Below are 138,092 nucleotides of genomic sequence, written 5' to 3' on the forward strand. Positions count from 1 at the left end.
AGCCAAGAAACAAAATATAGCAAAGGCTGAAGATCCTATTGATATATGTGTATGCAATTTATTTCAGCTAGAAACTAGTATCAAAACTAACAAAGTTACAAGCAAAAACTCAGGGAACAAACACCAGTGATATAGCTCAAATCTACCAGCCAATATTACAGAAACTATGTAAACTTTCATGAAATCAAATAGAGCATATAAAGCATTTGCAAGATTCATTTTCTATGGTTGATTTTTCAATCCACATGTTTCACTTTCTATCAGTATGTTCAACTTAAATCACTTGAAAAAAGATGTCAACTGGTAGGAAACAGATCCACTGAAGGCTTGATGCTGTAACTTCAGAGTGGCATGGTATATCAATATCAGTTAGAGACAGGCCAACAAAGTGGGCTGTAACTTCAGCTAGAAGCCTAGAAACATGTTATAGTACTCCTCACAGAACCAGAGACAGGCTTTTTCCTACCCAAGTCATATTCCATAAGAACAAAATAACCTTTTTTTTGTCTAAGAGATGGAATAAGATCATGGAATTCTTGTAAAGGGTCAAAGAAGAGTTTAACCCACCTTGGTTCTGGTATTGTGGTCGAAATGAAGCAGCAAGGCTCTCCCAGTTTTGAACATTATCTGTGTGTCCTTTATTACCATTGTCAAGCTCTTGTTTTCTTGCACCAGCAGGGTGGAAAGGCCCATAAACAAAACCACCCTTGCTACCCTGCCCGAGCTGTTTCTGCACTGACAATTTGCAGTTCTTCAAAATTTCACCACCACTCAGTGTCAGCTTTGCTTTCTTTGGGATTGTTGAGTCCAGTCTGCTTCTGTTTATGTCAATGTTAGTGAGTTCAGTCCCAAATGCTCTCTTGTTCGATATGGTCTTCCCTGGTGGAGGTACTGCGATTGTGACACCATTTTCAGCTTTTGGTTTCCCCGCTGAGCCCAACCACCGGAATGCAGGTTTCCTTGAGTCTGCCTGTTGTATCTGGAAGCCATAATTCAATAGCAAGTGTTAAGAAACAGGTTCTAACTCATCATTTAACTACATCCTATAAGTAAATGTATGAACCCCACCTTATCAATGAAATTCAGTGATGACAGCACGTTAGCAATGTCATACAGTCTCCGGACTTTAGCTGCATCACAAATACAAGAAAGAAAAGTATTAGCTTTTTTCCCCCTTTCACTAGGATTACTACAAAAGGTTGCATAATTCAGTATAGGAAATGGCAGTACTGACTTCTCATACTGTTCTCTGCGTGACCTTCTCCAAGTAGCAGCTTTGCAGCTTCATCAAGTGAGATTGTGTCAACCTGCTCCGAGATCCCATTTCATAACAATTACTCCAAGAGCATTACATATTTTGATATTTACAACAGAATCAAAGACGCCAGCAATTGCTTACCTCCATGGTCAGGAAGAGTTTCACGAAATTCTGCGTGAGCAACCCAAGCGACTTCTCCTTCCTATGGTCTGCAAATGTAAACCAAAATACTGAGTTTGACACAACAAAATGTAGCTGTAGCACAGGCAGTAAACTAGCACTAAAAAAATTAAGCCGTACCAGATCTAAGCCGGCAGCGAGGTGCGCCTGGCTTGTTGTCAGAAGGGTTGTCAACTGGTTGACTCAGCTTCTCGCTCTCGGTATCACCATCAGCGTCACCCATCTTATCTTCATCTTCGTCATCCGACATCTTCACATCACCGAATAGAAGAAATGAAAATTTTGGTTGAAAAAATAAATTCTGGCAGATAGCTCGATTCAAATGTTCTTGAGAAAGATAAAGATAAGATAGCATACAATGGCTGCAGACGGCTCCTCCACGGGCAGAGGAGCCAATCCAGACTTCTCTCTCAATGCCCTCTCCTGATAAAGCCAAGAGGAAGAAAAGAAGACGCTTTAGGGGTAAACTGTTTGTATGTCACTTAAATGGTTATAAAAAAATTTGAAAAAAATTGGAAAAGTGTATTAACATGTGATATAACACTCCACAAACATACAAGTTCAAATTCAACTTCTACATCTCGTAACGAAAAAAAACAAATTGAACCGCAGCTAGTTAACGTATATCCAGAGTCAAATTTGTTTTTTTTTCGTTGCGAGATGTAGAAGTTGAATTTTTACTTGCATGTTTGTGGAGTGATATATCATATATTAATACATCTTCTTAATTTTTTTCAAATTTTTTTATAACCATTTGAGTGACATGCAAACAACGAGAGGATATCCCCTCGAGGGATCAAAATCCTCTTCCACGCTTTAGATGCATTAGACCAACAGTTTCTTGCAGAATTATCACATGGAATGGCAACACAAACCTTGAGTTCTCGCAATGCCATTGGGACGCCGCCGAAGCCTATCCAAGAATAACGATTCTTGGCCTTCCTCACGAGGATCTTCTCACAGATGAATCGAAAACAAATGTCAGAATCAAATCGAGCAAGAAAGAACAAGAACCCTGTCCAGGAAAGGCGGAGGAAGAAGGAACTCACCCCTACGCTCTCGAGCACGTTGACGATGTCGTAGATCCGGCGCCTCTCCACGCCGAGCCTCCTAGCCGCGTCGTCCAGCCCGATAGACTCCACGTCGTCGCGGTTGTACAGAGCGACGAAACTAGAAAACGCACAAAAAAATTCGGTAAGAACAGGGAACCAAAACGCCAAAATCCACGAATCCCCCAGATGCACGAGAGATCCCCACTTGGAGCAGAGGAGGCCGAGCGACTTCTGCTTGCGGCTGTAGGCGTGGTCACGCAGCTTCCCGCCTCTGCCCTCGACGAACACCGGCTGCTGGCGTTGCGGGAGAGAAGGCACCGCCTCCGTCATAACCACAGCCTCCGCCGCGTCGGCCGGCGAAGACGAGGGTACAGCAGCCATCACCGCCGCCGTCGCCATCGATTCTGCTCGCGAGGATTGGATCTTGGTGCGTCCGCGGGTGGGAGAGGAGAGGGAATTCTCGCGGAAGTATTATAGATGGATGGATCTGGACGGGTTGCGGGAGGCGCCGGCCGTTGAAACGAATCTGAAGAGGAGAGGGGGCTTTGATTTGGCGCGGCGGTGGCGGTATCGCCTCGTTTCAAAAATTCTCTCGCCGCGCAAGGGCTGGGTCGAGTGCACGCCGCGCCTACCACCAGCAACCCGGGTGGCTGACAGGTGGGGTACTCGGTTTCTCTCGCGCTAACTCCGCTTTCCATGGCCCCATGCGTCAGCGGCAGATGGGAGATTTGAATGAGCGCGCGTGGTCCCAGGTGGGAGGCCCACTTGCGGTCGGACCCATGTGTCGGTTAGTGAAGAGGGGGTGGAGGAGCTGACGCGGAGGCACACGCGCCCTGTTTGAAATTTAAGCGGCGGCCGCGCGCGGCGTGCGCGTGCGTGCCCGAGCAAACACCGAGAGGCGGTTTTGTGAGGCGCGGGGCGGAGGAAATGGGGGCAAACAGGCGTGTGATTTGGGGGGGTTTTGCGCGGTGGCGGTGGACGCGCGCGGCGCGGGCACGGACGGGGGCGCGGGCGATTTGGCTATTTTTCCCCACGGTTGGTGGGTCGGGGCGGGTGTTTCGAGGGGATTTGTTTAGGGAGCGGCACGTGGGTGGTGTGAGATGGCGCGGGGGAGCAGAGGCGCGGCATGGCCTTCTTCGCTGGAATCGGATCAGGAATACGGTGATGGTTTTGGGTCCACGACTCCACGTTTAGGGTGGAGCCGAAGCCGATGCAATCCGGCAACAGCGGCACAGCGGTGTGCAAAGGGACAAGCACAAGCTGCACAAAACTGCGGACACAGCGCAAACGTCAAGCACAGCTTCGCCACCTCCGCTGTGCCTTTTGCTGCGTTGTGGAAAGTGCCAAGTTGACCCCGCTAGCATAGTTGTCGAGTCTTGAGTGTACTGTACTACTGCATTGTCTGTTCTCGGTTCTCTTCACTGCTGATCTGCTCGTATGGTCTGGGTAAAATCCTGGGATTTTGTATGTGAAACTAATATCTGAACAATTCCAACAGGCCTTAATCGGAAAAGAAAAACTCAGGCAGGTACTTTCATCGTAGGTCCAGGGACTCCAGGCTGATCCGTGCGAATTATGGGCCGGTCTCTTGACAGATTATTGTGTTGTAATAATGGGCCAGACCTTCCATGGGCCTAGGACTTCTCTTAGGGCAAGAGCAAATGCGTCACGGTATTTGTTCAGCCTGGGGCTGGCACATTGGATGGAACTTGTACCAAGCAACTTAACCCCACAGTGCAAGCTAATTGAACTGGGCCCCACCAACATCATTTTTTCATCTTTCCCCCCCCCCCCCCCTCTCTCTCTCTCTCTCTTCTTTACCTTTCCCAAAAATTCCAATCCATCCCCTCCCAACCGATTCCTCTCCAGTCTCCGGGCGATCCCGTCGGCGGACTTGGCCACGTCTCCTCTCGCGTGCCCCCGCCGCCTCGTCCGCGTCTTCCTCGCCGCCGACCGGAACTGCACGGGTCGGGGCGCGGCGCGGCACTGGCAAGGCTCGCCAGATCCGACAGCCGTGGCTCGTCGAGGAGCGGCGTGGCGGCGGCGAGTCTCGACGACAGCGTGGCAGCTCGCCAGATCCAAGTGGCAACGACTCGTCGGGGCGCGGGGCGAGAATGGCCGTGGTCGTGGCTTCGTCGCCGTCGCACTGCCCTCCTCGCCTGCACCGGCGAGCCCCTCCCTCTCTCTCTCTCTCTCTCTCTCCATGGGTGTGGATGCGATTCTTTGATTTCTCTGTGAAAACGCTGACGAGGTACTCGGAACCAAACAAGGTCACACGAACCTGGTTGAGACATGGGTCCCACCCCCTTTTCTTCTCCACGTATGCAATCTGCCTAGGTGGAGAGTGGAGGCCAAGTGCCACGTAGATGCACAGTGAATGGCCTTGAGCAGTAGAGGTACTAGCTATGCCCTGTTTTCAAACGGTACAAATTCTCCCCCAAATGAATCTGCAGTTATAGTCTATAGAATCTTTAAAAAATAAATTAGAAATATGTAGTCATAGAATTAAAAAATAAACTATAAATAAGAAACTAAGAAATACGTATTCTCACCTCACCAAATGGTTACTCGTGCCTTCCGAACAAGACTTTAAATGCCACCCACCAACCATTTTAAACAATAACGCCGAGTCGAGACTCGAGAGTGAAAAGGCACAGAAGCACTGCTCATAACTGAAATCACTCGGGCAGTAATGCCGTTATGTCAAGTTGTCAACACCTTCAGAGTTCAGAAAGAAGGCAAAGAAAACTCACGAGCACAGAAGCTGTTTTATCCAAACTATTTACAGGATACATTCATAGCTTCGTACAGAAACACGTTGTGCCTACATTCTTATAAACGGAAAAAAAATAAAACAGTTCTGAAGTACCACGGCTGCGCGGGACAAAAGATAATGGCCAATTGTCAAGCCCAACTCCACCAGCAGGGTTTCATGAACACGGTTACTGTATCCTCATTCTCCATTTCTCGGTGAGGCTGTATAATCCGAATCCCTGATAATTAGTGAGGATCCAGCTCAAGAAACGAGTTCTACCTCAGGATCTATGCTTTGCAATACTGCAGTGACTATGCTTTGCAATAGTGCAGTGACTCCCGTAGAACACCATGATCCATGCACACCACGCGCTTTCAGTTCCGGCTCCAACAAAGGAAAAAAAACCCTCAGGAAGTCTCAGAGAAAGAGAGAAAATGTTGCTACCTTCATGCTTATGTATGTTCTAACTTGAGCAGCTCACACATCAAAGAAAATGTCTTTGTCGTGCCTAGCCCATCCTGAAGAAATTAGGATAGGAAAAACAATAATTAGTTGCCAAGTAGCTGAGCAGAAAGTAATGGTATTAGAAAAACATATTGGGAATTTGAAGTGTAGGTTGGTGGGAAATGTGAAGGAATACCAGTCTGAAGAAAAGGAATTTTCAGCTAGGATACAATGGACCTATATAATGTTGACATGCCACTAGCATTTAAATCATTATAATGCTATGTATTACATACAAAAGGTATTACTTTTCTGCTGCTATGTTAGTATCCACTACCAGCTAGGTCTCCATAAAAATCTGATTGGACAACTAATGTTTATATCTATGGACACTAATTAAGTTGTAGAGAAATGTTGTTATGCCATAATTAGCCAATAATTACCTTGACTTTGGTAAAGTCAAATCCTTTCTTCTGCCTTCCTGAGCAGTCGCTGTTCTCGCAGCAGACGAAATGTTCGGCTCAGCTAACGGGTTGGTGACAAAACCACCCTGAACTCCAAACTTTTGCCTTCCCCACTTGTAAGAAGTTCTGCTCCCCTCCGAACTGTTTCGACCATCAGAGACAGAAAAACTAGAAGAGTATCTACTAGCATCATGACGCCTCCAGAATTTTGGGTTCAGAATGCAGCATGAGTTGACATGAGCTTCGCTGTTTGATGTCCTTCCTGACGAGGCAGCTAAATCTCGGGAGATTTCATCCAATGCCATCTCAAGTCCATGTACCCTTGTCTCCAAAGAATTCATGCCATTCTCAGATTTCCCCATAAATTTCTGATAAACAAGAGGAACACAAATGTCAGATGACCTTCCAATAAACATGGATGGTATGAGAACCTTGTAGCATGAACTACTGTGTATAATTCCCAGAGTGAATACTGACTATATGGGTTGCAATTTAACATATCAATTGATGCATGGCAATTTAACAGATGCGAGTACAGCCAGCAGAAAGATAAAGTGGTTCTTCTGGACTGTGAGATTTAAAATAGTGATAAACTGATAATTTGCATATTAAAACATAGTGATATAGCACATGTCATGTTGCTGTTCCAGGTTCCCCCCCCCCCCCCCCCACACACACACACAACAAAAAAAAATACCATGACATTGCTAAATGTTCAAAATACATTGATTTGACTAGTGGGATGAAGACATTCAAGTGGCAATTATACATGATGCACACAGTAGCAATACCTGTCTGGCATATGCAACAAGACTCCTGACCACCGACAATTTAGAGCATGACTTAACATGCCCATTCAATAGTCAATGCAATGAGAAGTGGGCTTTACCCTTCTACTTATTAGTCTGCACAGAAGTTTCATGGCTACAAGCCCTAGCAAGGAATGTCTAGTGTACTTACAGCATGTTTTTGAAAGGCCAAAAATCGAACTGTACTGAAAAAAAACATGCCTCTGTATTTATAGCAAATGCACCTTTCTTGTTAATGAACATGTACTGAACAGACCATAAAAGATTAGTAGAGCTACTGTGAACATGTACTGAACAGACAGCCAACACTGGCTAGCGTTGTCATTTAAATATGAATGATCAAGAGCCTAGCTGAATTAAATTGTACAATGTAAGGTCAAGCCAAGCAAAGGAAATCACCTGGATAAGATCTAGTAAACTGCTCTGCTGATTTTCAATCTGAAGCAGTTGTGACCGAATCTCTGACAATCCCTCGTCTTTGTAACCTGTCTGAAACCTCTCTGATCCGCCACCAATCTCAGAAATTTCTTCCATGTTACCACCCTCCTCATATGGAACGACTCGTGATCCTGCTTTCAGTCCAGCCACCTTGGTCGCCCTGTCATCGCCATCCTGGAAAAGCATCCTCCTTGCTTCCAATCTTGATCTCACATTGCCTCCTTTCAGAAGCTTCTCCTCTGTCACCACTTTGATTGGGGTGGCATCTGGTGTAACAGCAATGTCAACCTTGTAATCACGGTTCTTCGCTTGGCCCGCCTTGCGATATGAAGGAGGTGATTGCTTCTTGTTTCTAGCTGATGAAGAGCTATGCCTTTTGTTGACACTGGGTGAGGCATCAGGAGGAGGCGACCTGCTTGCAGGTAGACTATTCCTCCTGGTCGACGATGCAACCGGATATCGCCCATCACTTGCACTCCCTATAGAATCCAGCACATGGCCAACTGTTCAGAGTTCAGTTTATACAAATCTAATAGCAGTAAAATAAAATCATCCTCTTTATTTTGATCTTTATCAAAAGCACTTGATTCCTTTTGTTCCTTTTACTCGCAACATACAGGATTACAAGAGTCCAAGCTAAATTACCAGATCTGAGTAACAAAAGTAGCAACAAAAGCAGCAATTAGAACTACAGAATAACAACACAGCTCCAAAATAGTAAATAACCTGCAAGAGAAGATCGTCGTTGAGAGTGCGATGCCGGTGGCGCACCGGAGGAGCATTCGTCCTCTTCAACATCCGGGATCTCCTTCCATGCCTCGATCATCCTGTTCATCGAATCTCGCACAATCTTGACCTGCATTGCCAAACAAGAACACGAAAAGACTCAAACCCTACGCTCAGATCCAGAAAAAAGATGAAACCGCCAAGATCCATACCGAGATAAAGAAAGGGAACCAACCTTGTCAAACCTCCTGGCCTCGAACATGGTGATGCAAGAAGATTTGTAGCTGACGAGAAGATCCTTATGTTCTAAGGCCAATGCAGCAAGAGCCTCGGCCGCGGCCTTTCTCGCCGCCCAGTCGTCGCTGGCGATTGTGTCGCGGAGGCACGGGACAGAGGCGGTGACTTCAGCGGCGCCGGCCGCGGATGCAGAGACGCCAATGAGAGAGATGAGCGCGGGCTTGGCTTTGAAGGCATTGCTGCGGAGGAGCTTGAGGAGGCGGGGTTGGAGCTTGTGGATGTAGGAAGCGAGGTCGGCGGTGGGGGCCGAGGCCTCGACGGCGGCGGCCGTGGCGAGCGCGGCCGCCGTCTGCGCGCACTGGTCCTGCTCGTGGAGGAGCGCGTCGGTGAGGGGTCGGAGCGCCGGGGAGGCGGAGGCGGACGCGGCCGCCGCCGCGCGCGCGGTGTCGACGAGCGCGGCGCGCACGGAGGAGTCCTGGTCCCGGACGCGGCGGAGTGCGGCGGCGAGGATGCGCGGGACGAGCGGCGCCACGGCGTCGCGCGGGTGCGCCGCGGCGACGAGCGCGAGCGCCCGCAGCGCGTGGCGGCGGAGCGGGGTCTTGTCGGTGGGGCGCGCGTCGGACACCGCCGAGACGAACGCCCCGAGCTCGTCCGCGGCCAGCGCCCGCGCGATGGCCTCCAGCTCCGCGGCCGCCATGGCCTCCGTGTCGCGGTCCGACAGCTTGAGGAGGCACCTGTTCACCCGCAGCTTCAGCGGCTCGCCGCCGCGCGCCCGCCCCGCCGTGCCCATGGCCCTCTCGCTGCGGTGCGCCTACTCTGGCTTGGCGAGACGAGACGCGACGCGACGCCAAGATATTGGCGGCGTGGGCTGGGAGGAGTTAGCGGGTCGCGGCGTGGAGTGGCATGGAAGCCAGCGGAGCCACTGGCCAGTGATGTCCGATAGGTGGCGGGTGGGGCGTAGGGGCGTAGCGGACGGAGCGGCGCGTTTATTTATGCCGCTGCTTTGTTTTACTCTTTTTTTTCCTCGTTAACTTTTTCTCTTTGTTATGGGAGAATAGCTATTTAGTGCCTAAAGTTTCTCTGTAGGATCAGTTTAGTCCCTAACCTTTTAAATGGTTAAAAAAAATCCTTAAACTTTGTTATAAGGTCTAAAATAGTCCTTGGGTCCACCAAAATCATTATATAAATATGCCATGTCATCATTGATGCAAAATCTATGACGAATTGTCCAATTTACCCTTACGTATATCATAGAAAAATAAATATAAGGGTGAATTAGACATAACCATGGGAAAAAATACTTATCTTTTTTTCACCCTTTTGAGGTATATTTTTGCTCTTACATTTTACCTTTTGTTTTTTATTTTCCTATGATATATGTAAGGGTAAATTGGACAAATCATATAGATTTTGCATAGGAATGTGACATGGTATGTCTATGTGGCGATTTTGGTGGGATCAAGGACTATATCAACCCACGTGACAAAATTAAAGGACTTGTTTGGACAATATGAAAGATTAAGGACTAAAATGACCCAGGAGCAAAATTTTAGGGACCATATTAACTATTCTCCCCTTCGTTTTTCTTCTTTCACTTTGCACAAGAGCAGCCTTTTTTCCGGTTCACTAATTTTAGCTGGGAATACCCATATCTCTGCAACCTGAATATTGGATGGACATCGCCGTACCATACAGTAACACACTAACACGGGTGTCCCTTGTAGATGTGTGTCGGATCAGCCAATGGAAGCAAGGCAGGATGAACAGTACTGCCACCTGTATTTGGCTTGATCGGCACATACAAAAACAACTTATAGTTGCGCTTTTTGTGATTATTACTAGTAACAACTTGATACGTACCACACTCTTTGCTGTTTGTGGCCAATCCAGTTATTTCTGAAATAAAAAGGGCACACTTTTTTTAGATTTTTTTTAAAATACAGTACAAATGCGTAGGTGCTTATAATACGGGCACACATTCACGTTCTATTATGAGCAGCTCTGAAAGAGGCATACACTATAAAAAAAGGATTTTGCAAGTTTATACTACTGGTGATTGGAGAGACTTATAATCAAACGAGCTTAGTCCAAATCATTTGAGTTATAACCAGACTATCTATTTAGGGGGGGGGGGGGGGGAAACAAGAACAAAACAGACAATGCCAAGAAGCTACACGTCATTCCTACCGCTTGATGACTGATCTTGACATCCCAACATAAGCAATCTAGAGACATTTCCGCCATGTTTATTTGATGGGAAAAGAGCTTATTCGTGCGAATTTCTTACGGAACTCGTATGCTAAAAACAAACTATATGCCTGTATACTCTCCCTTGAAAAATATAAGTACTACTGGCTATTTCTTACATAGAAAAAAATCTTACATTTCCAAACATATGGAGTATTTATTTCTTCACTTAAGGGCATGTTCTTTTTAGCTAACATGGCACACTTCTTAACTCTGCTACGATTTTTGTATAATATCTCTTCATCAACAGTATTTAGAAATCATTTTTAAATCAACTTTTCAACTTTCTAAAATTTAATTTATTCGTTTGTGCCATTGAATAATTATCATAAACTCAATTTTATCCACAATCCTTCATCCATCGGTACCTTTTAACCTACTTCCTACATTTCATATTATAAGTTGTTTTGACTTTGGTTAAAGTCAAACTACTTCAAATTTGATTAAGTTTATAGACAAATATAATAATATTTACATTACTAAATTAGTTTCACCAAATCAATAATTAAATATATTTTTATAATAAATTTGTCTTGAGTTGAAAATGTTACTATTTTTTTCTACAAACTTGAAGCATTTTGATTTTGACCAAAGTCAAAATGACTTATAACCAGAACCAGAACAGGAGGGAGTAGGTAATAAAGAGCACTAGCAATTAGCAATAGTTGAATTTAAAAAATAATCATAGCTTTAAATTACATGTCAATAGTATCATAAAATTTTGCTTAAAATAGAAGTTTAGACTTAAAGTTTTGCTTAAAATAAGTAGAAGTTTAGACTTCATATTTGATTACTTGTACATTTGATAGCAAAATTACTCCCTTCATTCTACAATATAAGACTTTCTAATATTGCCCACATATATATATAGATGTTAATGAATCTAAACACATACATATTTCTAGATTCATTAACATCTAAATGAATATGAGCAATACTAAAAAGTCTTACATTGTGAAATGGAGGAAGTACAAAACAATATAAACGAATAACATAAAAAGAAGGCATACAAGGTTAAATTCTCCATACATGAACATCAATCAAACAAAATAATGGTCCAAGAAAGCACTAGCAGACTACAATAGTGATCGCTATGTAATAGCAACAGCTAAGGGATCATTTGGTACAACTCCTATTTTGAGGGTAGAGCAAAGTTAAGGATCGGTGGAAATGCTACTCCACCCTCGTAATAAAATTTTCAGAAGCACAATGGCAGCTCGCTCTATATTATTCAGGGCCTCAAAAGTTTTTGATACTGCTCTAACCCATGGATAGAAATCCTGGAGTATGAGGTGTACCAAACTAGCTCTATATTACAATACTTTGTCTCCGATCCACTATGGTTATAGCAGCCACTATTAGAGTTAGTACAAACGCTATTTATTATCTGGTTTATAACACACCCTAACATCACCACTAGAATTGGATATTTAACCAAAGGTTCAAGGGGCGTCGAGGAGCAATTATTTGTAAAATTCATGCGTAGTTCACGTGAAGTTTGTAGTACAAAGCTAAAGAGGGTTTCACGGCCAGAATCCGAACGCGTAACAGAAAAACAGAATGGAATGATGGGATCAGAACCCTTCAGCGCAGGCCACCGGTACAAGGTATTCATGCCAGGATGAGGATGCCACACCGGTAGTACATGGTATTCATGCCAGTATGCCACCCACAACACGCTGCAATGCTTTACCAACCAATCTTACCCCGGACTCACGCGCGCCCACGCCCACTGCCAGTCTGCCACGCATAAATGATTTCCTGTTCTTCTACCGCCCTACACGGAGTAAACCACACTGTAATTCTACTACTCGTACGCCTACGCTGTTTTCACTCCGCGCATAGCCTGCCTACTCGCCCCGTCGATCCGGAAGAGGAGGAAACGCGCGACGCGATGCGATCTTACACGCAAAACGCAACCAACCGAACCGGTCCGATAGCCGTGAGGGCCGCGACGAAACGCCCATCCATCTTCGAGAATTTTTAGAATTCGCCACCTAATACGCACTACTTTCAGGACGTACCATCTCGTGCTGTTTTTAGAAAACACCACCAAAGTGCGAATTTTCTTTATTCCGTGCCACTCCGTCCCTCGGCGTCAGCTGCGTCGTCGTCGTCTGTTTGCCGCTGCCAGCCCCGCGTTATCCCCCTCCGTTGTCCACTCATCCTCCTCCACAACAGCTCGTCTGACTTCCGTGTTGTCGTCCATCTGCCGCCGCTGCCGTCCTCAGCCGTGCCATCGTCCGTCCGACCGCCGCCGCTGCCGCCGTCGTCGTCCTCCGCCACCGCCCGCCCCCACGTCTATCACGTCGTTGTCGTTGTCATCATCATCGTCCGTCCGCCACCACCATCGTCGTCATCGTCGTCGTCATCATCATCGTCCGTCCGCCACCACCGTCGTCATCATCGTCGTCCTGTGGAGCTCACGACCCACCTGCAGAGCTCCGCCTCGAGTGCGCCCGCAGCGGTGGCCGCGTGTGCCCACAGCTGTGGCAGAGGACGACGATGATGATGGCAGCGGCGGCAGATGACGCGAGGCAGGTTGTGGTGGAGGCGGCAGGCGGACGATGGTGCGGCAGACGCGGGGCAGGCTGTGACGAAGGACGACGATGACAACGGCGGACGGTCGACAGCGCGGCAGACGCAGGGCGGGCGGTGGCGGAGGATGATGATGACGATGACGGCAGTGGCGGACGGACGACGATGATGATGATGACGACGACGACGACAACGACGACGACGCGGCAGACGTGGGGGCGGGCGGTGGCGGAGGACAATGGCAGCAGCCGGACGGACGACGGCGCGGCTGAGGATGACGGTGGCGGCTGACAGACGACGTCGCGGAAGTCAGACGAGCAGTTGTGGAGGAGGACGATGGCGGGGGATAACGCGGGACGGGCAACGGCGGACGGACGACGACGGAGCAGCTGACACCGAGGGACGGAGTGGCATGGAACGAAGAAAATTCGTACTTTGGGGCGTTTTTTGAAAACAGCATGAATTGGATGGCATATCCTGAAAATAGTGTGTATTGGGTGGCGAATTCTGAAAATTCTTATCTATTTGGACCAAGATTTCCGTTTGGGCATGACTGGGTGATCGGCACGCGACGCTGCGGCCTGCGCACCTTTGGCTTTGCGCTGCTGCATGCGCATCCAAACCGGGCGTCAAAGCAAAAAAAGCACGGTTTTGTGTACATATGTAGCAAACGAAAGCAAGGCTTTCAACGCTCCGTCCGCTTTAAAGTTATAAACGGCATCGAGTGAGCATCTTTTACTACATGTATATATATACATCCGAAAAGCACCGAAGGCAACACAATAGCAGGTCATTAGTCATTACTCTATCCGTTTCACAATGTAAGTCATTCTAGCATTTTCCACATTAATATTGATGTTAATGAATCTAGACATATATATCTATATAGATTCATTAACTTCAATATGAATGTGGGAAATGTTAGAATGACTTACATTGTGAAACGGAGTAAGTACATAGTAATACGCCACCCACATGCAGAGATGATTGCGTTTGGATAATCGCCATGCAATGTGCTTGGACCAGGACTACTAAGCCTCGGCAATATTATTAGTCCACATGACGATTTGACGGTAGTTACACCACAACGAGGTACAGTACTGCCTGTGGAACATGTATGCACCAGAGTTCAGATTCTTGCCAGGATCTCGTCAAACAGTAGGAACGTACATACACCTCTGACCCCCGGCCGTTAATTCTGTTATTAATTGACAGACAACAAGATCAAAGTTACGGCACTATCGATGAGATACAGAGATCTGAAACGTTTATAACCAATCGAGGTTTCAAGGTTCTCTCATACAAACAGCTGTGACCCATTATTTGCAACAAGAACTCATCCAGAAATTCCAAACAACATGTTGGGGGTGCAGAATAACCATCATCTCCGGTGCATCAATGTCCACCACAATTCGATCCCATCAATATGGAATGGGTCCTGTTTGATTTCATGGGCTAATTATTAGCCCTCACCTTTTATTCCTGAATTAGCCCTCAAGGATCCAAATATGTGGGCTAATTTGAGTCTAAAGTGAATTAGCCCCCCTCAAAATATTAGCCCCTCCATGAGGTGCTAATGGGGCTAATTTTGTGTGGGAACCATCAAAAATCAGCTCTCTCTCTCTCCCCCCTCTCTCTCCTCTTTTTCTACTCTCTCTTCACCTTTTAGCCTTGAATTAGCCCATGGATCCAAATATACCACCCTAGACTAATGTTTAGCCTACCAATTCTTGACTAAACATTAGCTCTTAAAATTAGCCATGAGCTAATCTTCCAAACAGGGCCCTGAATGTCACTCCCATCATGCACCTGGATGTCACTCCAGTTATTCCATGGGGTGTCGCTCTATTGCTCTAGTGATCTCGCATGTGGCGCCGTGCGCCGCTGGTCGCTGCCTTCCGCGTGGGGCGTGTGTGTGTGACGAGAGCGCCGCGCCGCACGCAGGCGCATGCATGCATGTGGAAAAAAAAACCTTAACTCTCGCTTGGATTTTCCATCAATTTCACGATCCTTCACATGGATTGCCGCCTCCTGCTTGCTCTTCGTTACTCCATCAGCATTTCAGCAGCTAGCGTGCACAGCTAGGAAAACTGTTTTAAACACTCGGCGACGTCCACCTTTGTTCGAGTGGCGGAGCCACACTGGTGGAGAAACCCTTTGTAGTCCCGGTTCGTAACCCCCCTTTAGTCCCGGTTTCCAAACCGGGACTACCAATCCGGGACTAAAGATCGCTATCTTTAGTCCCGGGTGAAATAACTGGGACTAAAGATCGATCTTTAGTCCCGGTTGGTAACCCCAATATCTGTTTCTCATCGCGATCAGCCATCTGTTCATACAGGAAACATCTGCTAAGTCATGAGACATTTATGTTTTAACAATCTTATATTAAAACTCAAATAATCTTATATGCTAAGACTAAACGAACAGTCATGTATGCTAAGTGTAACTGTCGTATATTAGAACCCTACACAATCTTAGAAGCTAAGTCTAATTACAAATCTAATAATCTTATACTAAAACTCAAATAGTGATGATATATGCTAAGAGTAGGTGACGTATATTATAGGACCCTAGCTAGTCAATAAATATATACTAAGTCTAATTACAAATATAATAATCTTATATTAAAACTCAAATAATCTTATATGCTAAGACTAAAATAGTCATGTATGCTAAGTGTAACTGTCATATATTAGAACCCTACACAATCTTACATGCTAAGTCTAATTACAAATCTAATAATCTTATACTAAAACTCAAATAGTGATGATATATGTTAAGTCTAGGTGACGTATATTATAGGACCCTAGCTAGTCAATTATTATATACTAAGTCTAATTACAAATATAATAATCTTATATTAAAACTCAAATAATCTTATATGCTAAGACAAAAATAGCCATGTATGCTAAGTGTAACTGTCGTATATTATCGTATATTAGAACCCTACACAATCTTACATGCTAAGTCTAATTACAAATCTAAAAATCTTATACTAAAACTCAAATAGTGATATATGCTAAGTCTAGGTGTCGTATATTATAGGACCCTAGCTAGTCAAAAATTATATACTAAGTCTAATTACAAATATAATAATCTTATATTAAAACTCAAATAATCTTATATGCTAAGACAAAAATAGCCATGTATGCTAAGTGTAACTGTCGTATATTAGAACCCTACACAATCTTACATGCTAAGTCTAATTACAAATCTAATAATCTTATACTAAAACTCAAATAGTGATATATATGCTAAGTCTAGGTGACGTATATTATAGGACCCTAGCTAGTCAATAATTATATACTAAGTCTAATTACAAATATAATAATCTTATATTAAAACTCCAATAATCTTATACTAAAACTCAAATAGTCATGTATTCTAAGTGTAACTGTCGTATATTAGAACACTACACAATCTTATATGCTAATTAAGTCTAATTACAAATCTAATAATCTTAATTGCATTACAAATATAACAATCATATATATATAATTACGTCACTTGCCTGGGCGAATTCCTTCGAGGGCTAGCTCTACCACTCCGGCTTGAGGGACGACTCCGACAACGTCTTTTCTACAAGATACAAAAAGATGTATTAGGATAAACGCGAAGTAACATATATTACATTTGACGTTCACGTTTCGTTCACGATATCGTTCACGTTCGCGTTCTCGTTAAGGTCACGTTTCATTCACCTACGTTTGTTCGTTCACGTTCATTAACCTGCCTATAATTGCATTTCTCGTTCACGTTCGTTGGCTCGTTCACGTTCGTCCGACAGCGTTCTCGTTCACGTTCATTCACCTTGTTCTCGTTCACGTTTGTTCTGTCGTTCTCATTCACGTTCGTTGGCTCGTTCACATTCGTTCGCTCGTTTTCATTCACGTTCGTTAGCTCGTTCACGTTCGTTCGCTCGTTCTCGTTCACGTTCATTCACCTTGTTCTCGTTCACGTTCGTTCGCTCGTTCACGTTCTCGGTGTGGCGGCAGTGGGACGGCGGCGGGCGGCGCGGCGGCGGCGTGGCGCCGCGCGCGGCATAGGGCCGGCGCGTGGCGCGGCGGCGTGGCGCCGCCCGCGGCATCGGCGTGGCGCGGCGGCGGCGTGCGGCGTCGTGGCGTCTCGTGGCGCGGCGTCGTCGTGGCGCGGCGTCGTATCGTGACGAGGTCGGCGTCGGCGTCTGAAACTCGGCGGCCGGCGGCAATTGAGAGGGAGAGAGAGAGATCGAGAGGGAGGCGGCGCGCGGCGGCTCTCACCCAGAGATGCGGAGGAGGCGGAGGCGGCGGCGACGACGACGAGCGCGAGACGACGGCGAGATACGGCGGCAGCGTCGGCGTGGGGATGCCCTAGGCAGTGGCGGCGAAGGAGAAGCCGAGAGAGATCGATCGGGTAAAAACTTCTAACTGTTGGTGGAGAAGACGAGGGCGCGCATCGGGAATATATATAGCCCTAGATCTTTAGTCCCGGTTGATGAGAACAACCGGGAGTAAAGATTACTCCCGGTTGTTGAGAACAATCGGGACTAAAACAACCGGGAGTAAAGATATCTTTACTCCCGGTTATTCTCATCAACCGGGACTAAAGATATTTTCTCGCTATTTTCAAATTCTTTTTAAACCCGGTTAGGGTTATGAACCGGGACTACTGATAAGCGCACTGAATATTATTTTCCATTACATATGTGTTTCTAAAATAGAATATAATGCATTGCAATTATTTAAAGTACAAAGATTAATGACAATTACTTCGAAAAATTATTGTTGTCTGTAATAAATTAAGTGGATAAAACGTAATAAGCAAATATATGATTTAAAATTAATAAAAATTCTAATAATCATATATACTTAGCATATGAATGATATTATTAAATTGGTAAAAACTCTAATTAACATATGTATATACATACGGCGTGATTTAAAATTAATAAAAATTGTAATCATCATATATACTTAGCATAGAAATTATATTAAATTAAATTGTGAAAAACTCTAATTAAAATATGTAAATGCCACATGCATGATTTAAAAATTTTAAAAATTCGAATAGTCATATATAATTAGCATATGAATGATAGTAAATTAAATTGTGAAAAACTCTAATTAACATATGTAAATGCCACATGCATGATTTGAAACTTTTAAAAATTCTGAAGTCAATTATAATTAGCATATGAATGATAGTAAATTAAATGTTAAAAACTCTAATTAACATATGAAATTGCCACCTGCGTGATTTAAAACTTTTAAAAATTGTAAGTATCACATATAACTAGCATATACATGATTTAAACTTGTTAAAACATCTAATAATCGTGCGTAATTAACATATGCCCTACATCAATTGATTTATATGGATAATCAATACATCCAAAATAGTTTACATCGTGTACACAATAATTACGACAATACATCGGCGGTGACGGTTGACCGCACGTACTTTCTCCTCACTATTGTTCCCTCCTTGTGATCGCTACGTGAGTAAGGGGTGTCTTCATTTGATAGAAGGATGCTAGGGACAATCGTCACCGTGAAAGGGGGTTGCCCATCCAACTGATCGTAATCCTCGTCAGTCTTGTCCTCAACTCCGTCGATTTTTCTTTTGCCTAGGAGAACCACGTGACGCTTAGGCTCGTCAGGCCCTCTGCCCTTCTTTCCTTTGCTAGACATGTCCTTCATGAAAAAGACTTGTGTTACATCATTGGCAAGGACAAAAGGTTCATCCGAGTATCCAACCTTGTTAAGGTCAACCGTTGTCATCCCACTGTCATCAATCATTACGCCTCCACCAGTCAACCTAACCCATTGGCACCGGAACAGAGGGACCTTGAGAGGACTATAGTCAAGTTCCCATATGTCCTCGATGGCACCGTAATACGTACCAGTTGTTCCATCGTGTCCCATGGCATCGACACGAACAACGCTGTTTTGGTTCGTGCTCATCATGTCTTGGGCTCTCGTGTAGAATGTGTACCCATTGATCTCATATCCCTAGAATGTCGCGATCGACCCAGACGGTCCCCTCGCCAGGAAGGTAAGTTGTTGGTTGATCGACTCGTTACCCATGAGATGTTGTCGTATCCACGCGGGGAAAGTATCAATGTGATGCCGTGTAATCCATGCATCGGACTTACCGATGTTCCTAGCGCGAACTAGAGCCAAGTGCTCCTCGATGTAAGGAGCTACCAATGAAGATTGTTGCAGAACCGTGGAATGGGCTTTACGGAATAAATTGTTGTCTACCGTCATTATTGCTTTCCTTCCGAGAGTTCCCTTTCCCCGTAGTCTCCCTTCATGGCGTGATTCAGGTACCCCGATTGGGCGAAGATCTTTGATAAATTCTACACAAAATTCGATGACCTCCTCTGTTCCATAACCCTTGGCGATGCTTGCCTCTGGACGAGCACGGTTACGAACATACTTCTTGAGAACGCCTATGTACCTCTCGAAAAGAAACATGTTGTGTAGGTACACAGGCCCGAGAATACTGATCTCTTTCACAAGGTGACAAAGCAGATGTGTCATTATATTGAAAAATGAAGGTGGAAATATCAACTCAAAACTGACGAGACATTGCACCACATCATTCTGAAGGGCTTCTAATCTATCCCGATCGACGACCTTCTGCGAAATTGCGTTCATGAATGCACATAGCTTTGTTATTGTTGCCCGGACATTGTCTTGAAGGATACCCCTTATTACAACTGGTAGCAGTTGTGTCATCAACACGTGACAGTCATGAGACTTTAGGTTTGTGAACTTCTTCTCCTTCGTGCTTATTATTCGCTTGATATTCGTGGAGTATCCAGACGGTACCTTTATACTCTCCAAGTATTCAAACATACTTTCCTTTTCTGCCTTGCTAAGAGTGTAGCTGGCTGGACTCAAGTAATGGCTTCCTTTCTCCTTTGGTTCCGGGTGAAGGTCACCGCGTTGTTCCATATGCTTCAGATCATTACGTGCTTCCAGTTTATCTTTCGATTTTCTGTATACACCTAGGAAGCCAAGAAGGTTTACGCAAAGGTTCTTAGTGAGGTGCATCACGTCGATTGCGTGGCGTACGTCCAAGAATTCCCAATAGGGTAACTCCCAAAATATAGAGTTCTTTTTCCACATCGCCGCGTGACCATCTTCGCTCTCTATAGGCTGGCTTCCAGGCCCCTTTCCGAACACTACTTTAAGATCTTTAACCATAGCAAACACTGTTTTCCCGCTGCGATGTTTAGACTTCGTACGGTGGTCGGCCTTATGTTTGAAGTGCTTGCCTTTCTTCCGTACCGGGTGGTTTGCTGCAAGGAATCGACGATGACCCATGTATACAACCTTCCTACAGTGCTTAAGATACGTACTTTCTGTTTCATCTATACAGTGAGTGCAAGCCTTGTACCTCTTGTTGGACTGTCCGGATAGGTTGCTAAGTGCAGGCCAATCGTTGATGGTTACGAACAGCAGCGCTCATATGTTAAACTCCTCCTGTTTGTCCTCGTCCCACACGGGGACACCTTCCTTCTTCCACAACAGCTTAAGATCTTCGACCAGTGATCTTAGGTACACATCGATGTCGTTACCAGGTTGCTTGGGGCCTTGAATAATAATCGGCATCATTATGTACTTCCTCTTCATGCATAGCCAGGGGGGAGGTTGTAGATACACATCGTAACGGGCCAAGTGCTATGGCCACTGCTCATCTCTCCAAAAGGATTCATGCCATCCGTACTCAAACCAAACCGTATGTTTCGTGCGTCCTTTTCAAATTCTTTAAATTTTTTGTCTATGTTTCACCACTGCGAACCATCGGCGGGGTGTCTCAGCATCCCGTCCTGTTGATGCTCTTCAGCGTGCCATCGCATCATTCTAGCATTCCCCTTGTTCCTGAACAAACGCCTTATCCGTGGTATTATAGGAAAATACCACATCACCTTAGCAGGAATTCTCTTCTTTGTTAGCTGCCCGTCAACTTCTCCTGGATCGTCTCGTCTAATCTTGTATCGTAGTGCTTTGCAAACAGGGCATGCTTCTAGGTTCTCATACTCCTCACCGCGATATAGGATACAATCATTCGGACATGTGTGAATCTTCTGAACTTCCAGTCCTAGCGGGCAGACTATCTTCTTAGCCTCGTACGTTGTCTCGGGCAATTTGTTTCCCTCCGGAAGAATGTTCTTGACGAGTTTCAATAAATCGCCAAATGCCTTGTCACTAACCCCATTTTTTGCCTTCCATTGCAAGAACTCCAGAGTGGTATCCAACTTTTTGTGCCCTTGCTCGCAACCTGGGTACAACGAAGTTCTGTGGTCCTCTAACATCTTGTCCAATTTATGGGCTCCCTTTTCACTTTCGCAGTCCTCCTTGGCGTTCTGCAACATCTGACCAAGATCATCCGCAACGTCATTACCATCAGCATCCCTTTCCTCCTTGCCCGTTTGATTTCCTTCAAATCCAACGTACTGAGCAAAGTTCGGAATATTGTCGTCTTCCACTTCATCTTCTTCCATTTCAACACCTTGCTCTCCATGGGATGTCCAACAATTATAGCTTGGCATGAACCCCGACTCAAACAAGTGGAAATGAATAGTCCTGGATGCAGAATACTCCTTCTGATTCTTACGCTTATTGCATGGACAACAAATAAAACCCCTTTGCCTGTTAGCTTCGGCCACTCTCAAAAAATAGTGCACGCCGTCAATAAACTCTTTGGACCGCTGGTCAGCGTACATCCATTGCCGATCCATCTACATGAGTCGAAAAAAAATCGTACAAAAATAATTATTCTTACAATAATGACAATCATACAATAATAATAATTATAAGATAATTACAAACTGTTTCAACAGTCATACAATAATGACATATCTTTATTCATACAAAAATCATAAAATATTACACCAAATAATTCTTATTTACTATTTCTAAAGTTTTAAACTAATTTTAATGTGTTTTACTTCTTTTAATTTTCATTTTAGTTTGTTTTCTAGTATTCAAGATTAACTTTCACTATAGTTTTCCTTTTCAACTATTTTATAAAACCTTCTTTAGCAAATCAACTAAATTTCTATATATTCTTTCTTCCCCACACAAATTTTCTCCCTCATCAACTTACAACTAAATTTTGGAGACAAAAAAGTGTGCAAAACATAGCTGCAAATGTAATATGACAACAAAAACATTGGAAGATGAAGTTGCAAACCTTTTAGTCACCTCCGATTTATATGTAATCACCAAAATAAATTCACTAGAAATTTTGGCATGACCTCCCCTCTTTTTTGAAGAAATTTTAAAGCTTGCTCGGGCAGCTGGAGGAGGAAGAAGACATATATATATATAGGGGTAGGACTTACCAACCGGGACTAAAGATCCCGGGGGGGCCTGACAGGCCCTGACAGCATTTGAACCGGGACTAAAGATAACAACCGGGACTAAAGATCAAGTATGCCCGTTACCCTTTTTAACCGGGACTAAAGATCATCTTTAGCCCCGATTTTTATTGCATCCGGGACTATTGTGGAATTCGGCCGACCGACGAAAGATGGGTTTCTCCACCAGTGCCACCTCCCCGGGGATCGGGGTAGCTGTCCGTGCTCGATAGGGTACGTCGTACACCGTAGTTTGACGTCGCTGAAAATTGCATCGAATATGGTATACAGCGCATAGAAGCTACTTCATCGTTCGGGCTCTATATATGATGCTCCTGGCTCCACTACGTTGTGCAGTGCGATCAACTAACTCAGCAACACATACATGACTTATATTTTTTTTCCACGGAGTATATCCTTGTTTACAAATATATTTTTTTATTGTCTTAATTACACGAAAGACGCACACGTTTACGGTGCACACTGCCATCGACCTGCACCATACTCACATATATGGGCAGAGACAAGCCTATGGCAGTTTAGACTCATAAACCCTAGGCTTACCTCCAATCATGTTTTAATTATCCTAAATCACCATGTAAAATATGAAGACATTCAATAATTCATAAGTTGAGCCTGAGCTTTGATGATTTTTTTTTTTTGGCTTTGGCCGTGCTTACATATAATGCATCCAACACACGCTCAAAGAGATAGACCAACGACAATCGATAAATCTCTGATCAATAAAACAATTTTTAGTTATGAATTTAAACAAATACTTTTTTAGTTCATAGCCAATAAGTCGCTTTAACTCTTTTTTCAGTCAAGCTATTTTAATGTTTGACCAAGTTTATAGAAAAAAATTAGTAACATCTATAATACCAAATTAGTTTCGTTAATTGTAAAACAGAATATATTTTGGTATGCTTGTTTTGTATTGAAAAAAGTACTATATTTTTCTACAAGTTTGATTAAGAAAAAAAAATCAAAACGACTTATATATTATAAAAGTGGGGGTACATTTTAAACACATAGATGATAATATTTATGAGCATCGAGATTTAAATTCTGGTGGATGAAATCATATGCCCATAACTATACTGACGCACCATTGGCGCTTATATATGGTTTTTTTTAAAAAAAAGAACAGCTTATATATACATGGTTTTACTCGTAAATAATGTGATGGTCCGGAAAAAGGCCAATATGGTCCCTAAAGTTTCGCTTCTGGGTTATTTTAGTCCTTAATCTTTCTTATTATCCAAACAAGTCATTTAATTTTGTCACGTGGGCTGATATAGTCCTTGGTCTCACCAAAATCGCCACATGGATATGCCATGTCATATTCCTATGCAAAATCTATATAATTTGTCCAATTCACCCTTACATATATCATAGCAAAATAAAAAAACAAAAGGTAAAATGTAAGAGCAAAAGTATACCTCAAAACGGTGAAAAAAAGGATGAGTATTTTTTTTCCTATGGTTATGTCTAATTCACCCTTATATTTATTTTTCTATGATATACGTAAGGGTAAATTGGATAATTCATCATATATTTTGCATGAATGATGACATGGCATATCCATATGATGATTTTGGTGGACCCAATGACTATTCTAGGCCTTATGATAAAGTTTAAGGATTTCTTTGGACCATTTAAAAGGTTAGGCACTAAACTGATCCTACGAAGAAACTTTAGGGACTAAAGTAGCTATTCTCCCAAAGTTGATTGTGCTCAGAAGTACCGTGATATTCTCAAAAAAGGATCCGTTGATATTGAATTGCATGCATGGGATCCACCGGACGGTTTTAATGGATGAATGGATCTAGGCAGACGTTCAAGCGGGTGCCACTCGGCGATGTTGGCCTCCAAAGAGACATCAGTCAGTGCTACCAGGCGATCCATATAAATGAACTTTTGGCCCATGAACAATGTAGGAGTATGTAGTTCAACTCCCAGAACAGAATAAGAGGATCGATTTATACTTCTGCTCAGCTAACCTGAATTAATCATGCTGCACGCCGGCCTAGTGGGATATGATGTACATAAACCATCTTCTAGCTAAAGCTAGCTACAATACTACTGTTGTTAACTGTATTGAAATTTTTGTGGGGGTGAATCGTCCCCCCCGAGATGTTACTCCCTCCATTCCAAATTGATCTACATATTTCATAGGTACACCAAAACCAAGAAAAGCTAATAACTCTCTCATACTATATTTACTTTAGCAATAAACTCAATGCATGCACCAACCCTACTATTTTCTAGCCAATAGCAAATAAAAATATTGCATGTGGGTTATAAATACATGTGTGCATGGATACATGCATCAAAGTCCATTTACTCGAATGAAAAAATAACGAATAGACCTAATAAATGAACACAAATATGTAGATCATTTAGGAATAATCTTAAAAAAAATTATATGTAGATTAATTTGGAATGGAGGGATTACTACACATCGATCTGCATCTCATGATCAGAACTCGATCATAAAAATTCCGTGTTAATACAACATGTTGAAATTAAAGTGGCACATCACGTGAAGGGACTGAAAGGGAATAATGGTCCTTAATTTACGTGTGCCACACGAGGACTACCACGTCCCAAAGCGACATGCATGGCTTATCATCCCTAGCTTGGTTTAAATACTTGAACATCTGGAAGGGTTTCCATGCCGTTTGGAGCCTCAGCTCTCCCAGCTGTATCTAAATGTTGGCATACTTGGCTCGATCTAGGTGTGGGCATTCAGTCCCAACTGAAAAGATGGGTTCGTTAGTAATTTGGCTTTGGTTAGTTCAGTACGGTCTTCGGTCATGTTTAAAATACGTGACATATCACAAAATTAGATAGACAACAAGTTCACAACAAAATCTTAGCGACATTTATATTCTTTTAGGACATGTTTTAACAATTAAATAACACATGATAATAGCAAATAATATAGGTTGAGTTTGGGAGGTCCTCGCACGAAAAATGGTGTTGCCCATTAACGCGTGATTAATTGAGTATTAGCTTAGAAAACTTTTAAAATAATTGATTGACACGGTTTTTTAAAAGCAACTTTACTATAGTTTAGCAGTTTTAAAAGCATGCGCGTTAAAAAAATATGTGAGTTGAGAAAGAGGGGGAAGAATACACAACCATATAATTAATATGCCAATTCACCAAGATATAGCGCTTGTTTTCTAATTTTGGTTAATTATTCGATCATTTCGGTTAACCAGATGACCGAATTAATTTCGGTTAGTGGAAAAGCCTAAGCGAATCTATTATATTATTAAAAGAAATAGAAAAAGGAGCCTCCACGTTCGCTCTCATGACCTAGAAATTATCACATTAATCGGAGAAAAAGAAAAAGCTGAGTCCATATAGAAATACAATTTAGAAATAGCTGAAATTCGGAATTAAAAAATAAGGAATATTAGAAGAGGAGACTAGAGTCCATATAGAAATACAATTAGGAAATAACTGAAATTCGGAATTAAAAATGAGGAATATTAGAAGTAGATTATAGAGTCCATATAAAAATACAATTAGGAAATAACTGAAATTCGGAATTAAAAATAAGGAATATTAGAAGTAGAGTATAGAGTCCATATAAAAATACAATTAGGAAATAATAGAAATTCGGAATTAAAAATAAGGAATATTAGAAGTAGAGTATAGAGTCCATATAGGAATTTAAAACTAACTAAAATTTGGAATAAACATAATAAAATTAAAAGTAGAGTTTAGAGTCCGTATAAAAATACAATTTACAAATAACTAAAATTCGAAATTAAGAAAAACATAGAAAGAAGAGTTTAAAGTCAATATAGGAATACAATTTAGAAGTAACTGAAATTCGAAATCAAAAATTAAATAATATTGAAAGTTGAGTTTAGAGTCCACATATAAATACAATTAGAAATAAAAAAATTCAGAAATAAAAATAAATAATATTGGAAGAAGAGCATAGAGTCTATATAGAAATACAATTTACAGAAAATTCGGAATTAAAACAAAGAAATATTAAAAGACGAGTCTAGAGTCCATATAGGAATATATATAATTTACAAATAACTAAAATTTGATATTAAAAATAATTATTAACTAACACGTATATAAAATACAATATGAATATTACACATTAGTAGTTTTGTAAAGTTATTGCAAAATTTAAAATTATGTTGTCATTTCAATATATCTGAATAATATAATGAGAAAACATATATGCTATTATATGAGAGAAAATATAATGATGCTAGCCGCGCAATCTGCGAGGGCCACAATACTAGTTTCTAATTAATAAAATCAGTCTTGATTAGTTCGGTTTTTTCAGTCCAACCAAAACGACTGAGACATGGGTCTGATTCACAAGAACTGCTACTCCCTCCGGTTTCATTTTAATTGACGTTTTGGACAATAACACGGTCTACAAAATATATATTTGACCTTATTTTTCTATTATAATATATACAATAAATAAATACATGTTTACTTTTATTATATTATAGTGCTTCGAAAGACAAATCTATATATGTTGTTCTAGTTTCTTTAAACTAAATATTTTTAAAGTTATTGATGGTCAAAGTTATAAAAGTTTGACCTCAAACTTTCTAAAGCGTCAATTATTATAGAACCGGAGGGAGTACTCTACTAGTGGATTTTCTCACGTAATTTTATATGCTGCTAGACTTTTAGAAGTGATACATGAATTATACTTTTATTGTTCATAAATAGAATTGTATTTTGTATACACCCATATCAACGGACTTTTACTTTTGTTTTCATACCCACGACTTATTTTGCATATAAATATATCAATTAATATATATCATTATAAACTAGACTGTCAAATAATCAAAAGGTCAATATTTTATCTTTCCGTCCAATTAACATGGTAATTTCTAGCCATCCAGGACGAATCCTTATGATTTCACAGCCTTCCAGCCAGATATATATCCAAAACAAAAACCTGAACTTTTTGGTTTACTCTTTTGGCGCTTATACCTACTCCATTCGTCTAAAAAAGGTTCAATTATATAGATGAATCTGAATACACATGCTATTAGATAATTTGACTTCGGTTAGAACGGCCATGTTTAAAATACGTGACAGATCACAAAATTAGATACGTAGAAAACAAAGTTCACAACAAAATTTAGCGACACTTGTATTCGTTCAGAAGCAGGCGTTGGTGCAGGCAAATCAATTGCTTTCCAACCTTCGAACCGCACGCTAGGTCAGGTGAGGCAGAGGGGGACACATACGAGAGCGAGAGCCGAGACCGAAAGAGAGCTGCGATTCCTGTGCGAACCCAGTGATTGCGCCGGCCTCGCCAGCGCGGGCGCATGTCTGGTGGTCTCTCGCAGCAGCGAGCGCAGCGCCCGGTGGCATGTGGCCTTTGCCGGCTTCGTACGCAGCGGACTGCCATGCCGCAGGGGAACCGAGCCGCGACCGCGAAGGCCGCCGCCGCGGCAGCGTTCACAGCGTCTCATCTCAATCTCAGAGCAAGTTTAAGTTTAATAGTTCATCTATAGCCAATCTAATAGCTCATTTATACAATAGTTATACACTATTAATACTTAATCTCACCTGCCATACACACATTGTGTCTTGAAGTCCGTGCTACAGCTGGCTATAAATCTGTAGCCCGCTGCTTTTCTCTCTTCTTATTTATCTTCTTAAAATATGTTTGTAGCTGGCTTATATCCTGCTATTGTACCTGCTCTCATCTCATCTCTTACGCGCGAGTATACGACGCGCCTCGCAATGATGCACCGTTCGCCACATGCGCGGGGGGCGCGCGCGCGGCACAACCATTCGTGCTGGCTTCCTCCCTGTCACGCGCATGTGCTCACTTTCTTGGACCAGCCCAAACAACAAAAAAACTCCCTAGTGATCATCGCCCATGCCCCCAGCGTCGGTACGCCAAAAGTGTCATTAACCCGGGTAGCAGTAGTACATTGACGAACGCGGGTGTGTGTACTTCTTTACGTCCTCCGTGTTTCGGCGTTTTATTAAGGCGATGAGGTATAGAAGTGACCAAGAGAGACGTGTAGTGTCTCTCGAGTAGTAGCTGACACCACCAACAACATGCGCGGAGGCAGCGTGGCAACAAATGGGAACCAATGGGAAGTGCATGTTGTCATGAGCCAACCGGTAGATTGGTCCATAAACAAATGCAAGTTTCTTGTATATCCTGTCATGAACTTTGATGCTACATTATGCATGGAGGACCACCAGAGGTTTGGAAACATTCAGTGGAGGCGATCGATCAGACACTTGTCCTTGGATTTATTTTTTTTAGCTCGTAGTCGTAAATTGATGGATTGTTTTAGTGCTGTTGATTACTATAATTGTTGCACAGGAAGTACTGTTGAGTTTTATGTGCAGGGGTGATTATTGTGAATTATTGAGGAGAAGCTGTCAGTCCTAACTCCTAATAGTGCTTGCTGGTCGACAATCTTAGGAGCAAAGCAATGACTGTCGGTCAAGATATCGCAGCAGATATATAGTAAACTTTGCTGATGCTCAAGTCCTGTGCTATGATATCTCAATGCAAAACTGCACCAAAAGTACTCGCATTGTTAGTCGTCACCCCCATAAGGCCATGTTCTACTGACAAAAACTAGAGCCGTACTGTTGGTTTAGAAAAGAAACTGAACTAAAACGAGTGTGTTGAGATTAAGCATCTGATCCTCTCCTCTGTGACAAACAATAAAGTCCATTCCCCCCCTCCCCCCGCGTCGCCCACGCGCTGGCGACACGGGGGGCGAAACCCTAGCAGCGCCGCCGCCTTTCCTCTCCCCCCTCCCCCACCTCGCCGCCGCCGAAGCCGGCGAGCGAGCCATGATGGCAGCGGCGGGGTCTCCTTCATGGCGGCGACCCCTCTCAGCGTGGGAAAGGCGGCGGTTAGGGAGCGACGGCGACGGCAGATCCCGGCGAGGAGACGGCGGATCCGGCATCACCTTCGCCGGATCTGGCCATCCCCTGGCCGGATCCGGCCGGAGTGGGCGCTGGTGGCGGAGGAGGCCGCGGCACGGCGACGCGTCAAGGGCGGCGACGCGACGACGACGACTCGCACGGCAGCCGGCGGCGGCCGTTGCGACGGCGAGATGCGCGCGGGCGGCGGTGCTCGCGCCGCCGGGGGCGAGCGACGGCTGCAGCGCTGCCGACCCTGGTGTCAGCGGTCCGAGCGATGGCGGCTGCACGGCGGCGTCGGCGGAGCGAGGCTCGCGGACGGCGGCGACCGGCGGCGCGGCTGGTGATGGGCAACGGCGGCGGTGCCAGTGGCAGCCGCGGCTGTGGCCTAAGGCACCAGCGGCAACGCCCGTCAGTGTGGAGGCAGAGGCCTCGGAGCTCGTCGCAGCGGCGGCGTCAGTGGCTGCTGTGGCACGGTGTGAGGAGGCGCGGTGGTGCGTTCGGCAGCAGTGGCTGCGGTTGCGGTGACCACGGTCGCCGGAGGCATGGCGGCCTCGGACGGCTAGTTGAGGGCGTGGCAAACGGCTACATCGGGCCGGCGCGGCATCGTTTGGAGGAGGGGTCGGAGACCGGCTTGGCGCAGAGTGGCGCAGCCGATGACAGCGGAGGCCGGCTCGGCGCGAGAGGCGCGAGCGGCGGAGATGGAGGCCGGCTTGGCGCGAGAGGCGCGTCCGGTGGAGGGAGGCCGGATTGGCGCGAGAGGCGCGTCCGGTGGAGGGAGGCCGGATTGGCGCGAGAGGCGCATCCGGTGGAGGAGGCCGGCTTGACGCGAGAGGCGCGGCCGGCGGTGGAAGAGACGACCTCTGTGCGAGGAGGAGCTGCTGGTGGGTGTGGCGCGGTCTTCGACGCACGAAGACTGGCCGGCGGAGGACGCCAGTGCAGGGGTCCCGCATGTCGGCAGAGCTGGAGAGGTGGTGGAGCATCGGTGCGTCAGCCGAGGATTCACAGGTGGTGACCGGCGGGTGAAAACCTAGTCCGGCCTTGGCTAGGCCGACAACGATGCCTGAGGGCGTTGTCGTGCTGCCTCACCCCTCAAGGGCGGTTGCCGGGTGAAAGCCTAGTCTCGGCTTCTTTGAGCCCCGACGGACGGCGGCGACGGTTTTTTTCCGTCGCTTCTCTTCTTGAAGACGTCGTTTTTGGCATCCCTTAGAGGGCGATCTTGTCTGTGTTCCTTTGTTGGTCTAGCGGCGGTCGGTCACGCTTAGCGGCGGCCGGTCCGGTGCTAGCCTTCTCCCGGTTGTGTGTTGGCGCTGTCGATATGCGGGTGGTGGTATATTTTTTTCCTTTTCCTGGTTACGACCTTCCAGGGTCGTAATCTTATAATTTTTTCCTGCTCTATCAATAGAACTTCGCACCGTCTCGTGCGAGTCGTTCAAAAAAAAAACAATAAAGTCCGTTCAATCATCGGACACTAATACAGTTCTTAGAGCGCCCGCAATGGTAAAGTAAGGTGCTCTCTATAAAACATATACATCTCAGCAATAGACTCGATTAATAGTAAACCACCTTAATAGTATGTCTACATTGGTATCTATAGCTCTCTCATGCATTGCCTCGTTTTTCTCTATAGACTATCTCTAAGTTAGTAGATAGTTTTGCTCTCTCTTTTTATTTAATACCTTCCAAATAGAAAAATATGCTGACATGGATCTCTTGTAGAGAGCCTATAAATAATCATTGTGGGTGTCCTTACGATTAGTTGAGATTGATTCACTATATACCTCCCAGTAACACTGTCTCACTTTCCAGGTGTGCGCACGATGGAACGATTAATTAACTGAGAGTGCAGTCCTTCTGAATTATGTTAGTAGGGTTGGTGCGTGTTCCCCACCTAACATTATGTACGGGAGTTTAAGGGCTTTGACGGTAGAGTTAATCTGACCTTCTATTGCTAATGAGAAAAAAGACAAAACCCTTCCTACCAAAAAGGCTGAAAAGTCATTGTTTCTTCAGGCCTCAGGGAGCTTTACTTGATCTGTTTAAGGGGACGGGTTACCTGTGTGCCTTAATGCTGAGTAAACGTGCAAACTTTGCTTGTTATCCACTCAATATGGTACTACCTTTTTACTACCAGTACACCAGAAGGTTTTCCTGCAAGTAAAAAGACCGCTTAGCTAATTTCATTTTGATATCAAGTAACATCACTAACTTACAGCAGAGACTATTTTACCGGTAGTTTCATATTTTTCCTGTCTGCATTGTGTGACTAAACACTGGCATCCAGGTTTTCAAGATTCAGATTATTTTAGGAGCACGTCATTTACAAATTAAGCTCGTACTACTACTGCATGTTCGTCATCTGACAACAGCCAAACATTGCGTTCTGTCCGCTTACATTGTTAAATTCGTATTAAATGTGTTTCTGTAGTATCGCTTTGCTCTATTCCTGGCATAGTTCAATCGATGTGCTTCAAACTCACACCTTGACAAAAGAACATGATAAATTGAAGCCTCGGTGCAATGATTACGACTCGTGAGTCCTCGTGACCGTTCCAACGTCCTCGGCCGCATAGCCTGGGCACGCCTACCCGTAGATAGACAGCAGCGGAGAAGATCTGCAGGAGGAGGGAGAGGGACGAGACACGGGTACAGATTTGCCAAGCATCAGGATGGAATGGCCGGGCTGATGGATGGCACGCCACACTCCGCACTCCGCACGACGGCACCCAGTCCATCCCGTGGGCGCCACCGGCTCGAGGGATCGATTCGTGCGAGAGAAAGTGTGAGGTGTCGCGTCCACGGCGCTCCGCGCTCGATCTCTGGAGCCATCGCGTCGCGTCGACCGGGACGTGCCGGCTACTGGACGAAAACGCAGCCGCGCCCACACCCACGGCGGACGTACGCAGCCAAGCCACGCACTTCTTCTCCAATCTCCACGGCTCCGATCCCCGCGTCGCGCGCGCAGAGCTGGCTCGGGCCTCACGCGCGCACGGGTATTTTCCTCGCCAAGTTGCGCGGGTGGAGCATGGCCGGCGAGCCGAGACGTTTTCTCGTGATCTGCCCCGCTGTTCGCTGGACGGTTTGTTGCGCAGCATTGGGTTTCCTCGCCTTCTTTTGAGATGGTTTGTGGCTGTTTTGCTTGCAGCGTCTCGCGTGGGATGGCCGGCTAGGCGGCTAGCTCGTGCATGCTACAGCCTACAGTGTGCGGTCGCTTTCGCGGATTACTGCGCGTGATAGAGATGATTTGATTATGTTCCGTCCATCAGTTCAGGCAGCATATAATTGCGTTTCTGTAACTGCCATGTCCACTGCGGCGATTGTGATCGACCCCTGCTTTGTTTAGTGTCGGTCTGTTCGATGGTTGTTACACTCACAACGTATAATCGCAAAGGCAACATCCGCAAATTGGCGATCATAACTCATACTTTAGAGCATTGGCTCATCAACTATATTTGCCTGGAAAATTGTAGTCCTGCACAGTACATGAGTAGACAAAGGCGTTTCGAATGGAAACCAGTGGATGTCGGGACTCAGGAGCAGAATGCAGTCGTGGATGCACATGCAACAGAATCGAGCGATGGATCGTTCATTCATTCCAGTCGAATGTCGGTCACCTAATGGATGGTCAGTGAGTGATAGGTAGGCAATAGCTTTCTTTGTTGAAGCGGTGACCAGCGCGGGATGCTGCCGCTTGCTGTGTCTTCTCTCTTGGCGTCGGATCATCGAATGCACTGAACATATATGGTTTTGTCTCATACCCAGAATAAAAACAACCTCCAAATATACTCATGCCCAACAAGTATCTTTTGGGGTCCGGACCTTCTCCAATGGCAAATGCACGTGTAACGCTGGTCAGAACTCAGAAGTCTCCAGTAGTAATCGTTGTTCGTATGGTGGGTGGATGCGCTGCTGTGCGTAATCCCTTTTCTGGACCAACTCGCTCGTGGGAATCTCCTTCTCGGGCTTAATTGTTTGTGGTGAGAGGGCTTGATGGGCAATCCTGGCCCAATGTGCAGACGCGCCGCCGGTGGTTCGGGATTGCAGAACTCTCGACCTTGCGACTCATCGGCATGAGCAGGATGCATCACGTAATCACGTATGGCGTCGATGGTCGCCTGGTCGGGACCTGGCAGCCCAGTGGGCGAATGATGTGCAAGGCGATGCGCCCTGGTTCTCTACTTATGAAATTTGCCAGCATTAGCATTATTCGATTTCAAATTCCATTCTCTGTTATGACCATTGTATTTGGCAATACTGCATGCTTGCATATAGGTACACAAGTTCCAAGGCAATGTACATTTCTTTGTAAGAACATTGTGTTGTTTTATTGTCTCTTAATGCATTGACGTACACAACTTCTACGCTTTCTCAGGAAAATAGGAGTATTTCCTAGCAGATATCTCGACAGTTCCAGAGTTGTTGGTCCGGATCACCTATCCTCGAGGACCGCGACCCAAGGCGGCCAGCAAACATTGCAAAATGCATTACCCACTGTTACTTCATCTCTAGAATTATACGTTTTGTCGTGCTGTGATAGGACAATCAAAATTTGGGTAAACGCAATTTTCATGCGCCGGCATGCGTCACGAGAAGAGATGCCTAAAATCTATATACACATCATTTAACATATGGTGTGGAACTGTAAAGATAAGTACATTCCTCAAGCTAACTTCAAAGCAGGGAGTCTTGATTCCTTACTTGTTCTATTCGGCAAAGATCTTCTGCGTTGTTCAGAACATGCAACATACTCTTCGACTGGAGGAAGACTCGGCTCCCCCTTATCATTTTTTGGTACTTGTCCCCTTATCAACTGTAGAAGAAGATGAAAAATCGACTGAGCCACTGATCATGGGGAAGGGGGGTAATAAGCTTCGACCACTATAACATACCTTTGATGCCCAATGTCTTTCTGCTTGCTGGCAAATATCCCTGATATCTCTTCCTGACATCCTGCATCCAATATCCATAATTAGCAAGACAAATGAACTGCATGTGCCCAGGGCAGTCTATCTGTAGTTCAGATTTCAGAACAGAACACATTTCTAGCCACGCGGATCACCAATGATGTTCCCAGATATTACAGTAGTATAGTGATGGTCAGCACTGAGCACATGTAACCTAGCTGAGTCATGGTCACAAATGCCTATATATGTTTTCTGGTATGATCCATAGTATACACGCACATGAATCCATGACTAAAAAGGTACGAGCACTGAACACTCAGTGATTAATGGTGAAATAATAGAGAAGCAAGGAACATATGAACACATGCAGCCTACTCTACAAAATGAAGCACCTCATTTGAATTCAATAAATCAGTTCTGAATAAAAGGGCCAAATAGCTTACTGAAGACAGGCTTTGAAGACGTGTATCAGAGGCACAGATATAATTATAATTCTTTGAATTTCTTATAAGTACTGATCTTTCAACCATGTGTACCCAATATATCCAACGGTAGCGAGCTCCTTCAAGCAGCTTACTGAAGTCAAGCTTTGAAGAGGTGTTTACATTTGTATTAGAGACACAAATATCGTTATACTTCTTTGAACTTCTTGAAAGTACTGATCTTTCAATGGATTATGGAACGCATTTCACCATCTTAGTAATACAATCCAGAGGAAACTTGGATGTTTAATGAAAGATAATTGGTTTCTAAACAAATGTGCGTCAAGTTCAACTAACAGAGTAGGGTAATTCACCCTAGCCCAAAACTGCCAGGAACTACTAGCTGAATCCTGATAGTGGTCGTTTCCAGGACATATTTTTAAACCTGGACTGCATCACACAGCATGACTTTTATATATATTTAACAAAACATAAATATACTAAACCAAAATAACAAGCTTTACAAGACACTGGGTAGATAAGTATCTATAGGACTCCAATGCAACATCAAAATTTGAAGTGCCCAATCAGCTAGACATGAACAGGTAAAATAAATATGCAGACCATGAGCTAGAAGGTTCAGAAAGGACTTACTCTTCAGTGGCCAATGAAAATTGAAACAATTCAGATTTAGTCAAATGTTTTGCATACTGGGCAGATATTTCTGCGCGGGTTTGCTGATCCGGTAAGTCAAAACAAATGATTGAATCAAAACGGCTGCAAATTAACAACACAAAAAGGGGATAAATTAAAAAAAGATGATATTTACTTCAGAAACCCATACAAAGGATAATATCATATGCTTCTCTGGGAAATGAATTCTTGCAAGGGAACATGTACAAACTCTCCATGTGAAAATTTAACAAGGACTTGTAATAGGAACAAAAAGAGAATGACAATAGAAAACAAAAACATGCACACATCTGAAAAATTAACTGGGCTGCTAAGAGGAACAAAAGGTGAATGATTAAACTATACCTGATGAGGGCAGGATCAAGGTCTTCCTTTCTATTTGTTGCAGCAATAACCACAACACGTCTATCCTGCTCAAACCCATCAATCTTCATAGAGACAATTTATTTAGTGTCAGTAAAAAATATATTCTAGGACATCAATTGCCATAAGCATGATGGTGACACCTAAGAGACTGCATACAAAGATTTCTCGCAAAACTTAGTGGTTTCAAGATTCCGTGATAATGCTGACATGGTTTATATGCCTATATCATATTACAGTACTTCAAGAAAGCAATAGAACAGTAATGGACTTTCAGAATAAAGAAAGCAATAGTAAATAACCGCAGGAAAAAAACATGAAAAAATCCTGCACAATAGTTTAGCTACAATACATAATTTCTGCAGCCCAGTGAAATTTTATCCATCCCTTATTTAATTGGAGTTAAAACTCCTATGTTTTACACAGGTTTAAACAGTATTACCAAGTTTGCAATAAACACTGATGGACAGTGAAAAAAAATGACAGTTAGAAGTATAGACAAACTCAACAAACATATTTACATCAGAGATTACCAGTATCCAGTTTAAATGGAAACAAACACAAACCCTACCTGCCGCAAAATTACTGATAATATCCTTCGTGTAGCTTCATGCATTTCACTATCTCGAGCGCTAGCAAAAGAGTCTACCTGTAACATGGACGTTCAAATAGCAAGATGTTGCATTAATACCTTAGTATAACCAACAAACAAAATTCACTATGCCCCTATACTATAAACTGCCCAATAAAAATGAAGAAAAACATGCTATGCATGTGATACAGTTTTTGTACCCTACAAATCCACAATATATCTCCGTTAGAATTATGTTCTAAAAAGTGTTGCTCGGGAATATATTATGAATGACATTTAGTTTAGTTGTTTTTCAGGTGAAACTAGATCTTCAGTATCATATTGGAAGGTGGTACATATCAGTTAGAAACCAGCAGTGCAACAAAAATCAAACTAGTAACTCCTTTCAGCAGAAAAGAACAATGGTATATCCTGACAGTTCCAGTATGCTAGGCAGTATATTTCCTGTACATTTTTACAACAGTTGAAGTGCCCTTGATACCTGTATACTATAAAGATGAAACATACCTCATCTAGAAAAATTATACCTCCATCAGGAAGGTCATTGGCAAGTGAAAAAACAGATCCCAAAAGGCGCTCGCTTTCACCATAATATTTTGACATTATGATTTCCAGTGGCACATATAACAGCGGAACTCCCTGTCATAAGAAAAAGGCAATCAACCAGCTTAATACAACTACAATTCAGCTTAAAAGTTGCAAGAAAGGAATAGCATGTTTGTAAAATCAAGAAGTTTACAAAACGTGAGAGTACTTAGTATCACTTTTTTTATAACACAGAATTACTTTGGGGCAATCTCAATAAGATATCACTTACAGCTTGCTTGGCAATAACTCGAGCAGAAGAAGTCTTACCAGTGCCTGAAACAATGAGACCAAAGTAACTGTTAAGTATGCAAATACAGCTTGAAATGGAAGCAACCATACTAGCAGTGCATAAAAGGGTATCTCATATATTTACTTTCAATGGTGTCACCAAGCTATCTACTACTGTTACCAAGCTATGAACATCATGAAACAAGATAACGCAAAGGCAATGGCAGTGGTTTCTTGGTACAGAAACTCCAATCAACGCAAAGCACCATTCAGGTTACTCACCTGGTGGGCCTTCAAACAAAACAGCTCGAGGTCGGTTTGTCTCAAATTTGCATCGTGTAGCACGGGCAATTTCATCGTACACTTCAGGGCTCTGTAAAGCCAAGAGGATAGTGTCCTCTATCTCCCTATAAATGGAAAAAGAAACATGCACCAAGTTTAAAAACTATACTTTCAGAAGGAACACATAGAAGGAATTGCCCAATAGGAAGCTTTGACGAGCAGCAAACAGGACTCGTGATGTGTCAAATGTCAAGGAAATGCCAAATAACCATGAAGGAAAAAATATATGTGCAGGGAAATGTTTATCCCCTATGCTTAGACAATCACACACATAATTACGTAGATAATATATCCACGATACTAATTTTAATCTAATGCAAATTATTTGCTTCTTTGAGTGGTGAAAGTTACGGATATGAAAAATGTTTATTGTGCTTTGAACACACAAAGCATCTCAAAACTTACAAATGAGAAAAACAAAATAGAGTTGTAGTAAACAAACCTTTTCTGAGGTTCATATCCAGCAATGTTCTCCCACATAACAGTACCACTACCATCCATTGGAATACTTGAGGTCTCATCAAATCCATAGACCCGAACTCCCATACCCTCTAAATCAGATATAGTTTTTTCCATAGATGGTACATGCTTGGATCTCTGACCATTTCCTTTTCTTGTTGTGTATGACTTATTGCCCTTCCCTGATGATTGCTTAACATCTTTCTGGCCCACTAATTTCAAAACACTTGTCAAAGCTTCAAGCTCTCTCAAACTAAATCCACCACGCTTGATGAATTCAACTTCCTGAAAATACACATAATGTTAAGGAATTGCATTTAATCTTAACATGATGATAAATGGGCAGTACATATTGCTTTCAATATCTTAATAAAGGATACATAGGAACTGACAGAATATTGAGATCCCACAAGTGGTTCAAATATCAAGACACAAAGATCATCTTCATTGTCATCTCCATTGCTCGTTGTCTTCTTGTGAGGGTTCAACGTTATCTGACGTGCAGCTACACTGGAACAGACGCACTTGATTAAAACATAATAAATATTAGGAACTTGGCAGACATTGGATCTATGACGTGGATAAAGATCATTATGCTATTTGCAGGGAGATTGTATCAGAAACACTGATGATAGGAATAACTAGGAAAGTGGGAGCGGGGGCTGCAGGGTTAAGGCTTTGAAATTAGAGGAATCCATAAAGACATGGATAAAGAAACATTACTACTTATAGCTACAACTAAGTTACATCTAGACAGATAGAAATCATGGGCCAGAGATCTAATTTGTGCAGCCTAGAAGCAGAGAATGAACATACATACATAACAAAGATGGCCACAAGAAAACGTACACAATACAGATCAAAGCTGAAACAGTACTGTTTGTGGTTGCGATGAATAGGACAAGATCACCAGATAATGGTTATGGTGAAGTGAATAACAGCCAGTTTCTTTTGCTAACCTGTTCCAAGCACGCAGTAGCATCTCAGAGCCGCCACCACCTTGTTCTGCCTCAAGTCCGATATGTGTTACGAGATCAACAATAAGGTCTGATAAGCTACAAGTTGATGGTACATTAAATTTAACGACCACCTATCAGAAAAAGAAACAAGTTGAGTCAGAGAAAATTAACAATAATTATCAAATGAGCGACTGAAGATTACACATTGTTGTAGATGCTTTGCCAATGGCAGAGAGATAAGCTATGCAACTGCCAGAACTGTAATCAGAATAGGCATGTCAAATCCACAACCTTCATTGTTGTGATCTAGAAGCAACCACGCACAATTACAATTTTTTTTAAAAAAAAAATCATACATCACATTATCCTTGCACTGATACTCAGACTTAACTAACTCAAATTTTAGTGTGTCTACTTCAGTAGTCACGACAATACATCCCAAATCCATATATCATTAATCACTGAATCAATTGCTCCAATCACACAAAGTTCCAAACCAACTCTAAAGCCTAGTGGCCCAATTTGATATAAAGTGTAAAATTAACTCAGATTTATAAAACCGCTGAAAAAAAAAAGATATTTTCCAGCACTAACAAGCAACAGTGATATGGCCTAAATGTTTGGGAGAGGAGGACAACCTTTTGGCCCTTCACTGCCACATCAAATTGCGGGTATGACCCGTGTGGCATCCCTCGGCTCTGAATGAGCTCTATTATCCTCTTCCTCTCCTTATGGGCCAGATCCTCCCCCACCGCCACATCAGAGCTCACAGCCGCATCAGGGTTCACAGGTTTCACAGCCGCATCAGAGCTTACAGCCGAGTCTACAACGCCCTGTAACACAAAATCAAACTCAGCCCGTGCAAAATCTCACCTCCAAAATGCCGCCACTAAAATTTCAAACAGGAAAAATAAACACCACCTCATTGGCATCGGCGTAGGCCACCGGCAGAGACGCGAGAGCGGCGGCCGCGCCGGCGGCGAGGAAGCCGGCCGTAGTGAACGCCGAAGCCTCACGCGCCCCCGGGGCACCTGGTACCCCATTCAAAAACCCTAAACGTGATCCCAGCGCGTGGGAAGGCGACGCGGCGGCGGGACGGTTCTGGAGAGGCGGCGGTGAGGAGGTAGTGGAAGCCGCCGCCTCGGCCTGCAGCGGCCGGAGGAGGCGGGCCAGCGGGAGGCGGCGGCGGAGAAGCATGGCCATGCCGGCGGCGGAGGCGTGGCTGGGTTTGCGATTTCGAAGCTCGTGTCGGCTCGCTCGAGAGGCTACCGGAGAGTTCGCGCCGCGGCCCGCGGGGTTGTTTTGGCGTTGCGTTTTTGCCCCCCCGCCCACGAAAGAACAAAGCGTAACGCAGAAATACGCCTTCATGTGATTCTCCAATTTGCTCGCTCTCGCTCCGAGTTCCAAGCAGGCCCAAAATGGGCTTAAACTATATGGGCCGAATCAACAGGCCCAGAACTATAACGGGCCACAAGCCTGCAGTTCACGAGCCCTTACAAAGGCGCACACACATACACTATCTCAACGAGCACCTCAGCTAGCGTATCTTAAAATTGACGAGGTCACCAAAGATATTTTAGTGGTACGTCGACTACAACTAAAAGAATAATTAATCGTAAATGCGAGCACATATGTTAAGTATAAGACTTAAAATCTAGGTGAACAGTATTACAGTACACCACAAAAAACTCAACTAGTTGAGCTATACTCACTTCGCAACCTGATAGTTTATTCAAGAGTTTATTTGCAGGCCATTTGGCCTTAGTTTGCAACTTTTACATGCCTCTAAAATGATGTGATTCGTCTATTGTATCTCTATCACTCTCGTTCTAAAAAGAATCAAGAGTGCAAATATTTCTTTTCCTCTTATAGCTAACTTTAGCTGCCGGCATGCATCATCAATAGTACGAGTACGTGTATAGTATTGCTACGATATATATCAAGATGAATTAGCGTAATCTGCATCAAGAAGAAACAAGCTGCTTGAAGTTAATGGGCGAGGCGAAGCCCATCTGCGGCGGCGCGGAGTAGATGGCGGCGGCGCCCTTCCTGGAGGTGGCCTGCGTCCCGTGCACCCCGTCCCAGAACAGGTACCCGTTGCGGTTGCCGCAGTAGGTGGAGTTGGGCGCCCCGCACCCGACCTGCGCGTTGAGCCGGCCGCCGCCGCAGCACGCGCTGTTCACCACCTTGAACCCCGCGGCGGCCGGGTTCGCCGTGAGGTAGGACACCACGTTGTACGAGCTGCCGACGGAGTACCTCATCCCCGGGAGAGCACCGGAGCCGGCGAGCCTGGCCATCGCCGACCTGAGCCCGGAGTTGAACCCCCTGGCGAGGTCGTTGGCGGCGTCGACGCACCTGGTGGCGCCCGCCTGCGAGGTGACCCGCACCGACGGCACGCACCCGATGGGCGGCACGTCGATGATGCCGAACCGCCTGGCGCCCAGGCTGTACAGCGCCTGGACGTGCCGCGTGTAGTTGGACAGCAGGTCGGCGTAGAAGGACGGCACCTGGCTCGCCGTCCGGTTGCTCTGCCTCAGGAACGCGAACAGGTCGTTGCCGCCGTCGCTGATGAGGAAGAGAGACTTGGACAGCAGATCGTCGATCGCCGACGCCGACGCCGACGAGCTGTTGCCATCGCCGCCGCCGTTCGACATCATCTTTGACTTGGTGGCCGCGAAGTACACGATTTGCTTTGTCAGCGTGACGACGGTTGTCCCCTGATCGATCGACGAGTACACGAAGATAATCAGACACACATGTACCAAGATCGGTCGCATTCATTCAACTACTACACTCACTCAAATACTATATTAACCAATTATTGAGTACAAGAAAAGGCTACCAGTAGTAAATTCCTTGCACAGTTTCTACAAGAAGATGAAATTTTCTTGCTGTATCCAAGCATGTCCTTACAGTGGTATCGAGAATGCCGGATCCTCCAGAAGCGTAATTGGCGCCGCGGTAGCCTCGCATGAGCTGACGGCTCGTCTGCGGCGTCAGCGACAGGTAAGCCGGCGGGCTCCTCTTGAATCCCACCAGTTTCGCTGAACCAATTGTTCATCCATGCACACACATCGTGAGTTCCATTATTAGCAGAAATTTTACATTGCTCCAAACAATTTGAGGCGAAATATGCACGGACCGATGAAGTCGGCGACGTTGTAGCCATTGCTGAACCTTCCGGTGGGCCTCGAGTGCGGGAAGTCGATGCCGTAGGGGAGCTGCAGCGGCGAGTTCCCCGGCAGGTACTGGTTGTTCCCGACGTCCACCGTCGAGTCGCCGAACACGTACACCGCCGGCACCAGGTGCACCTCCTCCCTCTGGCCGGCGGCCGCCGCCGCCGCCGAGATATGCACGCCGGCGCTGAGAACAAATGCTACCACCAGTATCGTCACTTTCAGCCTCATCATAGCGCCTGCAGAGGTAGGCTGTAGCTATCCAAGCGAGAACAAGAATCTACTGTTTATGTGTGGATTCAGATAGGTGGGATTGGTTCCTTTGTTCTTCAGCGAGCTGCTACGTAGCAACTGGGTAATATTACTAAGAACTTTACTGCCAAAAGGATGAATTGCAACTCAAGGTAGCTAGCAGGGTGCAGGGAATATGTGCTTGGAATGGCTGTGGGGCAAACTGCAGGTGACCACAGTGAAGAAGAAGAGAGGCACGCTGCTATCAATTTATACACACACAAAGTGGTACACGTATCGTATCCGTTCATAACAACGGCAAGCGGCCGCTGCATGCGCTTCCGCTTCCCACGATTTATAAAACAACATCTACTTTGAAGAAACTATGGTAAAAATTACGTATTAAAATTGATGTACCATAAAAATATAGATTTAGTATCAAATTTGTTATGAAACTATAGATTCAACACAAATTAAAACAACATACTCCCTCCGTTTCACAATATAAGTCATTTTATCATTTCCTATATTCATATTAATGTTAATGAATCTTTATATATATATATATATATATATATATATATATATATATATATATATATATATATATATATATATATATATATATATATATAAAATACTAGAATGACTTACATTGTGAAACGGAGAGAGTATTTAGTAAAAACAAATTACGGAACTAAAGATCTAGTGTAAATTTAACCAGGAAATATAACATTCAATATAACAGTGGTGCTAATGATAAAATTTTAGTTATACGATATTTGGTCTTAAATATATAATTATATGATAACATTTTAGTTTTGTGATACATGGTTTTAAATTTTGTAGTTTTATAATAGTTTAAACAAAGTACCATGATTTTTTATACTAGGTGGCGAGAATATAAGATGAGGCCTTGGGACTGGAGATTTGGTTTCAAGCCCCATCGCATAGATTTTTCTTCCTCCCATTCGCATGCACACCATACCCATATCGATCAGTGAGACATGTATGCATAGCCCGGCCTGTGCGAGGCTAGCTTGACCATCAAGGGATCGTCACTTGTTAATTTTTTTTCGTGATTTATTGTCAATTAGCCACACTTCCCCCACCTGCTAGCTCGCTTTGCAATTGCAAGTGGTTAACTGGTGACAGCGACATATATCAAAACCATGACCATTTGTCTCTGATCGAAAGAGGAGTCCTTGATACTTCCTCCGTATTTTAATATATGACGCTGTTAATTTTTTTGACAAACGTTTAACTTTTCGTCTTATTCAAAAAATTTATGTAATTATAATTTATTTTATTGTGACTTGATTTATCATCAAATGTTCTTTAAGCATGACATAAGTATTTTTATATTTGCATAAAATTTTTGAATAAGACGAGTGGTCAAACGTTGGTTAAAAAGTCAACGATATCATATATTAAAATATGAAGGGAGTACTTAATAGGAATTTAATCGGTGATCAGTTACTAGCTACTACAGTACTACCACATGAGAGCAAGTTCAATAGTATAGTCAACTACTAGCTCCAATTCATTTATAGCCAATCTAATAGCTCATTCATACAATAGTTACATACTACTCCCTCCGTTTCATAATGTAAGTCATTCTAGCATTTCCCACATCTATATATCTAGATTCACTAATTTCCATATAAATGTGAGAAATGTTAGAATGACTTATATTATGAAACGAAGGAAGTACACTATTAATACCTGGTCCCACCTATCATACACACACTGTCTCTTAGAGTTCGTGCTACAGCTGGCTATAAATCTGTAGCCCGCTGCCTTTCTCTCTTCTAATTTATGTTCTTAAAATATGTTTACAACTGGCTTATAGTCTGTTATTGGACCTGCTCTGAAGAAGAACAAACAAGACAACCTCGAAAAAGCGGAACATGAGTACTACATTCGGAGTTGATCTTTGCATGGCATGCAAGCAACAGAGGAGCTAGTATTGGCTACGTACATACGTACAGTACTTACCTAACGGCGTATTGGGCTATTGCCTCCTGAATGCGTGCTAAGCACTCCAAATACCTGTACGTGTGTACATGTGTGAATATCATAAGATAGTCGTATATATCCTACAGTTCCATGCATATGGTCAATTTTTCGTGCAAGTCTGGCCGTCGGAGCAAACACAGTCAGAAATATATCGATCATTGAATTGTACTCTAAGGCGCATCTCTCAGAGCATACGTAATTTATTCTGTAGCAATGCGTCCACACGTGCTTGCATAACAGCATATGTGTATCGATGGTGACTAAACTATAAAGTGATAAGGCAGTCGAATTATATTTGACCACTACTCATAAGTCATAATCACAACTCATGGCTAATAACTATAACAAGTATTTTAGGAACTACTAAGATAGTACTGTTTGATGGAGTATCCGCTTGGAACAGATGATGATTTCACTAGCTACCGATGAAGAATCACGCAACGAGTGCCATGAGCGCCACCGGCCCATGCCATGCGCCCATGCCTCGATCGTTGCCGTTACTTTCTATAACCAACCGATATGCAAATGCAGTACAGCAATAATCGATCGATCGATCGGAAAAGGGAAAAAGGCTAGAGCCTTTGGGCAAGTGCCTAAATGGACTAGTGGTCATCCATCGCACGATAGATAACATAGACCAATCTGTTGCTTGCGTGCTTCCGTATTGTCGATAGAATAAGGATCAGATCAGGATATATCACGATTCACAATGTGGTAGACCGGTAGTTGGCGAGGTGATCGAGCGCCCCCACACGCAAGAAGGTTTTATGGTCGTCACCGGCGTGATGGTGCCATTTGGCGGTGAGCACTACCGGTCGCAACACACAATCACAAATTCGCAATGCCATGGCGTGTACGTGTCTCGTTCTCCCATACCGTTGTCCTTCCAGGCCCTTGCTGCACATGCACGCGCGCACTGCTGCTCTGCTCTCTGCCGGCCTCGCATAAACGGAGAGACACGCACCTATGACGTCACGATGCGCGGAACCCTTACGTGCGTGCGGCCTTACGCTGCCTTCATGGAGGATTGGGCGTTTGGGCATGGTGCGGTATGTAGCGTGCGGCGGCGGTGGCGGAGCTAGAAAGGCTAGAAGCATCAAGCTAGCATGGCAAGTTCGTTGGGGATTGGGGGCTTCGACCGCGCGCGCGCTCGTGCGAAAGGATGGCAACTTGGCATTTTGGCAAGCGCGGGGCTCGCGTGTGTCGGGTGCCGACTGCCGAGGAAGTTGTGCTCGCGCGGCGCGCGGGCGCGTTGGACGAGGATTCGAGGAACGGAGGCGTAGGGCGAGCCGGCGCCGATCCGTCCGACTGAGTCGTCGTCATCGTCAGCGTTTTCACAGGTGGGCCTAAATGATAAGGCCGACATGGCCATATGGCCGATAAGGCCGTCGTGCCTCGTGCGTGACAACCTTGTTGGGCCCGTTTCTCCTCAGTTTGGTCTTCGAAAGCCCGCATCACTTGGGCCAAGTTTGCACTCGGTCAGGCGCAGGAGACGCCCAACCCACTCGATCGTCCGGTGCCCCACCGCCGGCGGCAGCGACCTCCGTCCAAGTGCCACCGCCGGCGCCGGTGGCCTCGCAGATGCAAACGCACGGGAACGGGACAGATCGCCGTTGTACAAAGTACAAATGGCGCCGCCGCCATTGCGAGCGAAGGGAGGAAAAGGGCGGCCCGCGAGCTACGTGCTTACGTTGGCTCTGTCGATTATTCCAGACTCCAAACAATTGTGTTATCTGACTCCCCGACCACTGCTTCCTTCGTTTAGGGCACCCGCAATAGTTATCTACAGGTTCTTTACAAGAGATCCATATCAGCATATTTTTCTACTTGAAAAAATAGGAAAGAGATTAAATAAAGAGAGAGAGTAAAACTATCTACTAACATGGAGATAGTCTATAAAGAAAAACGAGTCAATAAATGAGAGAACTATAGATATACATGTAGACATACTATTGAGGTGGTTTACTATTAATATAGTATATTGCTGAGATGTACATGTTTTATAGAGAGCACCTTACTTTATCATTGCGGGTGCTCTTAGGCTAACATAAACCAATGTTTTCTTCTCGTTCCTACCTGCGTCGACGTGTGACACCCAAATCATCGGATTCAGTAACGGAAACCATAAACTTTACCCTAAAAAACCACGAGTTCACACATCCCAAGAGGTAGGCAAGGCAGCGGCCACACGAATCGCGCAAAAGATGGCCACGCTGGTATGCCTTGCATGCTCTCACGGTTACGTGCCGAGATTCTCTTCTGCCACGTTGCAAAAAGAGACGCGACCTGTCTTCCCTCTTCAGAGTTCAGTCCCCAACATTTTTTATGGGACAGATACCAGCAGGCAGCAGTTGCAGTTCCTCACCAAAACGCCATCCCCATCCTCCCTGCCATCCTCCCTGCCGTGAGTGCCTTCTTGCGTCGAGTTTGAGCAAAGTTGAATACAGTATCTGCTGTGTTTTTTAGGACAAGTTGATACTGTGGAGGAGATGAAGAGGTTACTTGTTCGTGGGCTGTTTTCTTCTCCATCCAGGGGTTTGTTGGGCAAATCTCCTGTCAGGCCTGCACTTTGCAACGATGCTCTTCTCTCCAGGGTGAGTTATCTTGTCCTCCCGCTTCCTGATTTACTTTTTGGATCTCATGCCTTCTCCATCATTGTATTACTGTCGCCAAATACTCCATAAAAAAATACTGTGATTTGTTCATAAGAGGGCATATTTCTAAGCTACTGCTCAAAGCCGAGAGGCCAAAATGTTCAGTTAACAACTCAGATTTACGGTTCCAGTCTAATTGATGAGTACTACAACTCGATTTGTAGTTGCAGTCACTACGCGGTTGAAAATTTGCAATCTAATTTATGACGATGTCAATTTTTGTAGTATCGACTAGTGTGTTTATAATGTTCCATTTTCTTGTAATATTGTCAGTTCCTCTCAACGGGGAAAGATGAGAACACAGTGACCGAAATCGGAGAGAAGGCAAGATCAACAGCGGAACAATTCCTCAAGGTGGCCAAGGAGAAGACTGACGAGGTAAGCGAGAAAACAAAGGAAACGATGCACGAAACAAAGGAAGCAGTGGTCGGGGAGTCAGATGACGAGAAGGAGAAGTTCAAGCAGAGGGTTGAGGAGGGGAGGTACCATCAGAATTAAGTGGCTAGTGCTCAATTATACTCCATCTTGTAGCTTCAGACTTCAGTGATGGCCTCTGTCAAAAGTCCTAGAACCTGCAGATTGTCCAGTACTACTAGGCTTGGCATGTACTAGGTAGTATATGTTGTTTGTTTCCTCCTGTTCAATGATCTGTTGTAGAATGAATAAGGTCAACTTTGAACTTCATAGTGAACTTTTGATGCCACTACTTGTCATTTTCGCAGAATAAATAAGATGAACCTTTGTGAAGCTAGTGAATGCTGAATTGGATGTGCAGTTTGCAAGAATTTAACTGGCCATCTAGTAACCAAAAGGGTATAGGCAAAAAGAGAAAAGGATCGGATGGGGATGACCTATGGCTGTGAGCATCAAATGGCGATGGCTCAAGAATTTGGTCTGAACTTTGTTGAAACAACGTTTCAGAGGAGAGCTGGCAACGTCTGGGACGCTGGATCTTAAAATATTTGTAATACTAATATAGATTTGCAAGTAGTGCAATAAAACAAGTTAGGAACTGCAATCAGCTCATCATGCAGGAAGTACATGGAAAAAGGAAACCACAATGCTTACGCTGGGAAATGAAGATGAGTGAACTCCACATCAGCTAGCACCTAGATAATAGCCATATCAGTGGGAACAGATGTTGTCCTGTTTGCTTGTCTTTTCTGCAATATGAATTTCACTATCAGTTTTTTCAGGGAAATTTAAGTAGTTAAACACATCACATAGACAGATCGATTAGTAGTACATGGTTTCTCTTTTCATAAGATCAGTACATGAGTTATGGTGGTGAAATTTTCAGCTGGTATCGACTGGTAAGGTAACCATTGACACTGAAGAATGTTCTTCTTTTTTTTGTTTTTCCAGCTCCCTTTAGGAGTTTTCGGTGAGAAATTAGTGTTGTTGAGGTTAAACTTATCCAGGGATCAACTTACCTACCTACCTACCATATGTCCTTTTCCTGTTAGTTTCTCCATCCCAATAGTGCTATTGCCCCATTATGAACTTTGAAAAGTAAGCATATATATGTTCGTCTAATTCGAAACATTTTAGTGCTGTTGTTGTACAGTACTGATTTGGTATTCAAATCCTAAGTATATACTATCCATCTAATTCAAAACTGTACTAAAGTGCTGAACTGCTGATGTTGTACAGTACTGATCTGGTATTCAAAGCAGTACTGGAATTCTGATGCGGTACCATTCATAGTTTTTCCTTGACAAAAATATGTCATGTCGATTTCACTCGTTATCTGCTTTCTGTGTTCCACCGGAAATCCACATCACCGGCGCCGACCCATCGACAGTCGACCACAGGTGAAGGCGACCGAAGGTCAGGTACTCAGCCACTCAGGTGGGAGCAGGTTAGGCCGGATGGTTTAGCCTCAGGCAAAGATTCAGTTTTGAAGTGTCCTCGCAAATCATCAAGCTACATCTTGCAGAACAGATGAAAGTGAAAATGATCACGACGCATCCTATCTTTTGGGTGATACTACGGTGTTGTAAGTTGTAACCGATCAACATCAAAATTTATCATATCAACCGAGAGCGATGCGCTAAAAAAACAACGAATCAATCGATATTGATTCACATGTCCATCTACATGAAGGTACTCCCTCCGTTGCACAATATAAGTTATTTAGCATTTCTCACATTTATATTGATGTAGGTAGACAGTCTAGATTTATTAACATCAATATAAATATGAGAAATGCTAGAATGACTTATATTGTGAAACGGAGAAAGTTACTGTACAAAATCCAGCAAATAAGCTGGCATGCCCCAACTATTATTATACACACATGCATAAGCACAACCCTACGAATAAAACTGCGTCTACCTAATCAACCAACCAAATCGTTGGTCTGACAGTAAAAACAGCCTAGTACCCAGCGATCCCCGATTCCTCGTCAGCCTGCTGCTTCTTGCCGCCGCCGGCGTTCTTCTTCTGGCATTTGTCCTTGATCCACTGGAACCCGTGCGCCGTGCCCTCCTTCACCTTCCTCAGCCCCGTCGCCGCCGCCGCCTTGGTCTTCTCCACGCCGCCCTGCTTCTTGCCGCCGCCGTGGCCGTCCCGCCGCGCCGCCGCCCGCGGGCTCGGGTCGCCGCCATAGTCCCACTGGTCGGCCCACGACGTGCCGAACGAGCTGCTCCGCTCCATCCAGAAACTAAACGAAGATCGATCGATCGATCTAACGCGGTATCGCCTCGAGTAATCGATCGATCAGGGAAAGAAAACTGTGTTGCTCTCCTCTCCTCGCGAAAAATTGTGAGGTCGCAGTTTTTATAGTATAGGTGTGCACCCGCGCGCGTCCCGTGTACAGGTCATCCGCGAAGAATTTTCGGTGCACGCGTTGCGTTTGTACGTGAGGTGGATGGAGAGCAGTTGCGATTCTGGATGTGTCCGGAGATTGGCGGTTGGGTTCTGTGGTTTCTCGCGCGGCTGCCGGCCGTATGACAGTTTTGACCGGAAAGCTTCCAGCAATGGAGAGACCGACTGGTGGGGCCAGCAGTATGCCTGGCCCACATTTCTGTGGCGTGCGGATATCTGGCGTTGCGTTGAAGAGTCTCTGGAGTCTAGAATGCGTTACTACTTTGAGGTGCGAGAATCGGTCGCACGACATTTTTTTAGGTGGTCGTCCGATTTGATCTGATCAATAGAAGGGCTGCCTGTTTGACAAATCTGGAACGAGGAAAAACTCAACAAGTGGAACGTTTTTTGAATGTCTGTGTTTGGAATTGCTTTTGTGATTTCTTTGTTTAATAAGGTGCATACCACTTGACCAATCTCTAAACCACTGGATAACGTCAACAAAAGCAACATGTGAAAGTTTCATGTGTCCAGTCATGACGGCTGAAAATTTTAACTGGCTCAGGGAAGATAAATTGTATATCTATAAATATACATATGTTTACATTGCATGTAATTATACCAAATGGGTACTTATAGAAAATTATTGTGTTATAAGAATAAATCTAAGCCATTCGGGTGAGACCGAATTATGACGGTTTAGATCAAACAATAGTGCATTGTAGATGCAACATGATAATTATTAATTCTTGAATTTTAAATTCATTAGACAAAGAATTTTTTTAAAGCGTAGAAAAAACTAAATAATCTTGAATAAAAATAACTCGATAATTAATTAAATCATAAAAAAGTGTAATTGACAATCTAGGCTAAGTATACAATTTATTAGTTCTAAATTTCAGAGCTATTAATTTAATAAAAACAATAAATTGTGACTCAAACGTGAATACGTTTTTAATTCTTAATTCATAATTTACTGTAGCGCCCGTTCCGTCGTGGCGCCTAGCGGGAAAATGTAATTTCTAAAAAAACCCTAATTGCGAAAATTGTTTCTTCGCTTGCAGTCAGTCTCCGTGCCATTCCGGATCTCAAATCCCCGATCTATCGTCAAGTTCAAATCCCGAGTTCAAATCCCTCCGCAAAAGTCTATTTTGCCTCCCTCAGGTTCGATGGGCCGAATTCCTCTCGGCCCATCTCTCCCTCCCTCTCTCTCTCTTTCTCTCTCTCTCTCCCTCTCCCCCGCTTTGCACGTGCGCCGCGCGCGCGTGCGCGTGAGCCGCGCCGAGCCGAGCGCCCTCCGCCCTCGCTGCCGCTTCCCGCCGACGCCGCCCAAATCGCCGCGCCGCCCGTTGCTTCCCGCGCATGCACGCCGTGGTGGCCGACCGCCTGGTCGCCGCCGCCGTCAGCCTCTGTCGCGCCTGTCCGCGCCTGCCGCCCGTGTTGCCGCTCCGCTCCACACCGCCCCCGCCGTCATCGCCGTCGTCACAACTCGGCCCCGCCACTCCCCGCGCGTGCTTCCAAGGAAAGGAGGCAGGGCTCCTCCTCATCGCCCTCTCTCCCTCCTTTTCCCAAAGAGGCAAGGGGTAAGCCCCCCTTTCTCCCTTCCTTTTTCCTTTTCTCTTCCCCGCCGGCGTCATCCGCCTCTGTCACCGTTTTGGCCGCGAGCGCCGAGCGCCAGCTCGCGCCTTGACCGCCCAAGGTCGGTTTCCAAACCGACATTGCCGCCCTATAAACCCAGGCGCCCTCCCTTCCTTTTTCCCCCTCCCAATCCTCCCCGTTTTTCGCCCACGCCATTGTCGTCCCTCTATCTCTCTCGCCGACCGCCGCCGTCGCGTGTGCCGGAGGAGCCGGTGCGCGCTAGGACGCGGAAGGGGACTCCGGGCGCTTGTCTTCTTCCTCTTCCCCGGCCCAAGGCCGGAGAGATCACTCCCATGCCGTCGGCCCCTCGTCACTGCGCCCCATCACCCCGCACGGTAGTGCCTCCCTCCGTTCTCCCTCCTCGTTCCATCTCCTCCCCTTAGACTCGGGTAGTAGCACGAGTAGCCTCCCCGTAGCTAGCTGGCGCCGCCCCGACCGTTGCCGCCGCTCGCTGTGTGCTCGCCGCCGTCGCCGCCCGTGCTCCGTAGCGCCCGCTCGTCGCCGGCCTCGCTCGGCGTAGCTCCGCCCAATCCGACGCTAGGAACGAATTCCCGGAGTCGCGTAGATGCTCTAGCTCGCCCGAATCGGTCTCCCGTCGCGCCGTCGCCGTTTCCCCCTTCTCTCGCCGCCGGTTGCCGCCGCCGCAATCTGCCGCCGTCGAGCATCCCCCGGCGAATCCGAGCCGTTGGCTCGTTTCCCCTCGTCCCGTGCAACCTCCCGGTGTGCTCGCTTTCGCCTGTATCGCCGTGGTTCGCTCCGCCGCTCGCCGCCGCCGTCCGCCGTCCGTTCCGGCCGACGTCGTCGTCTACCTCCCGCCGGCCCGCGTGGCAGCCATGTAGGCGCCACGTCGGCGCCACCTCGGCCGCGACCGGGTCAAGCTGACCCCGGTCCGCCGCTTCCCTCTGCCCTCCCCGTGCGCGTGGTCCACGGTGAGCCGTGAGGCTGCGCGTGGGCCCGCCGTACCCGCATCCTCCGCGAGCCACGCACATGCACCGCGCCCCGCTCCACACCCTAGCGCCGCGCCGCGTGCTCCCTCCGCACGGTGAGCCGAGCCGCTGACAAGCGGGTCCCACTCGGGACCACGCGAGATGGACCCGGTCCACCGGCTCCCTCTCTGCCCCCCCCCCCCGCGCCCTATTGGGCCGTGTCCTCTCGGGCCGGCCGGCCCATTTAGCTCGGCCGAGCCGCCCCTTTTCTCTCGGGCCGCGCCCTAGCCGCCCGAGGGAAGTTTAATTCCCCTCCCTCTTTCTTTTCTTTTTTCCAAAATGGTTTAATTAAATCTTTTTTCCTTTAGACCAAAAATCCAATAATCTTAGAAATTCAATATCTTCTCAACCGTACATCTGTTTGACTCCGTTCAACTTCCAAAATTTCTCAAATCTCGAGATCTACCAAATGGCACGCTTAGAGGTCAATAATAGGGCTTTATTTTCGCCGTTGTTGAGTCGTCTCATTCGTGTGTAGCTTCGGAGCCCGAAGACCCTGAGTGCGCAGATTTCGAGGATCAAGCTCAAGATCTCGAGCAAGGCAAGTCACCTTTGATCATCTTGCACCTATAGTTTAAATCTAAGTATTTCTTTTTTGCAAGTATTGCATGAATAGGTTTAACACAAGTATTTCGGCCGCGGCTTGTGAGATAGCATGTCGGTCCCAATCCTAATTGCTGCAATTACCCTCCTTGAATTATTGAACACTTAAACCCCCTTTGTCGACTGATGTGCTTCGATGCACGGGCCTTCGAGCACGGGCATCGGAACACCTCCCCTCGAATTTAAAATATCCAACGATGGGTAAAACTTGAGGTTTTACAAAAGACTTGGAAAACCCGACACATGGATCGGTGCTTGCGAACTAAATGAATTTCTAAAATCGCGGACCGGGGAACATACCGGGCGTACGGTTTCCCGCTCTTGCACCTAAGGACCGTTTCCTTGGAATTTCATCCGAACATAAGGCAAGTGCGACCACATGGGTGTAATGGGACGCCCCTGGCTGAGTAATTAGCTAATCAGGGGAGCCATGATGCCAAGAGACATGTGGATTCAACGGGGTGGTGTCGGGGAGAACCCCCGGGCTTCCTGGCACAGTATGGTCTGGGACCTAACCTGGTGTTGGTCTGGGACCCCTCTCATTGGCATATGGTAAACCTGTGTCGGCTTTCGAAATGCCTTGTCATGAAAGCCTCAAGGTCTCCAGACGTGGCCGTTCTGCACGGGCTGGGTGATCCGGGTTAGTAATGTCGTGTGGGTAAAGTGTACCCCCTCTGCAGAGGTTATTAAACTGTTCGAACAGTCGTGCCCACGGTAGTGGGCGGATGTGAGGTGATTCCTAGCGTAGTTTTGTTTGACTACTGCTTTGTGAAATTGATGTCGTGAAATGGGATCGAGGTTTGGAAAATCTGCGGCTGATGTGATCAGCCAGGCCCGGGTGGCCGTTTGAAAGCTGTTGGCCGGGTGCCAACCTTGATCAATTCAAAGACTGATACATTGCACATACTCCGACCGGGCGAGACGCACTGTCTCATCCGTGTCATTTGAGAAGCACTCACTTAGTTGTTTCAAAGAGGAGTTTAAATAAAATCAATTGCAAAAACAACAGCCTTCCCGTTGAAGCCTGCATTAAACACTTATTTCCCATGGCTTGCTGAGTACTCCTATACTCACCCTTGCTCTATATAAATAATTCCCCCCCCCAAGTTGCTGAAGAAGATGATGTGGATCCCGCTGACGAGGAGTTCTTCCAGGAGCAAGTCGGCTACGATGAGTTTTAGGGTTTCGGCTTAGTTCCCAAGTCGCGCCTGTGATGATTGGTCCATGTCTTGGCTTCCGCTTTCCCTTTTGTAATGCAGTTGTGAGCTCGAGATCTGTCCGCAGCCCAACATGACTGTAATCCTACTCTAAAATAAAGAGACCTCTGTTGCTGTGATATTTTGTCTTCCTATGATACCAGCACTGTTTCCTGGGACTGGTATCGATTAACAGGTTAATTTGGAGCGTCACGGGCTAGTTCCATTCGGGGCTAGTTCGGGGCGTGACATTTACCAAATTAAGAAAAGTACTGTTTTTTAGACTAAGGGACTTCCATTTTCTTAGCAAAACTAGCGGAAATAAATACTAAATTGAGACTCATCATAAGTACGACATGATACAATATGTAGTATAGATTAAGAAAACATAAACTAAAGAAAGTATTACGATAGATTATGTATACTTTTTATAACTACCAATAAGACGTAAATATTAGGAAATGTCCTAATATCAAATAATTAGAAATGGTGAGGCTAGCTAGGTCGTATAGTCCGCTTTTTATAACTATCGATTTTTAATTTCTTGAACTATTGATAAATGAAATTGTTTTTTCCATGCGTACTTTGTAGCAGCGTTTGCATATACAATTACCAGAACATGACTATCAAAGCAAGATTATTACTTAGGCCTAGTTATTTTCTTCTACTCCAAACTTCATCTTGCTCGTTTTCTGTTAGCACGTTTTTTAAATTGTTAAATAATACGTCTTTTTAAAATAATTTATATATAAAAGTTGTTTAAAAAATTCAAATAAATTCATTTTTTAAATTTATAATTAATAATGAGCTAATACGTTTTCTCGTTTTGCGTGCGCTAAAAATTCTCTCTTTTGGAGTTGATCGAACGCAGCCTTATAAACTTTCCGTGATTTATATGTCAACAAAAATGTAATCTCAAAGCCCTTTTCAAACCGTGATTTCTACGTCATCAAAATGGAATTTCCCAACCCTATTCAAATGAAAAAATAATTTCTGACCAGTTGAGGCATATTAATAAAGTTTAGTAAAATGTATATTACCCTAGAAAAACCCCCTGTATATTACTCCCTCCGTTTTTTTAATAATGATCTCATTAACTTTTGAACACATGTCTGATCATTTATTTTATTTAAAAATTTTGTGGACATACATAAGATGTAAATCATGCATAAAATATTTTTAGTGATTACAACATCTCACCACAAAATAAATAATAATCATGAAAAAAGTTAAATAAAACGAGTAGTTAAATATGTGTCTAAAAATAAATAATAATCATGAAAAAAAGTTAAATAAAACGAGTAGTTAAATATGTGTCTAAAAGTAACGGCATTATGTATCTCGCATCAAATAGAGCACTGTTAAAAAAATGAATTAGATTTTACATGCAGCAGGTAGATATGACTCGATACTGTAGAGCTCTGGGAGATTGGACATCGGCTCGGGTTGCAACAGGGATTGGACACGCGTCACTAGGGTACACGGTGTTGCCCGGGCTGTCTGGTGCGGCACCGCCGCATAGAATTTTCTTCCGGAATATACTACTAATGAATGCTAATTGCTAAGGACAGACGACTAACGTGTCAATGGAATCTTCCATGGTGCTTGAAAATTTAGAGTTTAATTACCTCACTAAACAGGACATACAGTACGTTTTGATGCTCATTTTCCAGAGCATGACGAACTAGCCGAGAAGTAACTTTAAATAAAAGAAAAGAGAAGTACTTCCCAATTTCTCTATCAAAAAAATATGTATGATATTGATATCTATAATTCTTCAGTAATGTTATGTACACAAGAATCTGTCCAAAAGTCAACAATAATCTATCGTACAAGAAATAGAACCAGAGATGGACGTGGCAACACCGAGGCACGAAAAATGGACTAGAAAGTCTACGGAGCTAAGAGCAGGACAACTGCCGGCACAACTAATCCAACGAACCCACTCCACGGCCGGATGCCGGCGGCGGCCGCGCTGCCGTCCATCTCCCGGCTGCTCGTCGACGGCGACGTCGGCGTGACGCCCTTGAAGTTTGGGTTGGTCCCGTACAGGCTCTGTATCCCCAGGACGTCGTCGGACTCCAGGTCCACCTTCCTCGTCCCCGTGCGGATCGTCGGGTACATGATGGAGTCCGGCACCGACGAGTGGCCGAGCCCCAGCAGGTGCCCGATCTCGTGCACCGCCACGGACTCCAGGTCCACCGCCGTGCCGAACGACGACGAGGTGGACACGTCGCCGCTGGCCACCCACGCCTCCGCGGCGTCCAGGTGGAACCGCCCGTCCGTCGGCGAGAACGCGTGCGCCAGCGTGCCCAGTGGCCCGTCGAACGCCTCGCCGTCCCCGTGGTCGCCGGAGTAGAACCCGATCGTGATGTCGGCGTTCGACGCCGAGGACACCTCCGTGAACTGCAGCCTCGTGGCGGCGGCCCACCGGGAGAAGGCCCGCGCGAACACGGCGCTCAGCGTCGCCCTGTCGATGGACGTCGCGGACGTCGCGGTGATCGCGTACCTGAGGTTGCGGCGGAACGGCGGCCACATCGGCCCGCCGGGGAAGTAGCTGTACAGGTGGCGGCCGCGGAGGGCGGCCGCCGACGAGTTCCTGTCCATGGTGGATGTCCCGTTGATGACGTCGGCGACGCCGCAGCGCGGGGCGACCATCTGGTCCACGGTGTCCGTGTCCAGCTCCCCCGTCGCGTTGAGGCCGAAGTTGCGCTGGTACGCGGCGATGGCGGCCTCCAGGGAGTCGTCGAACGCGTCGCTGTACGGCGACGACGACGGCGGCGGCGGGAGGTAGCCGAAGTGGCTGAGGTAATCCTTGAGCCTCCCTAGCCCCTCCCTCTCCTCGCCGGCGTGGCACCCAGAGAGGTTCTGGAAAGCGGACCACGGGTTCGGGAACGGGTTCGCCGTCGCCGGCAATCCCATCGGGAAAGCCATCGCCGGCGAGACGAAGACGAACGCCGCCGCCGCGACCACTACTAGCAAGGCGAGACGAGGCGAGGTGGAGGCGCCCATCGCTGAAACCTTGAGCCGCAAACAGACGGAGACGTGGTGCGATCGGTGCAAAATCCAGCTGCTGTCACGTAAGATTTAAGGATTTTCAATGGAGTCCACCACTACGACACGGATTGCCTGGTCAGCAGCCGGCCAGGAGGCGGGAACGCTCGCTCGTCGCCGCAGGTTACGTCGAACGAAATGTCTAAATAAAAATTAGCGCGTGTTTGGTAGGTTTGGATCGGTTTGGTCAAGAGATTATCAGCGGATGTGTATGTGTGTGTGTGGTCTTGCGTCTGTTTCATGTTGTTGTCAACTCGTGTCATATTATCTACGTGACATGATAGGACGTGTTTAGAATTCAAGCACCTTTTGTCAATTCAAAATAACAAAGAGTTCGTGATTGGATTCTTTATGCTTACAGTCTGACCTGGCAAGAAGCTTCTATCGGGTTGTTTTCCGGTGAGCTACACGCAACACGCAAGAGATAATCTGACGATTATAGAAGGGTCGTAGGCTGAAACCATGGCCAGCAATTATTGTCATCAGTGCCGTTTTCAGATATTAGACCAGAGACGCCATCTCTTCCAACTGCACCACCAAAGCATACACGAGATGCAAAAGAACACACGTCTCGACATCTCTGAATCACCAACCTAACCAATCAGAAAAGGAATAACCAACTTGCCAATCAGAATGTAGGGAAACATAATCTTCTGGCTAGCTTGACTTGGGACAGGAAGCATTTTAGCCCATGCCATTGTTTCTTTATATTTGCTCCATTTAAGAAAGGGAGGAAGAAATCGAGAAACCATGGCGTACAAAGTGGGAATGCAGGGGGTTCGGTTGTTCCAAAGCGAGATGCTCTTCTCAAGGCAGTTGGAATCTCGATTTTTCTCATTTAAACACGACGAGTGAAAAGTGGAAAAAGAATGTTCTGATATACCTTGTCCTCACGAATGGTCTACATTCTAAATCAATTTTCTCTTTCCATGACAAGTTGATAACTGCTATCTCGGCTTTGAACCATCCGCGAAATACAAAGTATAAACAAAGAAATAATTTAGTAGTGTACAAATGAACAAAGCAAGAACCAAAACACTGACCCGGCTCTGAGCAGTTGAACATGCAATACAGGTGTTCGACTATTCGACAGGTGATTGAAGTAGGTATTTAGGTGGCCTTGATTCAGTTGAGGAAGCCATATCTCTTAGCTGGGCTGCCTAAGATACGCCTTTTGCCCTATTTCACAAAGTTTCACCACCTCAGCGAAGACAAACAAATGGGAAAGCCGAAGATGCGGTCATCACAAAGGGAGGTGTTCTACTCTCTTTCTGACTGTTTCCAAGCAAAATTTCCAGCTTCAAATTTTATTGGGCTGAAATCAAACCCGTGCCGACCGGCCAGAGGTGATCAATTTCGGCCCATTGACCTTATGGGCCGGATTCACAGATTTCCCCTGAAGGCCCAGTTGTTAAGGTCCAAGGACCAGTAATAGACTTACAAGACAGGCATATCAGCAGTTAGAACTGGAACTGTCAGTGACGAGACAAAGATATTCTTCGATAGTTCAGGAGCAATTTGCTTATCAACTGGCGATTAGAATATTTCAGTATCTAACCTCCTACAAATGCTACGGACAAGTTCTTTACCAGAATAGTGGTCTGACTTATCAGCTACAGTACAGACAAAAGATCATCTCGAGACGACAAGAATGGCGGCCCGCTTGTAAAAAAATGATACCGCGAGTCTGCAACTTGCCTAGCAAAAAGATCGTATTATCAGGAAAGCGACACATACGGGCACAGAGAAGGATCGTCCTTAGCTTTCACGGAGAAGTGTACTGATCAGGAACAATCCTGTTTTTTGCCGGGCCGGCGAAGGAACTACCCAGAAACAATCAGAAAACTATCTGCAATTTGAGCTCTGATTCTCTGAACAATCACCATTCACCAGGGCACAGAACTAGTGCCTCACAATTCATAGGCACGCAGACGCAGTGTCCTGTTCGAAGATACTCCATATTGGTCCCAGTTGATCTACCAGGCTACCTTCCTTTGATTTGTCTATAAGCAGGGCAGACGTAATCGCAGTTACAACGACAATGCTGGCTTTGGCTTCTACTAGGGCTAAGCTTTCTGCTTGTCTCCTCATGTTCAGCATGGGATTTCCTCTGGCCCAGCAAGGGAACACCGAATGCGAGTCTACCGCTCGCGTTGCTATTGACACGACCGGCATATTCCTGCTCATTTACGCCCTCTGTTCCGAAGGAAGAATATCAACTGTCAGAATTATGACAGAGGAACAACCTTATCACTGATTTCAGCATGTGTGATTCAATTCCATTATCCAATTGATAATTGTTGTTATCGAGTGCGATCACAGCAACACAGTACAACATGTGCGCCATCGCTCGGTTTCACTCGGAGCATAGAACCACACAACCCAATAATGCTTGTTTGCACGTACAAGTTGATTCCGCAGCATCACATAGAGGTTCAGGATTTTGGGATGGAGTTTCTCCCAGACAATGTTGGATAAGTGTGTTGTCGCTTGCAGTACTGCAGCACAATTGCACGGTACCAATCGAGCGACTATGTCGGTGCTGAATTATTCTTCAGAAAACAGCTGGGGATTCGTCCCATCTTGGTGCTGAAACTGTTGTCATGATGAATTCAGATACTAATTTAGCATGCCTACTCAGAACCAAAAAAAAAAATCCTTATTGTATTTCTTTCTCTCTTTCTCTTTTTTTGTCCTTTTTTACCTACACACATTGATAAGGCTGACAGGGAAGCAAGCAACTATTATAGGTTTTGCTAAAAAAACGGCACCATATTATTTTACTTGATTTCAGTCACCTTTTTCTCTTTGTAATGATTTTTGCTATATGTAATCAATTTTTTTCGACTATGCACTCTCTTCGGTCTCAGTGGTTCTAGAGTCCATCCTCTTGAAGGGTCGTCTGTGGTCATTAGCTGGCTTTGCTTTTTTTTTGGGATTTCTTGGGAGTGTAGCGGGGTTCTGCCCTCGTCCCAGCTGATTGGAGTTGCGTTTAGCTATCGTAGTAGTCTCTTCCTTTTCTTTGGTTATGTTTTTCCCCCTTTTCTTGGCATAAGCCGGTTTGGCTGATTGCATCGTGTAACAAAATTTCTTTTCTTCTAATATATTGACGTGCAATTCTTTTGCGCGTTCGCGTTTTTTTAATCAATTATTTTTAACCATAATTCTCTTATATGGTGTGTATTAAAAATTTCAGTGTATTTATTGAAACTTAGGGTGTAAATGTTGGAATTCAGTTGGTTTTCCTTCTGATTATATTTGAATGAAAGTCACAAACGATATTTGATGGTTGTTCAGATTTTATCTCTATGGTTCTGTTCATTTTGTACCAGCGATTCTTCAGTTTGGTTCAGATAAATATATCTGAACTTTTGCCTTATCTTCAGATTTCGGTTTTCAGTTTTGATATTGTTGGTTTTTTGAGCTGTATGTGGAAGATAAGTCTTTATCGTTCCAGATTTTCAGGCCGACGGAAATCAATCTATTGTTTGTTTGTTATCCGGCTTAGGGATAAGATTTTCTTGTTGCTATACAAGGCTATATAAGTCACGTACTGCTGCTGTATTTGTTGCACGAAGTTTTTGCCCACATCCATCTGCTTGTTTTGCATAGAGAGAATTACATCCCACGAAAGTCCACTGGTTCGTTCTTGGCCGAGTGCACGGCTAAGGATACGAGATCATTGTATCTTGGAGGAGAGCCGCTGTCCGTCTCGTGCACCTCGGCGAGGGCGTGAATCTCCTTGAAGACAGCGCCGCCGGCGTGAAGCTGCTGTTCATCGTTCGGCAACGAGTGACATCTTCGGAACCTGCAAAGCTACTGCCTACGACGACCTCCAACAGTAAATATAGTTAATATACAATGTAAAAACGATTTGATTATCTTCGATGAAAAATGTAGCGCTATAGATATAACTATTGCTTAGAACGTTAAGGGGACACGGCAGCACATGCGCTGGATGGGAACGAAATAAAAGGCGGATTGGGTGAGATATCATTACAAGACTACCTTTGTGTAGAATTGTACTAGAATAGATTCAAAGAATGCATATGCAAGCACAGTGGATAAAGTGTCATAGAAAAGGAAGATTGATGAGCTCCAAAAATGGTAGGGCAGATGCTGGTGTTAGGTAACATCCATGGATACGGACGCTTAGCTGCACGCGAACGGTGGCAATTGTTACCCCACTAGCTAGAGCGATCTTTGCTTATTGGACAACACTGTGCGCGTATGACGTCTACCTGAACTCTCCACAGTAAAGGCTAGTGTGCGAGGATTGAATCCTCCAGGGTTATGAACTTCTGATCATTTTACTTTTGACTGCTGCTAGTTTTCTCTCTATCTGATTATCTGATACTGACACTCTACCAAGATTTCGATCTCGATCGTGATCTAGAGCGCTCTAGGTTGTCCCTTTTGCCTTTAAACATGAGTTTGAGCTTCTATCATGCATTTTTGATTATTTGGTTTTTGTGTTGGTCTATGGCCTATGGGGTCATTTTCCTGTTTAAAACCAGGCGCAAAAATAATAATAATAAAAAAACTATATGATCCATCCTAGCATGCTATCTGAGTAGCCGCTTCTTATTATATTGCATGAAACTCTAGCTTGTGTTTGGATCGTTTCCCTGGAGAAGATTTGATTTTCTGGTCTAGTAGGGTCTCCCGTTCCATGAAATCCTCTTCTGGTGAGCAGGAAGGAAGCCAAATCCAACATGAGGCTGCAGAAGGTAGCATGCTCTCGGGAGCCATGTCGCTCGCGTCGCAGCCGAGCCTCCGTTCCCTTCCTTCCCTTGACGTCCATGACCTGAACACAAGCCCTTCGCTCCACCAATTCATCGCCACGATCAAAGGCCACTCGTCGGCGTCGGCGTACGTCTCCGCTCTCGCCGTCGACGGTGACTCGCTGTACATCGCCTCGTCGGACGGGAGCATCAGGCTGTGGGCACTGGACGGCGCAAGGAGAAGTCAGGAGGAGCAGCAGCAGGATGACGGTTGCAGCAGCAGCAGCAGCAGCACGACGGTCGCCGACACCGACAGCTCCGTCAAGTCTCTCCTCGCCACGGGCAATGGCGGGCTCCTCCTGAGCTCCCACCAGGACGGCAAGATCAGGGCGTGGCGTGCCGGTAGCCGGCGGAGGGACGGCGAGACACGGCCGCAGCTCGTCCTGCGCGCGGTGCTCCCGACCGCCGTGGACCGCCTCCGGACGTGCCTGCTGCCGTGGAGCTACGTGGAGATCCGGCGGCACAGGAGGTGCACCTGGGTGCACCACGTGGACGCGGTCACCGCGCTCGCGGTGTCCCCGGACGGCGCGCTCCTCTACTCCGCGTCGTGGGACCGGAGCATCAAGGTGTGGAGCCTGCCCGGCTTCCGGTGCGTGGAGTCCATCGCGGCGGCGCACGACGACGCCATCAACGCGCTCGCGGTCTCCCCCGACGGGCGCGTGTACACGGGCTCGGCCGACAAGAAGATCAAGGCGTGGACCCGCGGCCCCGGGCAGAGGAAGCACGCGCTGGTCGGCACGATGGAGCGCCACAGGTCGGCGGTGAACGCGCTCGCTCTCGGAGCCAACGGCAAGGTGCTCTACTCCGGCGCGTGCGACCGCTCCGTTGTCGTCTGGGAGAGCGCCGGCGGCGGCGACGGCGGCATGGAGGCCACGGGCACGCTCAGAGGGCACGCGAGAGCGATACTTTGCCTGGCGGCGGCCGGCGAGCTGGTGTGCAGCGGCTCGGCGGACAGGACGGTCAGGGTGTGGAGGAGGGGAGGTGCGGAGAACAACGGCTACACTTGCCTCGCCGTCATGGAAAGCCATGGCGCGGCCGTGAAGAGCCTGGCATTGGTGCGCGGCGGACGCGACGACGATGGATCGTGCTCGTCGGAGGGATCTTCTGCCCTCGTTTGCAGCGGAGCCCTGGATGGAGATGTGAAGATCTGGAGCGTGTTTATTCCATGTTTGTAGCTAGTTCGTGTTCGTTGTCCTCTGTGGACGGTTATTGTAAATTCTGTCCACGTCTCTTAAGGATGATGCACCACCACCAATTCTCCTCACGATCTACCTACGACCATACATTTTTTAAGACCATTTTTTAGTCATATTTTTGGTTTTTTCAGTAACAAACATGAAACATCATGCCGTCACCTACGGGTAGCCTGTTTCTCACATCGTTCATCTCCACTAAATAAGCTCTCTCTCGGACAACAGCCGTCTGTCTCCCCCTTTCCCTGCCAAGTGCCAACCTCGTCTTTAATAAGCTTCTTCAGCAATCTCTCGATCGTCAAAACGGAACATGCATGCGACGCGCCTTCGCACAAACCTATGGCCCTTGGCTGGAGTCAGGCGTACGTGTTATCCGGCTTTACGACTTACGTGCGTTGGCGCTCATGCTGGGTCGTCGATCGTGCAAGTGTTGGCGTCCTTCGCTCCTCTCGTGTCTAACTCTATTATTACCCGTAGACGTAGCCGTAGGGCCACACTTACCGATCCAATTAAACGAGACTATGATGAGAATATAGTACATGTAGATGTAGCCATGTACAATGACACGGAGAAGACATGGGCCAGCCCGGGAGCAAGAAACGAACGCCGTCGTTCTCTCTCCGTGTCTTCACATCTCGCAACAGGAGTATTGCTTTCTCAAACCGACAGGCGACCGCCGAACAGACAAGTCGCCGTGGTTGCGAGCAACAAGCCGAGTCCAGCTTGCGAACGCTTCTTGGGCCAACTGTCATGGTATACACACGAACCTACCGGACGAGTTGGCCCAAAACGGCAATGTGAACGAAGATAGGAAAAAGGTATACTTTGACTCCCTCAACTATCTCCCGAATATGATTCATGACCACCAACCATAAAACCGGGTATATCGACTCTTCCAACCATCAAAATCGGTGCAAACAACAACCCTCGGTGGTTTTGGCTGACGTGGCGCCCACGTGGTGGTTTTGACCGGGTCTTTGCGCTTACGTGGCACTAGATTAAAAACAAAAATAAAAAATATGTGGGACCCACATGTCATCCTCCCTCCCCTTCTTCCTCCCCTTCTCTCTCTCTCCCTCCCTTATCTCTCTTTCTCAGGACTCAGGAGCGGCAGCGGTAGCGGTGGCCGATGGGGACGAGGCGGAGGGGAGCGGTGGCGGCGGGGAGCGACAGCGGCGGCGGTCGGGAGCGGCGAGGTGGCGGCCGTTGACGAACATCTGGGGGAGGGTCACGTGGCGGCGTTGGGGGAGGAGCGCGGCGAGCTCCAGGAGGAAGGCCGAGTCCATGGAGAGGTCCCGCTCGTCGATGGCGGCGCGGAGCCCCCACAGGATGGTGCGCACGGCGTGGTAGTCCTCGTAGGTCCCACGGAGCGACATGTAGTAGAGCAACACCCGCGGCCCCTCGCCATCACCAGGCTTGCTCCAGATGGCGGCCGCCGCTTGCGGCTGCTACCCTGCGGGTTGGAGGTTGTGGAGGACGCGCAGCGCGCACGCGGTGACGCGGATGCGGTGGAAGACGTGCGGCGGCGACAGGGAGAGGGAGGACAACGCGGCATGCGGTGGGTGGTGGGCGCCCTTTGGGACGAGGAGGGACTGGAGGTCCTTGACCCGTCCCCGCTCCTGACCGCCTCCACCGCCGCTCCTCACCGCCACCGCCACCGCCGCCGCCGCTCTCCCCCACGCTCTGGCCAAGAGAAAGGCCTAGAGGGGAGAGAGAGATAAGGGAGAGAGAGAGGGGGAGGAAGAAGGAAAGGAGAGGGAGAATGACATGTGGGTCCCACTATATTTTTTTTGTGTGAATGTGTTGACGAAAAAAATTGAACACACCGGCCTGGGAGATCTGCTTAACTCCTCTGCAGGTCCAAAGATTGATGAGATGCGGGCGTGCCAGTCAGTTTGATCTTGCAACTGACAAGATATGTAAACAGCAGACAAAATAGCCGATCGGCTGACAAGCCGATGTAGTGATTCCAGCCGATGCCGATACCAGCCAATAGCGATAGGGTTTAAGCAATCGGCTATATGTCCAATGTAGATGATGATATAAAGGCAATCGGCTGATGTAATAAAATAACAATATAATCGAGTAGAAACCAATCGGCTAGAAACAATATATAATAAGCACTGATCCAAAGGTTAAAGCATACATCGGCTGGAGGTCCGATGTCATAAAATCCACAAGATTATATTAAACAATTAAATCTTATTGCGATCGGCTAAATCCAATATGTATGCAATCCTTGTAAGCCGATGCAACGTCCAGATAACTCATCGGCTGAAACCCCGATGAAACCCTTATTGGCAATCAAGAAACAGGTTGGAGATAATGGTTCTAAGCACGACTTAGTAGATCAAACTTAACTGATGCAGCACTAAGTATGAAAAGAAACATAATATCTAGACAATTAAGCCGTTGACTGATTTTAAGGGTGGTAGATGCCTAGGCTAATCTAATCTAGCAAGACGATTTAGCCGATACCGGCAGAAACCCTAAAGCGAGAGACAGCCGATAGAGCTAAATTGAGATGCTAGGACTAGATTAACATAGACATATGATAAATAGCTAGGCAAATATATTATCCAAACCAGAGTAATCGAAGAGGTCGAATGTCCTGATGCAGTCTTGAACGATGCCGACGTAAACGATACAATTGTCTGGACCGGCGGAACATTGGACTTACCCCTTAGCTGGAGATCGAACACCGATGCAGCCCCACGTCAGGTGCCAAGTCCCGCCGAACGATAAAATAAAGTAGAAAAGGTAAAAGGTGGCGATGCGCCGAATTGTATTGATCGTAGCGATAGATTACATAGACCCCGGGTATACATATTTATACCTATGGGTTGATACAAGTCCTTGTCGGACAAGAAAGAAACTTTCCTAAAGATAAAAGGAAAAGATAAAGTCCTTATAGGACACTAAACACACTTTCCTAAAGATAAAAGAAACTAACAAACTATTCCTAATTAATAAATAACTTGCCATGCCGCATTCTCTTTGAACTCGGTCTCTTCTGGATAAACTTCCTTTAGTAGATCAATTTCCTTAACCGAATATAGCAAGAATCCGACAACTGACGACTTGAAAACTCTCATCGGCTAATCTCAGGACTTCGAAGCCGATGCTGACTCTAAGCCGATGACTACTCTGGGCTTACCAAATTTCACTGTTAATAGAATGACATATAGGTCCCACATATGTTTTTATTTTTTTATTCTAATACCACGTAAGCGCCACGTAGGACAAAAACTTGGTCAAGACCGGCCACGTAGGTGCCATGTCAGCCAAAACCACCCCAAAACCACCGAGGGATATTGTTTGCACCAATTTTAATAGTTGGAGAAGTCCATATACCCGGTTTTTTGGTTAGGGGACGTGAATCATACTCGGTCGATAGTTGAGGGAGTCCAAGTATACTTTTTCCACGAACATACATGCGGGGCAATTTAGGCCGAAACGGGATCGGCATGTGACGTCGGCCCACGGGCGATTTCTCGCTGGGCCCAATGCTCTCGGGCGCTGCTGCCTCTGCTGGTGTCCGTGGAAGGCGCCCGTTTGATGTGGTCTCGTGTTTTTGTCTGCCTGATGATCCGTGGACCACATCGATGCCAATCATTTCAAGATCTGATGCTTCATAGTATCATCATATGCAATTGGGGTTGTGTAACCGGACAATTTCACAGGCAGGCAGTGGGGCCTTTGATCAATCTGTACAGCCTGCAATGCGTGTCCTGATCTTGCTGTAGCTGAATAGTGTGCGTCTGGCTACTGTTTCTGAGCTTGTTTTAGGGCCTTGCTCATGTACTATTTTGTTTGCGGGAACATCTGATCTGATGCGAGGTAACAGCCTTTTGGAGGACATCTTGAGCTATCCATGATTGAATGCTTTGCTTGGGGAGTTGAACATGGTATCGATGAAAAAAAGAGAACTGCTTTACTACGTGTTAGTTAACCACTCGTCGGTGTTCAGGTGGATGTTTGCAAGTAAAGTGATCTTTTATAATGAAAGTATAAAAGGCCTTCGTCGTTAGGAATTACTCGATGTGATTGATACGAGGTACTTGGTGAAATCATCAATCATATATTGTTAAGAACTACTCCCTCCGTCTCAAAAAAAACCTAATTCTAGGTTTGAATCTGGACATACACTATATCCAGATTCAAACCCAGGATTGGGTTTTTTTTGGACGGATGGAGTAACTAATTAAACATAATTCAGTTAATGGTCCCGCCCCCGGCCCCCCGCGTCACTCATGCGCAAGCGACACGGGGGCAAAACCCTACCGCCACCGGCAAAGCTAGGATGGCGGTAACAGGGCCTCCACGATGCGGCGCGGGGGAAGCGACGTTCGCCGGCAGTGGTAGATCCGGCCCCGCAGCCATAAGATCTTCTCCGATGACGGCGGCGGTAGACGCGATGTAGAGGCGGCGTGTCCGGCGCGTAGCGGCATGGTCGATGCGGCTCGTGGTGGCCGGCAGTCTAGCGCTTGGGTGGCGGCTGATGGTGGGCAGCGGCTTCCGGCTTCGAGTCGGCAGCGCGTCGACCAGCTTGGGGGGGGCGTCGGTTCTTCCGCCACCCCTCCCCACCTCCCACCCCCTATGAAACCACCATTCTTCTCTTCCTTTCTCTCTGCCTTCCTTTCTCTCTTCCTTCCCCTCCCCCTAGTGCTCATCTCTCTGTGGTGGTGGTGAAGTCGCAGGTGGTCGCTGAAGTTGATTGGTTTGTCCCGCGAAGCCCGGAGTTCTTCGCCGGAAATATGGTTGACACCGATGTCTATGTGCCCTCTCTTCATATCTCAGTTCCTCTCCAGGCCGACCATGCCTCCTTGGTGCCCCCTCCATTGGCTATTTGCTTACAGATCTGGCAGTGCTCTTTCGGTGCTTGAGGAGTTTGTTCGTCCGCGGTGTTGGTCTTGTCTGTCTGTAGTTAGGGCTCTTAGGCCTCGTTGGTGCTGGCTGTGTGAACTTGTTGAAGCGCCAATTTTGAAGCGGTGTGCTTACCTCTATGGTGCGAGAGTTGTTTCCTCTTACTTCTTGGAGGTCCTGCACTTTTGAGTGAGTCCGGGGGCAAAAGCCCTGCTTAGTCGTCCGGGATCGGCAATATCGACGCCTGCCGGTGCTGTTTCCTCCTTGGAGGTGTTGCCTTGTGGACTCTCCCCTCCTTGTGTGAAAACTTAGTCCAGCTGATGGGCGGGTGTCGACAACGGCTTATGTCGTTGTTCACCTCCTTGGAGGCTTCGTCTTAGGGTTTTTGCTCTTCCCTCGGCCTTCTGCGGTCCGTAGTCGTTTTTGCCTTCAGGCTTTCTGTGTCTCTATGTGTAAGGTTTTTATCGGTTTTACTTTAGCAAACCGTATAGTTGTATAGTTTTTGGTCCGGTTTTTCTTATAAACAGGGTCAACTCTATTTTGTAATATTTGCCGCTTCCACTTAAAAAAAACTGACTAAAAGCTGTGAATTGTTTCAGTGGTCAAAAAGGTTATTACACGTTTGGTGTGATGGTGGAGAAATGGTCTACTGCGCGCATGATTTTTAGCTTCAACGGTGGTAATGCCAACGAAAATGTAACCGGTCAGATACTCCGAAGCTGCATCCTAAATGCAGGTCCTCTCACTCACTGGCCACTGGGCCTGAGCACTAAATCCACATTCTCTGGTCCCACACCTGTCACCGTCCCATCCCCACCTCGGCCACAGAGAGTACAGCGTAATCAACACTTCAATAACAACCCACATTTCCACAAATTGATAATCCTTACGCGGGAACGACGAAAAAACTCTTTCTTCAGCTACCATTTCGACCCTGCAGTCATCTCACTGACGGGTGTGCCCCACCAGATGTGGGCCACCCTATATTTATTCGAAATTTCGAAATCAAATCGGTGCGAGCGATGAGCCGATGAGTAGAGTAGTTAACGGTTAATCAGGAGCACACATAGGAGTATACTCGAGCGAAGCACCGCACCCGCCGCCACCTCACCGCCCGACGACGACGACGAGGCCACTGCGCGGTGGGGCCCACATGTCGGCACCAAAATAATTTCGTCTTGGTCTCTTCTCCCTCTCCTCCTCGCCTTCTCCTCCCCCCATTTCGTCGGCCTCTCTCGAGTCCTGGACTCCTCCCTCGCCACCTCCCCAAATTAGCAGAAGCCGCGCACCACGCGCACGCGCACGTCCGCGCCGAGGAGGAGCTGGCCTCGCGCGCTCTTCGAGGAGAGACCGCGGGGGAAACCCTAGAGGCTGCGCCGCCGCTCGCCGCCGGCCGGCCGCGGCGGGTGGTGGGGCAGGGCCTGACGACGACCGGTTCAACAAGCAGTAAGATCTGAGGTTTTGGGGGTGGGATTAGGGTTGTTGCCGGGGTTTGTTTGGTGTTGCGGCGGCGCCGCGGAGGGGGTTCATGGCGGGGTCGAAGTTTGGGTCGTTCAAGTCGGAGAAGGGGAGCTCGGCGGGGGCGGCGGCGGGGGCCGGAGCGGCGGCGCAGAGGAGGGACCCATACGAGGTGCTTGGGGTGGGGCGTAATGCCACCGAGCAGGAGATCAAGAGCGCCTTCCGCCGCATGGCCCTCAAGTAAGTAAAGCTTCTTGGATTTGGTCACTTTTGAGTGCTGTTGTTATGTTCGGGAGGGAAGGATTTTGTTCAAATTTCTGAAGAACGGAGTGCACTTTTTGGTCAAATTGGCTCACTTTGAATAAATTCATCTCCTGTAACACCAGCACAAGAGCTGTTCACTGAGCTTTTAGAACCGTGTATTAGATTCAAACACCAAACCAAGGCTTCTCCTGTCTCATTTCTGGTAATGGAAATGGGGGCCTCGAGCCCTTGCTCAAAAAGAAAAAAAAAAGCCTTCTCCTACCTTACGTTCAAAAAGTTGGTAGTATGCTGGTACTTTGCTTTGCTTGTGTGGTAATTGTTGCAGAACGACTGAGCGATAATGAAGTGAGTTTTTTTTTTCTGCTTTTTGGTACTGCAGGTACCATCCAGACAAGAATGCAGACGACCCTGTTGCCTCGGACAAGTTTCAAGAAGCCACATTCTCTTACAACATACTGTCAGATCCCGATAAGAGGCGGCAGTATGATTCCTCGGGATTCGAGGTAATTTATGGCATACAAAAGCATGATGTTTGATCTGCTTGATTTTGTCTGCCTGTAATGCTTTTGTTATCTTTCAGGCCATTGAAGCAGATAGTCAGGAACTGGAGTTGGACCTGTCAAGTCTGAACACTGTAAATACAGTGTTTGCTGCCCTGTTTAGGTAGGTTGTTAAGGATAGCCATTTACTTTGATCTTACTTAATCGATTATTTAATTATGCTTATGTTTGTGTAGCAAGCTAGGTGTACCAATCAAGACCACAGTTTCTGCAACAGTTTTAGAGGAAGCATTGAATGGGTCGGTGGGAATTTCCCAACTCGAGCTTGGCCAGTCCGTCTTTAGGAAGGTATTCAACTATCTCCCATAATTTACTTTCCATTTTTTTCCTGTCAGTGAATAATGTTTCAGATTTCACATATTGGCAGGTGGAAAAGCAATCAGCTCACTTTTATTCTGTGGACATAACAGATAAAGAAGCCAAAATGGGGTTAGTGTGTAGAGTTCAATCAACTGCTAAAAGTAAATTCAAGGTTAGTTGCTAACTTGTTGTTAGTGTTTGTCCGTTATGATCTTTCGACAGTAACTACTCCATTATACAACTTTGTCTGATGAGCATTGCCGCCTCCTAGTTGTATGTTGAAAAGCTTAGCTGACTTTAGCTGTTACTTTCTATTTTCTCTTCTCAACAACAAGAAATGTGGTTGTGATGTGAGCTGTTGTTCTTGAAAAACTTTTTACGGCCAAAGGTGGCAATGTTAATTGCTATAATAATGAACTTGGTTTAGCCGTCTGTCTGTTTCTTCTGAGATTGCCATGATATCTAATTATGATATTCGAAAGTAAAAACAATCAAGTACTTGATACATGTATAATTATACTGTAAGTTTAGAAAGTTTTGCCATGCACAGATTCTAAGGTAAGTTTCTCTTTCTTTCAGTTGCTATATTTCGAGCCTGAAGAAAATGGTGGGTTAAGCCTTGCTTTACAGGTATGTATAGTCTGTTCTTATATTTTGCTAGTCCTAGAAACAAACTAAAAATGGGTTACAAAAAATACTCCTATTTGGGACTAGCTTATTATCTGCGTAAGTTTCTAGCATGAAAATCCAAAACACACTGAGTTGGATATTGTTTTGTCACGGGGTCATCCTGTAAAGTGTTTATGCAATATAATCCACAGCACATTCTGGTTAATTGACAAGTTTGAACTATTTACTCTATTTTTTGCACAAGCCAGAGATATACCTCCCTTTTTTAGAACCATTCCTAACCCTATGTTACAATTGGCTGGCACTTCTTTTTCTGTGAATTTTCCTGTAATCTTGAGTGCACCACTACTCCACTAGTAACAGTTGACAAACTATTGTTCCATCACAACTGTGGAGCAAGACAAACTCAGAAAGCCTCTTGGTAGATGTATTTGGTGACTATTCTTTCTGTAAATAAAATACTTAAGTGAGCCTTCATTCTCATAATATAGATGGAAAACTTTCCATATTGGCATAACTAGTAAACTTCGAATATTATGATTTTGTGTAGTCAATGTTGCAAGGATGGCCTGTACGATACAAAATATTTACTGCCTAATGATGCCTTTAGGAATCCAGGGTCCTCGACATTAAAAAGCTTTTCTCTGTTTAGCTTAACCTGGAAAGATGCTTCTTGTTTATATGTGGTTTTATGCACCATAGAAGATTAGTTTAAATTAGCAGAGCACTTGAAAAGACACTAGCATGACAAATTCAGGTAATGAAACGGGATTAATCCTGGTTATGTCTGCGTGCTGTATTCAAACATCCGCAACTGACATCTTTTGCCGAAGGCCTTCCAAGTTATATTATTCCCTTTGAAATAAATTCTGGTCTGTGGGATTGACTATTAACATGTTGCTTTGCACCAATACTGCTTTTTCATCCAATTTTCATTCTATCCAGTACCCAATGACAAGGATTTGATATTTTTATTGTGCTAGTCTTTTGATGTTTTGGGCATGGTTTCAGCTAATGTATCATGTTAGTGCAGGAAGACAGTGTAAAGACAGGGAAAGTTACTTCTGCTGGAATGTTCTTTCTTGGCTTTCCAGTCTATCGCTTTGAACAAAATAATTCAGTGAGTATGCAAGCTATTGTCTGGCTACCTCTCTATGTTTTTGTTTTTGGTGCCTCTTTACCAGCTCTAGTTACTGCCAGGTTGCTGCTGCAAAGGATCCTGATAGTGCATTCTTTAAAAGATTGGATGGCTTTCAACCATGTGAAGTAAATGAACTAAAAGCAGGGACCCATTTTTTTGCTGTCTATGGTACGCCATTTATTTTGTTGCTTGTATTAGTTTGTTATCCCTGGCGGTGTACAATGGCTTTAAAAAGATCAGTCACCTCATTTAGGTGATAATTTCTTCAAGAGTGCAACCTATAATATAGAGGTTGTATGTGCTGAACCCTTTTCTACTGAAAAGGAGAAACTACGATGCGTGGAGGCAAAGATACTTGCAAAACGATCTGAGCTGTCTAAATTTGAGTCTGAGTATAGAGAGGTATAATCCAACCTTTTAAATTGTTTGTGTCCGCAAATCCAAGAGATAGTTTTGTTAATAGCTGAAATTTTCAGGTCTTAGCGAAGTTCACCGAGATGACCAGCAGATACGCTCAAGAAATGCAGACGGTACTGTTTGTATTTGTGAAATACTCCTAGTTCATTTCTGCTTCTGACCTTGTTCTGATATCATGTTTTCTTTATAGATCGACGAGCTTCTCAAGGAAAGGAATGCAATTCATGCATCCTACACCAACAACACAACTCTGCAACGGAGTTCCAGTAGCAACAAAGGGAAAACATCCTCTAAAGAGTCCAAAAGTGATGATGACCAAACTGTGAAAAAGGAAAAGAAATCGAAGAGCAAGTCCATGGAGGGATCCAGAAGTGATGATGATGGTCCTAGAAAGGAAAAGAAACCTAAGGAACGACTTCGAAGGAAGAAATGGTTCAACATCCATTTGAAAGTAGACAAGAGAAGACCCTGCTGAGGAAGGTAGTGTGTTATTTGATAATAACATATTTTGATTTGAGGTAGCTTCTGCAGTATTTAGTTATCTTCCTCTGTGATCTTTAGGTATTCCCTGCAAGTTACTACTCCCAGGAAATGGAACCCAAGGGAGTTGCTCCGAGAAGAAATATCTTTTTCTTTGTCGTCCACTCCATGGGATCAAATAGGCAGGAATCTCAGTTTGACATTCGGAAAGACACCCTCGCAAATTATTTTTTCTCCTGTGACGTAACATTTTGTTTCCTGAAAAGTCAGGAGCCTCGGCAGTTTCAGAAATGATGTAAAATATTACATGTAGTGTTCTTTTGGGGATCTTACTGGCGCTGTATCCGTTCACCCGGAACCAAGATGGTTAATGATGTGTGTATACAGCTTCAAGAAACTGTCTTATGTTGTACACTGCAGCCAGAATCCAATTCAGATTCGTTCAAATTTTTAGGTGATGGCTACGTTGATCTTTTACTACCTGGCACTTAGGGAAATGGGCAAGTTATGATCTTATATCTACGCAATCGATTAAACATCAATAATTGAGCCATTTTGCATGGGCATGTCATGAATTATGATATGCTTAGCATAACTTCTTCAGCAACTCTGTTTTCATTACTTCATTTAAAATTACTTACCATTCTAGATTTATCCTAAGTTAAATATGTCTTATCTTTATCTTTGATCATTAATTTTTAAAATCTGTATAGTTTAACAGTATTTCAATTATATATTATGTAAGTATTGCTTATGCTGAATCTAAAAATATAAACGATACGATGTTAAATTATATAAATTTATAGAAATTCATGATCAAAGATTAAAATATTTGATTTATAACAAACATAGAACATCAAGTAATTTGAAACGGAGGCAGTGAAAAGTTTCTAACAGAACTTCCTTTCCTATCTTGTGAAGTTACACATTTCTGATTTAGCTACATGTCATAGAGAGATTCAGTTTGGCTGGTTTCTCCATCAACATACTCAACAACTGCCGAGCTAATTAATAATCATTGCATTTACGAAAAAGTGAAAAACCCGGAGTTACAAATGAACGTCCATGGTTAACTCGAGGAACGTTAATGGAGCTGAAAACGGCAATGCAAGGGACAGGTTTTGAACCAGCACTGCACGTTTTTTGAAGCAACCCGTACATTAGTGCAACGTTTCTATTGATAGAGCAGGGAAAAAAAATTTAAAGTCTATAACCCTAAAATGCTATAGCCAGAAATAGAAAAAACAATCACACCACACGTTTACAACCAGAGGCTGCTACTGAAGGGCAAACGGACACTAACACCCCTACTTAAAGGGCAAACCAGCATTGCACGTTGATCCAGAAATAGTACGTACCTCTCCTCTTCTTCCTCCTCTCTACGACCTCTTCCCGCCGCTCCCTCCCCCTCCATTTCCTCTTCTCCACCGCCTCCAAGAACAGCAAACCCAACTCCTCCCCCCTCCTCTCCTCGCATTTCTTCGACCTGCCATTCCACACCCGCGCGCGCCTCAAACTCTATGTGAGGGAAGGGAAACAATCGACTTCCCAGCTGAGAAACCAAGAAGCAGCAGCAGCAGCCATGCGTCCGTCCTTCCTCCTCCTCCTCGTCGTGTTTGCCGGCGTCTTGGCCGGCGGGGCGCGCGCGGGGCCGCCGTTGGCGGGCGAGAATCTGCCGGGGCAGCTGTTGCCGGGCGAGAAGCCGCCGGGGCAGCCGTTGCCGGGGCAGCCGTTGCCGGGGCAACCGTTGCCAGGGCAATCGTTGCCGGGGCAGCCGTTGCCGGGGCAGCCGTTGCCAGGGCAATCGTTGCCGGGGCAGCCTTTGGTGGGCGAGAAGCCGCCGGGGCAACCGTTGCCGGGGCAGCCGTTGCCAGGGCAATCGTTGCCGGGGCAGCCGTTGCCGGGGCAGCCGTTGGTGGGCGAGAAGCCGCCGGGGCAGCCGTTGGTGCCGGGGCAGCCGTTGGTGGGCGAGAAGCCGCCGGGGCAGCCGTTGGGGGGCGACAAGCTGTCGCCGGATTACTACGCCCAGACGTGCCCGCGCGCGGAGCGGATCGTCGCGGAGGTGGTCCAGTCGAAGCAGATGGCGAACCCGACGACGGCGGCCGGGGTGCTCCGCCTCTTCTTCCACGACTGCTTCGTCAGCGGGTGCGACGCGTCGGTGCTGGTGGCGGCCACGGCGTTCGAGAAGTCGGAGCAGAGCGCGGAGATCAACCACTCGCTGCCGGGCGACGCGTTCGACGCCGTGGTGCGCGCCAAGCTCGCCCTGGAGCTCGAGTGCCCCGAGGTGGTGTCGTGCGCCGACATCCTGGCGCTGGCGGCGCGCGTGCTCATCACCATGACCGGCGGCCCACGCTACCCGATCTCCTTCGGCCGCAAGGACTCGCTGACGTCGTCGCCGACGGCGCCCGACAAGGAGATGCCGCAGTCCAACTTCACCATGGACCAGGTGATCAAGTTGTTCCAGGACAAGGGTTTCACGGTGCAGGAGATGGTGGCGCTGTCCGGCGGCCACACGCTGGGATTCTCGCACTGCAAGGAGTTCGCGCAGAGGATCTACGACTACCAGGGGAAGCCCGGGAACGTGGACCCGACGATGAACCCGGTGCTGAGCAAGGGCTTGCAGACGGCGTGCAAGGAGTACCTCAAGGACCCGACGATCGCGGCGTTCAACGACGTGATGACGCCCGGGAAGTTCGACAACATGTACTTCGTGAACCTGGAGCGAGGGCTCGGCCTCCTCGCCACGGACGAGGAGATGTGGTCGGACAAGCGCACCCAGCCGTTCGTGAAGCTCTACGCGTCCAACCCCACCGCCTTCTTCGACGACTTCTCCCGCGCCATCGACAAGCTCAGCCTCTTCGGCGTCAAGACCGGCGCCGCCGGCGAGATCAGGCGGCGCTGCGACACCTACAACCACGGGCCCATGCCCAAGTGATGATCTGATCTGATCTGATCCGATCCATCGATCGATCGATCGATCGCCCGCTCGCGCGCGCCCGGTTTACGAGGACGATATGATCGTCATATCATAATTAAGTGATTCGCTAAATCGATTGTTTTTCGTTCGTTTTTGTATTTGTATTTTTTTGTTTTGCGTGCGTGACTTATTTTTCATCGTTGGTTTGTTAACATTCGTGAATAAGCTAGATTTGTGTCGAGTACTCGAGTTTCCTGTTCGATTCAGTAATTTAATTTCTGCTCGTACGAGAACTGGAGGTCACTCTCTATGTGCGTGCGTGTTGTTTATTTGTACAAGCTGTTTCTTTTTCCCCTTTCTCTGGATTGATTTCTCCTGTATCACATTGCTTTTGAATCAAAGTTCCATTTGAGTTTGTAGCAATATAAACCATTGTTTAGAAGACAAAGTATTTTTCGATGACACACCAGGCAAAATGATATTAGTTCAAATGGACAAATCAAAGTTTTTCATGAGAGCAAGTTTAATAATATAGCTCACTACTAGCTTCAAAATTTAAAACATTATTTATAGTCAATCTAATATAGTTCACTCATACAATAGTTAGCTGCAGAAATATACTACATCATTAATGTATAATCCACACATCTCTCTCATATAATTTATTGGAGCTCGTGCTGCAGTTGGCTACAAATCTGTAGCCCGCTTATGTTCTCTCTCCTCTCATCTCTCCTCCACGCAAGCACAAATCTGATGTGGCAACTTATATACTTCCTCTGGTAGACCAGACCATTGTCGCCTGCAATACATCCACGTCAGAATGTGCACGTTCTTTTGATTGGTTGGTTTCTGTAGAAGTTGCGTCACTGTATTTCCTAAGGCGGCACAATGCTAACTGCACAAGGTTTATGTTGAAAGTGGATGAAATTGATTGGAGCGAGAGAGAATTGACGACACAATAGAGCGAATGAGCGAGCGATTCTTTATCGATCACAGTGGTTACAATATATAGGGGGGAGAGAGAGGCGATAACTGGAGACACGATGGTTTGAGAAACATTGCGCCCATTGCCAGGATCGCCACGAGAGTGAGAAGACGTGGGGCATGACACAACTGTCGTGTCCCTGAGTTGGTTGCCGATCTATCCATATATATGAATGAGATCATATATCTTGTTCCACAACAGTTTACACAACACATGTAATATACCATTGTATAAGAGACCTGAAAATTCTTAAAAGACGGTGTGTCCTATTCTAAATATAATAATCGTTAACCTTTCGATCATCCTAGCCTAGACAGTTCAAAAATATTAATGATCATAATTAAAATTATTCTGGTCAACACTAGAAAATATTTATGAACTGTGGAGTACTACTATTTATTAGGGGGAACTTTTTTTTTTCTCATTTGTTCGTCTTGTAAGTCAAAAAAACACCAATCAAATAGTTATAAAAGTCTGAAAAGATTAACAATATTGATACTCTCGAAAAGGCCAATTGAGATGTAATATATAGAATAAGAAACAAACAAACATATAAATTACACAATGAGTAATACAAGTACATTATTCATAGTTATATTCGCTTATTTTCAACTGGTTAGGTCGACTTTAAACTTTCACCTCAAGAGTTTAGAATACTTTCCTGAGCAATATATTATACAATTATCTATGTTATCAAATTTTAATTTTCATAAACATCTACATGACATGCAAAGAGTTCGCCGGTGTGTGAGCGCAATGTTGTCTGTATAATGGTGTGTGTATGCATCTACTGTGTAATAAGAAAAAACACATCCCCTTATGGAGCATAATGAATTTCGAAAATATATTAGTATAGTTTTTTAGCACGTATATATTTCATTAAATATTAACTTTCACTAAGATCAACTTTAAGAAAATGAATATGTACAGTATAATGTACTGTAGTTGTGTAGTTGTGAAAGATATTGTTTTTTTTTTGGTAGAGAGGAAGTACCCACTCGGCCACTCCGTCTCCGGCCACTCCGTCTCCAAAAGTACTTAATTAGCCCTGTTTGGAAAATTTGCCCATGGCTAATTTTGAGAGCTAATGTTTAGTCATGAATTGGTAGGTTAAACATTAGTCTAGGGTGGTATTTTTGGATCCATGGGCTAATTCAAAGCTAAAAGGTGGAGAGAGAGTAGAAAGAGAGGAGAGATAGCTGCTTTTTTATGGTCCTTACATAAAATTAACCCCATTAGCATCTCTTGGAGAGGCTAATGTTTTGAGGAGGACTAATTCACTTTAGCCTCAAATTAGCCCACCTGTTTGGATTCTTGAGCCCTAATTCAGGGCTAAAAGGTGGGGGCTAATAATTAGTCCATGGAACCAAACATGGCCATAATCTAGTACAATAAATCTGAACATGTTTATAGTAGATTATGTACCATCTTAATTTTAGATTGAGTTTTTTTTTTTTTTTTTTACGGAGGAGCGAGTATAGCGTTTCCCTACCTTTTTCTGTGGCAGACTATTACCCTCGCGGAAAAAGAGAGGGAGAGAGGGAGAGAGAGAGAGACCGGTGCCCTGTAGCAAAATCTCGGAAGCAACGAGCTGTCTGGTTCGGATCGAACGAACTCGCCCGGGCCCGATCCCCATCCAACACCATCCTCACGCCCCACGGCACCGCACCCCGCGCGAAAACCCCATGCGACCTCCTCCCCGGCCGCGCCGCCCAGTGCCGGCGCGGCTCGTCGCCGCTGCGGTCCTCCTCTCGGCTCTCGCCGGGGGAGCCGCGGCGGGCGCCGCCATCGCCGGCGATGGGTACGGGCGCGGCAGGAGGCTGTACATGAGGAACAAGGTCCTGGAGATGTGAGTGTGCTCGACATGCCATAAGCTACATGCTCAGATGCTCTCTTGACTTTTCTCTCTTTCGTTGCGCGGTCGATTGGTTAGATTTTTTTTTCTTTTTGGTTGTGGCTACATCGCGGAGAACGAAGACATCTCCGCACTTTTGTTAAGCCTCGTCTCCACTTGTTCGCGAGGTCTACGATAAATTCGTCGTAAATTTAGTTGAAAGGATGCAAAGCTTTGTTCAATGTGTTGAGACGAATGCCCCCACTTCGAACTTAAGCCTGTAATTGTAAAGAAGGCACGGGTTTGCTATAGAAGGATTGAGAATGGGGTTTTTGATTGGATAATGTGTGTGTGCCCAAGTTGTTAAGTATTAAAAAGTTTCATGTTATAAAACAATTATGAGAAAGTTGTCATCTCGAGTTACCAAGGATTGCTTTGGTTGGTGTATTGTTTATCTGATGTTATCTCGAGTTACCAAGGTATTTCCTGAACCTTTTATCAACAAATCACTGCATTAACTCTGTAAAATAGGGAAATGCTGAAAATCTAGTCTAACTTTGCATTTACAAGGCAGAGTATAGTTGCCCTGACTGTCCAACAGGGAAAACAAAATTGCTCCTAGGAGCATTGGCGTTATTTATGATGCTTAAGTTATTCTATTATATTTGGTGTCTCAAACTGAGACGGTTTGAACCATGCATGCGCCTCACCAAAGTGTTCAGCCTGAATGCTCTGCATATGAAGGTTAGCACAAAATAATGCCAGCATAAAATTTTCTATCCACATACAAAAGCATGCGAAGGTAGGATCTCAGCTCAGTATGATCATACATTAGTATTGTGGCGCTATACTTAGATCACCTAATCCACCATTTGCACATTACTGCGTCTTGCAATGTTTATTTTCTATTACTGATTCACTACCATTCTTTTCAGGTTTTACCATGCTTATGACAACTATATGACTTATGCATTTCCAGTATGTCCATCAGCTATCTTAAGAATTCTCACACAATGTTCAGTTCGATTAAACGCACATGAAATAGTACAAGCTAACATTATTCTCTTTATCTTTTCAGCATGATGAATTGAAGCCTCTAACCAAAAGTTTCACTGACTCCCTTAGTGAGCTTGGCAACCTAAATGTATTAAAGTATCAACAAGTTTGCAAATTTTAATTGAAATTTTAAAAGCTTTGAGATAGCAGGTCATGATGTCATCACTTTGTTCCAACTTGTAGCTTGAACATTTGCCAAATGATTACAATGGATCTGCACTTACACTAGTCGAATCGTTGTCAAGGTACAGTTTATGAAGTTGTAATGTTTTTCACTACTTTGAATTTGGTTCTGTACTTCTGTCTTTGCTGTTCAGAATGTGAATGATGATATAGTTTCTTCAGAAAACACTATTATTCGCAAGGTTGATAGGTAATGCCTCTCTGTTTGGCTCATGCAGTCTTGTTGTCTTAGGTAACCTCACGGAGTTTGAAAGAGGAGTTCTCTGGCTTTCAGAGAACCTAACATTTGATGTTGATGCTCGAATAAATCTTTTTGAGGTAATGCTAGCTGGTTACTACCACAGGTTTTCACCTAAAAATGACATGTTGGCCTCAGGACACTGAGTTACACATGCATTTTCTCTTAATCTTATGCAGTGCAACATAAGACTTCTTGGGGGGCTTATTTCTGGTCATATTCTTGCAAAGGAGCACAGCAGTCATCTTAAAGATGGACCATATCAGGACCAGTTACTACATCTTGCTGAAAATTTAGGAAGTCGTTTTCTACCAGCTTTTGAGACACCTACTGGATTGCCATACGCATGGATCAATCTTAAGGTTCATTTACAAATCCTCTGATCTTGCTATTTCAAAGGTGGTTAATCAGGGTAGGCAATATTAGAATTTTAATACTGGCAAATTTCAGTTTGTATTTTTACGCAAGGCTACTTGAAAACCATCGTAGAAGATATCAGATTGAGAAAGGAACCTTTGGGTTTTGGAGGCAATAGCTCACAGCTCAGCAAACGAAATGCGTTTAGTTTTTACTCCAATTTACAGAAGGAATATTTCTAGCTAAATCAGTGATGCTCATCATGTACAGTATTGATAATAACTACTTTAGAAGAACTAACCAATCAGGATGCTTCAGTTCATGCCAAAAAACAAATGACTGAATGAGTACGAGTCTTGCAAAGAACATCAGTGTCAAGCTACAACCACGAAATGTTTTCCACAAGTCGTGTATTATAATTTTACTATATTATATGTTATCGAGAGTTTCTTCTAATTCCATGACCATGTAACTATTTTTTCCAGTATGGAGTGATGGAAAATGAAACAACTGAGACAAGCACATCAGGGTGTGGTGGGTGATAGAATGTTCTACTGTATTCCAGGGGAAATGCATTACTCTTAGTTATATCTTACTATTTTGTAATATACATTTTTACAGGTTCTCTGATTCTTGAAATGGGTGCATTATCACGTTTGACGGGTGATTCTAGATATGAGGCTGCAGCTCTTCGTGCTCTTCGTAAGTTGTGGAGCATGAGAAGTTCACTAAATCTTGTAGGCACAACCCTTGATGTCTTGACTGGCAAGTGGATTGAATATTCGTCAGGCATTGGTGCTGGTACTACTCTTTACATTTTCCCATGTGATTTACTGATCATGTGTTTGTATCCTGCGGTAAGCATCTTGTCACTGCACAACATACTTTTGAGACATAATAATGATTCATTTGTATCATGTTTGCAGGAGTTGATTCATTTTATGAGTATTTGATTAAAGCGTATGTTCTTTTCGGAAGCGAAGAATACTGGGATATGTTTCATTCAGCTTACCTTGCAGTGCAGAAGTATTTCCGACATGGCCCATGGTGCACCCTTTTATTTTTCTTGGCATTTCATCTCAGCTAACTGGCCTGTCACTGTGTTGTGATTGTACCAAGCACTAATGATCATCTGGCATGATAGGTATCATGAGGCTGATATGAGGACCGGAGAAGCAACACACTGGCAACTAACTAGCCTTCAAGCCTTCTGGCCAGGTCTTCAGGTTTGCTGAATTCCATAAATTGATGGACAGTCACCTTATTGCAGGATTTTAATCATGCATTGTTTATCTACTCCTGTGATCATGACCAGACACTTCTAGGAGATGTTGCTGCTGCAAATATATCACATCGTGAATTTTACAATGTATGGCAAAGGTTTGGTGTTCTGCCGGAAAGGTACCATTTACTGTTTTTCCCACATATTAGTACCATCATCTTTAATGGGGGGAAAGACTTATTATTTAAGTGATAAGGCAAAAAGTTGCTTCAAGATTGATACTAAACTGTACTGACACAAGTTTCGGACTGTATTTTGCAGATATCTTTTGGACTTCGGAATGTTGCATCCTACAGAGAAGTATTATCCTTTACGTCCAGAGTTTGCTGAGTCTACATTTTATCTTTATCAAGCAACTAAAGGTTTGCTCAACAAGAAAAGCCAAAATTGCAGCCATTATATCTAGCTAGATTTCCTATACATAGAAGCCATTAGCTCTTCTCCTTTTCTGTTCCCTCATTCTCCTTCCCCAGGCTGACATATGCTCTTCCTGTAGATCCTTGGTATCTAGAAGTTGGTGAAGCTATCATTGGATCCCTTAATTACTATACTAAAGTGGATGGAGGTTTTGCTAGTGTCAGGGATGTTTCGACAATGAAACTTGAAGATCATCAACATAGCTTCTTTCTTTCAGAAACGTAAGCTGTTGCTCCCTTCCAATTATTTCTTAAAAGCTGGTACTAAGTATTTAGTCATCACTGGTACTGACGACTGAGTCACATGACAAATTATTTGCAGCTGCAAATATCTTTTTCTTCTCTACGATGATTCATTCTTGAGGAACCAAAATTACATATTTACCACGGAGGGTCACCCCCTTCCAATAAGGAGCACATGGCACGAGATAATCCCGACAACGCATGTTCCCAGCAACTGGACATTCGTTAAGGTAATATCCCAGTTTCTGTTCCCAGTTCCTCCTTACTTGCATGAACAATGATACCAAAAACTTATCTTCAGGATGACAGCCAACCCTTCCGTGTGAGCGCATTGTCGTCTCAAGTTTGTCCAGAAACGATTTTCCGGCAAAGCGTTGGCTCCCCGTGGGAGAGTGCATGCCATGTACCAGACGTGTTACCTACCCACAGATGCAGGACCGATGATGACTGTGGAGTGGAGGCCGTATCATGCAGGAGAAGAACTTGCAGTATGGCTGGCTACTGCGGCTTGTGGCTGGGGGTTTATTAGCTTTTTTTTTTCTGTGGAGATTATACTGTTTCCCATTCTTTAAAGCACAAAAAAGTGAACGTTACTGGACGGCCTCGGCCTGTTACTTCTGTACATTAGAATATATATAGCTAATCGAACAGAATGATAGTAGCAAAGTCGTTGTCCCAGTTGTTAGCGCAGAATGAAACATGTATGCAAATTCTCCTAATGTATTCTTTGCTGATGTAATCTTTTGATTTATTATCAATCTTCCACTCCATAAATATATTAGGCAAAATTCTTTTGCCATGCTTTTAAAAAAAACTTGGATTTTTTTTGAAAGAGAACTTCGATTTATTAATAATACACTGATGTGTCTGGCTCGTCTCATCCGATTTTACTTTTACAACCAAACTAGAGGCTGTAGATCGACGCGGCTTTTGTAGATCCTGGGTGCAAACTTATCTCAAATGTAGGGGATTATAGGCTATTTTTCATTGTTCAGATCTAATTATTGGCTTTAATCTATTCATCTTTTGACCCCGAGTCTACTAGCTCTGCTTAGCTATGAGCAATCGTGAAACTGTAGCCTTCATCTTATTATCGTCCGGTTCAAAATCATTTACTCCGACTAACATTCAGAAATGTTCAGTTTTCTACAGTCAAATTATAACCGACATTCGTTAGCAAACCTTGTACGCATTTACAACTCAGTATCAACTTACGCAGCGAATCAAAAAGAAAAATAAAAATCAGCTTACGCGCTACGAATGCTTATATCATCTTTGTCAACTAGAGTTCAATTTAAATATAGGTCATCTGGCAATCCGCACGGGCAATGAGAACATTTTAATAAGCGCTGCTTAGCCACATGAATTTGTCTAAGCAGAGTAACATGTACGCTCGCAATTCTGATAGTGCTACAAAATGAATATGATGCCGCCCTGATTCAGTATGTCCTTTGCAAAAAACTAGTCTCCGCGCTTGAGCAAAGACAAACCTAAATTCTCTACGACTGACCACGCCCACCACGACCCCGTGTTCCTCGGCCGCCATCTTTCTGCACATAGAAAACATTGTTCTCCATCAGAATTAACACTGGATATAACAAAAATAGAACACAACAGAAATAAACTCAGTAGTCTTGTAGTATAAAACCATACCCTGTATGTAAGAGACTGGTTGCCACGGCCCCTTGCATTCTGTTGAGTGGCTGAGCGAAGAATCCTGGCTTGCCGGTTTTGCCTCGCTCTCTCAGTTAGGTTGATTGTTCTGGTACTACGAGTTTCAACACCTTCTGCTGCAGTGGCGGGATTCTGCTGTTCAGAAGATGCACCAGCTTGGACTGGGTTAGGAGGGGTGGGATTCTGCTGTTCAGGAGGTGCACCAGCTTGGACTGGGTTAGGAGAAGGTTCACGTGCAGGGCTTGGTGACGCATCAGCCATTTGGCTCGGTGACGCATCTGCTCCACCAGATTGTGGTACAGGGCTTTGGTCTGATTCCATGGTACCATCACCTTCTCCAGTTTCTTCTGGCATGTCAACATCACTCTTTTCAGTTGGTCCTGCTGGAGATGCCGCCCTGAAAGAATCACCGGCTTGCTCACCAACATCCAGCACAGGGGGAGTGCTGTCTGGTTGTTCTGGTTCATCTGGCAACTCTCCCTCCTCCCTCTCATCTTCAACATCAGTGGTTGCAGTAAACTGACCCTCTTCCTTCCCATCCTCAGTTTTCAGGTCTTCCTCCAGTGATTCCATAACCGCTTCTGACTTGACTGGCACATCTTCCACAGTAGTTGCATCATTATCAATACCAGTTTCTGCATCTTGTCCTTGGATGTCCATTGAAGCGTCTATATGTGTTTCCATGTCATCCTTATCACCCAAGTCATCCTCCCTTGTTTCCTCAACCTCTTCAACTGGCAAGGAAGACTGATCGGTGTCCATCTCTTCTCCAGGCTGTTGCTCATCTAACTCTGTAGATGGTAGCACAGGAACAGGTGCCATGACATCTTCATGAGGTGACTGTTCAGTTTTTAGCTCACTAGTACATTGTGAAGATCCTTCTTTGGGTTTCTTCAGTGGTGGATTGGCATCCGTTGTCTCTCCTTGTGAAGCATCATCTCTCGTTTGTGGTGATGGAATTAGACGTTTACGACTTGATGGCTGTAACGCAGATACACCACCAGGAGTTTCACGCTCCATCAACAAGCCGCCTTTCTCTGTGGAACCTTCAACTACTGTTGTATCAATATCAGCTTGGGGTTCTTCAACTCGTTCAAGTGAAGGTCGAACAAGTGGTCTCCTTCCTCCTGGTCTACGTACTTCAGTGCTTGGTTTGGGCAAAGTAGAAACTGCTCTCTCCTCCACCACTTTAACTTGAGCAGGCCTTGGTGGAGTAGCTACCTGTCTCCCTGAGATTAGAAAAAAAAAAAAGCAGCAGCCTTATGAACTACCATATTGATCAAGTGACGGTAAAGCAAAGGAAAAACACATTATTCAGATCCACGCGATGGAACCAATGCAAGAAAATGATGCATTAGAAATCCAATATCATATCACATTCCGAAGTCCGAACAATATCTGACATGCCAAATCATTCAAAACCAAATTCACATCGAGTTCAAGAGTACATGTAATAGATCAGATCTAATATAATTTCTGAACTAGTAAGTATCACATGTCATTAACAGATACTATGATTAACTAATAGAGATCATTAAATATACACTAGCAGCGTGGAATGAAAAATTGAACAGAAAGGAACCTGCAGTAGCTGCAGATGCATCCACATCGGCACTTTCAACAGATGGTGTCTGGCTTGCTGCACCATCTTGGAAGGGACTCGGAGACTCCTCAACAGCTTTGATGGCAAGGAAATATGAACGCAGCTGCTCATCGATTGCAGATCCAGATGGGATTTGAGAGGATATTCCAGTATAATGCTGCAGAGAACGCACATCAGCTGTAGCAAAGCTCTAAATAAAATATACTAGGAACTTTCATTTGCAGCAGCAATAATGAAACATGAAATCTATGGGAGCAGATAAACTGTACCTCAATCACCTCTTTCACAGCCTGCCTATGCTTCTCAATTGATTCCTCTACTTGTTTCCTTTCCTGCAATTAATTTTCGAAAGCAACAAGTGGATTAGAGGGTGCGCATATACCACACACTAACCAGGCAGGACAGATTAATTATTGGAGAAACAAGCAACTATGAAGTTGTTATGTTGCATTTTTAATAGGTACACATCATGTATCATTAGGTAACAAATACGAGTAAATACTAAGGAAACAGGTTGGAGCAAGCTGCAATGCATGCTAACTGATCATTAAGGGCTATCACAGGAATGGGACATGGCCTGAAAAGCCAATAAGCAAACCCCAGACAATAATTTACTATAGTGTACTATAATTGCCTGTGATCATGCTAAACATTAACCATTAGCAAACTCAAATGATGCTACATTTGCAAGCTTTAAACAGTGAAATTTCATATTCTAAGAAATCATTCAATAGAAGAAAATGTAACGAAAAGTGTAGATCATAATGATAGGCTTAATACTCAGGGTTGGTTTGGCAATGGACATGAACACTTAGCATTTGGTTTATAGCCCAAACAAACTATACAAAAAAATTGGCAAGGGCAAGAAAATGTGTGTGTTTGGTTTGTTGCCATAGATTTTGTGTTGCCAATATTTTGGCAAAAACAATCAATACATCACAAGCAACATTGACAAAAACTTGGTTATAAACCAAACACTCAAACTTTACCAAAATTTGGCTTGCCAATTTTTTGGTAAGGTTTAAAATGGCACTTATTCTTTAGAACATTCATAATGATGCCAACTTTCCAACTCTAGAATACACTAAAACATCCTACTTAAAAGTTTCATCTTGTATATCCCAGAACACATTAAGTTTTTCATTTTTCTAAGTTCATCTGTGAACATGTCAACATATCAATCTTTCATTATCTTAATGTCTACTTCCTTGGCTTTTCTTATTAGAAAATCTACTGCATCGGTTAAAAAAAAGGAGAAAATTTCACAAACTACGGATTTAAGACAAATCACAAAACTATACATTTAGTGCCAAAACTAGGGAAACTATTTTGATCCCTCGAGGGATGTCCCCTTGTTTGCTTAAAAACCATCCAAATGGTTATGAAAAATTCTGGAAAAGATCGACAACACTCATACAACATAAGTATACAACTCCATAAAATCTTAGGTCCAAACGCAACGCACACGTCGAGAGATATAAATAGTAGGTCGAATTTTTTTCATAAATTTTTACAACTATTTGTATCGAATTTGAAAGAAAAAGGTACACGACGGGACATCCCCTCAAGGGATTAGAATCCACTCCCCCAAAGCTATCAGGTACAGATTTAGGGAGAAGTATCACAAAACTACAGATTTATTGCTCAAGTTATAAAAAAACTACAGATTTTAGATTTTCAATCCCTAGCACTACAGTTATGTTGAAGATATAGACGTTGTAGTTTTGGGATTAAATTGGCAATAAACCAGTAGCTTTGTGACAAATTTGCTACTTAATGTGTAGCTTTGTGACAATCTGTATTAAATCAGTAGTTCCATGATAAATTTGGTGCTCAATCTAAACCCAACTGACGATAAACAAAAAAATTTTTAAGACAAGACTGTACTCAGGCTAGTTGAGGAAGAAATACCTGATTCATATTTTGAATGGCGGTAGTAAATACTTTCTCATTCCTTCTGCGGAATGCTTTTTCTTTCTTATTATCATCTCTCTCTTTCTCCAAGACTTTTTCCAATGTCTGTTAATATATGTTTATGTAAGAAACCTGAAGGAGTTCATGTTCATAAAAATCACAACCTCCTGACCTGTATCCTGAAGTCCTTTTCTTTGATGGCCTGTTCATTTGAATTTTCTGTTGTAGTTTTCTGACCTGCTAAAGTATATCAAATTTAAAACATGAGTGATCATACAAAATATATAATTCAGGTGGTTGTGTGAAAGTAATAAGATTAATTAAGTACTTGATTTGAGATCTTCCAATTGCTTTGAAAGGCTTTGTTTTTCTTTCGTCAGTTCCTCCTTCTCTTTTGCTGATGCATCAAGCTTCCTCTACATTATTTAATAGGATGATATAAGCACATGAAAACAGCAATGAACTTTCGATCTTGCAATAGAAGAACAAGGGAAAGATCCTAACCTTTATGTTGATATTAATCTTCCTATGTCTGTCAATTTCAGATTTAAGGCTAGCCTGCAAAAGGAAAGGCATTACTAATACAACTAAAGTAAAAATGGCCAGGAGAATGTTACTGGAAATTATATCAGACCTCAACATCATTCAGCTTCTTTTCCCTAGCATCCAATTCAGACTGACATCCAGCAAGCTTTTCCTCCAAATTTCTTATTACAGAATCCTTCTCAGAAAGAAGTTTTTTTGTGCGCTCTAGCTCTGCCGAATTCTCTCTCAAGGTTGCCTGTTGTATTTAAGAAATACATGTGATAATCGTTTATCACAAAACTCAACCTTACAAACTCATTAAGTTCAGTCGTATTGACCAAATAATGAAATTTAAGCCAGCCATCCATGCTAATTAAGGGATGTACATCAGTATCAGTGTTATATATCACTAAGGCTGTGTTCGTTAATACAGGTTGAGAACTTATCCCTCCTGCATGGAAAACTGGGCTACTCATTAGAGCATGATTAATTAAGTATTATTTAAAAAAAAAGTTGAAAATCGATATATATGTTTTTTTTTCAAAAACACACTGTTTAGCAGTTTGAAAAGTGTGCGTGTGGAAAACGAGCGATTAGAAGTTGAGAAAAGTGGGAAACTAACTCAACTGCCATCAATAATTAGAAAACGAGCAGCATATGCGCATGAAAGGGCATAACAAGTCCAATACCAGCGATAGCCGATAATAATTAGAAAGTATGTTTCGCTTCAAAAGTTCTTATTCCAGACTATATTGTCTGTCCCCTCCCTCTAATTGTCTCACCAATGGTCATTTTCCCTATTCTTTACCGTAGCTATCTGATTCCAAGCTTGAACTAGGTTCAGAACCGAATGCTTCATTAAACAGTTGATCTCTAGTCAAACCAGCATACAAAAGAACAAATGTAGTATTATTTTATCAGTACTCTCAATGTCCCAAAATATAGCAACTTCACCTACTCCCCCATCCCAACTAATCACAACCATTTCTCATCTAATTTCTCTACTTGTTTCCTCATCTCAACTAATCGCAACCATCCCCAATTCAATTTCACCTCTTTCCTTAATCCCCAAGAATACCAGAAGTTCTTATATCTTGGATCAGAGTACAATTTATAGAACAAAAAATATGTTCAGACCAAATTCAATCACCAAAAGAATAAGTATAACATAATAACTAAAAATACTTATCAAAATGATTTGAAAAGATAAAAATAATAAAAAAAACCACTAACTTTTATGTTTTGAAGTTCATCCTTCATGGTCTCATATGTGCTCAAATCAACGCCTCTACTATTTTCAACCAACTGCAGAAGAATAAAGTTGACATAAGAGTCAAAACAAAATACCTGATAGAACAATGATAATAGCAAGCTTATAACAATGTTAATAATAATGTTAGAACTTTGGGAAACACTAGACAAATTCTATTCAAGACTAACTGATGAAGAGGTAAAACATAAACTGAATTTATACACAATGCAAGAACCCCTGCTCGATGTACACACCGGCACACCGGTCTGCTGTTCAGACACCCTTTTCTGTGCACATGCACTGGGCAACTAATCCTAAAGTCCCTCCATTCATAACAAAACCAATGACAGAAAGTGAAGACACAAGTAGCACCAAGAATATCAAGTCAGATGTACACAAACGCACATTTCCACACAAGCGCTGCCTAGCTTAGATGTAAGTTTCCTAAAAAAAACTAGCATCAGCATTTGAGGGTTTGCTTCCTCCAGTTCAAGAAAATATTTTTTGACCTGGCATGGTCTCTATCTAATGTACTAGTACAACATTAGCTGCTACAGTGCTATATTTTAATTCTTATTTATTATTTATTAGAAAAGGTCATGTATCAAATGTCAGCTACCTTAAGGAAATGCTAACCGCATATAAATAAACCAATTATATTCATGATGCGTTGCATAATGATAATGGGTAAATAACATACCTCGGAAATCTTTTGATTTAGATTAGCTATTTCGGTCTTCTGCATCTCTATTTCTTTTTTACATATTTCAGCATCTACCTGCTTTTCCAGTAAAAGATTATGCAACCTTTCAGCTTCCATTTTAGCCTTTTGAGCCTCATCATGGAATTTCTGAACCCAGGAGAGAAAAAAAAAGAACAATGAAGCACATCAAAACATGCACCATAAAAGAAATAAACAAGACAACATCAATAAACTTACCTGGCATTCTTCGAAATTATGCTTGTTCTCCTCTCTAAGCTGTATATTGCTTTCACGAAGCAAATTAAGCTCTCTCACCTGAGGTAAAGCATTTTTAATACAAAAGAAAACAAGCTACAAAAAAGGAATAAGAGAGCAACAGTAAAATCAAGAGAAAGGGAGCAGTCATGACAGATACCCAATACACTCTCCGCCCTAAAATATAACTTGTGGCTTTTTTGGAGAGATTTAACGATCAACGGAAAAGACTATGATGCCCCCCCCCCCAAAAAATAAATAAATAAATAAATAAATAAATGAGGGATAGTTGGAGGAATGGAGGTGAGTGAAAAGCAGACGAGTGTTTGGTGGGGAAAGTAGGACTATAGAAATAGCTATATTCTGGGACAAAATTTAAGCACTAGAAATAGCGATATTTTGAGGAGGGAGTCGACAAGAATGGCACCTGGAATTGCAGTGACTTGAATTCTTCATCCTTGAGCATTGATGTTCTTGCACTATCAGTTTGACTGCGGAGCAAGTCCTGTGCCTCCTTTGTGGACTTCAATGCACTTTCCAACTATATAAGCATGAAAAAAATTATAGCAGATTAGAAACACCTTAAGCTGCCCCCACAAAATCAAGCACGGAAACGGTTCTAATATCATGGAAGGCACACAGATAAAACTACATCAGACAAAAACACATAATAGGAAATCATATAGTCAAAATGAGGAGTGAAAACAAGTTCTCAAATCATGCAAGACAAACAGATTGAACAATAATGCATAACTTTCAGTTATGTGTTGAAAGTACAGAGGCACATGACATGTTCATACAAGACCAGAGTGGAGCCATAGGATCAAGTTAAATGAGACAAGCTTGGCAAGCAATCACACAAAGGAGACAAGGCCATATGGATTGGTTCCATGATGATACCAAATGCCAAATATGATGGGTCAAACAGTGGAAACTTCATGGAATTGTCCTATGGGCAGATTAAATGGGAGCATGGAACAAAATGACAAAACAACAAAGTCTGGCAGGTGGCAGTTCAATATTCGCAGTCACCATACTACATAAAACAAAAGAAACAGAACAGTTCCTTTATAATTACATACAATTCAAGTAAGCATAGGTAGAGTTCTGTTTTACTCCATCCACAAAAGTTAGACATATTTCACATTTGAGTTTTTCCAAATAAGTTGTACCTATTTGTAATCTTTATGTATTTAAGACTTAAATGAAGAGATAAATTAAATGTTTGATGAGAACCCAAGTAGTCATCTAAATACTCATTGGTTGCATGCTTGCATTCACTCCTTGATGTTGTAGCATCCAAGATAATTTAATTTCTTCATGGTCTTGGTGACAAAAGTAAAATGTGTAACTTTTGTGGATGGAGGAGTACAGTAGTTGACGTGGCACAATTATGGGTATTTGAACAAATAACAATATGCAAGAGCAAGCAGATCATACTTCTATCTGAAGCCGTGACTTCTCCTGTTTAAGCAAAGATATCTCGGTTTCTGCCTGAAATAGTGAAATTACCATCAGACTACATAAATAACATCCCATTCCAAGTAGAGGAATAATAAAGAAGAAGAGGACACTGAATCTTATACTCACTATTTCTTTCGATCTGCGCAGGTAGCCAATGACGCTATGCAAATCATCTTCACCATGTGAATCAATGCGTTGCGATGAAAGACCAGCAATATTGCGTTCTTTTTCAGCTAATCTAATGTGCAAAGCTTCTAGTTGATTGTGTAGAATTTTATTCTGCATTCAGCATTTGAAGAAAATATGTGATTCATGGTAACCCACTGTCATCAAGTACAGAAAATAGCAAGAATGTATATTCATGTGATCTTCACGAATGGCAACTAACGACCACCCGTGTTTATATACAGAACGGAAGGACATGCAATGGAAGCAAACAAAAAATATGAATGGCAACCAACTACAACCAGTAACCATTCTAGATTATGGTTTAAATATGCTGAACATCTTTTAGACCAGAAAAACAAGATTAATCCAGCATTATCTTGCCAACGAATTAAGCATATACTAGTACAATCAGTTACTGTAGTGATATACTGATTTTGTAAGGCAGTGTTTATATTAAGGCTCGAAAGTCGAAACAGGCAACTGTTATGAAAATAGTTATCAAGCATGTTAAAAAAAACAAAAAATAAGCCCATGAAACCCTAGTGTAAAGCACCATGTAGACAAGTGCCTTATTAAATTTTATTTGTATCATTAAAAAATATTCATATGTATGTTCTCAATAGGTAGGTATAAAATACATACCCCTCAAAATGTGCATGTAGAAGTCCATAAATTCGACACCCATCCCATAATCAATTAAGCATTATAGTAATCAAACCAATCAATTCTGGTTCCTATGCCAAACTAATCCCAGTAATTCCGAAATTGTGGTTGGAATTGATAGTAGTGGAATTTGCACACAATATTTTGTGGAAAATCAGGATTCCTCTCAAATCAAAATTTGTGTTTTGTTAACGCTAAAAAGAGTATATAACCAAAGATCGCTGTGTAGAAAAGGATTGGAAAAGATCATAAATGCCAAAAATGGGGGTGTCTTAAGCTGTTCCCGTGGTTTTAACAATATTCTTCGATATGTGCTGCAGGTGCTAGAAGAATGGGTGTTTCATTTTATTCTTTAAAGAGAAATGGGTATTCCATTTCAAAACAGAAAGCAGATACTTTGTCGCGGGGATTTCAGCCATTTAGTGGGGCTATTTGAAATGAGTTTTCCTGTTAGTTTCTGGGTTACTAACTGGTACTTCTTGCAGAAGTCAGAAGAAAACAGAAGCGCGCAGCAGGTGGAGCAAAGCTACTAGAACAAGTCGAAAGTGAGGTTCAGTCATGGCTGGAAGGAAGGAACAACAATCAGGATGTGAAGTCTCTGGAGTATCCACCCTTTTTCTTTTGTTGCTATTGCCAGGATTTTGTTTCATGTTTGAGTTGTTTAATGTCAATGCTATATAAGCAGCTCCCTTAGGTTTGTAAAATCCCACTTTTGCTCTTGGTAGTGAAACATGGAGATCAGATAACATTCTAAAAACGTGAATGTTTTAAGAATAACTGGATATCGATAGCTACAAGCTTTTAAACCTGATCATTTAGCTCATTGTATTTCTGCAAGGCCTCATCCTTTCCTTTCACCAGCTCTATCTTTTCTTGCTCTCCAAGGGTTCTTAGACCATCCTGAAAAAGTATTTGCAGTGTCGATTAGTTACAACAAATGATGATTAGTTCCTATGAACAGCTCGATCAGGATAAGTTATCACTAATCATGAATCTATTCCAAAAGCAACATAAGTAGTATAGGTATAGCCAGATTACTGCTGTTATGCACAGAATAGAAATATCAGAAAGGTAGACACATTGAACTATTCCTCGACTGATTCACCCGATTTGTCAAAAATTGCAAAGGTTTTATTGAACACCAGCAAAGAACTAGTGGTAATCGCTAATCTGTGTGCTTTGAATTTTAGATGCCATAAGACCATTTTTATCCACAAAAAGGTTGGATCAACAAGTGGGAAGGTACAAGGTGTAACTTTTAAAAGACTTCTTGACGTTATTTGGTTCCTTGCCTGGGGCTTGCAGCAGCCAGATCAAGCACAACACTTTAGCTAAAATGTGAGGCTATGACAACTGGGGCAAGCACCACAGAAGCGTGTAACGCCACACCTAGCAGACCTAGCGTCATAAATTAAGCATTAGCTGGTAAGGTTTATTTCTCCTAATTTAAGGGTAGTTCAGCCACAAATAACACATCCCTTTAGATCTGTCCAAGACACAAAGACTTCTACTCTTACACGCCAAATGAATAGAAGTTCAGACAAGAGGGTCAGTGGAGCAGTTTTAATTTACATTTTCAGCCTTCTGTGTTTCTACTGTTTGACGAAGCACTATGATTTCCTGCTGCAAAGAAGATAGCTCCTTAGAAGCACTTGTCAGCTCCTGTATTGTTTCCGATTGCAGAATAACCTACAGAAGATACAGAAGAGATACACACACACACACACACACAATAAGTGCTTTCACAGCCTCATTCTAGGATAACACAGTATGTACAAAAAAAATAATTGTATATAAACACCAAGGAGATTCATTATAAGAATTGCAAGTAATAAGTAAGAAGGATAAATCAATCTGAACTTGATATACTTCAGTTACTTTATTGTATCATGTACATGCCATCTGATCTTTGATGGTGATGCTATGAACTAAGTTGCATACACTAGCAAAATGACCATGCTTTGCTATGGGTAAAAGAAAGTATATGTCATAGACAAAATATTTTTTTAACAAATATGCTAGTATTACTTGTTTCCTTATTTGAATATATGGTATTGACTTGATTCAAACAAATATTAGACTCGCATAATATCTGAAATTATCAGGGACTAGTTTGTAAAAGGTGCAGCCACCACCACCACTGGTGTCTTTTATAGTAGCCTAGAATAGCAGCTACAGTTCAAGTAAAATGGTGAAAACATTTAGCAACATGCTCCATATAACATTAGTATCACTGCAAGTTGTGATTGCACATCAATTGTAATGAAGCATCAGCACCGCAAGCACCAAGATATAAGTAGAAAGCATAATAACATTATGTGTTGTTTGACAAAATTGTTAGTGCCCCAAAGTACCTGACGCTCATAGTTGTCCTGAGCGCTACGCCAACGCTTATACTGCTCGTCAAGAGCCCTCTTCGAGGAAGCCAGTTCAGTTTCTAATTTTTCAATCTGTATTCTGTTTTGAGGAATGAGAAAATAAAAGAGATAACATCAATCGAAGAAGCATCTCCAAATTGAGAAAAGCATATGCCTGCCTCTATAGGGTATATAAATTGCTTACACTTTCTCGGAAACTTCATTTCTCAAAACTGAGATTTCCTTCATGAGAGAAGTGGTATCCTTCTCTTTAGCTTCAATTGCACTGGCAGCTTCTTCACACTTCATTATATAACACTTCTCCAGTTCAGATATCTTGGTCCTCAACTTTGTAATCTCATCTTCCAAGCTTTTCTTGATAGTCTCAGACTGAAAATTAAATAGAAATTCATGTAAATATCAAGCATAGGTAGATAAGGATACAGAAAGCATTTCAGTACCTCGGTTTTGAAATCCTGAAGTGCAGACTCCATTTGCTTCAATGCAGATTCATTTGAGTTTGCAATTTCTTTGTACTGTCAAGTAATTAGAGTTATAATATGACTTAAAGAGGTCAGCAAATAATTGACTTCTACAAGGCAAAATAGAAACACAGGCCACACTACGCAAGCACCAATGAATTCAGTTCACCTACTCTACAGAACAACTAAGCCATTATAATGACCTTTCAAAAGGAAATATGGTGTGCTTTCTGATTATGACAAAGGTGGCTATGCTAGATATATTATTCATGCATGGGCCTTCAAGAGAGGAAAATAACTCTATTACATCACATCTTCATTATCATAACAATCCATTGTTGTTTATGTTGCACGGTCCTCTCATGCTTGGAACCAGAATACCAGATATGGATATGATCTGTATATCACTAGCATTTCAGAAATTGGTGTAATGCATAGAATCATTGAGTGAAAAAGGAGCAAAGAATGACAAAATAATTAATCCACTTCAAACCAGCTCCATGGACCACACCGATCATAGATAACTAGAAAACTGTTGCATATTATGAGCTAAGGTGATCAATTAGGGGAACAAAATTATCAAAGTTGCATCCAGCATGGCATCGACTTGACCTCAGAATGATTGATCATAACCTCGTCAGGCTTACAAGATATGTATTAAGCAAGAGGGATGGGATGGCTACAACCTCAACTTCTCAAGGGTCAGCATCTGCTCCCTAATGGTGATGTCACTATCACCATGAACAATAACTTCCTATAAGTAAAGGGGTAATCTTTCTCTAATGGGAGTGCCAAACCTAAAATATCTCTTGTGCACAGCGATAGATAGTTGTTGAGGAAATTCAGAATATTACTCCTTGGTGATGTCAAATGATAAACTAATAAATGTAGCTAGTGACAATGTTTCTAATGGTAAAAGAGCTTGATGACTCCACAATGTAATTAAACAATTTAGCCTTTCAAGGTGATGGGGCAAACTGACCTGAAGCATGTAGCTTTTATTTGCTTGAGCTTCCTCTTTGTACTTTTCCAACTCCTCTTTCAGCTGGAAAAGCTCATCATTCTCCTACAGGGCAAATTTTTAACAACTGAGCATTGAAATTATCCAGAAATTTTAAGACCATAGGATCTTTAACCATATAAAATATGTAGAAGCATATGATATTGTCCAAATAGCAGGAAAAAACTAGCTCACCTCAGTTGCTGATAAGATATCACGACCACCATCCCTAAAAATGGTCTAGCAGAATAACAGCAGTCAGCTGAAAGCTAAATAGCATGTACAATACAATGAAAAGGTATTAAGAATACTACATGCTTTTAGTTGTACTCCCACCATTTGCTTTTGTAGGATTAATTTTGTTTCAGATCAATGCCCAAGAAATAAAGTACATTTACCAGAATATCCATGCTTTCATCAAAGAAACATGCTACTCAATTCAATCATGGTAATGAACAAATTGTACAGCAACTACACGCATCCATGGATGCTTTACAAGTTACCGCGTGAATGCATAATTATAATCAGAATTGTTACACCAGCTCAATTAAGGGTGATACAGTATATAGGAGAGAAGGTAGAAAGTACAGAGATATTTAGATGCAGTGTACACCTATAGCTAATTAACAAGAGCAATGAAATTAGCTCCCTACAAACGGATAATATAGACAACAAATTTGATGTTGATTTGTAAAGAAAATTTTAAACATGCACTAATGCTAAAACTAAACGTGATGCATCATTCCACTATTTTTCATGGATATCCATGAATGACATTTCAATTAAAAACGATATGACTATTTCAATGATCAGACAACATCCAAAGCAGAATTTGACAATCGTACAAAGATATGAAGATTATGTAATTCAGCTGAAATCATGTGCTTCCTTTACAGAACAGACTATTAAACAGCTTAGAAATAATTGTACCGAAAATCATTTACTCATGACAAAACCAGGAATTGCGAGAGATTATCAATAGGAAATTACATACAGACAGTTTTATGATGTATGGTGCTTTCAACATCATTGTATTAGATATACAATATAACAGTGTATTAGTTTTATAAGTATCTACCTTTCTTGATTTTAGTTTTGTCTCCAAATCAGAACACTTTGCCTACAGAAATGTCAAAATAGTTACCAGTTAGATAATATGTTTGCGATTAACTATAGAAAAATGAATTACTTGAACAAACCTCTGCAACAGCAGCCCTAGATTCAGCATCAGTAGCAGCTTTCCATGAATTTTGTAACTCTTTTCTCATATCCTCTACCTGCTTCAGACATCCGTCAAAGGCATTTTTCTTATCAAGCGTCAGGACGCGGACATGATCCCTTTGCTCTTGAAGCTCTTTTTTCACTTCAGCCCAGTCCCTCTATGGATGCATTTCAAATTAGAATAAGCTCAACCAAGATAAGATACAGAAGGAATACATGGAGCAATATATCCCCACAATGAGCATGCAGAAAGAGAACAAATCTCACAGAGTCACAGTAGTATTCTCAATGTTCAAGGTATCAGTACAGGAAATTACATTTTAAAGCTAAGAACAGCTTGAATGTGAGAGGAGAGGCAATGACGAAGCTACATAAGCACAAAATACTAAAGCATATGTGATGCCAAATAGGAGTCTTACTTCTAGTCTCTTGATGTACTCCTCTTGATTTCTCCTTTCAATAGACCTTGCATTCTAAATTATTCACAGATTAAGAGATAGACAGAGAAGAATTTCAAGTATTAATGTGACTCATCTAGACATATTGTACCTCTTGAACCTCCTCGGTGGCATGTATTGTGTCAATGGTCGCCTGCAATGCATCATATATACAAGTCAGTGCAAGTTTATAAAAGCCTCAAGACAAAGTAATTGACATGTTTTATTTGTTTCACGAACATTTAACTTATTTGAGATCGCAAATTAAAAACACAAATAGCTAAAAGATCTTGCTTGTTCATGCTTGAGTAGACCATACAGTTGTGCGAAACTGACAGCTCCAAATTTGTCATGAGAAATATAGGGCAGAGCTACGAAAAGTACTAAATTATCCTTTCAAAAAGAGCATAACAATAATATACTCCCTCTGTCCCAACAAGAACCAATTTCTGACTATGAATCTGGACATATAGTCTATGCCCAGATTCTTACCTAGAAATTAATTCTTTTTGGGACAGAAGGAGTATATATTCATAAGTATAGAATATAATTGACGATAACAGTTTTACAACTGTTTTGGAAACATAACAAACTAACAGAAACTGCAATACATACTACTCCGTCCCAAAAAAAGACCAACCCTAGCTACGATCATGGACACGCTTTTTTTATTGGATGGAGGGGGTACAAGACAATATTGAAACTCCAAAGTAATGAAAAGATATGGCAGCAAGGGAAATACCTGCAGGCGATGCACCCTCGTGGTCAAATCATGAACTTCCTCCAAAGCTTTTTTCTCTGACTTTGCTAAGATCTCTTTTTCATTCTTTAGAATAGACATCTAGAGAAATGGAAATCATGTCAGGACTCTGGGTCTTAATATTATTTGAGGAATGTAAAAATATCAACAAACCTCCATTAATAGCTTCCGTGAGTTCTCCTCTACAGCCTTCATAGATTCTGAGTTCTCACGCAATCTTTTTTCGTAATCAACTACTAAATGCATCAATTCCGCATTTCTTAGCGAAATAGAATTAGCTTCCTTCCTCTGTTTTTTACATGTACAAAGTAAATAAGGATACAGCATGTAATAAATGCTATCTTCTTCCAAAAGACTGTTATGGACATTATTATGTCCATTTCAGTGTAACAAACATAAATATTAACAAATCATGATATAACACATCAAAGAAAGAACCTGGTGTTCAAGCTCTGCTGTAAATCCATTAAGTCGTTCTCGAGCAAATTCTGCTTCAAGAACCGCCTTATCACGCTCAGAACGCAAAGATAGAAGCTCAGTCCTAATGAATAGTAATCAGTATTGATCAGAAATTCTATGCAAGATCAAATATAATATAACATAATCAACAACAGTCCAAATACCACAATAAGTAGGGCCATCCAAAATCATGTAAAAATGAAGAACCAACAAGAAATGGAACCCTTAACAGCACAGATACATGGTAAGTTAAAAACCAACCGTGACACAGATAACTTAGATGTGCGTCTATATACTACTCCCTCCATCACAAAATATAAGGATTTCTAGAGTTGTACAAGGTATTAAGAAAGCAGGAGAAATTAAATGGGGAAAATTGTTATTAGTTGAGATGAGAAAGTAGGTCGAGAAATTAAGTGGGAGATTGCGAGATTGCTAAGCGCCCCTAGCGATCAGGATTCGGATCCCCCCCTCCCTCCACGTGGTTTCCTTTTTTGGCACCGCATTACTTTCCTATTTTAGTAAATTTATGCACCTAAAGTTTGTACACCTCAAGTTTACACATCTAAAGTTTATACACCTAAAGTTTTAAGTCAAAAGTTTACATACCCGTTTCAATTTGAATTTGAATTCAAATGTTTTTTATATATAGTATTTCTATACATAAATTTTTCCAACTTTGTTTTTTTATTTTTTAAAAAATTTATGGTGTACTGTAGTAGGAAGAGAAGAAGGGGAGGAGGAAGGGGGAGAGGAAGAGCGTATAGGGGGGAGGGGCGGGTTGATCGCTCCCAGCGATCACCCGCCCATTAGATTTACCCGAGAGATTGTTGTGATTGGTTGAGATGAGTGAATAGGTGAAGTTATTATATTGTGGGGAAAGTTTGAATGCTAAAAGGTGTTATATTTTCAGATGGAGGGAGTGCTACATTCACACTTCCGTCAGCATGCTTAGTTATAACGACACGACCTCAACAGAGCTGGGCACTAACAACATTTCAAGATATCCGTTTCATAGTACTCCAGTACTCCCTTTGTCTACATATGTAGGCCAGCATAGGATCTGTGCATTTCCAAGTGTAGCTCACCATAGAAAGTTAACCTTAACGCTTTAGTCGTTCATATTGCAAAAGTATATGGACTAACTACGTAAAATAAGTACGTTGGATTGCTTGCAAATTATTTTTCATGACATAAACTTCTATAGTTTGAAAAGACCATAGAAAGTTAACCTTAATGCTTTAGGCCCTGTTTGTTTCAGCTTAGGATTATTATAATCTGGACTATTAGGAGTAAGTTGAAACAAACAGATAGCTTATTATGATAGATTATTACAATCTATAAGCCAGATTACTATAATCTAGTAATCCACTCTAAAGGTGCTTTTTTTAGATTATTGGGTTGCTAACACCTAACAACCAGCTAATAATCTAGAGCAACAAACAACTAACAACTTATTCTATGTCGGCTTATTATAATCCAGCCTATAGTAATATGTCTTAATAATCTAGATTATAATAATTTTAAGCTGAAACAAACAGGGCCTTAGTCGTTCATATTACTTTTTTTTTAGCAAAGGGATGTTGTTACATTGCTTCGTAATCAGTATTCATCTTGTCCAATGATACATCGGAATGAAAATTATTCAAATGACTTCTTCCCGTAGCTGTTATTCTATCATGCCAATAAGATTTAAAAGGGGAGGAAAACACCACCTCAACTTAGTCAGCTCTTCATCAAGGCTTTTGGCACGCTCTGAAACTTGCTCATAAGCTTTCCTTGAAACCTCCTGGTCAAAATAGATTGAAATTTGAAAAAAGACACCACAACATCTATGGTATTCTAAAGCCTCAATAAGCCTTCCATCATCAAAAAAATTACCTGTGATCCTTCAAATAGAACCATCAGGTCTTTTCTGCCATCATCTAGAGAACAAAATAAAACCATCACATGTAGGTTATTTCTTATAGCAGTAACATGCAGTTGAAACCATCATGGTTAGACATTTAACCATTTTGCCTGAACTGAAAACATCAGAAGGACAAACCTTCCAAATTTTTGGGTATGTGTTCAACATTGGAACGTGACTTCTGTTGTTCTTCACACAGCTTCCTATACATCGCTACCTACAAAAAAGAGAACTATTTTAGGACTGGTATCACATACAGCATGCAATTGAAATTTTGCAGACAGGGTTTCAAAACGAAGATTTCCAACTTCGTGGCAAGGAGAATACAAAAACATACAGATCTGTGAAGGGATTCAATCATTATTGCTTGTTCTTCGGATTTTTTCATCACTTTCTCAACCCTGGACGCAGCATCATCTGTAATCTTCTTCAACTCAATTTGGAAGCTCTCCTGGAAAGTACAGAAACGAGATATTTTTCATCACGTACTCATGTCATTGGATACAAAAGTATGCCCTGACACTGATGTATGAACAAACTAAAACATTTGAAACTATAGAAAAAACAAAGTCAAACTTTATATATACCCTGAGTTCCATGTCCCTTTTATCAAGATCAGCAGAGAGCAAATGAACTTGATTCCGGAGTTGCACATTTTGCTGTACTAACCCATTGATATCATTGAATGTCATCTGAAACACAGTATCGAACAGTTAAAGCAAGCACCAACACAGTGAAACTGAAAGAGAATACAACGGACTAGCATACTCACATGCTCATGGATATTGTTTTCAACTTCAGGCACTCCAGTGCTTGTGCTTGTAGAAAGAGCACCATCTCCTACATTTGGAAGGCTAGAACCACAACGAAGCTGTATATCTTGGCACTCCTTTAAAAGGACAGCTATCTGCAAATATTTAGAGGGCAGACACAGCATATAGTTAGCAAAAGCATCTGCAGTACCACAAAAGAAATGTTGATTCAATGTTCTTGTCAGTAGTGACATGCAAGAATGAATATCCACCTTCAAATTATATTTGAACAGGTGAGGACCACAAGCATCGACATATTTTCAAAGGGCATAGTCTATTTTTGGCTCTTGGACTCTTTTCTAGGTCCATTTTAACTTCAAATTGAAAAGCTAGTGTTTTCCACCCTTTGACTTTCAAAACCATACAAATACTATTAATACCTTCAACACTGCTCCACAGTGGTTTCCATTGATATCATAATAGTTTTTGCTAGTGCAGACTCCTAATATGCAAGCTTGTGTTGGTGCGAATGTCAAATAGCTGGTTAAACATCAATTAATCTCAGCTAATAGAAGCTAATCATCAGTGAAAACCATGTCATCTCAACTAAACCACCATGGAATCAGGTATGAGGTGTTACTTGTCTGGTTTTATAAATAAAAGTTGAAGGTGAACTAAAACCGATCTTTTAGTTCAGCGTAAATTTAGAGTCCAAGAAATATTTAGGTGCCAAAAATGGACTCCACCCCTTTTAGAATAGCATCCTTGAAAAGATGTTGGTGAGAACTAGTATCACATCAAGTTGCACCAGATCTTAAATATCTAGAGAGTAGGCAAGAGGTTAACATTTCTATTTTCCTTACATAGACAATTTAATCTGTGAATCAATCAAAAAGAACAAAATGCAGATGTCATGCTTAAAGACTCACTTGTTTTTGCAGATCATCTATTTCTTTCTGAGCAATACTATGATCACGTTCCCGCCTTTTTAACTCTGACTGCAAAAACAAGATTATTGTTAAAACTTCACTATGGGAGACTACTATACTTAACAGAAAATTGATGTACGCACCTTTAGATTCCTAATGGTATTTTCAAAATTGTCATGCTCCAGCAATGCTTGTTGCAACTTCTGATCCATTAGAGCATAAGCTTCAACCATCCTCCTATGCTCAGCTGAAAGGGTCAAATGCAAAGATATGCTTGAGCACAAAATAATTGCATACATGTCCAAACTTAAGCATAATCAGTGTACTATCAGGCAATGAAGCAATGTATGCATTTCACATTACCTCGTTCATCCAAGATAAGCTCAGCTTTCTCTTCAATTTCATGCAAGACCTGTTGAACAAAAGATAATTCAGTAATCCAACAGGAATAGGACACTTCAGAAATGAATCAATGAGAAAAGCAACAGAGCATCCCTGCACAAGTACGATTACCCATTTAGCACAAAATATGATACAGGACTACATGTGCGTTTACTTCATGCACTTTACAAACACTTCTCACACCATCAACTATTAATCATAAATTTGAAACCTTGGAGAATATCAGTGAAAATTAATGTTCACCCTCCATCTCAAATAAATGTAAATCTGCGAAAATTGATGTACTCCCTCCATCTCAAAAAAATGTCATTTTAGAATGCGTATAATCCGATTATTTGAAATTTTGACTATCCATATTATGGTGAGTTTGTAATCAAAACTTAGCAAATCTGCATTTCAACCTTCTCAGAGGAGGGACTACTTCCATGTGGTTACATAGATAGAATATGGCACGGTTGAAAGTTTGTATTTAAAGCTGTTTTGACTTTTGATGTCTAAAACATCTATTAGGAAAGTGGAAATGATGGGATCATGGGAAAGAGAGTAGAGATTAATACAAATTAAGAGATAAACTGACGAGAACAGAACTGTACCCTCTCCAGAACTGCTTCCGCGTGCCTTCGTCCAAACCTCTCATGGCGCAAAGCATCAGTAGCTTCTTGGTATTTCTCATAGATCTTAGCGAGCTGACACAGTGAAGGTAATCAGGTAATATTTGAAACGTAAATGCACAGATTAAACAGTATAGAGGAGATTGGACATACACTCCAACCATCACGAAGAAGAGAAGCAGCTAATGCAGTTCCAGAAACACCAGTAGGTACTTTTGGTACAATCATTAGATCATTCTGATTTGCTGGATCAGAAAATGCCCTGCCAAATAGGAAACAAAAAGAATTTCAAAATAGATGAAAATTAAGGTCTTGTTTAATAATTGGATCATACTCCTTCCTGTGTTTCTGTTATGATTTGTAAAACATTGCATATCATGGTTTTCCCTAGCACCAGCTAGATATGATCAGTGACTTATCAACACAATAAGGAATGACTACAAAATGTTTGGGAACTATTGGTGTTGGGACAAAGATAATATCATGTTTACAACGGTACAGCACAAACAGAAGTTAACATCATTCAATAAGATAAGCTTTAATGAGCAAAACACAATTAATATCAAAAAGCCTTGAACAATGCTCTCTAGAAAGTGTTACTTAGCTATGCTAATAGCGCCTGCTTTAGATATCTCGCTAGACTAAAAGTATAAAGTTTCAGAAATAATACATTTCTTTCATCGGTGAGCCTGCTAGATCACAAGGGTCTGCTGCAACCAATGGAGTGAAGCTCAATTCACTAGATTTCCTTGTATTCTCCAGATCAGATTCACACTTTTCAAGCTTTTGCTTTAAGTAGGTAGCTTCCTGAATAGCATGAAAGCCAAAAGATCAACTAAGAAACTCACAATATCAAACTGATTTTTCAATAAGAAAACCATCCAAAATAATAATCAATATACCATTTCAAGGTCCCTCTTGGCTGAAGTCTCCTTCTCAAGCTTTTCCTTGTATTCATCTTCAACCTGGGTCAAATGTGTCTGGTTTACACCGAAAAAAATAATAAGAATAATTAGATTTTCATGTTCATGAGCGGGGCAAAATTAAATACAAGTAAAGGCATTACCTCCAATGCTTTAATAACACCTTCAAGTTCCCCCGCTTTTTTTGACCATTCCTCAGAACTTTCTTTGTGAAGTTCAGCAAGTTTCATGACCTTTTAAGGGAAACAGAACAAAAGGCAATAATTAAAAGCGTCATCGACTTGGCTTATAGAGAGGAACATCAGTGCATTCCATTAAAAAAAAAGAAATATCCTAGATACACTAGATGGGTTAAGTTGTGGTGTGCCGTGTGCATATACAATAACGATGGACTGATCTGCTGGTCTAGTACAAATAGCTCAGCACACATTTTCTTCCATTTCCTTTCTAAAATTTAAACAAGCAGGGAGTGGGAGCAGTAAGGGTGAAATAAACAAGGGGGGGTTAATGGGAATAAAGGTAAACCATACAGTTGAAAGCTCTGCAGCCAGGCGTTGTTCATTAGCAGCTGCAGCATCCTTTGTTGAGCACAACTCCTTTAGATCATAAAAGCAAAGCAAAGCAAAAATTAGATGATGGCAATAATACAAAAGCTAACAAATCTGACAATTTACCTTTTCCATATATGATACCCTTTGCTCCAATTCAGAAACCCGTTCTTTGCTTCGCCTCAAGGAACTGGATGATTCAGAAGTCTCTCTTTCAAGCTGAAACCAACATAATCAGGTTTTGCTTTCTGCTTGCATTATGTCACATGTCAAGGTTGGAATAGGACTCACCTCGGCAACCTTTGCTGACATCCTAGCCTCCTCATCCATGTTTGATTTCCTTAGTTCAGCTAAGTTCTTCACTTTTTCTTTAAGTTCCTCGTCAAGCCAGAGATTATGCTTTTCAAGCAGATCTTTCTCCTAAACAGGAAAGTACTAAATAAGAACCAACGGTTGCTCTGTGCAAACATATGGAATAGGTACAATTAAAGTAAAACTCCATGGATAACAGATTAGGTAGTAGTCTACAACTCAAGAAAGACTTTGCATCACCTTATACTACAATCTTACGCAGCAAAATAACACCAAATTGTTTATAGCATACCTGCGTAATTCGGTTACATGTGGCCTGCAGATGAGTAAACTTAGCTTCAACTTCTTGTATCCTTGCCCCTTTACTAGCAGAAGAGTCTGCCAGATTTACCTGACAGGAAGACCGATTCAACAACTACAGTTAATTTATGCAACAAAATGCAAAACAAAATCTTCCCAGTTCCCAGGATGAAAGGGCATAGATATCTCAAAAATGCGAAAAACTAAAGGACTTACCAACTAGAGTGAATAAGGCCTAGCGCTTGCGATTGCTAATAAAATGATATTGAATATAAGCATACCAAATCACATGAATTCCTTGATTATACAGAAGGTTCAATAGTGACACATTAATAAGGTCAAAATTATCCAACAGAAAAACTACAGAGTAAATTTTAAGAAAAAGTATGGGTCCAATTGGAACAAATGAATTTTACGGAAATAAATGAATATTCCTACATCGAATCGGGGAAATCTCCAATACTCCAAACTAGGCAATGAGATCTAACAGTATCGCAGATATCTTACATACAATAAGTCCGACACTCAAAAGTTGATCGCAACATGCAAGGAATGATACATAACATGTAAGGTACGATACACAATTGAGTATCTTAAACAGTCTAGACTGATATGAATGTTCATGATAGGCACAAAAAAAAAGTAGCATGTAAAGTTATACGATCAGAACACTACAACAAAGCAACAACTTATTTAAAATTGCAAAGTCATTATAATTCATATGGTACGTTTTATTTATTGAAACGGCATATCAACTAAGCAATGCCCAAAGAACTGAAATAGAATGCCAGTAACTGATATTACGAAAAATAATTTAAATGTGTATTTTTCATTTGAAGTATCCGATAAGGATGACCTCTGATGCATAAATAAAATAAAAATTCAACTTGCTACTACATGTAAAATAAAAAAGTATGGAGACAGACGTAAAACTACAGGTAAATCGAGTTAAAATCATGTCTGACGTTCGGGTAACAACTCATACAAAATGCAGTTGTGTCTCATACACATGCAACTCAACTTCTGCCAAGTAACATGCAAAATGAGGAAAACAAATTTTGTGGCCTATTGAAGCCACAAAATTTCTGTTGTAAAACCTATCAAGCAACTGACCTACCCTCTGACTAGGGTTAAAAGGAAAGCTACTTCAAGTCTTAGAACATCATAAAACCCCCGTCCTCTGTTTGTCGACAGTAGCAACCTAGGCATTGCACTGGATAACAACTTATCCATATGATCCTATATTCGCACATCACCTTAGATATGGAGTTCCAATTTTGCTGGATGCTGTGCATCACTAGAAGTGGGAGTACAAAATGGTCAGGATGGCTTACTATTTTATCGAGGTAGTTCTGGATGATGCCATCCTTCTCCCTTATCTCTGCATCCCTCTGCTCAATTAGTTCCAGTGACTGCGACTTGGACTTGTGCACCTCCGAGATTTCTACTTTCAGCCGTTCAATCTCGCCATCCTTCGCAATCTGCAAACCCCATCAGCAGCACAGAGTGATCAGTGTGACCTCAGCTAAGCCGAAAAACTGAGCTGAACCCAAATAAAAACTAGGGTTCGTACGGCTTGGATGCGGAGCTGGTGTATCTCGGACTGGGAAGAGGCGAGATCGGCGGCGCGGCGCTCGGAGGCAGCCGCGAGCTCGGCTAGCTCGGCCCGGAAGCGATCGGCCTCGGCGGAGAGAGTGTCGTAGCGCTGCTCGAGGAGGGCGCACGTCTGCTCCGCCGCGATGGCCGCCGCGTCGGCCTCGGCACGGACGGTGTCCACCTGCTGCCGGAGCTCGCGGATGGCGGCGTCGGCCCGCTCGGCGACGGCGGCCACGTCACCGCCCAAGAGCCGCAGCTCCTCCTCCGACATGAAGAGCGGCATCGCCGCCGCGTGCGGGGTCGGGTAGGCGGCGCCCCTAGCCCGCCCGGGGCCCTCGCGGATGGCTCTACCGCTCTAGCCTCTAGAAGGTTCTAGGGTTTGTCGCGCGCCCCGCGGGGAGGGGAGGAGCCAAGGGTGGTGGTGGCGGAAGGCGAATGGAATTGGAGTGAGGAGGCGGAGGAAACGCAAACGCGAAGGGGAAGGGGCGAGAGGAGGGCGAGGCAGAAATATAGGTCGGAAGGAAGGACGCGTGAAGGCGGTCGGATAGGCTCGGCCCAAGGCCCATGGACTATCTGGTGGGCCTGTGAGACCTGCTGACTGCTGAGTGACTTGTTTGGGCCGGATTGCTGGGCTTCTGTTTCTCGGGCTGTGGCGTGTAGGCCTATGAGTTTGTGGGCTGTCTTCGTCTAAAAAGCCGTTTCCGAGTTTCACATGTTTAAACCGGACCCGATTCAGGTGCAGTAGCTAGTGTGATGCAAGATAAGCAGTCACACTAGCATCGCATGATTAAAAATGGACGTCCGAGATACATCTGAGACTGTAGAAAACACTGTAGCATTTTACTGTGGAAGGGTACTGTTCTAATTGTACTGTGCCAAATCCTTTTTGGCCGTTAGATTTAGACATAGAGGGCTCAGATTGTGTGCAGTCCTAATAGCTACTGTATTTGATCTCAATTCGTTAAAACCCTATAAAACAGGAGAATAAATAAGCATCACCAACAGTCCTTCTATTTTATCCCTATTTCATCTCAAAATCAATTTTGAGGGATTTTAGTGAAAGAAAGCACTCAAACGAGTCCCTTACTCAGTTGCATGATTTTTGGAGTTCTCTTTCCCGAAATATTTGCTCTGTTGATATACGGGAGAAAGCGGCTTCCTTGCCCACTTCCAATCTAGCTGCTCCCACCTTCCTCCTCTCCTGGCGCGGCTTCAGGGGAGCGCCAGGAGATAGTGTGCGCTGACGAAGTAAAATGGAAATTCTTTTGGTAGTTTAATAAGGTCTCACTTTTATATTTTTTTTAATAAAATTTAGGTTTTTCTTTAAGATATTACTTATTTTGTTTCCTATTTTGAGTTTATGAAAAAAAAACAAATTTTTAGAGGTTATATGTAATCTCTTGGTGATGCTCTAATGATGTCATCTCCAGTGCACTGCACGGGAGTTCAAGTAAAGAAAAAAAAATATGCGTATTCCATTCGTCGGTAAATATACAAAACTCGATTACTTGTGCACGAATATTCCCGTTGGAGCGTCAATGCAAATCTAGGAACTGAGGGCCTGTTTGTCACAGCTCCAGCTCCAACTCCACCTCTCCCGGAGCTGGAGCTCAACCAAACCGTTTCAGCTCCACCTGAAATGGGAGCGGAGCTAGTGTTCTCTCATAAAATGAACTAGAAAGGTAAAGCTGGGTTTAGACAGCTCCACAACTTCACTCCAGACCCAACTCTTGAAGCTAAATTTATAAGTTAGAGTTCTACCAAACAAGCCCTGAGATGTGACCACCCAGCGCTTGGTATGTCTTTCAATAAAGGCTGCCATCGCCAAATCATGGTTTTCTTAGACAAAACCATCAGAAGCTCACTTGGTAGTTGGTACGGAACGGTCAAAATGCTGGAAGAAGTTAAAGCCTCCAAAAGAAAAGGAAAGACCCCGTTCCCGATAAATACTGATCGTCACAGTAAGGGCTTACTCGTTTTAAAGGATTTTTTCACTCATAGGATTAGGAAAAATGAAGGAATAGGGATAGCTGTGGAGTCCAATCCTATGGGAAGCTAAACGTCAGGAATTTAAAAAAAGTGTGCATTCGGATATACCGCAGGAGAAGTGTAGGAAATCTGCCGTTTGAAATATATTTTTTTAAGTTTGCATCAACTGACATCGGCCCTCAACTAGCCGTTAGCTTTGAAGTGCATAAATAGCCCTCGTTAGCCTTGTGCACCATTTTCCCCTGTTCTTTCTATTTGCTCATCAACTGTGGAAGAAGCTTGCTGATCCTTTGCTCTTCTCTTCACTATCTGCATAATTTTTCCAGAAGCTTTACTCATCGTCTAGCCACCATAGCTGGACGTTACTTGCTCGTGTAACAACAAGGTACTACTTGTTCATCTGGTGCACCAAAATTGTTTTTTCCTCAGCAAAAGTCTTGATTTTTAGCTCTCTTCTATTTGAGTTTACAGCATCAGTTTGGTAACATCTGCACACCATGAATCCAAGCTACCGACGTATATCAGAAAGTGATGATGAGTTCATTCATTTTGTTCTGCCTACTTTAGGAGATTCATCACAATCATCTTGTATTAGGAGACCAATGCACACGTCAAAACTTACAGGGGGTTGCCGTGTACATGAGATTTTAACAGGACATGAAAGATTATGCAAAAGAAACTTCCGTATGGAGGTCGACATTTTTCATGCACTAGTCAATAAGTTACGTGAGAAAGAGTACCTAACTGGCACTATATGTTTCAGTAGAAGAGCATATTGCTATATTCTTATATACAGTGGCAAAAAATGCAACCAATGAAACACTTCAAGATTGGTTTCAGCATAGTCCAGATACAATACATAGATATTTCAAAGCAGTGCTGGAAGCAATCACAAATCTCACATCTGTCTACATTCGTGCACCATCCCTACACCCACATCCAATCTTGAGGAAACCACAATTTTACCCCTTTTTTCAGGCATGGCCACTTGTTAAGTTGTTCTGATTTCATATTTTGAATATCCTAATTTTTCATGAACTGGACAAAAATAACTTTGACATGTCTTGTTTCTGTGTAGAATTGTATTGGTGCTATAGATGGTACTCATATCCCTATGAAACTTCCATTGGATGAGCAAGAGCCATATAGAAATAGGAAGCAAACAATCTCTCAGAATTGTATGGTTGCTTGTGATTTTGATTTGAAGTTTGTGCATATACATCCTGGATGGGAGGGATCAGCTTCAGATGCAAGAGTTTTACATAATGCACTTAATCATGGTTTTCAAGTTCCTGGTGGTAAATTTTATCTCGTAGATGCTGGTTATGCAAATACTACTTGTTGCTGCTCATCGCCGCCGCCCGCCGGCAACAACTTCTCTGAACCAAACAAGATTGCCATTGGGCAGGCGCTATGAACCCTTGTGTGTTACAGCTGCGACCCCATTCGCGGCGACCCAAATGCTAAGGTATATGCAAGGAAGCAGCAGGGGGCATCAGATCTACGCATAACAACGCAAGAGGAGGCACCAAACCTGCAATCAACGCGTCCTTGCCGATCTCTGCCGTGGCTCTTCTCGTTGTTGCCGTTGCGTCCTGTCACCTGGGCGGCGAAGGTGCATCCGGTGCCGGCGATCGATGTGGGAGAGGAGGTCCAGTACCCAATCATGGAGCCAGGAGAGGAAGTGGTAGAGGAGATGGGATCAAAGGCGATGGCTTCTATGCGAGTCTGTTTGCCTCCTGTGATTTTTTTTTATTTTCCTTTCAGCGCCGGTACCTACCTTTTTTGTCGTGAGAGCGAAAAGATTACGCGCGCGGTGCGCTCGTGGCGCGCTCTTTTCGCGCCAGGAAAATTTCCAAGAGGTCGTACTAGATGCAAAAAATCCTATGTTTTACCGATACAGCTGGCACAAAAGGAAATTTTCCTTCAAATTTCCTATAGCTCAATCCTGTAAACCGAATGCTGTATACAGGATTCAAATCCTCTGTTTTGGAAATCCTTTGGTTTTCCTTAGAAACGAATAAGCCCTAAAAGCTTTTGCATTGCAGGATGCAGGATTCAGTACAGGTGAATGCCCCTGTTTGATTTCATGGGCTAATGTTTACCCCTCACCTTTTAGCCTCAAATTAGCTCTCAAGAATACAAACAGGTGGGCTAATTTTGAGCTAATGTGAATTAGCCCCCCTTAAAACATTAGCCCCTTCAAGGGGTGCTAATGGGGCTAATTTTGTGTGGTGACCATCAAAAGGCAGCTCTATCTCCTTCTCTCTCCTCTCTTTCTACTATTTCTCCACCTTTTAGCCTTGAATTAGCCTATGGATCCAAACGTACCACCCTAGGCTAATGTTTAGCCTACCAATTCATGACTAAGTACTAGCTCTCAAAATTAGCTCTGGGCTAATCTTCTAAACAGGGCCCAGGTACACTGCAGATGTGCCGTGATGCCATCCAAATTCCATGGATAAGGATCATCCAAATTCCTCTGATTCTCGAGCTACGGTTGATGTTTGTTCCGTGGCTTTAACTGAAAATCAAAAGTGCCGCTCATCTGATGTCAGGGACTGCACGTGCCGGGCAAGCTTTTGCCATGTCCACCAGCACAAGGGCCCTGAAGCCTGGCCTGGGACGTCCATACCAAGATGATAAGATGAAGGAAACATGCCAAATAGTACCAGTCGTTCATGTTTCGTCATCCATCATTTTTGTTCCGCGGCCGAATTGAATCCTGGAGGATGAAGTGCCGAGGAGATACATTTTGGTGCTTTTGTACAGTGTTACTGCAGGAGCAACACTGCAAATTAAAGTAGAGGCACTGAGCCGGCGAGGGGCCGCAGCGTGCAATGGCTGGGATGTCCTGTGGTGGCTGGTAACTGGTAAGCACCAGCCATCAGGCACTCACTCGCTCTAGAAGTTGGGGCTAATTAGCTGCATTAACAAGTGGTTAGTAGCTGACAGTATTTAATTTCTGCGAGCTGTTGCTAGCAGAGAGCCAGAAGACTACCTATATCCTACGCTAACAAGTGGCTTGCCGTTAATATACAGTGGGACAGTGAGACTGTCAGCTCATGTGTTCTTCTGAGGCATGCATGTGAAAACAAACAACTGGTCTACTGCGTCAATGCATAACTCAGCCTGGTAGAGTGGTAGGTAATGTTGGCCTTGGCTTGTGGGCATCTTGATTTGAGACATTTACCACTTGTCCTGTTAGGACATCAGGAACAGCTTAAACAAATGTTTGATATCCCAATAGGCAATCGCCGACGCGAATCAGCATGATGAGTTTCCAACCTCCGAATGCTCTGATGATGCTGATTCCACCATCTGCAGGTGCATCTCGGCATCTGTCACTGGGCACTGAGCTTATGATTGCGAAATTTGGCATCAAGAATTATACTTGTATAAACAGATTAACATCCTTAAAAAACTATGATCATGAAATGCGCTCGATTCCCATTTGTAGGAGAGCATCAAGTACAGAGTTTTTCTGGCTTTTTTTTTCTCTTTTTTTCTGGAGCAACATTGTTCTGATTCCAGGTGCAAATGTATCAAGAAAGAAAAAACGAGCAACCTCACAACAAGGCCCCATCAAAGCCTGAAAATTTACACGGATTCATCAGGGCCAGAGTTTCCCGAGCAGCCCTGTCATCCTGAGGTGTCAAACTCAACTTCACAGTGTGCAAACGCGCCAACCTTTGCAAAGCTAATCAAGGCCGGGTGAAACACCGAAAAATACAGATTCACCGCTCGACGATTAACCATCGTATGATCGTGTTCTATGCTTGACGCCATTGGCAGGGCATCAGCTCCCCGTCGTTTCGTCGATGCTGTGCAGCGAAGGCCGCCATTGCCGGTGCCGCGCGCTGGAGCTCCGGTTGCTGTCCTGACGCGCCAACTGCAATCAGGTGGGTAAACAGTAGAGTAATCAGAAAAGATGGAACCTTTGCATGTTGCCGCGGTCTCAGAAGTGGTAAGGAATCTCGCAATATGGTCCTGGAAACCTGACACTAGTTGCTACTCCACTCACTAAATTTAGAGAAACCAACTATTAAAACCAGTTGGCCCCATAGGGCCACAACCTTATAATCTTATTGAATGCATGTCACTTGGAGGTTGGGAATAGGTAGTACTGTATTCTCAACTGGGCTCATTAAGACGAGGACTCTTGATTTCCGTGATTACTAGGGAGATTCAGCGGTTGCAAAAATCTTAAATGGAAATCCCAAAACCAAAAAAAAAGAACACTTCTTTTGGATGATAAAGTCAGATAGACAGAAGTTAAAAGGAGATAGAGAATCATGGAAGGACACGGTGATCGCGAGGAACAACTAACGACAGCATCTGAGAGAGACAATTTAGGCTGAGTTCGGATGGGGGAGATGGGAACCCAACTTCTGCGCACGGAAAACGGAGCAGTCCATTAACACGTGATTAATTAAGTATTAGCTATTTTTTTTAAAAAGGGATTAATTTGATTTTTTTAAGCAACTTTTGTATAGAAACTTTTTATAAAAAATACACCGTTTAGCAGTTTGAAAAACGTGCACGCGGAAAACGAGGGGAAGGGGATGGGAAAAGGTGAATGCGAACACAGCCTTAAAGAAGTAGTAGGAGCATGTATCAATCATGCCACGGACGTGCATGGGAGCATCGAACAAAAAGTGGTTGGATTAAAGCAGGACAGGTTACTACCACTCTGATCCATGTAAACCCACCTGATCAAGACTCGCATCCAACGCCGCCTCGTCGTCGAAGTTGTCGCTGTCGTTGTCGTTCTCCTCCGCGGCCTCATCCACCTCCGCCGCCGCCGAAGCGGCGGCGCGTGCCTTGCTCTGCAGCTTCTGCCTCGACTCCTCCAGCTGCTGCTGCGCCTTCCTCACCTTCTCCTCCTTCCTCGCCTGCACCGCCTTGGTCACCTCTGCAACAAAAATCACAACAAACGCATTCGGTTTAGTCGCACGAAGAATTAACCGAAGCGAAGGAAGAAGGAGATTAAAGGGCGAGTGAGTGATGTATACGCATACCGTGGGTGGTGATGAGGCGGTAGGCGTGGCCGAGGAGGAGGGTCTCCTTGGGCTTGAGGAGCTTGACGCGGGTGAGGCGCACGGTGCGGCGCGCGCCGCCGTCGCCGTCCTGGCGCTCCTCGGCGACGCGGAGCGTGACGAGCGCGATGTAGTGCCCCGGGTTGGCGCGCATCACCTCCGCGGCGCTGGTCGACCAGCACAGCCGCTCCACGCGCCCGCCCGGGTGCTGGATCACCACCGCCGCCGCCTCCGCCGCCTGGCAATTCCCCATCCTCTCCCCCCCGCAACGCTCGATCACACACGGTTAGCTAGCCGAGCCCCCACCGCTATACGGGAACGGGAGGGAGGCGCGCGCGAGGTGGACACGGCACAGTGAGCAGCGCTGCAGCAGCAACTGCCCGAGCGACGAGGTGGTGTAGTGGTATATATGGAGAGTGGACTTGACCAACACGTATCCTGTATGTATCCACCTCCTCCCCCGCTGCTGTCTTCGGCGCACCTACCGCTCAAACGCGCCGCCTGCTCCTATATGTGGTCGTGACCTGCGAGTCGCGGCAGAAAAAAAAAAGAGATTTAAAGAGGGGAGGTCCCTCCAAACAATTTAAAGAAATTATGTGTTAGAAATTAAACACGGGATCTCGAAGTTGAAATCACACAACTCTTACTTCTGCACCATCAAGTGCATCACAGAGTAGCGGCAACCCACCACCTACCTGGGGTCAAAATGGTTAAAAAACAGACGAAAATAATTCTAATGTTTTTATTTTTATTTTCATACTTTTCTTAACTGGAATAGAAATAGAAAACCTCATATTATTGAATATGATAACAACTCAACAACGAACATTTTCCCTTTTTTTTTCAAAAACAAGTTTGATAACCGAAAAATTTCCAATACGTTTTTATCCCTACTCCCTCCGTTTTAAAAAAGGCAAACCCTAAGTTTCCGTGTTCAATTTTGACTGTCCGTCTTATATGAATTTTTTTTATTATTCGTATTTTCATTGTTGTTAGATGATAAAACATGATTACTATTTTATGTGTGACTTATCTTTTTATTTTTTTATAATTTTTTAAAATAAGAAGGACGGTCAAACGTTAGACACAGAAAACAGGTTTTTTTTTTTTTTTTTTGAAGGAGGGAGTACGTAACAGGCAGCGCATGGGCAGAGCTACGAGGCTACGAGCAGCTAACGCGAGCGAGCGAGCGTGTCGCGGTGCGGATTACGAGCAGGAGGCCAACCCGCCCGGGCACGGCGCGCGGGGGGGGGGGGGGGGGGGGGGGGTCGGGCGTTTTCCCGTGCGAGGCGCGAGGGGGCCACCGTTTTTCCGTGGAGCGACGCGCACGTGAACGCGGGGGTTGGCACGTACATGTTCCGGGGCGGTTGTTTGTACTCGTCCGGAACGGGAAGCTCTGCCTTTCTGACGTTGTGGCCGCGTAAACGAACAGTGTGGTGCACAGTGCGGAGATGGGAACACACCCGTGCGTGTCGCATCGGCCATCGGCGCCGGTCGCTTTCGCGGGTTCGTCGTGCGGTTTGGACCATGAAAAGCCAAGCCAAACCGACCGAGCCATCAGCCTACTACTACTACTACTATGCCCTTTCGGGCTAGCTTCACCCGTGCGGCTTGCTTCCGTTTCCTTTTCTTTTTCTACCGTTTTTTGCATTGAGAATTTTGAGTGGGGGTCGCTGTCCTATGTACGTACGTTTGGATCGATTCACTGGTGTAGCTAACTCAACCCATGCTGGTAACGGGGCTAAGGATTTGGCGAACAATTGTGAAGTTTTGTATTGGTGAAGTTGCGAAGAGCTGCCAAACTTGTGCCAAAACGTTGTATTCTAGCAGTGCCACTAGTAGAGAACTTTGGGCGTATTCATCTGTAAGAGAATCTTCCGTTTTTTTTGTTTTTGTATACATCTAATGCATGCCAAAGATAGAGCCGGCCACACAATCTTTTCTTTCACGTAACTGGATTTTTAGTCCTCTGAAAGATGCTACTAGAATTAGCTCAGGAGCAACACGAACACATGCATGGATTAAGTGAAGTCAGCTCTGGTCCGGTAGCCAAATATTCTGGTCCACATGTCAATTGGCGACCACTACCTAACTAGCTATGGAAGAATTAATTAAAAAGGGAAAGGCTTTGCCATTTACATCGGGCACCAAAATGTTACAAACTTACAATATGTACTAGTATAATATGCGATGCAAAATGCAGTCTAGTTCCATGACGTCTTCGAGGCTCCTTCGTTAATTTTGTTTACAAACGTCACAGAGAAGTTCCATGATGGATGGCACATATCATGGCCCAAAATACTGCTTCTATCACAGTTCTGTGATCATGGCTTGGTCTTCAGTATTTTTTTTTTTGGTTCTGCACTCTGCGGTTTGCTGATAATGGAATAGACTACCTTATGATTTGCGACGACAATGTCTTCTGGTTACCGTCCAACCAGCAACATCCTGAAAACAAGCTAGTCCAATTTAGTATTTTAATTGTATCCTAAATGCTTCTCATGGAAGAGGGAGAGAATAAGCGAACAGGCCTGTTTTAAAAACAGAGTTTAGCTGAGGTGTTTACAGTCTATCAAAATATGAAGTTCCGAATGAGATTATAGGTGTCATGGGCCAGGGGAACCGATAAGCATCGATCTCACGATGTTTAGTCAATTAGGGCCACTCCATTTTTGCGCTGATCTTCATCCTGATTACATGGTGAGGGTCAACACTCAACAACGGCAACGCAGTTATCAAGGCAAGTTAAACGTCAGTATCTTGCGGCGTGATGTCAAGATCGAGTGTCACGTAATCCCACAGGGCTGTTTCGACGACCCAAGTGCTGATGAATTTAATGAGGCCATGTGCTCTGCTTTGTGCGAGAGGCTGCCTTCTCGCACACCCTCAGGCCCATGCCGTCTTCCTCCGTACTCCTCCTGTCAAGAAAAAAAAATTCTAGAACAGAATGTAACATATTCTTATACTATGAATTTAAGATATACTCGATTATATTTTTAAATAATAAAAGCTTTTATTAAACTTAGTCAATTACATCAAAGTGATACAGTTATCCTGAGAACACCTCTAACCTCTACATAACTAAGATACATACAGCTGAACATACAAAACCACACTTAAAAAGAAAAAAAATAATACTAACATGGAGTGTCGAGGACCATCAATAAAAGACTAAATTGCCACCCATTAATTACATACTCCCTCCGTTCTTAAAAAAACAAACCCTGAATTTCCGTGTCCAATGTTTGATTGTCTGTCTTATATGAAATCTTTTTATAATTAGTATTTTTATTGTTGTTAGATGATAAAACATGATTAATATTTTATGCGTGACTTATCTTTTTAATTTTTTTATATTTTTTTTAAATAAGACGTACGATCAAACGTTGGACACGAAAAACCAGGGTTTGTTTTTTTGGAACGGAGGGAGTACACTCCAAGCATATATGTTTAGCTTCGTAGTACTAGAATGTGTCACATCTACTACTGTTTGTTTTTTTAAGGGACGGAAGCTACTGCTGCTGCTGCCGTTTTGCATGCGTCACACATCGACCAGTTGACTGACAGGTGGGCCAAAAACCGAGTTGGCCACCGTCGTCAGTGACATATCCGAGAGCTGACTGCACCAGTCAGGATTCAGGAAACATAGGATGGGGTATTGGGGTTTGCTATGCCCATGTGTACGACATGGTGATGGCATGTTACGCAGGGACATCTTCCTTTGCAAGTTGCGATCTTGCAACAGAGGCAGCATAGTGTATGTTTGTTTCCTGTGATGCTGAGATGCGCACAGGCGAGGACCGCATCGCTGTCAGTGTGCTCACGCACAACTGCACATCGACCGGGCAGCCCGTAAATCGTGTGCAATTGCGTGGCTAGTTTGACAATGTTTCTGACTTTTTTGTGTCATTAGCTCTTTGTGCACGGATGGAACAGTTGAACAGGATAGCGAAACGGTGAAACGATGAAGCACATATGTTTGTTGCCTTCGGTGCGTTGCCTGCCATGGAGCGCAAGTGGGAGATTTGGCGATCGTGTTGTTGGCTCTGCGATGCAATTGATAATGCGATTGCGGCAAATGCATGGGCCAACGAAGGCCAGGCCCACTCGAATCATTTCGGCAATAATGCGTGCACATTTACAGCACATGCACCTGAGCCATACATTTATTCAGACAAGGCTTGTATATACTCCTATCTGTTATAAATTTTCCATTTCTTTGACTGAACTAATCTTGGACTAGAGGCCCAAAACCATGCCAGAAAAATAAATTGCAGTAGCTCGACCAGGGACCATACGTTCGCAACTGGGCAAACTTGTAGTGTAAAAATTAAACTTACTAGTATTGAATATCACATATCATAACATCACGAATACAGATAGATTATATTTTGTTTGTTTATTTTGAGATGGAGAGAATACCATTATTAATCTGTATCCTCCTCACTAGCAATAGTAATTCAGTACTGGCACCAAGTGTCATTTATCTGTTCATCAGTGCTAATAAACCCTGTGACTGTGAGGCTGTGACCCTCATCATCATCGCCTTTTCTGCTTGATGGTGGTGCGTTTGTGTCAGTGGTGGTGCCGACTGCCGAGCCCGTGTCCGTGCAGTGCCGATCGGCGTTGGCACCATCTGGGGCGGCGGTTTTGTCAGGTTTCAGGGCCGTGAGAACGCCTCCTAGCTGTCGAACGGTGGACGGAAGCAAAGCAATGATCGCCGTGGGTGTTGGTGGTCCAACGACTGTCGTGAGCCGTGACCACACCCCAAATGGCCGATCGATTAGCATCGCTGCATCATCCTCTCTCGGTTAGCCCCCATCTGCTTGTTGTTTCCTGTAGATTTGCCGGTTTCCTCCTTGGTTGCGTGCGTCAGAAAGACGGGAACGCAAAATTCTGGGAGTAACATGACGAAATTTCTTCCTTCGCTGAAGGCGATCGTTTTAGGCTATTGCTATCAGATGGAGGCGGCTCAGCTGAAGATCTTTGCATATTTGTGAAGTACTAGTAGTCCATGTGTGATATGGTCGTATGGCACAAAGATTTGGCGCGATAAACTGACAAGGGCAGTCCACATGATTTCACATGGGAAGTACCATTTCTTTATCAAACTCCAATTCCTATCTTGTTTCGTTTCCGCGAAAATCTCTCTCGTTCTGATCAGTGGGCAAGATACACAGCAAACGGAGGTAGATACTTCCCATCCATCAAACGATAAAAAGACATTCCGATGCATCACGCATTTGACTATCGGAGGGTATCAAAAGAACAACAGGCCATGACAAATCTGCAACAGTTCTCTTCGTGTTCATGGCATAACATGGCAAAATAGCCGGGGCCAACCTTAACAACCAGATCAAAGAATGTTGAGAACATAATCTAATCTCTAGAAATCATAGATGCAATAATATACAAGCACATGCGGGATATACCGCTATAGGGTCACGGATGGATCATTGGAGAGCAAGCCATGAATCGGTACAAACAAGAGAATGTTGTCAATGAACAGGTCTTATCCACACGTCGGACATCAGGACACGCATAGGAGTAGTTCTGAGCGGACGAAACCACAATCTGAACATTTTACCTTTAGGTAGACCTAGAAAACGAACCACGAGTAATAACTCAGGAGTATATAATCTAGCATCTACAGAGTGCTAGCAGAATCGAGAAGAAATAATTAAGAAAATTTTCATCAAGCAGTACACGGGGAGTAAGCATCTGAAATGTAATTTTCATCAAGCAGTACACGGGGAGTAAGCATCTGAAATGTACTGCAGTTGCTGCACTAGTAAAATTACCAGCTACGGCTACGTTCTGTCAACAACTCCACAGGAATAGGTCATATCGGAATCCATTGCTAACAGAGCACAAGAAGTACCAACCACAATAAAGATACCATTCCATTGTATACTAAAGCCTACATACAGATTTTAGCTTCACTGGTATGATCATACAATGATACTTCCTCCATTTTTCTTTATTTGACATCCAACGTCAAACAAAAAAAAATAGAGGTAGTATTAAAATGGCGTTGTCAATCCATTCAACTCCTTTCTAGGTGAGATAGCCCACATGATGTAAGAATCAAGAGCCATTTTCATGTGCAAATGAGTAGCCAAAATTTCCTACTATTGCCCCCAGATAGGTTAAAATATACATCCGTGCCATAATTCCACCAATATTTTTTTGTTCATACCACAGGATTCCCTTTTGTTTAAAGGTCTACGATTTCCACATACCTAGAGAATTCAGGCCAACAGTTTGCCACTTCCAGGGAACCTGTTCATAAGGGACAGACAGTACACAGTAACCTACTCTTGCATTAGCCACGGTATGCTCATACTGATGGGAAGAACTTGTTCAGGTTGAACGGCAGGGAATAGAACTCCTCGCTTCTTGTGTCAGTCCTGTATGATCGGAATTTATCCCACCAATGGTGTCCTCGATCTTTTCTGACAGAACTATCATGCCTGTGAATCGTGTTGTCCAGCAAATATGCAACAAAGCCAGCAACGAATGCCTTTGACGAGAATATGACATTCACGATGTCATTGAACTGTACAAGTTAATGAATCAAGTGATTAATAACTCAAAAGCAAGACTATTACTTTTACAGAAAATATACTAAAGATCATGATGTTACTTACCCATCTTGAGTGTGTATGAACAGGACCATAACCAGCAACAGATGTGTACTCGTTGAAGTACTGAGGAACAGAAAGGCCCATAAAAACTGAGAACCCGAGGATGAACTTGGTCCTGAAACTATTGAGATTGCAGAACTGAAGGAAACCAACCCCAGCAGAACCTGTTGACAACGTACAACACATCTTTAATAAAAACATAAAACTATCTTGTAGTGCAGACTACAAGTGAAAAGAGAAGTGCAAACATAAGTAGCCTGAATCATTCCCTTCCACCTACCGACATATGCAAAGAAGATACAATAGAGAGCTGCAAAGATCGGCGGAGGTATTGATGCAAAGACAGCTCCAAATTTTCCTGATTAAAAGAAAAGCATTATTAGTACAACATAAATGTGCTTAATAAAATGATCATAGCCAAATTATTTGCTATGCATAATGCTATGCGCTTTGAATAAGACAGTGGTAAAAAAATCGTGTGGATGCAAAAGAGATTTAAGCTACTTTTAGCTGGATTGCATGAATTAGAAGCTTACTTTTCATCCTATATTTGTTTCTTTTGAATCTAACATAATCTGACCATATCACAGTTATGCAACCGAATCAGCTCTAATATCCCAAAATCATATAGTTACAGAAACACTTTTGTCTTCTAAAATGAGAATCCAGGCATCGTCGACAGGTATGTGCTAAAGTCATTCTTAAATTAGAATTTAGAAATGCATAATAATTGATGGCTGAACATTCAATACAACAGAAGCTATAGCAAAGGGTAAAAGAGAGAGTTAGCACAGTAATGGTTGTACTAAATGTTAAACAGTGAAATAAAATGAGCATTATAACTTAGGGATAATATGCTGGATTATCTTAGTTCAGTTTATTCAGTAGACTGGTTTGGTGTTATGATGTGTCCATCCTTGGAAAACATGTTTGTAATAAGTTTGCCTTGGAATTTCAAAAAATAGTCAATATCTTTAAGCATCAACCTTTGATCATATTCAAGCACAGTTCTCAGATGTTTTCTTGAGTTAAGACACCACATATACTAACAGCCCAGGAAAACTGAAGGGAAGATCCCCCTATCCAAATACTACTGTTAGTATAACTAATCCATGCAACACTTACATAAGATTAATAATTTGGAAGCTTTAGTGGATACGCTGTTAATTTATTTTAGTACATACCTAGAACATCCATCTCCGATGACCTACTAGATTTCCAAAAAAAAATTATAAGATTCGCAGGTAACATACTTACCCAGAATAGAGAAGAATATCATGAAACCAGCTGATATCTGCACCACTCTTCGGCTACCAACACGTGTCAAAGCTAGCAATCCAGCATTTTCACTACAGGTAAGGAAAAGAATGGTTGTATCAAATGAAATTAGATGTATTCTAATGAGAATGGAAGCTGTACCAAGATGAACATAAAGATCCATTCCCCCACGAGGTACCCATTCTAATGCTTACACTGATACAGAAGAACCATTTCCAGTCCCAAATAGCCCATCCAACAAAATGCCAATGCCCTACAGCAAGATGAATTATATATGCTTCAAGTTGACTCCAGATTTGCAAATTATCAAGACAAACTTGGAACATGGTGGATAAGCATTTACCTGCCAACCAATTCCACGGCTAAGTACAGAGGGTGGGAGAGGTGTGGCACTAGCATACCTTGAAACAGCAATGAAAGCACCAGTAGACTACAAAAATAATAGTTCAGGAGTTCATAACTCATTACTTCAGAATCCTCAGATTGAAATGAAGTGCTGAAGTATTATTTGATTTTCCCAAGAGCATGGGGCCATACCTCCACCAGAGCAACAAATGAAGCAGCCATCATTGCAAAAGCTTCACCAGCATCAAAAGTTGGAGCACCCCATTGAAAGGGATAGGGAACTCTTATCCTGTCATTGTAGTTGTACAGAAGATAGGAAGCGGTCATGTTACTTTTACAACGAGAGTGGCACCAATGGAACAGTCATATTTTTCAAAAATATTACCAAGGAGCACCACCAATTATTCCAGAACGGTCAGTTCGGCAATGAAACTGGGTCTTTGGTGGTGCATTCCTGTACGCGCCTCCAACTGTGAGCAGATATGCATAGAGCCACACTATAGGAATAGTGAACAGAACAGCAAAACGGTCGAAGATAGACTTCATCATGTGTATAGCATGAGGCAGGTACTGCAAAAATGAAACAATAAAAAGGAAAAAGGAAAGTTGGAGCACAGCGATGCTAGGTGAAGAAGGTGACAACTACATGATGGAAATAAATGCGTACCATTGCGAAGATCACCAGGAGGATAAGTTCTGGAAGACCAATCTCAACACACTTGGCAACCTGAGCAGTTAGTCTAAGATGAGCAATACAATATTTTAAACAAATATGGAGTCTTGAGTGGAAACACAATACTTTACCGAGGGAAAACCAAGCTCATAAAGTCCAAAGCCGACTAGCATCACCAGTGGAGCAGCTGACAATGGACTCAGATACCTGAAAGAAATCCAGTACATAGTAATGAGACTGAAAACAAGATATTTTTTTCTGCAAGATCATTTCTTGCTTGAGTACCTCTGAAGCAGCTACTTGATTAAGAGAAAAAACAATGCCAATTACCAATGGTTCACCTCAGTACCTTGCAACATTACGCCAAAGGCCACTGAAACCAAATATGATTTGTAGAGCAGAAGCCACGATCAATGCACCTTGTGTTCCACGCATGATTCGGAGGAATTTCTTCACATAAAAATAGGTGATCCATCAGGTCAAGAAACACAAAAACAATATCTGAAAGTAAGTAGCTACTGATTTTTAACATACTGTGTGTGGATTTGGTTCGTTGGCATAACGACCAGCAAGGATGATTGAGATGGTTGGTACAACAAATGTGTATGATCCACCAATCACCGCAGGTAATCTGGTTCCAAAGAAACTCTGCAAAAGGGTGTTAATCCCAGCCACAAACAGCAATGTTTGGATAACAACAGCCTTGTCCTCCTAACACAGTAAGAAATACTGTTAGTCTTGATTGATGGCTCAAGTCAAAAGAAACACAAACAGGTAAATGTGTAATCTCACATTGTTTCCTCCCATCTGCGGAACGAGTGCAGTTGGTATGATAACTGTAGTTCCCAGCATAACCAGATAATGTTGGAAACCAAGAAGAATGGCCTCAGCTGCATTTTAAAAAATTGCATACAACAAAATACTTCAGAACCAAGTTTCTAACTAAAACCATACAAATGTTATAAACAGCATAAGGTGGAAATGTATAACAAACAACTTTTATAGTGGGATAGCAGATAGAGGAAGAAGCCATACTTGGCAACATATAAAAATGCTGTAGTTAACCGTAACGTATGTAGTTTCGAAAAAGAAAAAGTAACGTAATATAAGAAGACAATAAGCCAATTTTGAAGAAAGATCAAAAAATATCAAAACTAACGATTACATCATACAGTGCAGATGAGTTTCATCCTTTAGAACTCTTGCGAGTGTTGTTCGTTCAAGTTCATGCATCATGCCTTGGGAATACAAATTCAAAAAAAAACGTGACAGGGACTTATCTAATAAATACGTGAAATCATGCACAAAGAGATAAAATCTCTGTTAAAAAAACATGAGAACGAATGGAACTCAAAGCGACAACGATTTTTCGATATGGACAGTATCGTCTGGAACTAGTAACTATCAAGAAAGTACATGCGAATTCCACTACATATAACACGCCAACTATGGATAGCAACAATATGTATACTAGTACTTAACAAAAAAAGAGCACGGTGCATGTGAAAACACTGGAGCAAGTCAAAGCAAAATTTAATAGAACTGAAATTACCCAACAAAATTCCATAGTATTACTGGATTCTTGAATATTCCATCCACACAAGTCTCCATCACGCTGACATTGATATAAATCGAGGCAACAGCGAAACATGATCGAGAGAATCGGAATCAGTCTGAAGAATGAGCATCAAACTGGCACCAAAACCCCGGTTCCTACAACGCTTTCCAACAATTCTAGGTCCCATCTGGTGGGTTGATCCGTTCATGGTTGGTACCCGCGACTAGAATCAAACGAGTCAAACCTTTTCAGCATCACTAAATAAACTAATGCGAGGTGTTATTAAATAGCCGGGAGAACAAAACGAAAAGGCAAATCGCTTTTAAGAAAGCGTATCAAGTTCCTAATGAGGAAAGCTCGAGCAGATCTATCCACTCCCTCGCAAAAACAACAACAGCAACAACTCAAGCGCAGCAACGAAGCACCCCCGCGTAGTAGTAAACGCAAGCACGCAAACCACCACCACCGACGCGAGGAAGCAGGAGCCTCGCGAAAACGACGCGAGGAAGCGGAGAACCATCGCTATCGCGATCGACCAACCGGAAACAGAGAGCGAACGATAAACCCCGACAAGAGCGGGGGGGGGAAGCGTGCGGAGAAAAAATTGGGTAGGGAGGGGGTTTGGTTCTCACGCCACGGAGGAGGGCTGGTGATGCAGTAGGAGACGCCGGGGAGCTGGTCCTTGACGGGGTGCGGCGTCAGCTCGTCGTGCTTCGGCGCCGGCGCCGCCCCTCCCCCTCCCCCACCTCCTCCGGCCATCTCGCCCCCCGCGCGGCCACCACCACAGCACAGCACAGGCGCAATGCGAGTCGAGTCGAGACGAGACGAGACGAGAGCGGCGGTGGTAGTAGAGGAGAGTGGAGTGGAGTGGAGAAGTGGTGGCAGAGCAGTACAGCGGCAGTAGTAGCGCGTCTAGTACTACCCGGTGGATCAGAGTAGTAGGGGGGAGGAGAGACGCGAGCCGGGTGCCGTGTGAGGAGGGAGACGGCAGAAGCGGTCAAAAAAGCGCTTGCCGCAGCGGGTGGCAGGAGGGGCGCAGCAGGGAGCGGTTGTTTTGTTCTCTTCTCACCCCCACCACCGCACCACACCACGCATCGTTTTTCTTCTCTCTTTTTTTTCCCCCTTCTCTCTTCGCCTTGTGGGAGGACAGTTCACGCACACCCCGCAGCGCTCCAAAACCGCATTTATGCCCGTGTTGTTTTGCGTGTGTGCGTGTTCGAGCCGTGCGAATCTCCCCAGTCTCATCTCTCTCTCTCTCTCTCAGCGCGTCAAATTTTGCGGGTAAAGGGAAGGTTGGGATAATTCACATTTGATTCAGGGGGGTTGTGGTGTGGATTTGATTCGCCTGAGCTTTTTGGTACGGTGCCGTTTTGCGCAGCATGGTTTGCTGTGCATTTGTGGGTTTTGAGTTTGGGCAGTAGGGAAAGGACGAGTTGGTCATGGATTGTGCGTGAAGAAAAAGATTTCTTATTGCAGATCACTCCTACGAGTACGATGGCGTAGCACAGTGGTTCTCACAGTGAAGAGATGAGTGGGACTCTCGTCTCTCTTTAGCAGTACTCTCTCCGTACCTAAAGAAGTGAGTAAAAAAAAGCCAAACCCTAGTTTTCTGTATCCAACTTTAAAATTTTTTTATAATTTGTATTTTCATTGTTGTTAGATGATAAAACATGATTAATATTTTATGCGTGACTTGTCTTTTTAATTTTTTTATAATTTTTTCAAATAAAACGGATGGTCAACGTTGGACACGGAAACCAGGGTTTGTTTTTTTTTTTTAACGGAGGTAGTACCTTCTTTTCCGTTGGGACAGGAGGGGAGACTAAGAGGCATGTTTCGGAAGTTTTAGCTGGTACAGCTTATCTCAGGATCGAAAGCATTCTTAAACAGTTTAATTTTTTTACATTCTGAAAAGCTATAATTATAAAATCAGAAAACAAATCACAAGCCAAAAACTAAGAAACGAAGCTTTTTCAGATTCTCGGAGCGGCTACTAATCAGTTGCTTAAGCTTCTTCAATCAGGCTATAGGAGAGAAATGTGGCTACTCCATGTGAGTAGTACTAGCATTAGTATTATTGTGAGTGAATTATTGTGGCATAGTAGTATGGGGCATTGGGGTAGGGCAGAGGAGCGAGAATGGAAAATGGATGAGTATACTCTTTTTTTTTTTCGCGCTTTCCCGTGTCTCGTTCCAAGGGAAGAGAGGTGAAAAGAGGAGGCAAGTATGCTTTCGACCTGTACGCAAAGTTGCGTCGCCGTACTATTCCCTATCATTGTGTTACTTGGTTGTTTTCTCTCACCGCTACAGTGCTTTGCTTTTTTTCGCCGGGACTTGGTTATTTCGCCATTTTTCGGTGAGAATGATTAGTCACGGGTTCACAGAACATACAGATCGTACGTGAAATTCGCAATGGTGAATCACAGGAATGAAAAAACGGAGGAATAGAAAAAACATAGGATTCTGATAGTAATGTAAGTGTAAAACAGAGTATTGCAAAACACAGGAAAAACGTAGGAATGATCGTTTGATTGGACCACAGAAAAAACATAGGAATTTAATGAGAGATAAAGACTCAAAGGATCTACCTCTCGTTAAAATTCCTCCAAAACTTATATAGGAAGAGACATTCCATAGGAATTTCATAGGATTACATAGGGTTTATTCCTTTGATTCAAAAGGCTTTGTAGGAAAAATTCCTATAGAAATGAAATCCTTTAAAATTCTTATGAATTTTATTTGAATCAAAGAGGGCATCATTCTTGTACTCTTGGCTTCTTGGGCTCTTGGCCGCCGGAGTAGTCGTCGCCTACCATAAGCATTAAGCAAAAGTGTAGTTTTGGTAGGGGGCACCTGACCGTGCGTGATCAAGGGATCCAACTAACTCCAATAAATTTATTATCAGATCAGATGGCATTCTAGAACTAGAAGCACTCATGTTTAAGTACCACACGGCCGCATTAAATTAGAAAGATTGGATTGCATGGAGATCTCGACCATGCGAGAATTCGTGTGAAGCCTGGGGATTTGTTTGTTTGAGACGACCAATGAGGCAGCTGGCTGGCAAATTGGCATGTGGAGCTCTCGCCCTCGAACGAGTACAAGAGAAGCGAGCGAGAGCAGATGCTGCAGCAAACATGAAAGTGAATGGGACTTGGAGAAATAAATGCACATATTAATGGCTCTCACGCTATACTTTCCACATTTATGATTATGAGTTGACTAATTTTACCCTGCATGGAAAACCACCGTGCGGGTAGGAGTAAAAACACATCGAGCCAATTTAATGCACTACTCCGTACTAGTACTGCGCCGGTACGTGCAGACAAAACGTCCAGTGTAACATTTGTTCCAAAGAAAACACCAGTACTAGTGGATGCAGTACCTATGCCGTGTGGTGCTGGGCTAATGATAGGACGAGCTGGGCTTTCCAGCTGGCCAGGCCCGATCTGCTAGTCAACAGCAACATGTGATAAAGCCTGATATTCCCTTATCGATCTACTGAGGCCCTGTTTAGATGGGACTTAAAACTTTTAAGTCCCTATCACATCGGATGTTTGAAGATTAATTATAAATATTAAACGTAGACTATTAATAAAACCCATCCATAATCTTGGACTAATTTGCGAGACGAATATAATGAGCCTAATTAATCCATGATTAGCCTATGTGATGCTACAGTAAACATTCTCTAATTATAGATTAATTAGGCTTAAAAAATTTGTCTCGTGAATTAGCTTTTATTTATGTAATTAGTTTTCTAAGTAGTCTATATTTAATACTCTAAATTAGTGTCTAAAGACAGGGACTAAAGTTAAGTCCCTGGATCTAAACACCACCTGAGGCCCCGTTTAGATCGCGAAAAGAAAAAAAAATTATCACATCAAATGACCGGATATCAAAATAAATTTCTGGACACAAATGAAAAAATTAATTTCATAACTCGTCTGAAAACCGCAAGACTAATCTTTTAAGCCTAATTAAACCGTCATTAACACATGTGGATTACTGTAACACTTATGATTAATCATGAACTAATTATACTAAAAAGATTCGTCTTGTAATTTCTATGCAAACTGTGCAATTAATTTTCGTTTTTATCTATATTTAATGCTTTGTGTCTAGAGATTCGATGTGATGTTTTTGGAGAAAAAAATTTAGGAACTAAACCAGGCCTCATACTCTGTTCAGAAAAGGCTAGCAATACTCATGTGCTGTATAAATCAATTAATGTCAGAAAAAAAACTCGTTCTTACAACAATGTTTGAGCAAAACAAATCAGGTATAATAACAACGTTTCCACAGTATGACAGCGAAGATCCATTCCCATGCAAGTGTGACTCCAGAATATCCAGCATAAGAATGAGAGCCTATTTTTGCCATGGTAAACACATTCTTCAGTCACACCAAGGAATTATGTGAGAACATGTATAGAATATATACGCCAGTGGACTGGTATCAACAATTCTCTATGCATTATATCACAAATCAGACTGAACGCGACAACAGATGAGCAACTTCTTAACCTGAACAAAAAAATTAAAGATACAGCATAGTACAGGATTGGACAATTTAAGTTTCAGTTCCTGTGGTCTAGAAAATGCCTCCATTCTCCCTATATTAATTCTGCAGTCAGAAATAAAAAGGTTACCCCGATTACCCATGAAGTATAAGTTTCCCCAAGAAGTATAAGAAAAAAAAACTGGAGTTACAAATCTCACACAAAATACATAAGTTCAATGAAGCATTTTCCATTGTAGCTCCCCATCTTTCCTTTGTTATCTATAACTCACCTTCTTTCAATGCCATCAATCAAATTTTACTTTCTAAGTTTGCCTCAATCAAAGCCCTCTTACAACCAGCAGCTGAATTAACATCAGCATGACAATTTATTCGAAGGGCACATCTATAACAGGATACAGATTTAGCTAGCTGATGAGATATCTATAACAGGATACAGATTTAGCTAGCTGATGAGATAGTTTATGGCATGGATTTTGCAGAAACAAATTTTAGAAAAATCTATTGATGATTCAGCCCTTAAAGTAGAGTACAAAGGGGGAGTTCAGGTGAAAAGCAGCCGAATAAGTTAGAATTGGCCAGGTACACGCACATGTAGCCTTTTCCTTTCAAAGTCAAGCTGCAAGACACACCCCAAAAAGAAAAGATGAGATACATAATGATTAGCCATTTTACTACTCCCTCCGTCCCAAAATATAACAACTTTTAGACCTTAGGATTTGTCCCAAAATATAACAACTTCACCAACATGCTCTTCCCAACCAATCACAACCCTCCACTATTCACTTTTCCCACCTACCTCCACTACTCATCCAATCACAACCCTCCACCACTCACTTCTACCTACTTTCTTAATAACCGTGTCTAACTCTAAAACTTCTTATTATATTCTGGGACAGAGGCAGTAGTTTATATTATTAGTACAAATATGGTTCACAAGCATCGATGCATTACCACTTTCTTAACCCGTTCATTTGCAGCAGATGTTCCTCCACTGACATTTTCAGGCAGGTATGGATTGCATACACGAACCTCCTTCATTACAACAATGTCAGTCTTGTCCCACTGAACTGGAAGCCTGAGAAGAATATAACTTGTTATATGCATACAAATTTACGTTTAAAACAAACAGTGTTTCATTACATTTTCACATATATACCAAAAAGTTGTGCTAATAATGCAACATGCGAGGACAACAGGTGGAAAACTGGCAAAACATATAACATAGTTCCATGATGTAGAGAAGCTTTACAAGATTTGTCAAAAGCAATTTGTTGCGAACAAATTAGAGTAAGCCACATTGACAGAAAACAATTTGACACTAACAGAATAAAATCAAACAAAAAGAAAGAAAATTTATTGCTGTGAAAAACATGAAGCCAGCGTCTGCTTGCCTTAAGTACAGAAAATATCACTGTGTTGTATTCTTTAACTAAAAGCAGGAGCAAATTGTACAATGGCACAACCAAGATCTGACAAATCGGAAAATAATAAACAGAACTGACATGTCAAACTCACATGGGTTTTATTTTCTCCAAAACAAACAGAAAATAAATTTCGAAATGCTGACAATAATCACCTAACAGAACCCAGTCAAAACAAAGTATCAATTCGTGAAGAGACCATTCTACCACACCTGGAAGCAGCTTCAAATTAAAATAAGATTAATTCTCAAAAGAACCCATGCAAAAAAGGCACAGGCATGAATAGCATTTAATGTAAGGACATTCCTCCAGCTTTTAGAGCAGCAAATAAGCAAAAGACTAAAGGCGTGAGGCGTATTCATAGTATGCGGAAATCACATGCTTGTCCTTGTGAAATACAGAGTTGTCAATGAAACAAGGTTGAGTTAAAAATATACTTTTGGAGTATGTATCCAATAGGAACACTATGAGTATATGATAGTAGCATGTGCGGAGATGTGAATCTCTCAGAACAAGATATGAAAGGTTACTCACGTCTTGGACAATGCATCAAATATGCTTTGAGCTTCTGGGGTGACACCAACACCAATTCTCTCGGCTTCAATCTCAGCTTGTCTGCACATGAGCCAGAACATGAAAGTGTGTGAGCTAATTCTCAGCTTGTTAGTAAGGACAAGCTTGATGCAAAATGTAGAGTATAAGATATTTGAAACCATTAAACACCACATAGGTGAATAGGGACAGGACTGAGAAATCTATGACAAAATGAAAAGTTATAACCAGCCATATGCTAACACTTAACAACCAAACCAGTGTCACAGAGATACAGACCAAACAAAATAAACCAATGTCATGATATATATTGGCTATGCCACATACATCATTAGTCAATAACATCAGCTGTCGAGCAATTTTCACTATAACTACACTAACCAGCCAACAAACTATAATATCCCCATGTACTGTGCTTCCATCAAAACATAAATACCCCCAAAATAGTAACTTAACATTCAGTGTCGATGCAAAAATCACCTATTATAAGTAAACAGCAGAAGATCTCGAAATTATCTTTTTAGTAGATAAAGCAAACATTTTTCTGAGTTCACTAGCCAAATACCAAGTGCAAAAAATATTTAAAATATATCATAAATTTTAAACTTGAAAAAGGTATACTTAATTCCTATAAAAAATCATATTTAATCCCTAACAATTCATAAAAGCGTAGAAGCAAAAGAAAACATTTAGATTACAGTTTATGCTTGAAGAAACCAAACCATGACAAGCCAGTTTTGAAACCTGGTTTCTAAAATAAGTTAATAGCATGAGCTCAGAGCTGATACATAAGCAATTTAACAGGTTGGCTGTTGCAATATTGCATGTCTGTAATTCTACAGGGTGCACTACAGTCTTGAAGAAGCGAAAGTACACACTGTCAAACCAAGTTTTACAGTCTTCAATGCTCTCTTGAAATCCATAATAGCCCTAATAGCCCATATCCCGGAATTTTAAATTGCATTGCACACATGTCTTTCGCTTCATTGTCCAATGACCAGAGTAGCTACAGTTCTTGATGGAAAGCCAGAAGGCAACAAACTATAAATCTCCAACTCAAATACAAAATCTAAGCTATTATAATCTGTGAACCAAGACAGGTTTTCTTTTGGGGGGTGGGGAGGGGGCTGCTTGTTGACAGATTCAATTTCGACTCTTAATATTTTGATGAACGACCAAGAACTTCATAACAGTTTAAACAGTGTGATTCTGTTCTAGATAGCATGGCCTTTCTTCTATCTCCCCTCCTGTTTTCAAGCACCTATGTGTCCTTGTTCACTTGCTATCACTTATTCTGACTGGATATCCACATAACACGGAGTATATCACTTTTACCAACTAGAAAGGTCAGGTCCACTGTTGCGACAGCTATGACATAAGTCGCTCGATGATTATCACAGGAAAAAAAACTGAATTTCACATTTGCAGTAATTAGTATCTGGAAAAATATGCCATGTAACACATGTCATCAAGAATTGTATGATCAATCTAATTACTCCAGCTTCAGCCTGAGAAACACATCTGATAGGGAGCACACAGTGGTAGAACAGGGTCGAGATGGGAGTGTGACGCACCTGAGAGCGGCCTCCTCCCGGGCGTGGATGGCGGCGAGGTCGAGCACGCAGCCGGCCGGGTCGAGCGGGTCGTCGGCCTTGCCTACAACGGAGAACTCCCGGATGTAGTTCGCCTTGAGCACCCGCACGTTCCTCCGCTCACCTCTCTCTGCCCTCCCCACGCCTTCCTGTGATCTACCCCGTCATGGAAACAAAAACAACCGCAAAAAGCACGAACAACACGGGGAGCGAAAGTGGCAGAGCACTGAGATGGGGGGGGGGGGGGGGGAGAACCGGATGGGGAGGGATTTGGAAAGGATATGAATGACGAGGAGGTTGGTCGGGCGGTCGAAGGAGACGATCTGGCCTTCGAACTCCTCGCCGAGGGTGGTCTTCACGGAGATCAGCACCCCGATCGCGAACTCCTCGCCGCCACCCTCCATGTCGCCGCCGCCGCCCGCCGGTGGGTAGATGGGAGAGGCGGAGGGGAGGTGGGTTGTGAGATTTTGGGGGTTCAGCGAAGAACTCGGCCTTGCTGGCGAAAAAAATCTGCACCGCAGTCACTCACAACTCGGCCCGCTTGTTTTTCCTTCTCTCTTCTTTTCTCTTTTCTTTTTTTTTTTCCTTTCCCCGCCTCTTCCTGCTTTGGAGTATTTGGTCCCTTTGAGCTTTGCATTTGAGCGAGACATGACGCAAAATTTCGCCATAGGTTCATAAGCCAAAACGGCTCAAAAGTCAATCCTTAAAAATAAAATATGTATATCTTTAGCGATTTAAAAGTCTATCCTTTAAAAAGACTCCCATCGGATGTCCTAATAAGTTAAAGAAAAAGCTAAATTTTAAATTTTCAAACTTAATTTTGAGATTGATTTTGAGATATTTTCAACGTAGTTTCTTTTTCAGCATTGACTTAACTCACTCTATAACACCTCACTAGATAAACTAAGTGCACAAGGGTGTGAGAGCTCTTGCAAGGGTTCAAGATAATGCAATGGAGTGCCAAAACCTTACTCTTGCTGCTGGGGAGTGGGTATATATACCCCCAACCACCAAAACTAGCCGTTGGAACCGAAATCCCCAACTTTGTGCTCTACCGGTGAGACCGCCGTTGTGAGGCCGGTCAGACCGGACAACTTTGTAACGGCTAGAAAACTAGCCGTTACAGGGCAATCATTGAGCCCACTCAACCTGGCCGGTCTGACCGCAGTGTAGTGGCCGGTCAGACCGTCCACGGCTCGGTCAGACCGCCGTCTGCTCGGTCTGACCGGTTGCGGCTCTGGCGGCTCTGTATCGCCACCAAAAACCAGACCAGTGCAACAGACCAATGGGGCCGGTCAGACCGGCCTTGCCACGCCGGTCAGACCGGCTAACAGACCCGGTCAGACTGGCCTAAGGCCCACGGTCAGACCGCATGTCACTTTTCAGCTCAACCTACCGTTAGTAAAACGGCGATATCTCTTGACTCGGGTCTCGGAATTTGGCGTTCTTGGACTCTATGGAAAGCTTATTCAAAGGGCCATCCAACCCATGAAAAATCCATCCAAGAAACACAACTTAAGTCAAGGATAAAGGGCTCACACTCCAAAGGATATCCACCGGACATACCCACAAGATGTCACTCACTCCTATTGGACATGCCCACTTCTCTCTTGGTTTAGGACTTGAGAAAACTCATCACACTTGGTTAGACAAGCCCACAAAATGCACCTGCATGCATATGAACTAATATGGCACAAGATCATCCACAAGCTCGCTTCATAGACCCCTCTTGATAGTACAGCGCCTATCTAGTAAATCCGGACTACACCAAACACCAAGACCGGGAAAAGACTAAGAAAACATTCTTAGCTACATTATACCTTTGCCTTGCGCCATCCATCTTGGGGTCAAGCTTGAGCCGAGATCAACACTTGTGACCATCCGGTTGAACCATGTTTATGCCGAGGTCTTGTCTATCCTTTGTCAATACTTTATTCTCATCACAAGTTTGACTTCATTCTTGCCAACATGACGATGTCCTTGGCTTGGTGACCACTAACCCATGGTGTCATTCATTAGCCTCATCGTAGTGGGACCTATTCCTTTTCACACCTCAAAGGAGAATATTAGTCTCAACAAATCGGTTGTCATCCTTCACTTGATGACCAACCGGTTGCATATGAAAGATATGGATATGTTTGTTGAGTATTCATTAACATCACAAGTGTCATATACTCGTATGCAATCTCAAGTGCAAAGATCCGATATAAATAATAGGTGAACAACATGGATCTAGAACATGCACAATAAATGTATAGGATTTGCTCCCCCTAAATATATGCATACAAATAAATATACAAGAGATGCAAGTGTATGCATAATTAGAGAATGACCAATGGGGGTTTATCCTATACATATAGAGAAGGCATATGTAGTAATGATGTAGAGCAACATAAAACATATACCTTCATGATCTCCATGTTCTCAATGTAAATGAGACTAAATAAGATAACATTCGAGTAAACATTAGTCTCACACTTATATATCAATAACATGGAAATCATATATATGAACCTATCAAAAAGTAGGAGATAAAAAGTGGTACATATCGTTTTATCTCCATGCATTTCATCCTTGTCATGATTAAGGTCCATCACAAAAGAATGCATGTCTTCCACATCTCATTATCGGAAATAACCTAGTAGACAACTTATGCAAAAGAGAGGTTAATCCCATAAACATCGGTTTATCATCTATCACCAAAGTAACAATTACACAAATTGTTTAATCCAAGATCTTTCAATCTTTTCTCTCTTTGGTGATGGATAATAACCCGATATAAACAATATAGAGAGAGGAGATGAAAAATGATTTCAAATCAAGATAGAAATCTTATAATAAACAAAATATAGAATAAGCTCCCCCTCAAGATGTGCATACATATGGATATGAAGGAACGCATATGCACATAATCAACAAAGATTAAATAGGAAGCTCACACTATATTTTGGATCCACAAGAGAGGCCAAGTTAGAATATGTGAAGTTTAATACATACCTCTCATCATTTTTACTTCCATATCCAAATAAGACTAGTCAAAGAAAGGCTCATAAAAACGTTAGTCTCATATAATTAGATTTGTTATTAATCACCGAAACCAAATTAAGACACTTGAACTTACAATGTGACATGGTAAGAAAACAAGACGCGAGCCAGCGACCTTCCTCCGGCAACATGACGGTGATAGCCTACCTCTAGTGAGCCCCCTCCTTCTCTCTCCGGCAAGTTTCCTCCAATAGAGAAAATAAAACTTAGGTTAGCAGCCTTCCTTCAGCGGCCCCCTTTCTCCTCCTTTCAGCGAGCTTCCTCTGACGAGCCTCCTCACCATGTTGACGCTTGGCCTCACTGGTACTAAAGGTGTCACCCTACTCATCATTGCCATCGGCTTCTTCAAACTATCAAAGATGGTTGGATAAGGCAATGTTGGCACACATGTATCTCCCCCTTCCTCTCTATCGCCAGCACAATGTTGAAGGTCAAGCTCAAGTTGAGATCTGGGGCGGGCGATGTCTCGCTAGGAGCATCGATAGGTGACTCCTATGGGTGCCACATACCTTTCCAAATACGATGCTGACGTCCTCTTCTGTACCTTCATGTGGTATGTGGGCTTTCGGGGTGAAAACTTAGTTTCAAATGGTCGAAATAGCGACAAAGACACTTTAAATGTTGTGGCCTTCCTGGATGTGCCGCATTGGAGGTTACATGTGGTATGGCTTCCTTGGTGGATGCATTTCCCGTCGAATCAGTTTCGATGAATATACCTGTGACAAGATCCGAGTGAGTGACTACAACTAAGTTATTCTCCGATACTATACTTTGCTTTGGTTCAATGTCAGTTGCTGGCAGTGGTGTGTGTGTTTTTTTTACGGGGAGTGGTGTATGTGATTTGATCAACATAATAATCGGACGTTGATTATAGATATTTGGACGTTGATTATAGATATTTTGTTTTCGGTTTGAGTAAGACATGGTCTACGTACAACCTGTAAATCATTGGGAATAAATAATAGTTATGCAGATATCCAATCGACTATAGCTAAAAAATAAATCTCTACATTTGAGGTGGTATTTTACGTAGTTTTCTTTAATCATTCTATGATTTTGTTCTTTTAGAGGGGTTGGGGACTTCTCCCGTTCATATGTAAAATAGAGTGACGGATTAACATACGATTAATTAAGTACTAGATAAAAACTTATATATATATAGTTGGAAAAAACACATTGTTTAGTAGTTCGGGATGTGTAGGAGTGGAAGTTGGAAACCTTGAGTTAATAACACAACCTAAGAATAGTCTACTTCCTCCGTCCTATAGAAAGACTAACC

The 138,092-nt window shown here is 43.3% G+C and overlaps 15 protein-coding genes and 1 long non-coding RNA gene across 22 annotated transcripts in view; 6 read left to right on the forward strand and 10 right to left on the reverse strand.

The window, feature by feature from the left end:
• Positions 1–3,042, reverse strand: part of LOC4330674 (E2F transcription factor-like E2FE) — a 3,567-nt gene extending 525 nt beyond the window's left edge. Inside the window, exons 1-9 of the mRNA XM_015770848.3 lie at positions 2,696–3,042; positions 2,488–2,608; positions 2,314–2,391; positions 1,796–1,861; positions 1,559–1,688; positions 1,400–1,467; positions 1,235–1,307; positions 1,069–1,130; positions 568–979 (exon numbers count right to left, since the gene is read on the reverse strand). Of these exons, the coding sequence (XP_015626334.1) occupies positions 568–979; positions 1,069–1,130; positions 1,235–1,307; positions 1,400–1,467; positions 1,559–1,688; positions 1,796–1,861; positions 2,314–2,391; positions 2,488–2,608; positions 2,696–2,889 (1,204 nt within the window). The 5' untranslated portion in view covers positions 2,890–3,042. The remainder of the gene's footprint in view (positions 1–567; positions 980–1,068; positions 1,131–1,234; positions 1,308–1,399; positions 1,468–1,558; positions 1,689–1,795; positions 1,862–2,313; positions 2,392–2,487; positions 2,609–2,695) is intronic.
• Positions 3,043–5,134: 2,092 nt separating this feature from the next.
• Positions 5,135–9,189, reverse strand: LOC9270619 (TORTIFOLIA1-like protein 3). The gene is made up of 5 exons (XM_015767898.3): positions 8,362–9,189; positions 8,127–8,256; positions 7,362–7,879; positions 6,133–6,521; positions 5,135–5,763 (listed from the first exon to the last, which is right to left on the reverse strand). Exons 1-5 carry the CDS (start codon positions 9,151–9,153, stop codon positions 5,754–5,756), a joined length of 1,839 nt encoding a protein of 612 aa, XP_015623384.1. The 5' UTR covers positions 9,154–9,189; the 3' UTR covers positions 5,135–5,753.
• A 24,521-nt stretch (positions 9,190–33,710) lies between these two features.
• Positions 33,711–40,232, reverse strand: LOC4330676 (uncharacterized). Of its 6 annotated transcripts, XR_010739473.1 has the most exons (15): positions 39,884–40,232; positions 39,601–39,795; positions 38,963–39,093; positions 38,384–38,513; positions 37,987–38,288; positions 37,485–37,609; positions 37,204–37,247; positions 36,894–37,025; positions 36,366–36,443; positions 35,777–35,859; positions 35,393–35,515; positions 34,760–34,903; positions 34,302–34,362; positions 34,111–34,222; positions 33,874–33,940 (listed from the first exon to the last, which is right to left on the reverse strand). XR_010739473.1 is itself a non-coding variant. In XM_066307715.1 (14 exons), exons 1-14 carry the CDS (start codon positions 40,163–40,165, stop codon positions 33,924–33,926), a joined length of 1,803 nt encoding a protein of 600 aa, XP_066163812.1. In that variant the 5' UTR covers positions 40,166–40,232; the 3' UTR covers positions 33,711–33,923. The 6 variants fall into 6 exon arrangements, 5 of the variants coding, with proteins under 5 accessions (XP_066163812.1, XP_015627565.1, XP_015627564.1 ...); XM_066307715.1 differs by lacking the exon at positions 34,760–34,903 and having other exon boundaries at positions 33,711–33,940; positions 38,396–38,513; XM_015772079.3 differs by lacking the exon at positions 34,760–34,903 and having other exon boundaries at positions 33,711–33,940.
• A 438-nt stretch (positions 40,233–40,670) lies between these two features.
• On the reverse strand, positions 40,671–42,609 carry LOC4330677 (GDSL esterase/lipase At1g71250). The gene is made up of 3 exons (XM_015768346.3): positions 42,105–42,609; positions 41,876–42,006; positions 40,671–41,679 (listed from the first exon to the last, which is right to left on the reverse strand). Exons 1-3 carry the CDS (start codon positions 42,370–42,372, stop codon positions 40,927–40,929), a joined length of 1,152 nt encoding a protein of 383 aa, XP_015623832.1. The 5' UTR covers positions 42,373–42,609; the 3' UTR covers positions 40,671–40,926.
• Positions 42,610–46,741: 4,132 nt separating this feature from the next.
• Positions 46,742–47,789, forward strand: LOC4330678 (uncharacterized). Its single transcript, XM_015767719.2, has 2 exons — positions 46,742–46,982; positions 47,316–47,789. Exons 1-2 carry the CDS (start codon positions 46,878–46,880, stop codon positions 47,538–47,540), a joined length of 330 nt encoding a protein of 109 aa, XP_015623205.1. The 5' UTR covers positions 46,742–46,877; the 3' UTR covers positions 47,541–47,789.
• A 1,453-nt stretch (positions 47,790–49,242) lies between these two features.
• LOC4330679 (uncharacterized) lies at positions 49,243–49,798 on the reverse strand. Its single transcript, XM_015767720.3, has one exon. It carries the CDS (start codon positions 49,698–49,700, stop codon positions 49,422–49,424), a length of 279 nt encoding a protein of 92 aa, XP_015623206.1. The 5' UTR covers positions 49,701–49,798; the 3' UTR covers positions 49,243–49,421.
• Positions 49,799–56,005: 6,207 nt separating this feature from the next.
• On the reverse strand, positions 56,006–57,332 carry LOC4330680 (metalloendoproteinase 2-MMP). Its single transcript, XM_015768051.3, has one exon. The coding sequence runs from the start codon at positions 57,283–57,285 to the stop codon at positions 56,167–56,169; it is 1,119 nt and encodes a 372-aa protein (XP_015623537.1). The 5' UTR covers positions 57,286–57,332; the 3' UTR covers positions 56,006–56,166.
• Positions 57,333–60,903: 3,571 nt separating this feature from the next.
• Positions 60,904–63,375, forward strand: LOC4330682 (protein JINGUBANG). Its single transcript, XM_015769175.3, has one exon. The coding sequence runs from the start codon at positions 62,000–62,002 to the stop codon at positions 63,284–63,286; it is 1,287 nt and encodes a 428-aa protein (XP_015624661.1). The 5' UTR covers positions 60,904–61,999; the 3' UTR covers positions 63,287–63,375.
• A 5,998-nt stretch (positions 63,376–69,373) lies between these two features.
• Positions 69,374–73,817, forward strand: LOC4330683 (chaperone protein dnaJ 16). The gene is made up of 12 exons (XM_015767284.3): positions 69,374–69,868; positions 70,272–70,395; positions 70,473–70,555; positions 70,629–70,740; positions 70,820–70,924; positions 71,332–71,382; positions 72,416–72,502; positions 72,583–72,691; positions 72,777–72,925; positions 73,000–73,053; positions 73,131–73,420; positions 73,502–73,817. Exons 1-11 carry the CDS (start codon positions 69,699–69,701, stop codon positions 73,413–73,415), a joined length of 1,329 nt encoding a protein of 442 aa, XP_015622770.1. The 5' UTR covers positions 69,374–69,698; the 3' UTR covers positions 73,416–73,420; positions 73,502–73,817.
• A 938-nt stretch (positions 73,818–74,755) lies between these two features.
• LOC4330684 (peroxidase 31) lies at positions 74,756–76,760 on the forward strand. Its single transcript, XM_015769278.3, has one exon. It carries the CDS (start codon positions 75,003–75,005, stop codon positions 76,353–76,355), a length of 1,353 nt encoding a protein of 450 aa, XP_015624764.1. The 5' UTR covers positions 74,756–75,002; the 3' UTR covers positions 76,356–76,760.
• Positions 76,761–78,924: 2,164 nt separating this feature from the next.
• On the forward strand, positions 78,925–83,689 carry LOC4330685 (alpha-mannosidase I MNS5). The gene is made up of 15 exons (XM_015767369.3): positions 78,925–79,171; positions 80,092–80,134; positions 80,235–80,300; positions 80,396–80,457; positions 80,614–80,713; positions 80,813–80,995; positions 81,476–81,524; positions 81,612–81,791; positions 81,917–82,037; positions 82,135–82,216; positions 82,306–82,391; positions 82,534–82,634; positions 82,769–82,910; positions 83,011–83,161; positions 83,233–83,689. Exons 1-15 carry the CDS (start codon positions 79,008–79,010, stop codon positions 83,458–83,460), a joined length of 1,758 nt encoding a protein of 585 aa, XP_015622855.1. The 5' UTR covers positions 78,925–79,007; the 3' UTR covers positions 83,461–83,689.
• Positions 83,690–84,205: 516 nt separating this feature from the next.
• On the reverse strand, positions 84,206–108,623 carry LOC4330687 (nuclear-pore anchor). Of its 2 annotated transcripts, none has more exons than XM_015770091.3 (49): positions 108,128–108,623; positions 107,889–108,035; positions 106,547–106,645; positions 106,234–106,362; positions 106,069–106,161; positions 105,925–105,990; positions 105,538–105,627; positions 105,374–105,451; positions 105,142–105,278; positions 104,625–104,733; positions 104,454–104,546; positions 103,822–103,870; positions 103,602–103,705; positions 103,459–103,527; positions 102,550–102,684; positions 102,365–102,469; positions 102,115–102,228; positions 101,916–101,994; positions 101,750–101,793; positions 101,584–101,657; positions 99,848–99,950; positions 99,563–99,697; positions 99,392–99,490; positions 98,762–98,803; positions 98,632–98,685; positions 98,191–98,370; positions 98,070–98,111; positions 97,187–97,231; positions 96,974–97,057; positions 95,971–96,045; positions 95,715–95,899; positions 95,507–95,609; positions 94,725–94,841; positions 93,960–94,052; positions 92,448–92,600; positions 92,298–92,351; positions 91,285–91,398; positions 90,840–90,917; positions 90,600–90,749; positions 89,881–89,952; positions 88,757–88,903; positions 88,627–88,680; positions 88,451–88,538; positions 88,295–88,359; positions 88,120–88,227; positions 86,478–86,540; positions 86,188–86,365; positions 84,585–85,834; positions 84,206–84,481 (listed from the first exon to the last, which is right to left on the reverse strand). In XM_015770091.3, the coding sequence occupies exons 1-49, from the start codon at positions 108,431–108,433 to the stop codon at positions 84,431–84,433; spliced, it is 6,102 nt and encodes a 2,033-aa protein (XP_015625577.1). In that variant the 5' UTR covers positions 108,434–108,623; the 3' UTR covers positions 84,206–84,430. The 2 variants fall into 2 exon arrangements, with proteins under 2 accessions (XP_015625577.1, XP_015625576.1); XM_015770090.3 differs by having other exon boundaries at positions 88,295–88,362.
• Positions 108,624–110,107: 1,484 nt separating this feature from the next.
• Positions 110,108–112,037, forward strand: LOC136355444 (uncharacterized). Its single transcript, XR_010739696.1, has 3 exons — positions 110,108–110,524; positions 110,611–111,117; positions 111,218–112,037. It is a non-coding gene; the product is annotated as an uncharacterized lncRNA (long non-coding RNA).
• Positions 112,038–113,566: 1,529 nt separating this feature from the next.
• On the reverse strand, positions 113,567–115,677 carry LOC4330688 (uncharacterized). Its single transcript, XM_015768168.3, has 3 exons — positions 115,161–115,677; positions 114,852–115,054; positions 113,567–114,031 (listed from the first exon to the last, which is right to left on the reverse strand). The coding sequence occupies exons 1-3, from the start codon at positions 115,429–115,431 to the stop codon at positions 113,939–113,941; spliced, it is 567 nt and encodes a 188-aa protein (XP_015623654.1). The 5' UTR covers positions 115,432–115,677; the 3' UTR covers positions 113,567–113,938.
• A 5,616-nt stretch (positions 115,678–121,293) lies between these two features.
• Positions 121,294–126,705, reverse strand: LOC4330689 (nucleobase-ascorbate transporter 6). Its single transcript, XM_015767912.3, has 14 exons — positions 126,312–126,705; positions 124,914–125,011; positions 124,656–124,832; positions 124,471–124,571; positions 124,253–124,328; positions 124,116–124,175; positions 123,834–124,018; positions 123,641–123,737; positions 123,447–123,533; positions 123,298–123,356; positions 123,083–123,174; positions 122,106–122,183; positions 121,829–121,989; positions 121,294–121,737 (listed from the first exon to the last, which is right to left on the reverse strand). Exons 1-14 carry the CDS (start codon positions 126,436–126,438, stop codon positions 121,519–121,521), a joined length of 1,617 nt encoding a protein of 538 aa, XP_015623398.1. The 5' UTR covers positions 126,439–126,705; the 3' UTR covers positions 121,294–121,518.
• A 3,667-nt stretch (positions 126,706–130,372) lies between these two features.
• LOC4330690 (uncharacterized) lies at positions 130,373–134,248 on the reverse strand. The gene is made up of 5 exons (XM_066307449.1): positions 134,051–134,248; positions 133,751–133,918; positions 132,159–132,239; positions 131,155–131,278; positions 130,373–130,819 (listed from the first exon to the last, which is right to left on the reverse strand). The coding sequence occupies exons 1-5, from the start codon at positions 134,170–134,172 to the stop codon at positions 130,769–130,771; spliced, it is 546 nt and encodes a 181-aa protein (XP_066163546.1). The 5' UTR covers positions 134,173–134,248; the 3' UTR covers positions 130,373–130,768.
• Positions 134,249–138,092: the final 3,844 nt, after the last annotated feature.

Source organism: Oryza sativa, chromosome 2, assembly GCF_034140825.1.
Source record: "Oryza sativa Japonica Group chromosome 2, ASM3414082v1".
Taxonomy (NCBI): Eukaryota; Viridiplantae; Streptophyta; class Magnoliopsida; order Poales; family Poaceae; genus Oryza; species Oryza sativa.

Bases quoted from the DNA above. Each gene is read 5' to 3' on its own strand.
- LOC9270619 (XM_015767898.3), bottom strand. From the start codon at position 9,153: ATGGGCACGGCGGGGCGGGCGCGCGGCGGCGAGCCGCTGAAGCTGCGG. The intron at 8,257-8,361 runs GTTGGTTCCCTT...TTGGCAATGCAG, and splicing joins AGGCCAGGAGGTTTGACAAG to GTCAAGATTGTGCGAGATTC. The intron at 7,880-8,126 runs GTTATTTACTAT...TGGATTCTATAG, and splicing joins ACGACGATCTTCTCTTGCAG to GGAGTGCAAGTGATGGGCGA.
- LOC4330676 (XM_015772076.3), bottom strand. From the start codon at position 40,165: ATGGCCATGCTTCTCCGCCGCCGCCTCCCGCTGGCCCGCCTCCTCCGG. The intron at 34,363-35,392 runs GTAAGTCCTTTC...TATTGGATGCAG, and splicing joins TTTTCATTGGCCACTGAAGA to GATGTCAGGAAGAGATATCA. The intron at 34,223-34,301 runs GTATGTTATAGT...CTTCTTCTACAG, and splicing joins AAAGACATTGGGCATCAAAG to TTGATAAGGGGACAAGTACC.
- LOC4330677 (XM_015768346.3), bottom strand. From the start codon at position 42,372: ATGATGAGGCTGAAAGTGACGATACTGGTGGTAGCATTTGTTCTCAGC. The intron at 42,007-42,104 runs GTCCGTGCATAT...CAATTGGTTCAG, and splicing joins CAACGTCGCCGACTTCATCG to CGAAACTGGTGGGATTCAAG. The intron at 41,680-41,875 runs GTAAGGACATGC...TCGATCGATCAG, and splicing joins CCGGCATTCTCGATACCACT to GGGACAACCGTCGTCACGCT.
- LOC4330678 (XM_015767719.2), top strand. From the start codon at position 46,878: ATGAAGAGGTTACTTGTTCGTGGGCTGTTTTCTTCTCCATCCAGGGGT. The intron at 46,983-47,315 runs GTGAGTTATCTT...TAATATTGTCAG, and splicing joins ACGATGCTCTTCTCTCCAGG to TTCCTCTCAACGGGGAAAGA.
- LOC4330679 (XM_015767720.3), bottom strand. From the start codon at position 49,700: ATGGAGCGGAGCAGCTCGTTCGGCACGTCGTGGGCCGACCAGTGGGAC.
- LOC4330680 (XM_015768051.3), bottom strand. From the start codon at position 57,285: ATGGGCGCCTCCACCTCGCCTCGTCTCGCCTTGCTAGTAGTGGTCGCG.
- LOC4330682 (XM_015769175.3), top strand. From the start codon at position 62,000: ATGAAATCCTCTTCTGGTGAGCAGGAAGGAAGCCAAATCCAACATGAG.
- LOC4330683 (XM_015767284.3), top strand. From the start codon at position 69,699: ATGGCGGGGTCGAAGTTTGGGTCGTTCAAGTCGGAGAAGGGGAGCTCG. The intron at 70,556-70,628 runs GTAGGTTGTTAA...ATGTTTGTGTAG, and splicing joins GTGTTTGCTGCCCTGTTTAG to CAAGCTAGGTGTACCAATCA. The intron at 72,692-72,776 runs GTACGCCATTTA...CACCTCATTTAG, and splicing joins CCATTTTTTTGCTGTCTATG to GTGATAATTTCTTCAAGAGT.
- LOC4330684 (XM_015769278.3), top strand. From the start codon at position 75,003: ATGCGTCCGTCCTTCCTCCTCCTCCTCGTCGTGTTTGCCGGCGTCTTG.
- LOC4330685 (XM_015767369.3), top strand. From the start codon at position 79,008: ATGCGACCTCCTCCCCGGCCGCGCCGCCCAGTGCCGGCGCGGCTCGTC. The intron at 82,217-82,305 runs GTTTGCTGAATT...GATCATGACCAG, and splicing joins CCTTCTGGCCAGGTCTTCAG to ACACTTCTAGGAGATGTTGC. The intron at 82,911-83,010 runs GTAAGCTGTTGC...AATTATTTGCAG, and splicing joins AGCTTCTTTCTTTCAGAAAC to CTGCAAATATCTTTTTCTTC.
- LOC4330687 (XM_015770090.3), bottom strand. From the start codon at position 108,433: ATGCCGCTCTTCATGTCGGAGGAGGAGCTGCGGCTCTTGGGCGGTGAC. The intron at 108,036-108,127 runs GTACGAACCCTA...TGGGGTTTGCAG, and splicing joins ACCAGCTCCGCATCCAAGCC to ATTGCGAAGGATGGCGAGAT. The intron at 104,734-105,141 runs GTATTATTTCTG...CCTATTTGGCAG, and splicing joins GGCTCACCGATGAAAGAAAT to GGCATTTTCTGATCCAGCAA.
- LOC4330688 (XM_015768168.3), bottom strand. From the start codon at position 115,431: ATGGGGAATTGCCAGGCGGCGGAGGCGGCGGCGGTGGTGATCCAGCAC. The intron at 115,055-115,160 runs GTATGCGTATAC...TTTTTGTTGCAG, and splicing joins CCGCCTCATCACCACCCACG to AGGTGACCAAGGCGGTGCAG. The intron at 114,032-114,851 runs GTGGGTTTACAT...ACCTGATTGCAG, and splicing joins TGGATGCGAGTCTTGATCAG to TTGGCGCGTCAGGACAGCAA.
- LOC4330689 (XM_015767912.3), bottom strand. From the start codon at position 126,438: ATGGCCGGAGGAGGTGGGGGAGGGGGAGGGGCGGCGCCGGCGCCGAAG. The intron at 124,176-124,252 runs GTAAAGTATTGT...CTAACTGCTCAG, and splicing joins ATGAGCTTGGTTTTCCCTCG to GTTGCCAAGTGTGTTGAGAT. The intron at 123,534-123,640 runs GTATGGCCCCAT...TTATTTTTGTAG, and splicing joins CATTTGTTGCTCTGGTGGAG to TCTACTGGTGCTTTCATTGC.
- LOC4330690 (XM_066307449.1), bottom strand. From the start codon at position 134,172: ATGGAGGGTGGCGGCGAGGAGTTCGCGATCGGGGTGCTGATCTCCGTG. The intron at 133,919-134,050 runs TATCCTTTCCAA...GGGTAGATCACA, and splicing joins ACCAACCTCCTCGTCATTCA to GGAAGGCGTGGGGAGGGCAG. The intron at 130,820-131,154 runs GTAATGCATCGA...TGTGTCTTGCAG, and splicing joins ATGAACGGGTTAAGAAAGTG to CTTGACTTTGAAAGGAAAAG.